The sequence below is a fragment of the Caloenas nicobarica genome, chromosome Z, assembly GCF_036013445.1.
Source record: "Caloenas nicobarica isolate bCalNic1 chromosome Z, bCalNic1.hap1, whole genome shotgun sequence".
NCBI lineage: Eukaryota > Metazoa > Chordata > Aves > Columbiformes > Columbidae > Caloenas > Caloenas nicobarica.
In genome coordinates, this window is record NC_088284.1 from 11,587,725 (window position 1) to 11,709,620 (window position 121,896).

General features: G+C 46.7%; 1 protein-coding gene across 1 annotated transcript; it reads right to left on the minus strand.

The window, feature by feature from the left end:
* Positions 1 to 60,736: 60,736 nt before the first annotated feature.
* Positions 60,737 to 121,373, minus strand: SLC1A1 (solute carrier family 1 member 1). Its single transcript, XM_065655670.1, has 12 exons — positions 121,283 to 121,373; positions 103,485 to 103,625; positions 81,260 to 81,352; positions 79,381 to 79,495; positions 76,169 to 76,211; positions 74,216 to 74,323; positions 72,633 to 72,817; positions 70,498 to 70,605; positions 65,626 to 65,748; positions 64,903 to 65,097; positions 64,249 to 64,383; positions 60,737 to 61,156 (listed from the first exon to the last, which is right to left on the minus strand). Exons 1-12 carry the CDS (start codon positions 121,371 to 121,373, stop codon positions 60,910 to 60,912), a joined length of 1,584 nt encoding a protein of 527 aa, XP_065511742.1. The 3' UTR covers positions 60,737 to 60,909.
* Between the last annotated feature and the right edge of the window lie 523 nt (positions 121,374 to 121,896).

Below are 121,896 nucleotides of genomic sequence, written 5' to 3' on the forward strand. Positions count from 1 at the left end.
CCCCAGGGCCACGGCGGCGGTGCCACCTCCCCAGGAACGCTGATGCAGCCGCACACCCGCAGCGAGGGCAGAGCAGGTGTGAAGTGCCTACGAACCCCGTCACACACAAAGAGGAGCCATAGGCATGGTGAAATCTCTCTCTCTCTCCCTCTTCTTTCTTTCTTCCCTGTACTTCTATTTGTTTGCTTTCCTTTTCTTAAGTAACATACTGACGTCAGATTGACAGGCCCACATGTGCTGCAAAGTTTGTGTGTTTACCAATTGAGCCTAAACATCCTAATTCCTACTGCCACCCAATCATTTGCCAGTTGTGCCAAGCTGCAAAAATAAAAGCCTTTTGTTTATGGACCTTAAGTATTGTGTATACTATTTCCCAGCCAAAGGGACCCACCAACCTGAGTCACCTCTCCCCAACCCATACCTCTGGGGGACGTCACACACCTGCAAAACTATAAATCATTTTACTGCACAAGAACCAGAGTATCTGCAAGAGCGCTCTATCCAAAACACTTCTAACCAACAATCTCTGAGAAAACTCGGCTTAAGAAAAAGCTTAGAGAAACAATTTTTTCATAAAATGTTTCAAGACTCAAGCACGGGCCGTTACTATGTGCTTTTTTAGAGTTACCAGAGTGGGCGTCACCAAGGTAAGGAAACCGATCCGATGTCTGCACTGAAACAGAAATCACTGAACTTAGTCTTGCATGAGTGAGGACCTAGATTTGTAGCCACACTGGCAAAGACATCACAAATGCTCAGGACCCATCCTCCGTTATGAGGAGTGGCAACTGCGTAGCCTAGCAGTGGCGGCACCTAATTTGAAGGATTCCGGATGCCTCTTGAGGCAAGCCCAACATTCCCCAGATGACCTGCCCGAGCGTTTTACTTGATGTTTTTAATGACACCTCTGGGAAAACTTCTGCATAAAGGCAAGGAGCTGCTGAGGTGAAGAGGACGAGAGGTTTGGTTTGGTATGGGTGCGGTTTGTTGGGCATCCCTGCTCATACAGAGCCTTGGAGCTGCAGTACCTTTCTGAATTTGCCAAGCCAGATAAACCACTCATGAAATACTACGAGCCCTGCCCTGATAGAGAACGTGTCCTCTGTGGTTTTGCCCTCTCTATCTGTTAGCCTCCTTCTCTCTTTTTTCCCTTCTCTTCACATGTCTCGTTCAAGAGCTCATTCCTCTGAGACACATCCCAGGAAACACGCTTGGCCTTCCCAGCTCTTCTGCCAAGCTGCAGACGGCAGCTAACAGAGGACTAAATCGCCCTTACACTTTTTTCTGCAAGTGTCTCCTGGGTGTGCCCATGATGTTTTCCTCTTCTGTCGGTAGAGAGGTTGTGTTCCCAACACAACCGCACTTTTAAGGCAGAGGTTCTCCCAGGTCTGTTGTTCAACAAGCAAGAGAAGCACTCTTCTCCTGAACTAAAAACCTTCCAGGGTTCCTTTGCCTGAAATTTTGCCTTTGTGCAGGCCTTTCTGTTATCTGTGCATCCTCAAGATTGTCTTGGAATGGGACGAGAGCAACAGAAGACTGTAATGAAATCACTGAGTAAAGGACTATGTCATTAAGAAGCTGGCGTACCTGAAGATACAGCTCATGGTGGACAAGGAAACTTAAAGGACTTCACATATGATTTCTTTGGCTTTTCAAGCAGTCCACACAAACAAAGGGTTTGTAGAGTTCATACACATTTTTATTAATTCAAACCATTCTGTGGCTAGAAGGATCAGAAAAGGACTTGCATGTTGTCAGAGACGAAGGCGTAAATGGTCGAAGCTTGCGAGCACAGTACTCTTCCAATTCCGAAGCCTTCATGCGCTTAGGACAAGATTTCAACAGAACAGTGTGAGGCAGAAGGAGAAGACAAGCACAGCTTCAAACCCAGCCCTGTGGGGATCATTTGTAAATTTGATGTTGGACTTTCTTCAGATGACCTAGATGCTGGAATGTTGCACATGTCCTTGTTGTTTTAGAGAAGTTCTCTGGATGGAGGCCTGTCCTTGTAAACAGGCAGATGAAACAACGGTTGCCAGAAAAGCCTGCACAGAGATCCTGTTCCTGGGTTTAGTGTTCCCCTCCAGCCAGAGAGCACCACGGCAGCCCATTCTGCTTGGTGAGAATGCAGAAAGATTGTGCAGCCCTACAACTAGAACCAGAGTGCTGTTGTGCCTATCACCACCAATCCGGCGAGGCTGCAGAGAGGAAAAACTCCGTGTTTAAAACTGAATGGGCAAAAAAATTGTGCAGAGACTGCCTAAAATGTCTGCATGTGTTGCCTCTGCCATTGATGTAGGCAAGAAGGATTGTGAACGGCAAGTATGGGCTGTCACCCAACAAGATGTTAATGGGCAGACCCAGATGGCTGACTTTAGCACCCTTGATTCTCCTGCAGTCAAGCTTGGAAAGAACAGATAATGACCTTCCAAAAGGAAAAGAAGAGCATGGGCTAATGAGTGGAAATGATTATAAAAGTCAGAGGTAAGAACAGCTCATGAGACCCTGAGCCCCCCAAAGTCACGAGCAGGGGCTCTGCAGCCCTTCAGCCACCCCGGCACTACGACTCCTCTCTGCAAATCCCCGCATCGCACAGGGAAAGGCAGCTCCCAGCTGCGGGAGGCGACACGCGGCCATGGGCAGTCCATGCCGACTCGTCCCACCACGCTCCCCCTCGCGGGAGACCTGTGCACAGTGTCAGGAGTGGGGACAAGACACAGTCACAGACACGAGTTGCAGGTGACAAAGCTTGGACGGCAGGGAAATGTAGAAGCAAAACCAACAGACACTCTGTTCTTCTTTCTCCTGCTGTTGTGCACATGCAGGGTTGCAGGCCGGCTGGGACCTCACCAAGTGGTGGAGGGCGACGTCAGCGAGCCATGGACTGTGACATCATGGAGCCACGCACTGTGACCTCGCATCCCTCGCTGCTTATCTCCGGGCGCCGGCAGAGCCCGGCTCAGCCTGGCTCGTGCCTGGACTCCTGCCGAGCAGCCCGCGAGGTGTGGACGTCAGAGCGAGGCTTCTCCTGGTGCTGGGTGGTGCTTTGGGGGCTGCCGGTGGCAGCTCTCGCTCCCATCCCAGAGCCATCCCCCGTGTTTCCCCAGCCCTGCCTGCTTCAGGCAGCCGGGCACCGCGGCACACACTTGCAGCAGCGGAGGTGAGCTGTGTGGCAAACGTCCCCCGGGCTGGCTGTGGGGTGGGCGATGGGGCTCGAGGAGCCGGCAGGGTGACCTTCTCGAGTTGCCTGGGCATTCCTTGCTCCCTTCCCCTCCCATCCACGGGACAGCCAAGGACCGTGGCCTCTCTCCTTTTGCAGTGCTCAACCCCTTTGGCAGCAGCGGGACCAGCCAGGGGAAGCAGCTCTTCCTCCTCAGCTCTCCCCAACCCGCTGCACAGCACAACCATGGCCACCGAGACAGCGTGGAGCTGCCCCATCTGCCAGGAAGCTCGCAAGGCCGTTGCCTTCGTGCAGCCCTGCCAGCACCAGTTCTGCTTGGGCTGCATCCTGCGGTGGGCTAAAAGGACATCAACTTGCCCACTCTGCAGAAGCCAGATGGAAGAGATCAAGTTTTCTGTGCGGGGAGATGACTGGCTGTGTGTCAGCATGTCCCCTGCACAGCCAGCCCTGGCCAGCATCCAGGCAAGCGCAGCTCCCAGCCGCCCGGTCAGCAGCAGCCGCTCTGGCCCCGCGGGCTCCCCGCTGTTCTTTGTGATGGGGACCCCGTTCCCGGAAGAGCAGGGGGCTGTGGAGACTGAGGACACGGCTGCCGTGGACGGGCTCCCGCCCCAGGTCTGGGCAGGGCTTTTCCGGCAACACCAGCACCTCCTGGAGCCCGTGCTGCCCTGGCTGAGCCTGGAGCTGGAGGCCATCTATGAGGAGCAGTGGTGGCTGGCAGTGGCAACACAGAGGATCATCCTGTACGGCCTGTGCTGCCACGGGCTGGACCAGGACGCCCTGGTGCAGTGGATGGAGCCCCACCTGCAGGAAAATGCAGCACCGCTGGTCCGTGGCCTCATCCAGGTCATCGTGGAGCGGTGCAGCGAGGACGCCTGGAGGCTGCTGTGCTCCTACGGGGCCGAGGAGGAGGACTACGGGCGCGCAACCAGCCCCAGCCCCACCAGCTCCCGCGTGGGGACTCCCGACCCCAGGCTGGCCCCCACCAGCCCTGCAGGCTCCGACGTGGAGGATGAAGACAGCACGTCGGAGGCCGCCCTGCGCAGGCCTCCCAGCTGCCTTCCATCTGCGCCCGGGCCTGCGCAGCAGGAGCAGCCCCAGGAGGAGCCGGGGCAGGCGGGGGCAGGTCCCTCTGCCCAGGGCTGCAGCCGCAGCCCCTCCGCTGCCGGCCGGGGCACGGACCGCTCGCCCGGGGGGCCCCGGCGCCCCCCAAAGAGGACGAACCCCGGCCCCCACGACTCTCCCCAACCCCGCAAGAGGCCGTCCCGCCGGAGGCACTAGCGGGGCTCCAGCTTCCATTAGTGGAAGAAAAAGGAAATAAACTTCTGTTTCCTTGACACGGTCTCTGGTTGCTGCTTTCTGTCCCTTCTCCTGGGGCCTTTCCCTGTCACCGCACCAACCGTGGCTGCCACCAGCCTGCTGGGGGGCACGGCCATGGGCCCCCACAGCCCCAGGGCCACGGCGGCGGTGCCACCTCCCCAGGAACGCTGATGCAGCCGCACACCCGCAGCGAGGGCAGAGCAGGTGTGAAGTGCCTACGAACCCCGTCACACACAAAGAGGAGCCATAGGCATGGTGAAATCTCTCTCTCTCTCCCTCTTCTTTCTTTCTTCCCTGTACTTCTATTTGTTTGCTTTCCTTTTCTTAAGTAACATACTGACGTCAGATTGACAGGCCCACATGTGCTGCAAAGTTTGTGTGTTTACCAATTGAGCCTAAACATCCTAATTCCTACTGTCACCCAATCATTTGCCAGTTGTGCCAAGCTGCAAAAATAAAAGCCTTTTGTTTATGGACCTTAAGTATTGTGTATACTATTTCCCAGCCAAAGGGACCCACCAACCTGAGTCACCTCTCCCCAACCCATACCTCTGGGGGACGTCACACACCTGCAAAACTATAAATCATTTTACTGCACAAGAACCAGAGTATCTGCAAGAGCGCTCTATCCAAAACACTTCTAACCAACAATCTCTGAGAAAACTCGGCTTAAGAAAAAGCTTAGAGAAACAATTTTTTCATAAAATGTTTCAAGACTCAAGCACGGGCCGTTACTATGTGCTTTTTTAGAGTTACCAGAGTGGGCGTCACCAAGGTAAGGAAACCGATCCGATGTCTGCACTGAAACAGAAATCACTGAACTTAGTCTTGCATGAGTGAGGACCTAGATTTGTAGCCACACTGGCAAAGACATCACAAATGCTCAGGACCCATCCTCCGTTATGAGGAGTGGCAACTGCGTAGCCTAGCAGTGGCGGCACCTAATTTGAAGGATTCCGGGTGCATCTTGAGGCAAGCCCAACATTCCCCAGATGACCTGCCCGAGCGTTTTACTTGATGTTTTTAATGACACCTCTGGGAAAACTTCTGCATAAAGGCAAGGAGCTGCTGAGGTGAAGAGGACGAGAGGTTTGGTTTGGTATGGGTGCGGTTTGTTGGGCATCCCTGCTCATACAGAGCCTTGGAGCTGCAGTACCTTTCTGAATTTGCCAAGCCAGATAAACCACTCATGAAATACTACGAGCCCTGCCCTGATAGAGAACGTGTCCTCTGTGGTTTTGCCCTCTCTATCTGTTAGCCTCCTTCTCTCTTTTTTCCCTTCTCTTCACATGTCTCGTTCAAGAGCTCATTCCTCTGAGACACATCCCAGGAAACACGCTTGGCCTTCCCAGCTCTTCTGCCAAGCTGCAGACGGCAGCTAACAGAGGACTAAATCGCCCTTACACTTTTTTCTGCAAGTGTCTCCTGGGTGTGCCCATGATGTTTTCCTCTTCTGTCGGTAGAGAGGTTGTGTTCCCAACACAACCGCACTTTTAAGGCAGAGGTTCTCCCAGGTCTGTTGTTCAACAAGCAAGAGAAGCACTCTTCTCCTGAACTAAAAACCTTCCAGGGTTCCTTTGCCTGAAATTTTGCCTTTGTGCAGGCCTTTCTGTTATCTGTGCATCCTCAAGATTGTCTTGGAATGGGACGAGAGCAACAGAAGACTGTAATGAAATCACTGAGTAAAGGACTATGTCATTAAGAAGCTGGCGTACCTGAAGATACAGCTCATGGTGGACAAGGAAACTTAAAGGACTTCACATATGATTTCTTTGGCTTTTCAAGCAGTCCACACAAACAAAGGGTTTGTAGAGTTCATACACATTTTTATTAATTCAAACCATTCTGTGGCTAGAAGGATCAGAAAAGGACTTGCATGTTGTCAGAGACGAAGGCGTAAATGGTCGAAGCTTGCGAGCACAGTACTCTTCCAATTCCGAAGCCTTCATGCGCTTAGGACAAGATTTCAACAGAACAGTGTGAGGCAGAAGGAGAAGACAAGCACAGCTTCAAACCCAGCCCTGTGGGGATCATTTGTAAATTTGATGTTGGACTTTCTTCAGATGACCTAGATGCTGGAATGTTGCACATGTCCTTGTTGTTTTAGAGAAGTTCTCTGGATGGAGGCCTGTCCTTGTAAACAGGCAGATGAAACAACGGTTGCCAGAAAAGCCTGCACAGAGATCCTGTTCCTGGGTTTAGTGTTCCCCTCCAGCCAGAGAGCACCACGGCAGCCCATTCTGCTTGGTGAGAATGCAGAAAGATTGTGCAGCCCTACAACTAGAACCAGAGTGCCGTTGTGCCTATCACCACCAATCCGGCGAGGCTGCAGAGAGGAAAAACGTGTTGCCTCTGCCATTGATGTAGGCAAGAAGGATTGTGAACGGCAAGTATGGGCTGTCACCCAACAAGATGTTAATGGGCAGACCCAGATGGCTGACTTTAGCACCCTTGATTCTCCTGCAGTCAAGCTTGGAAAGAACAGATAATGACCTTCCAAAAGGAAAAGAAGAGCATGGGCTAATGAGTGGAAATGATTATAAAAGTCAGAGGTAAGAACAGCTCATGAGACCCTGAGCCCCCCAAAGTCACGAGCAGGGGCTCTGCAGCCCTTCAGCCACCCCGGCACTACGACTCCTCTCTGCAAATCCCCGCATCGCACAGGGAAAGGCAGCTCCCAGCTGCGGGAGGCGACACGCGGCCATGGGCAGTCCATGCCGACTCGTCCCACCACGCTCCCCCTCGCGGGAGACCTGTGCACAGTGTCAGGAGTGGGGACAAGACACAGTCACAGACACGAGTTGCAGGTGACAAAGCTTGGACGGCAGGGAAATGTAGAAGCAAAACCAACAGACACTCTGTTCTTCTTTCTCCTGCTGTTGTGCACATGCAGGGTTGCAGGCCGGCTGGGACCTCACCAAGTGGTGGAGGGCGACGTCAGCGAGCCATGGACTGTGACATCATGGAGCCACGCACTGTGACCTCGCATCCCTCGCTGCTTATCTCCGGGCGCCGGCAGAGCCCGGCTCAGCCTGGCTCGTGCCTGGACTCCTGCCGAGCAGCCCGCGAGGTGTGGACGTCAGAGCGAGGCTTCTCCTGGTGCTGGGTGGTGCTTTGGGGGCTGCTGGTGGCAGCTCTCGCTCCCATCCCAGAGCCATCCCCCGTGTTTCCCCAGCCCTGCCTGCTTCAGGCAGCCGGGCACCGCGGCACACACTTGCAGCAGCGGAGGTGAGCTGTGTGGCAAACGTCCCCCGGGCTGGCTGTGGGGTGGGCGATGGGGCTCGAGGAGCCGGCAGGGTGACCTTCTCGAGTTGCCTGGGCATTCCTTGCTCCCTTCCCCTCCCATCCACGGGACAGCCAAGGACCGTGGCCTCTCTCCTTTTGCAGTGCTCAACCCCTTTGGCAGCAGCGGGACCAGCCAGGGGAAGCAGCTCTTCCTCCTCAGCTCTCCCCAACCCGCTGCACAGCACAACCATGGCCACCGAGACAGCGTGGAGCTGCCCCATCTGCCAGGAAGCTCGCAAGGCCGTTGCCTTCGTGCAGCCCTGCCAGCACCAGTTCTGCTTGGGCTGCATCCTGCGGTGGGCTAAAAGGACATCAACTTGCCCACTCTGCAGAAGCCAGATGGAAGAGATCAAGTTTTCTGTGCGGGGAGATGACTGGCTGTGTGTCAGCATGTCCCCTGCACAGCCAGCCCTGGCCAGCATCCAGGCAAGCGCAGCTCCCAGCCGCCCGGTCAGCAGCAGCCGCTCTGGCCCCGCGGGGTCCCCGCTGTTCTTTGTGATGGGGACGCCGTTCCCGGAAGAGCAGGGGGCTGTGGAGACTGAGGACACGGCTGCCGTGGACGGGCTCCCGCCCCAGGTCTGGGCAGGGCTTTTCCGGCAACACCAGCACCTCCTGGAGCCCGTGCTGCCCTGGCTGAGCCTGGAGCTGGAGGCCATCTATGAGGAGCAGTGGTGGCTGGCAGTGGCAACACAGAGGATCATCCTGTACGGCCTGTGCTGCCACGGGCTGGACCAGGACGCCCTGGTCCAGTGGATGGAGCCCCACCTGCAGGAAAATGCAGCACCGCTGGTCCGTGGCCTCATCCAGGTCATCGTGGAGCGGTGCAGCGAGGACGCCTGGAGGCTGCTGTGCTCCTACGGGGCCGAGGAGGAGGACTACGGGCGCGCAACCAGCCCCAGCCCCACCAGCTCCCGCGTGGGGACTCCCGACCCCAGGCTGGCCCCCACCAGCCCTGCAGGCTCCGACGTGGAGGATGAAGACAGCACGTCGGAGGCCGCCCTGCGCAGGCCTCCCAGCTGCCTTCCATCTGCGCCCGGGCCTGCGCAGCAGGAGCAGCCCCAGGAGGAGCCGGGGCAGGCGGGGGCAGGTCCCTCTGCCCAGGGCTGCAGCCGCAGCCCCTCCGCTGCCGGCCGGGGCACGGACCGCTCGCCCGGGGGGCCCCGGCGCCCCCCAAAGAGGACGAACCCCGGCCCCCACGACTCTCCCCAACCCCGCAAGAGGCCGTCCCGCCGGAGGCACTAGCGGGGCTCCAGCTTCCATTAGTGGAAGAAAAAGGAAATAAACTTCTGTTTCCTTGACACGGTCTCTGGTTGCTGCTTTCTCTCCCTTCTCCTGGGGCCTTTCCCTGTCACCGCACCAACTGTGGCTGCCACCAGCCTGCTGGGGGGCACGGCCATGGGCCCCCACAGCCCCAGGGCCACGGCGGCGGTGCCACCTCCCCAGGAACGCTGATGCAGCCGCACACTCGCAGCGAGGGCAGAGCAGGTGTGAAGTGCCTACGAACCCCGTCACACACAAAGAGGAGCCATAGGCATGGTGAAATCTCTCTCTCTCTCCCTCTTCTTTCTTTCTTCCCTGTACTTCTATTTGTTTGCTTTCCTTTTCTTAAGTAACATACTGACGTCAGATTGACAGGCCCACATGTGCTGCAAAGTTTGTGTGTTTACCAATTGAGCCTAAACATCCTAATTCCTACTGCCACCCAATCATTTGCCAGTTGTGCCAAGCTGCAAAAATAAAAGCCTTTTGTTTATGGACCTTAAGTATTGTGTATACTATTTCCCAGCCAAAGGGACCCACCAACCTGAGTCACCTCTCCCCAACCCATACCTCTGGGGGACGTCACACACCTGCAAAACTATAAATCATTTTACTGCACAAGAACCAGAGTATCTGCAAGAGCGCTCTATCCAAAACACTTCTAACCAACAATCTCTGAGAAAACTCGGCTTAAGAAAAAGCTTAGAGAAACAATTTTTTCATAAAATGTTTCAAGACTCAAGCACGGGCCGTTACTATGTGCTTTTTTAGAGTTACCAGAGTGGGCGTCACCAAGGTAAGGAAACCGATCCGATGTCTGCACTGAAACAGAAATCACTGAACTTAGTCTTGCATGAGTGAGGACCTAGATTTGTAGCCACACTGGCAAAGACATCACAAATGCTCAGGACCCATCCTCCGTTATGAGGAGTGGCAACTGCGTAGCCTAGCAGTGGCGGCACCTAATTTGAAGGATTCCGGGTGCATCTTGAGGCAAGCCCAACATTCCCCAGATGACCTGCCCGAGCATTTTACTTGATGTTTTTAATGACACCTCTGGGAAAACTTCTGCATAAAGGCAAGGAGCTGCTGAGGTGAAGAGGACGAGAGGTTTGGTTTGGTATGGGTGCGGTTTGTTGGGCATCCCTGCTCATACAGAGCCTTGGAGCTGCAGTACCTTTCTGAATTTGCCAAGCCAGATAAACCACTCATGAAATACTACGAGCCCTGCCCTGATAGAGAACGTGTCCTCTGTGGTTTTGCCCTCTCTATCTGTTAGCCTCCTTCTCTCTTTTTTCCCTTCTCTTCACATGTCTCGTTCAAGAGCTCATTCCTCTGAGACACATCCCAGGAAACACGCTTGGCCTTCCCAGCTCTTCTGCCAAGCTGCAGACGGCAGCTAACAGAGGACTAAATCGCCCTTACACTTTTTTCTGCAAGTGTCTCCTGGGTGTGCCCATGATGTTTTCCTCTTCTGTCGGTAGAGAGGTTGTGTTCCCAACACAACCGCACTTTTAAGGCAGAGGTTCTCCCAGGTCTGTTGTTCAACAAGCAAGAGAAGCACTCTTCTCCTGAACTAAAAACCTTCCAGGGTTCCTTTGCCTGAAATTTTGCCTTTGTGCAGGCCTTTCTGTTATCTGTGCATCCTCAAGATTGTCTTGGAATGGGACGAGAGCAACAGAAGACTGTAATGAAATCACTGAGTAAAGGACTATGTCATTAAGAAGCTGGCGTACCTGAAGATACAGCTCATAGTGGACAAGGAAACTTAAAGGACTTCACATATGACATCTTTGGCTTTTCAAGCAGTCCACACAAACAAAGGGTTTGTAGAGTTCATACACATTTTTATTAATTCAAACCATTCTGTGGCTAGAAGGATCAGAAAAGGACTTGCATGTTGTCAGAGACGAAGGCGTAAATGGTCGAAGCTTGCGAGCACAGTACTCTTCCAATTCCGAAGCCTTCATGCGCTTAGGACAAGATTTCAACAGAACAGTGTGAGGCAGAAGGAGAAGACAAGCACAGCTTCAAACCCAGCCCTGTGGGGATCATTTGTAAATTTGATGTTGGACTTTCTTCAGATGACCTAGATGCTGGAATGTTGCACATGTCCTTGTTGTTTTAGAGAAGTTCTCTGGATGGAGGCCTGTCCTTGTAAACAGGCAGATGAAACAACGGTTGCCAGAAAAGCCTGCACAGAGATCATGTTCCTGGGTTTAGTGTTCCCCTCCAGCCAGAGAGCACCACGGCAGCCCATTCTGCTTGGTGAGAATGCAGAAAGATTGTGCAGCCCTACAACTAGAACCAGAGTGCCGTTGTGCCTATCACCACCAATCCGGCGAGGCTGCAGAGAGGAAAAACTCCGTGTTTAAAACTGAATGGGCAAAAAAATTGTGCAGAGACTGCCTAAAATGTCTGCATGTGTTGCCTCTGCCATTGATGTAGGCAAGAAGGATTGTGAACGGCAAGTATGGGCTGTCACCCAACAAGATGTTAATGGGCAGACCCAGATGGCTGACTTTAGCACCCTTGATTCTCCTGCAGTCAAGCTTGGAAAGAACAGATAATGACCTTCCAAAAGGAAAAGAAGAGCATGGGCTAATGAGTGGAAATGATTATAAAAGTCAGAGGTAAGAACAGCTCATGAGACCCTGAGCCCCCCAAAGTCACGAGCAGGGGCTCTGCAGCCCTTCAGCCACCCCGGCACTACGACTCCTCTCTGCAAATCCCCGCATCGCACAGGGAAAGGCAGCTCCCAGCTGCGGGAGGCGACACGCGGCCATGGGCAGTCCATGCCGACTCGTCCCACCACGCTCCCCCTCGCGGGAGACCTGTGCACAGTGTCAGGAGTGGGGACAAGACACAGTCACAGACACGAGTTGCAGGTGACAAAGCTTGGACGGCAGGGAAATGTAGAAGCAAAACCAACAGACACTCTGTTCTTCTTTCTCCTGCTGTTGTGCACATGCAGGGTTGCAGGCCGGCTGGGACCTCACCAAGTGGTGGAGGGCGACGTCAGCGAGCCATGGACTGTGACATCATGGAGCCACGCACTGTGACCTCGCATCCCTCGCTGCTTATCTCCGGGCGCCGGCAGAGCCCGGCTCAGCCTGGCTCGTGCCTGGACTCCTGCCGAGCAGCCCGCGAGGTGTGGACGTCAGAGCGAGGCTTCTCCTGGTGCTGGGTGGTGCTTTGGGGGCTGCTGGTGGCAGCTCTCGCTCCCATCCCAGAGCCATCCCCCGTGTTTCCCCAGCCCTGCCTGCTTCAGGCAGCCGGGCACCGCGGCACACACTTGCAGCAGCGGAGGTGAGCTGTGTGGCAAACGTCCCCCGGGCTGGCTGTGGGGTGGGCGATGGGGCTCGAGGAGCCGGCAGGGTGACCTTCTCGAGTTGCCTGGGCATTCCTTGCTCCCTTCCCCTCCCATCCACGGGACAGCCAAGGACCGTGGCCTCTCTCCTTTTGCAGTGCTCAACCCCTTTGGCAGCAGCGGGACCAGCCAGGGGAAGCAGCTCTTCCTCCTCAGCTCTCCCCAACCCGCTGCACAGCACAACCATGGCCACCGAGACAGCGTGGAGCTGCCCCATCTGCCAGGAAGCTCGCAAGGCCGTTGCCTTCGTGCAGCCCTGCCAGCACCAGTTCTGCTTGGGCTGCATCCTGCGGTGGGCTAAAAGGACATCAACTTGCCCACTCTGCAGAAGCCAGATGGAAGAGATCAAGTTTTCTGTGCGGGGAGATGACTGGCTGTGTGTCAGCATGTCCCCTGCACAGCCAGCCCTGGCCAGCATCCAGGCAAGCGCAGCTCCCAGCCGCCCGGTCAGCAGCAGCCGCTCTGGCCCCGCGGGGTCCCCGCTGTTCTTTGTGATGGGGACGCCGTTCCCGGAAGAGCAGGGGGCTGTGGAGACTGAGGACACGGCTGCCGTGGACGGGCTCCCGCCCCAGGTCTGGGCAGGGCTTTTCCGGCAACACCAGCACCTCCTGGAGCCCGTGCTGCCCTGGCTGAGCCTGGAGCTGGAGGCCATCTATGAGGAGCAGTGGTGGCTGGCAGTGGCAACACAGAGGATCATCCTGTACGGCCTGTGCTGCCACGGGCTGGACCAGGACGCCCTGGTCCAGTGGATGGAGCCCCACCTGCAGGAAAATGCAGCACCGCTGGTCCGTGGCCTCATCCAGGTCATCGTGGAGCGGTGCAGCGAGGACGCCTGCAGGCTGCTGTGCTCCTACGGGGCCGAGGAGGAGGACTACGGGCGCGCAACCAGCCCCAGCCCCACCAGCTCCCGCGTGGGGACTCCCGACCCCAGGCTGGCCCCCACCAGCCCTGCAGGCTCCGACGTGGAGGATGAAGACAGCACGTCGGAGGCCGCCCTGCGCAGGCCTCCCAGCTGCCTTCCATCTGCGCCCGGGCCTGCGCAGCAGGAGCAGCCCCAGGAGGAGCCGGGGCAGGCGGGGGCAGGTCCCTCTGCCCAGGGCTGCAGCCGCAGCCCCTCCGCTGCCGGCCGGGGCACGGACCGCTCGCCCGGGGGGCCCCGGCGCCCCCCAAAGAGGACGAACCCCGGCCCCCACGACTCTCCCCAACCCCGCAAGAGGCCGTCCCGCCGGAGGCACTAGCGGGGCTCCAGCTTCCATTAGTGGAAGAAAAAGGAAATAAACTTCTGTTTCCTTGACACGGTCTCTGGTTGCTGCTTTCTCTCCCTTCTCCTGGGGCCTTTCCCTGTCACCGCACCAACCGTGGCTGCCACCAGCCTGCTGGGGGGCACGGCCATGGGCCCCCACAGCCCCAGGGCCACGGCGGCGGTGCCACCTCCCCAGGAACGCTGATGCAGCCGCACACTCGCAGCGAGGGCAGAGCAGGTGTGAAGTGCCTACGAACCCCGTCACACACAAAGAGGAGCCATAGGCATGGTGAAATCTCTCTCTCTCTCCCTCTTCTTTCTTTCTTCCCTGTACTTCTATTTGTTTGCTTTCCTTTTCTTAAGTAACATACTGACGTCAGATTGACAGGCCCACATGTGCTGCAAAGTTTGTGTGTTTACCAATTGAGCCTAAACATCCTAATTCCTACTGCCACCCAATCATTTGCCAGTTGTGCCAAGCTGCAAAAATAAAAGCCTTTTGTTTATGGACCTTAAGTATTGTGTATACTATTTCCCAGCCAAAGGGACCCACCAACCTGAGTCACCTCTCCCCAACCCATACCTCTGGGGGACGTCACACACCTGCAAAACTATAAATCATTTTACTGCACAAGAACCAGAGTATCTGCAAGAGCGCTCTATCCAAAACACTTCTAACCAACAATCTCTGAGAAAACTCGGCTTAAGAAAAAGCTTAGAGAAACAATTTTTTCATAAAATGTTTCAAGACTCAAGCACGGGCCGTTACTATGTGCTTTTTTAGAGTTACCAGAGTGGGCGTCACCAAGGTAAGGAAACCGATCCGATGTCTGCACTGAAACAGAAATCACTGAACTTAGTCTTGCATGAGTGAGGACCTAGATTTGTAGCCACACTGGCAAAGACATCACAAATGCTCAGGACCCATCCTCCGTTATGAGGAGTGGCAACTGCGTAGCCTAGCAGTGGCGGCACCTAATTTGAAGGATTCCGGGTGCATCTTGAGGCAAGCCCAACATTCCCCAGATGACCTGCCCGAGCGTTTTACTTGATGTTTTTAATGACACCTCTGGGAAAACTTCTGCATAAAGGCAAGGAGCTGCTGAGGTGAAGAGGACGAGAGGTTTGGTTTGGTATGGGTGCGGTTTGTTGGGCATCCCTGCTCATACAGAGCCTTGGAGCTGCAGTACCTTTCTGAATTTGCCAAGCCAGATAAACCACTCATGAAATACTACGAGCCCTGCCCTGATAGAGAACGTGTCCTCTGTGGTTTTGCCCTCTCTATCTGTTAGCCTCCTTCTCTCTTTTTTCCCTTCTCTTCACATGTCTCGTTCAAGAGCTCATTCCTCTGAGACACATCCCAGGAAACACGCTTGGCCTTCCCAGCTCTTCTGCCAAGCTGCAGACGGCAGCTAACAGAGGACTAAATCGCCCTTACACTTTTTTCTGCAAGTGTCTCCTGGGTGTGCCCATGATGTTTTCCTCTTCTGTCGGTAGAGAGGTTGTGTTCCCAACACAACCGCACTTTTAAGGCAGAGGTTCTCCCAGGTCTGTTGTTCAACAAGCAAGAGAAGCACTCTTCTCCTGAACTAAAAACCTTCCAGGGTTCCTTTGCCTGAAATTTTGCCTTTGTGCAGGCCTTTCTGTTATCTGTGCATCCTCAAGATTGTCTTGGAATGGGACGAGAGCAACAGAAGACTGTAATGAAATCACTGAGTAAAGGACTATGTCATTAAGAAGCTGGCGTACCTGAAGATACAGCTCATAGTGGACAAGGAAACTTAAAGGACTTCACATATGATATCTTTGGCTTTTCAAGCAGTCCACACAAACAAAGGGTTTGTAGAGTTCATACACATTTTTATTAATTCAAACCATTCTGTGGCTAGAAGGATCAGAAAAGGACTTGCATGTTGTCAGAGACGAAGGCGTAAATGGTCGAAGCTTGCGAGCACAGTACTCTTCCAATTCCGAAGCCTTCATGCGCTTAGGACAAGATTTCAACAGAACAGTGTGAGGCAGAAGGAGAAGACAAGCACAGCTTCAAACCCAGCCCTGTGGGGATCATTTGTAAATTTGATGTTGGACTTTCTTCAGATGACCTAGATGCTGGAATGTTGCACATGTCCTTGTTGTTTTAGAGAAGTTCTCTGGATGGAGGCCTGTCCTTGTAAACAGGCAGATGAAACAACGGTTGCCAGAAAAGCCTGCACAGAGATCATGTTCCTGGGTTTAGTGTTCCCCTCCAGCCAGAGAGCACCACGGCAGCCCATTCTGCTTGGTGAGAATGCAGAAAGATTGTGCAGCCCTACAACTAGAACCAGAGTGCCCTTGTGCCTATCACCACCAATCCGGCGAGGCTGCAGAGAGGAAAAACTCCGTGTTTAAAACTGAATGGGCAAAAAAATTGTGCAGAGACTGCCTAAAATGTCTGCATGTGTTGCCTCTGCCATTGATGTAGGCAAGAAGGATTGTGAACGGCAAGTATGGGCTGTCACCCAACAAGATGTTAATGGGCAGACCCAGATGGCTGACTTTAGCACCCTTGATTCTCCTGCAGTCAAGCTTGGAAAGAACAGATAATGACCTTCCAAAAGGAAAAGAAGAGCATGGGCTAATGAGTGGAAATGATTATAAAAGTCAGAGGTAAGAACAGCTCATGAGACCCTGAGCCCCCCAAAGTCACGAGCAGGGGCTCTGCAGCCCTTCAGCCACCCCGGCACTACGACTCCTCTCTGCAAATCCCCGCATCGCACAGGGAAAGGCAGCTCCCAGCTGCGGGAGGCGACACGCGGCCATGGGCAGTCCATGCCGACTCGTCCCACCACGCTCCCCCTCGCGGGAGACCTGTGCACAGTGTCAGGAGTGGGGACAAGACACAGTCACAGACACGAGTTGCAGGTGACAAAGCTTGGACGGCAGGGAAATGTAGAAGCAAAACCAACAGACACTCTGTTCTTCTTTCTCCTGCTGTTGTGCACATGCAGGGTTGCAGGCCGGCTGGGACCTCACCAAGTGGTGGAGGGCGACGTCAGCGAGCCATGGACTGTGACATCATGGAGCCACGCACTGTGACCTCGCATCCCTCGCTGCTTATCTCCGGGCGCCGGCAGAGCCCGGCTCAGCCTGGCTCGTGCCTGGACTCCTGCCGAGCAGCCCGCGAGGTGTGGACGTCAGAGCGAGGCTTCTCCTGGTGCTGGGTGGTGCTTTGGGGGCTGCTGGTGGCAGCTCTCGCTCCCATCCCAGAGCCATCCCCCGTGTTTCCCCAGCCCTGCCTGCTTCAGGCAGCCGGGCACCGTGGCACACACTTGCAGCAGCGGAGGTGAGCTGTGTGGCAAACGTCCCCCGGGCTGGCTGTGGGGTGGGCGATGGGGCTCGAGGAGCCGGCAGGGTGACCTTCTCGAGTTGCCTGGGCATTCCTTGCTCCCTTCCCCTCCCATCCACGGGATAGCCAAGGACCGTGGCCTCTCTCCTTTTGCAGTGCTCAACCCCTTTGGCAGCAGCGGGACCAGCCAGGGGAAGCAGCTCTTCCTCCTCAGCTCTCCCCAACCCGCTGCACAGCACAACCATGGCCACCGAGACAGCGTGGAGCTGCCCCATCTGCCAGGAAGCTCGCAAGGCCGTTGCCTTCGTGCAGCCCTGCCAGCACCAGTTCTGCTTGGGCTGCATCCTGCGGTGGGCTAAAAGGACATCAACTTGCCCACTCTGCAGAAGCCAGATGGAAGAGATCAAGTTTTCTGTGCGGGGAGATGACTGGCTGTGTGTCAGCATGTCCCCTGCACAGCCAGCCCTGGCCAGCATCCAGGCAAGCGCAGCTCCCAGCCGCCCGGTCAGCAGCAGCCGCTCTGGCCCCGCGGGGTCCCCGCTGTTCTTTGTGATGGGGACGCCGTTCCCGGAAGAGCAGGGGGCTGTGGAGACTGAGGACACGGCTGCCGTGGACGGGCTCCCGCCCCAGGTCTGGGCAGGGCTTTTCCGGCAACACCAGCACCTCCTGGAGCCCGTGCTGCCCTGGCTGAGCCTGGAGCTGGAGGCCATCTATGAGGAGCAGTGGTGGCTGGCAGTGGCAACACAGAGGATCATCCTGTACGGCCTGTGCTGCCACGGGCTGGACCAGGACGCCCTGGTCCAGTGGATGGAGCCCCACCTGCAGGAAAATGCAGCACCGCTGGTCCGTGGCCTCATCCAGGTCATCGTGGAGCGGTGCAGCGAGGACGCCTGGAGGCTGCTGTGCTCCTACGGGGCCGAGGAGGAGGACTACGGGCGCGCAACCAGCCCCAGCCCCACCAGCTCCCGCGTGGGGACTCCCGACCCCAGGCTGGCCCCCACCAGCCCTGCAGGCTCCGACGTGGAGGATGAAGACAGCACGTCGGAGGCCGCCCTGCGCAGGCCTCCCAGCTGCCTTCCATCTGCGCCCGGGCCTGCACAGCAGGAGCAGCCCCAGGAGGAGCCGGGGCAGGCGGGGGCAGGTCCCTCTGCCCAGGGCTGCAGCCACAGCCCCTCCGCTGCCGGCCGGGGCACGGACCGCTCGCCCGGGGGGCCCCGGCGCCCCCCAAAGAGGACGAACCCCGGCCCCCACGACTCTCCCCAACCCCGCAAGAGGCCGTCCCGCCGGAGGCACTAGCGGGGCTCCAGCTTCCATTAGTGGAAGAAAAAGGAAATAAACTTCTGTTTCCTTGACACGGTCTCTGGTTGCTGCTTTCTCTCCCTTCTCCTGGGGCCTTTCCCTGTCACCGCACCAACCGTGGCTGCCACCAGCCTGCTGGGGGGCACGGCCATGGGCCCCCACAGCCCCAGGGCCACGGCGGCGGTGCCACCTCCCCAGGAACGCTGATGCAGCCGCACACTCGCAGCGAGGGCAGAGCAGGTGTGAAGTGCCTACGAACCCCGTCACACACAAAGAGGAGCCATAGGCACGGTGAAATCTCTCTCTCTCTCCCTCTTCTTTCTTTCTTCCCTGTACTTCTATTTGTTTGCTTTCCTTTTCTTAAGTAACATACTGACGTCAGATTGACAGGCCCACATGTGCTGCAAAGTTTGTGTGTTTACCAATTGAGCCTAAACATCCTAATTCCTACTGCCACCCAATCATTTGCCAGTTGTGCCAAGCTGCAAAAATAAAAGCCTTTTGTTTATGGACCTTAAGTATTGTGTATACTATTTCCCAGCCAAAGGGACCCACCAACCTGAGTCACCTCTCCCCAACCCATACCTCTGGGGGACGTCACACACCTGCAAAACTATAAATCATTTTACTGCACAAGAACCAGAGTATCTGCAAGAGCGCTCTATCCAAAACACTTCTAACCAACAATCTCTGAGAAAACTCGGCTTAAGAAAAAGCTTAGAGAAACAATTTTTTCATAAAATGTTTCAAGACTCAAGCACGGGCCGTTACTATGTGCTTTTTTAGAGTTACCAGAGTGGGCGTCACCAAGGTAAGGAAACCGATCCGATGTCTGCACTGAAACAGAAATCACTGAACTTAGTCTTGCATGAGTGAGGACCTAGATTTGTAGCCACACTGGCAAAGACATCACAAATGCTCAGGACCCATCCTCCGTTATGAGGAGTGGCAACTGCGTAGCCTAGCAGTGGCGGCACCTAATTTGAAGGATTCCGGGTGCATCTTGAGGCAAGCCCAACATTCCCCAGATGACCTGCCCGAGCGTTTTACTTGATGTTTTTAATGACACCTCTGGGAAAACTTCTGCATAAAGGCAAGGAGCTGCTGAGGTGAAGAGGACGAGAGGTTTGGTTTGGTATGGGTGCGGTTTGTTGGGCATCCCTGCTCATACAGAGCCTTGGAGCTGCAGTACCTTTCTGAATTTGCCAAGCCAGATAAACCACTCATGAAATACTATGAGCCCTGCCCTGATAGAGAACGTGTCCTCTGTGGTTTTGCCCTCTCTATCTGTTAGCCTCCTTCTCTCTTTTTTCCCTTCTCTTCACATGTCTCGTTCAAGAGCTCATTCCTCTGAGACACATCCCAGGAAACACGCTTGGCCTTCCCAGCTCTTCTGCCAAGCTGCAGACGGCAGCTAACAGAGGACTAAATCGCCCTTACACTTTTTTCTGCAAGTGTCTCCTGGGTGTGCCCATGATGTTTTCCTCTTCTGTCGGTAGAGAGGTTGTGTTCCCAACACAACCGCACTTTTAAGGCAGAGGTTCTCCCAGGTCTGTTGTTCAACAAGCAAGAGAAGCACTCTTCTCCTGAACTAAAAACCTTCCAGGGTTCCTTTGCCTGAAATTTTGCCTTTGTGCAGGCCTTTCTGTTATCTGTGCATCCTCAAGATTGTCTTGGAATGGGACGAGAGCAACAGAAGACTGTAATGAAATCACTGAGTAAAGGACTATGTCATTAAGAAGCTGGCGTACCTGAAGATACAGCTCATGGTGGACAAGGAAACTTAAAGGACTTCACATATGATTTCTTTGGCTTTTCAAGCAGTCCACACAAACAAAGGGTTTGTAGAGTTCATACACATTTTTATTAATTCAAACCATTCTGTGGCTAGAAGGATCAGAAAAGGACTTGCATGTTGTCAGAGACGAAGGCGTAAATGGTCGAAGCTTGCGAGCACAGTACTCTTCCAATTCCGAAGCCTTCATGCGCTTAGGACAAGATTTCAACAGAACAGTGTGAGGCAGAAGGAGAAGACAAGCACAGCTTCAAACCCAGCCCTGTGGGGATCATTTGTAAATTTGATGTTGGACTTTCTTCAGATGACCTAGATGCTGGAATGTTGCACATGTCCTTGTTGTTTTAGAGAAGTTCTCTGGATGGAGGCCTGTCCTTGTAAACAGGCAGATGAAACAACGGTTGCCAGAAAAGCCTGCACAGAGATCCTGTTCCTGGGTTTAGTGTTCCCCTCCAGCCAGAGAGCACCACGGCAGCCCATTCTGCTTGGTGAGAATGCAGAAAGATTGTGCAGCCCTACAACTAGAACCAGAGTGCCGTTGTGCCTATCACCACCAATCCGGCGAGGCTGCAGAGAGGAAAAACTCCGTGTTTAAAACTGAATGGGCAAAAAAATTGTGCAGAGACTGCCTAAAATGTCTGCATGTGTTGCCTCTGCCATTGATGTAGGCAAGAAGGATTGTGAACGGCAAGTATGGGCTGTCACCCAACAAGATGTTAATGGGCAGACCCAGATGGCTGACTTTAGCACCCTTGATTCTCCTGCAGTCAAGCTTGGAAAGAACAGATAATGACCTTCCAAAAGGAAAAGAAGAGCATGGGCTAATGAGTGGAAATGATTATAAAAGTCAGAGGTAAGAACAGCTCATGAGACCCTGAGCCCCCCAAAGTCACGAGCAGGGGCTCTGCAGCCCTTCAGCCACCCCGGCACTACGACTCCTCTCTGCAAATCCCCGCATCGCACAGGGAAAGGCAGCTCCCAGCTGCGGGAGGCGACACGCGGCCATGGGCAGTCCATGCCGACTCGTCCCACCACGCTCCCCCTCGCGGGAGACCTGTGCACAGTGTCAGGAGTGGGGACAAGACACAGTCACAGACACGAGTTGCAGGTGACAAAGCTTGGACGGCAGGGAAATGTAGAAGCAAAACCAACAGACACTCTGTTCTTCTTTCTCCTGCTGTTGTGCACATGCAGGGTTGCAGGCCGGCTGGGACCTCACCAAGTGGTGGAGGGCGACGTCAGCGAGCCATGGACTGTGACATCATGGAGCCACGCACTGTGACCTCGCATCCCTCGCTGCTTATCTCCGGGCGCCGGCAGAGCCCGGCTCAGCCTGGCTCGTGCCTGGACTCCTGCCGAGCAGCCCGCGAGGTGTGGACGTCAGAGCGAGGCTTCTCCTGGTGCTGGGTGGTGCTTTGGGGGCTGCTGGTGGCAGCTCTCGCTCCCATCCCAGCGCCATCCCCCGTGTTTCCCCAGCCCTGCCTGCTTCAGGCAGCCGGCACCGCGGCACACACTTGCAGCAGCGGAGGTGAGCTGTGTGGCAAACGTCCCCCGGGCTGGCTGTGGGGTGGGCGATGGGGCTCGAGGAGCCGGCAGGGTGACCTTCTCGAGTTGCCTGGGCATTCCTTGCTCCCTTCCCCTCCCATCCACGGGACAGCCAAGGACCGTGGCCTCTCTCCTTTTGCAGTGCTCAACCCCTTTGGCAGCAGCGGGACCAGCCAGGGGAAGCAGCTCTTCCTCCTCAGCTCTCCCCAACCCGCTGCACAGCACAACCATGGCCACCGAGACAGCGTGGAGCTGCCCCATCTGCCAGGAAGCTCGCAAGGCCGTTGCCTTCGTGCAGCCCTGCCAGCACCAGTTCTGCTTGGGCTGCATCCTGCGGTGGGCTAAAAGGACATCAACTTGCCCACTCTGCAGAAGCCAGATGGAAGAGATCAAGTTTTCTGTGCGGGGAGATGACTGGCTGTGTGTCAGCATGTCCCCTGCACAGCCAGCCCTGGCCAGCATCCAGGCAAGCGCAGCTCCCAGCCGCCCGGTCAGCAGCAGCCGCTCTGGCCCCGCGGGGTCCCCGCTGTTCTTTGTGATGGGGACGCCGTTCCCGGAAGAGCAGGGGGCTGTGGAGACTGAGGACACGGCTGCCGTGGACGGGCTCCCGCCCCAGGTCTGGGCAGGGCTTTTCCGGCAACACCAGCACCTCCTGGAGCCCGTGCTGCCCTGGCTGAGCCTGGAGCTGGAGGCCATCTATGAGGAGCAGTGGTGGCTGGCAGTGGCAACACAGAGGATCATCCTGTACGGCCTGTGCTGCCACGGGCTGGACCAGGACGCCCTGGTGCAGTGGATGGAGCCCCACCTGCAGGAAAATGCAGCACCGCTGGTCCGTGGCCTCATCCAGGTCATCGTGGAGCGGTGCAGCGAGGACGCCTGCAGGCTGCTGTGCTCCTACGGGGCCGAGGAGGAGGACTACGGGCGCGCAACCAGCCCCAGCCCCACCAGCTCCCGCGTGGGGACTCCCGACCCCAGGCTGGCCCCCACCAGCCCTGCAGGCTCCGACGTGGAGGATGAAGACAGCACGTCGGAGGCCGCCCTGCGCAGGCCTCCCAGCTGCCTTCCATCTGCGCCCGGGCCTGCGCAGCAGGAGCAGCCCCAGGAGGAGCCGGGGCAGGCGGGGGCAGGTCCCTCTGCCCAGGGCTGCAGCCGCAGCCCCTCCGCTGCCGGCCGGGGCACGGACCGCTCGCCCGGGGGGCCCCGGCGCCCCCCAAAGAGGACGAACCCCGGCCCCCACGACTCTCCCCAACCCCGCAAGAGGCCGTCCCGCCGGAGGCACTAGCGGGGCTCCAGCTTCCATTAGTGGAAGAAAAAGGAAATAAACTTCTGTTTCCTTGACACGGTCTCTGGTTGCTGCTTTCTCTCCCTTCTCCTGGGGCCTTTCCCTGTCACCACACCAACCGTGGCTGCCACCAGCCTGCTGGGGGGCACGGCCATGGGCCCCCACAGCCCCAGGGCCACGGCGGCGGTGCCACCTCCCCAGGAACGCTGATGCAGCCGCACACTCGCAGCGAGGGCAGAGCAGGTGTGAAGTGCCTACGAACCCCGTCACACACAAAGAGGAGCCATAGGCATGGTGAAATCTCTCTCTCTCTCCCTCTTCTTTCTTTCTTCCCTGTACTTCTATTTGTTTGCTTTCCTTTTCTTAAGTAACATACTGACGTCAGATTGACAGGCCCACATGTGCTGCAAAGTTTGTGTGTTTACCAATTGAGCCTAAACATCCTAATTCCTACTGCCACCCAATCATTTGCCAGTTGTGCCAAGCTGCAAAAATAAAAGCCTTTTGTTTATGGACCTTAAGTATTGTGTATACTATTTCCCAGCCAAAGGGACCCACCAACCTGAGTCACCTCTCCCCAACCCATACCTCTGGGGGACGTCACACACCTGCAAAACTATAAATCATTTTACTGCACAAGAACCAGAGTATCTGCAAGAGCGCTCTATCCAAAACACTTCTAACCAACAATCTCTGAGAAAACTCGGCTTAAGAAAAAGCTTAGAGAAACAATTTTTTCATAAAATGTTTCAAGACTCAAGCACGGGCCGTTACTATGTGCTTTTTTAGAGTTACCAGAGTGGGCGTCACCAAGGTAAGGAAACCGATCCGATGTCTGCACTGAAACAGAAATCACTGAACTTAGTCTTGCATGAGTGAGGACCTAGATTTGTAGCCACACTGGCAAAGACATCACAAATGCTCAGGACCCATCCTCCGTTATGAGGAGTGGCAACTGCGTAGCCTAGCAGTGGCGGCACCTAATTTGAAGGATTCCGGATGCCTCTTGAGGCAAGCCCAACATTCCCCAGATGACCTGCCCGAGCGTTTTACTTGATGTTTTTAATGACACCTCTGGGAAAACTTCTGCATAAAGGCAAGGAGCTGCTGAGGTGAAGGGGACGAGAGGTTTGGTTTGTTATGGGTGCGGTTTGTTGGGCATCCCTGCTCATACAGAGCCTTGGAGCTGCAGTACCTTTCTGAATTTGCCAAGCCAGATAAACCACTCATGAAATACTACGAGCCCTGCCCTGATAGAGAACGTGTCCTCTGTGGTTTTGCCCTCTCTATCTGTTAGCCTCCTTCTCTCTTTTTTCCCTTCTCTTCACATGTCTCGTTCAAGAGCTCATTCCTCTGAGACACATCCCAGGAAACACGCTTGGCCTTCCCAGCTCTTCTGCCAAGCTGCAGACGGCAGCTAACAGAGGACTAAATCGCCCTTACACTTTTTTCTGCAAGTGTCTCCTGGGTGTGCCCATGATGTTTTCCTCTTCTGTCGGTAGAGAGGTTGTGTTCCCAACACAACCGCACTTTTAAGGCAGAGGTTCTCCCAGGTCTGTTGTTCAACAAGCAAGAGAAGCACTCTTCTCCTGAACTAAAAACCTTCCAGGGTTCCTTTGCCTGAAATTTTGCCTTTGTGCAGGCCTTTCTGTTATCTGTGCATCCTCAAGATTGTCTTGGAATGGGACGAGAGCAACAGAAGACTGTAATGAAATCACTGAGTAAAGGACTATGTCATTAAGAAGCTGGCGTACCTGAAGATACAGCTCATAGTGGACAAGGAAACTTAAAGGACTTCACATATGATATCTTTGGCTTTTCAAGCAGTCCACACAAACAAAGGGTTTGTAGAGTTCATACACATTTTTATTAATTCAAACCATTCTGTGGCTAGAAGGATCAGAAAAGGACTTGCATGTTGTCAGAGACGAAGGCGTAAATGGTCGAAGCTTGCGAGCACAGTACTCTTCCAATTCCGAAGCCTTCATGCGCTTAGGACAAGATTTCAACAGAACAGTGTGAGGCAGAAGGAGAAGACAAGCACAGCTTCAAACCCAGCCCTGTGGGGATCATTTGTAAATTTGATGTTGGACTTTCTTCAGATGACCTAGATGCTGGAATGTTGCACATGTCCTTGTTGTTTTAGAGAAGTTCTCTGGATGGAGGCCTGTCCTTGTAAACAGGCAGATGAAACAACGGTTGCCAGAAAAGCCTGCACAGAGATCATGTTCCTGGGTTTAGTGTTCCCCTCCAGCCAGAGAGCACCACGGCAGCCCATTCTGCTTGGTGAGAATGCAGAAAGATTGTGCAGCCCTACAACTAGAACCAGAGTGCTGTTGTGCCTATCACCACCAATCCAGCGAGGCTGCAGAGAGGAAAAACTCCGTGTTTAAAACTGAATGGGCAAAAAAATTGTGCAGAGACTGCCTAAAATGTCTGCATGTGTTGCCTCTGCCATTGATGTAGGCAAGAAGGATTGTGAACGGCAAGTATGGGCTGTCACCCAACAAGATGTTAATGGGCAGACCCAGATGGCTGACTTTAGCACCCTTGATTCTCCTGCAGTCAAGCTTGGAAAGAACAGATAATGACCTTCCAAAAGGAAAAGAAGAGCATGGGCTAATGAGTGGAAATGATTATAAAAGTCAGAGGTAAGAACAGCTCATGAGACCCTGAGCCCCCCAAAGTCACGAGCAGGGGCTCTGCAGCCCTTCAGCCACCCCGGCACTACGACTCCTCTCTGCAAATCCCCGCATCGCACAGGGAAAGGCAGCTCCCAGCTGCGGGAGGCGACACGCGGCCATGGGCAGTCCATGCCGACTCGTCCCACCACGCTCCCCCTCGCGGGAGACCTGTGCACAGTGTCAGGAGTGGGGACAAGACACAGTCACAGACACGAGTTGCAGGTGACAAAGCTTGGACGGCAGGGAAATGTAGAAGCAAAACCAACAGACACTCTGTTCTTCTTTCTCCTGCTGTTGTGCACATGCAGGGTTGCAGGCCGGCTGGGACCTCACCAAGTGGTGGAGGGCGACGTCAGCGAGCCATGGACTGTGACATCATGGAGCCACGCACTGTGACCTCGCATCCCTCGCTGCTTATCTCCGGGCGCCGGCAGAGCCCGGCTCAGCCTGGCTCGTGCCTGGACTCCTGCCGAGCAGCCCGCGAGGTGTGGACGTCAGAGCGAGGCTTCTCCTGGTGCTGGGTGGTGCTTTGGGGGCTGCTGGTGGCAGCTCTCGCTCCCATCCCAGAGCCATCCCCCGTGTTTCCCCAGCCCTGCCTGCTTCAGGCAGCCGGGCACCGCGGCACACACTTGCAGCAGCGGAGGTGAGCTGTGTGGCAAACGTCCCCCGGGCTGGCTGTGGGGTGGGCGATGGGGCTCGAGGAGCCGGCAGGGTGACCTTCTCGAGTTGCCTGGGCATTCCTTGCTCCCTTCCCCTCCCATCCACGGGACAGCCAAGGACCGTGGCCTCTCTCCTTTTGCAGTGCTCAACCCCTTTGGCAGCAGCGGGACCAGCCAGGGGAAGCAGCTCTTCCTCCTCAGCTCTCCCCAACCCGCTGCACAGCACAACCATGGCCACCGAGACAGCGTGGAGCTGCCCCATCTGCCAGGAAGCTCGCAAGGCCGTTGCCTTCGTGCAGCCCTGCCAGCACCAGTTCTGCTTGGGCTGCATCCTGCGGTGGGCTAAAAGGACATCAACTTGCCCACTCTGCAGAAGCCAGATGGAAGAGATCAAGTTTTCTGTGCGGGGAGATGACTGGCTGTGTGTCAGCATGTCCCCTGCACAGCCAGCCCTGGCCAGCATCCAGGCAAGCGCAGCTCCCAGCCGCCCGGTCAGCAGCAGCCGCTCTGGCCCCGCGGGGTCCCCGCTGTTCTTTGTGATGGGGACGCCGTTCCCGGAAGAGCAGGGGGCTGTGGAGACTGAGGACACGGCTGCCGTGGACGGGCTCCCGCCCCAGGTCTGGGCAGGGCTTTTCCGGCAACACCAGCACCTCCTGGAGCCCGTGCTGCCCTGGCTGAGCCTGGAGCTGGAGGCCATCTATGAGGAGCAGTGGTGGCTGGCAGTGGCAACACAGAGGATCATCCTGTACGGCCTGTGCTGCCACGGGCTGGACCAGGACGCCCTGGTCCAGTGGGTGGAGCCCCACCTGCAGGAAAATGCAGCACCGCTGGTCCGTGGCCTCATCCAGGTCATCGTGGAGCGGTGCAGCGAGGACGCCTGGAGGCTGCTGTGCTCCTACGGGGCCGAGGAGGAGGACTACGGGCGCGCAACCAGCCCCAGCCCCACCAGCTCCCGCGTGGGGACTCCCGACCCCAGGCTGTCCCCCACCAGCCCTGCAGGCTCCGACGTGGAGGATGAAGACAGCACGTCGGAGGCCGCCCTGCGCAGGCCTCCCAGCTGCCTTCCATCTGCGCCCGGGCCTGCGCAGCAGGAGCAGCCCCAGGAGGAGCCGGGGCAGGCGGGGGCAGGTCCCTCTGCCCAGGGCTGCAGCCGCAGCCCCTCCGCTGCCGGCCGGGGCACGGACCGCTCGCCCGGGGGGCCCCGGCGCCCCCCAAAGAGGACGAACCCCGGCCCCCACGACTCTCCCCAACCCCGCAAGAGGCCGTCCCGCCGGAGGCACTAGCGGGGCTCCAGCTTCCATTAGTGGAAGAAAAAGGAAATAAACTTCTGTTTCCTTGACACGGTCTCTGGTTGCTGCTTTCTGTCCCTTCTCCTGGGGCCTTTCCCTGTCACCGCACCAACCGTGGCTGCCACCAGCCTGCTGGGGGGCACGGCCATGGGCCCCCACAGCCCCAGGGCCACGGCGGCGGTGCCACCTCCCCAGGAACGCTGATGCAGCCGCACACCCGCAGCGAGGGCAGAGCAGGTGTGAAGTGCCTACGAACCCCGTCACACACAAAGAGGAGCCATAGGCATGGTGAAATCTCTCTCTCTCTCCCTCTTCTTTCTTTCTTCCCTGTACTTCTATTTGTTTGCTTTCCTTTTCTTAAGTAACATACTGACGTCAGATTGACAGGCCCACATGTGCTGCAAAGTTTGTGTGTTTACCAATTGAGCCTAAACATCCTAATTCCTACTGCCACCCAATCATTTGCCAGTTGTGCCAAGCTGCAAAAATAAAAGCCTTTTGTTTATGGACCTTAAGTATTGTGTATACTATTTCCCAGCCAAAGGGACCCACCAACCTGAGTCACCTCTCCCCAACCCATACCTCTGGGGGACGTCACACACCTGCAAAACTATAAATCATTTTACTGCACAAGAACCAGAGTATCTGCAAGAGCGCTCTATCCAAAACACTTCTAACCAACAATCTCTGAGAAAACTCGGCTTAAGAAAAAGCTTAGAGAAACAATTTTTTCATAAAATGTTTCAAGACTCAAGCACGGGCCGTTACTATGTGCTTTTTTAGAGTTACCAGAGTGGGCGTCACCAAGGTAAGGAAACCGATCCGATGTCTGCACTGAAACAGAAATCACTGAACTTAGTCTTGCATGAGTGAGGACCTAGATTTGTAGCCACACTGGCAAAGACATCACAAATGCTCAGGACCCATCCTCCGTTATGAGGAGTGGCAACTGCGTAGCCTAGCAGTGGCGGCACCTAATTTGAAGGATTCCGGGTGCATCTTGAGGCAAGCCCAACATTCCCCAGATGACCTGCCCGAGCGTTTTACTTGATGTTTTTAATGACACCTCTGGGAAAACTTCTGCATAAAGGCAAGGAGCTGCTGAGGTGAAGAGGACGAGAGGTTTGGTTTGGTATGGGTGCGGTTTGTTGGGCATCCCTGCTCATACAGAGCCTTGGAGCTGCAGTACCTTTCTGAATTTGCCAAGCCAGATAAACCACTCATGAAATACTACGAGCCCTGCCCTGATAGAGAACGTGTCCTCTGTGGTTTTGCCCTCTCTATCTGTTAGCCTCCTTCTCTCTTTTTTCCCTTCTCTTCACATGTCTCGTTCAAGAGCTCATTCCTCTGAGACACATCCCAGGAAACACGCTTGGCCTTCCCAGCTCTTCTGCCAAGCTGCAGACGGCAGCTAACAGAGGACTAAATCGCCCTTACACTTTTTTCTGCAAGTGTCTCCTGGGTGTGCCCATGATGTTTTCCTCTTCTGTCGGTAGAGAGGTTGTGTTCCCAACACAACCGCACTTTTAAGGCAGAGGTTCTCCCAGGTCTGTTGTTCAACAAGCAAGAGAAGCACTCTTCTCCTGAACTAAAAACCTTCCAGGGTTCCTTTGCCTGAAATTTTGCCTTTGCGCAGGCCTTTCTGTTATCTGTGCATCCTCAAGATTGTCTTGGAATGGGACGAGAGCAACAGAAGACTGTAATGAAATCACTGAGTAAAGGACTATGTCATTAAGAAGCTGGCGTACCTGAAGATACAGCTCATGGTGGACAAGGAAACTTAAAGGACTTCACATATGATATCTTTGGCTTTTCAAGCAGTCCACACAAACAAAGGGTTTGTAGAGTTCATACACATTTTTATTAATTCAAACCATTCTGTGGCTAGAAGGATCAGAAAAGGACTTGCATGTTGTCAGAGACGAAGGCGTAAATGGTCGAAGCTTGCGAGCACAGTACTCTTCCAATTCCGAAGCCTTCATGCGCTTAGGACAAGATTTCAACAGAACAGTGTGAGGCAGAAGGAGAAGACAAGCACAGCTTCAAACCCAGCCCTGTGGGGATCATTTGTAAACTTGATGTTGGACTTTCTTCAGATGACCTAGATGCTGGAATGTTGCACATGTCCTTGTTGTTTTAGAGAAGTTCTCTGGATGGAGGCCTGTCCTTGTAAACAGGCAGATGAAACAACGGTTGCCAGAAAAGCCTGCACAGAGATCATGTTCCTGGGTTTAGTGTTCCCCTCCAGCCAGAGAGCACCACGGCAGCCCATTCTGCTTGGTGAGAATGCAGAAAGATTGTGCAGCCCTACAACTAGAACCAGAGTGCTGTTGTGCCTATCACCACCAATCCGGCGAGGCTGCAGAGAGGAAAAACTCCGTGTTTAAAACTGAATGGGCAAAAAAATTGTGCAGAGACTGCCTAAAATGTCTGCATGTGTTGCCTCTGCCATTGATGTAGGCAAGAAGGATTGTGAACGGCAAGTATGGGCTGTCACCCAACAAGATGTTAATGGGCAGACCCAGATGGCTGACTTTAGCACCCTTGATTCTCCTGCAGTCAAGCTTGGAAAGAACAGATAATGACCTTCCAAAAGGAAAAGAAGAGCATGGGCTAATGAGTGGAAATGATTATAAAAGTCAGAGGTAAGAACAGCTCATGAGACCCTGAGCCCCCCAAAGTCACGAGCAGGGGCTCTGCAGCCCTTCAGCCACCCCGGCACTACGACTCCTCTCTGCAAATCCCCGCATCGCACAGGGAAAGGCAGCTCCCAGCTGCGGGAGGCGACACGCGGCCATGGGCAGTCCATGCCGACTCGTCCCACCACGCTCCCCCTCGCGGGAGACCTGTGCACAGTGTCAGGAGTGGGGACAAGACACAGTCACAGACACGAGTTGCAGGTGACAAAGCTTGGACGGCAGGGAAATGTAGAAGCAAAACCAACAGACACTCTGTTCTTCTTTCTCCTGCTGTTGTGCACATGCAGGGTTGCAGGCCGGCTGGGACCTCACCAAGTGGTGGAGGGCGACGTCAGCGAGCCATGGACTGTGACATCATGGAGCCACGCACTGTGACCTCGCATCCCTCGCTGCTTATCTCCGGGCGCCGGCAGAGCCCGGCTCAGCCTGGCTCGTGCCTGGACTCCTGCCGAGCAGCCCGCGAGGTGTGGACGTCAGAGCGAGGCTTCTCCTGGTGCTGGGTGGTGCTTTGGGGGCTGCTGGTGGCAGCTCTCGCTCCCATCCCAGAGCCATCCCCCGTGTTTCCCCAGCCCTGCCTGCTTCAGGCAGCCGGGCACCGCGGCACACACTTGCAGCAGCGGAGGTGAGCTGTGTGGCAAACGTCCCCCGGGCTGGCTGTGGGGTGGGCGATGGGGCTCGAGGAGCCGGCAGGGTGACCTTCTCGAGTTGCCTGGGCATTCCTTGCTCCCTTCCCCTCCCATCCACGGGACAGCCAAGGACCGTGGCCTCTCTCCTTTTGCAGTGCTCAACCCCTTTGGCAGCAGCGGGACCAGCCAGGGGAAGCAGCTCTTCCTCCTCAGCTCTCCCCAACCCGCTGCACAGCACAACCATGGCCACCGAGACAGCGTGGAGCTGCCCCATCTGCCAGGAAGCTCGCAAGGCCGTTGCCTTCGTGCAGCCCTGCCAGCACCAGTTCTGCTTGGGCTGCATCCTGCGGTGGGCTAAAAGGACATCAACTTGCCCACTCTGCAGAAGCCAGATGGAAGAGATCAAGTTTTCTGTGCGGGGAGATGACTGGCTGTGTGTCAGCATGTCCCCTGCACAGCCAGCCCTGGCCAGCATCCAGGCAAGCGCAGCTCCCAGCCGCCCGGTCAGCAGCAGCCGCTCTGGCCCCGCGGGGTCCCCGCTGTTCTTTGTGATGGGGACGCCGTTCCCGGAAGAGCAGGGGGCTGTGGAGACTGAGGACACGGCTGCCGTGGACGGGCTCCCGCCCCAGGTCTGGGCAGGGCTTTTCCGGCAACACCAGCACCTCCTGGAGCCCGTGCTGCCCTGGCTGAGCCTGGAGCTGGAGGCCATCTATGAGGAGCAGTGGTGGCTGGCAGTGGCAACACAGAGGATCATCCTGTACGGCCTGTGCTGCCACGGGCTGGACCAGGACGCCCTGGTGCAGTGGATGGAGCCCCACCTGCAGGAAAATGCAGCACCGCTGGTCCGTGGCCTCATCCAGGTCATCGTGGAGCGGTGCAGCGAGGACGCCTGGAGGCTGCTGTGCTCCTACGGGGCCGAGGAGGAGGACTACGGGCGCGCAACCAGCCCCAGCCCCACCAGCTCCCGCGTGGGGACTCCCGACCCCAGGCTGGCCCCCACCAGCCCTGCAGGCTCCGACGTGGAGGATGAAGACAGCACGTCGGAGGCCGCCCTGCGCAGGCCTCCCAGCTGCCTTCCATCTGCGCCCGGGCCTGCGCAGCAGGAGCAGCCCCAGGAGGAGCCGGGGCAGGCGGGGGCAGGTCCCTCTGCCCAGGGCTGCAGCCGCAGCCCCTCCGCTGCCGGCCGGGGCACGGACCGCTCGCCCGGGGGGCCCCGGCGCCCCCCAAAGAGGACGAACCCCGGCCCCCACGACTCTCCCCAACCCCGCAAGAGGCCGTCCCGCCGGAGGCACTAGCGGGGCTCCAGCTTCCATTAGTGGAAGAAAAAGGAAATAAACTTCTCTTTCCTTGACACGGTCTCTGGTTGCTGCTTTCTGTCCCTTCTCCTGGGGCCTTTCCCTGTCACCGCACCAACCGTGGCTGCCACCAGCCTGCTGGGGGGCACGGCCATGGGCCCCCACAGCCCCAGGGCCACGGCGGCGGTGCCACCTCCCCAGGAACGCTGATGCAGCCGCACACCCGCAGCGAGGGCAGAGCAGGTGTGAAGTGCCTACGAACCCCGTCACACACAAAGAGGAGCCATAGGCATGGTGAAATCTCTCTCTCTCTCCCTCTTCTTTCTTTCTTCCCTGTACTTCTATTTGTTTGCTTTCCTTTTCTTAAGTAACATACTGACGTCAGATTGACAGGCCCACATGTGCTGCAAAGTTTGTGTGTTTACCAATTGAGCCTAAACATCCTAATTCCTACTGCCACCCAATCATTTGCCAGTTGTGCCAAGCTGCAAAAATAAAAGCCTTTTGTTTATGGACCTTAAGTATTGTGTATACTATTTCCCAGCCAAAGGGACCCACCAACCTGAGTCACCTCTCCCCAACCCATACCTCTGGGGGACGTCACACACCTGCAAAACTATAAATCATTTTACTGCACAAGAACCAGAGTATCTGCAAGAGCGCTCTATCCAAAACACTTCTAACCAACAATCTCTGAGAAAACTCGGCTTAAGAAAAAGCTTAGAGAAACAATTTTTTCATAAAATGTTTCAAGACTCAAGCACGGGCCGTTACTATGTGCTTTTTTAGAGTTACCAGAGTGGGCGTCACCAAGGTAAGGAAACCGATCCGATGTCTGCACTGAAACAGAAATCACTGAACTTAGTCTTGCATGAGTGAGGACCTAGATTTGTAGCCACACTGGCAAAGACATCACAAATGCTCAGGACCCATCCTCCGTTATGAGGAGTGGCAACTGCGTAGCCTAGCAGTGGCGGCACCTAATTTGAAGGATTCCGGATGCATCTTGAGGCAAGCCCAACATTCCCCAGATGACCTGCCCGAGCGTTTTACTTGATGTTTTTAATGACACCTCTGGGAAAACTTCTGCATAAAGGCAAGGAGCTGCTGAGGTGAAGAGGACGAGAGGTTTGGTTTGGTATGGGTGCGGTTTGTTGGGCATCCCTGCTCATACAGAGCCTTGGAGCTGCAGTACCTTTCTGAATTTGCCAAGCCAGATAAACCACTCATGAAATACTACGAGCCCTGCCCTGATAGAGAACGTGTCCTCTGTGGTTTTGCCCTCTCTATCTGTTAGCCTCCTTCTCTCTTTTTTCCCTTCTCTTCACATGTCTCGTTCAAGAGCTCATTCCTCTGAGACACATCCCAGGAAACACGCTTGGCCTTCCCAGCTCTTCTGCCAAGCTGCAGACGGCAGCTAACAGAGGACTAAATCGCCCTTACACTTTTTTCTGCAAGTGTCTCCTGGGTGTGCCCATGATGTTTTCCTCTTCTGTCGGTAGAGAGGTTGTGTTCCCAACACAACCGCACTTTTAAGGCAGAGGTTCTCCCAGGTCTGTTGTTCAACAAGCAAGAGAAGCACTCTTCTCCTGAACTAAAAACCTTCCAGGGTTCCTTTGCCTGAAATTTTGCCTTTGCGCAGGCCTTTCTGTTATCTGTGCATCCTCAAGATTGTCTTGGAATGGGACGAGAGCAACAGAAGACTGTAATGAAATCACTGAGTAAAGGACTATGTCATTAAGAAGCTGGCGTACCTGAAGATACAGCTCATGGTGGACAAGGAAACTTAAAGGACTTCACATATGATTTCTTTGGCTTTTCAAGCAGTCCACACAAACAAAGGGTTTGTAGAGTTCATACACATTTTTATTAATTCAAACCATTCTGTGGCTAGAAGGATCAGAAAAGGACTTGCATGTTGTCAGAGACGAAGGCGTAAATGGCCGAAGCTTGCGAGCACAGTACTCTTCCAATTCCGAAGCCTTCATGCGCTTAGGACAAGATTTCAACAGAACAGTGTGAGGCAGAAGGAGAAGACAAGCACAGCTTCAAACCCAGCCCTGTGGGGATCATTTGTAAATTTGATGTTGGACTTTCTTCAGATGACCTAGATGCTGGAATGTTGCACATGTCCTTGTTGTTTTAGAGAAGTTCTCTGGATGGAGGCCTGTCCTTGTAAACAGGCAGATGAAACAACGGTTGCCAGAAAAGCCTGCACAGAGATCATGTTCCTGGGTTTAGTGTTCCCCTCCAGCCAGAGAGCACCACGGCAGCCCATTCTGCTTGGTGAGAATGCAGAAAGATTGTGCAGCCCTACAACTAGAACCAGAGTGCTGTTGTGCCTATCACCACCAATCCGGCGAGGCTGCAGAGAGGAAAAACTCCGTGTTTAAAACTGAATGGGCAAAAAAATTGTGCAGAGACTGCCTAAAATGTCTGCATGTGTTGCCTCTGCCATTGATGTAGGCAAGAAGGATTGTGAACGGCAAGTATGGGCTGTCACCCAACAAGATGTTAATGGGCAGACCCAGATGGCTGACTTTAGCACCCTTGATTCTCCTGCAGTCAAGCTTGGAAAGAACAGATAATGACCTTCCAAAAGGAAAAGAAGAGCATGGGCTAATGAGTGGAAATGATTATAAAAGTCAGAGGTAAGAACAGCTCATGAGACCCTGATCCCCGCAAAGTCACGAGCAGGGGCTCTGCAGCCCTTCAGCCACCCCGGCACTACGACTCCTCTCTGCAAATCCCCGCATCGCACAGGGAAAGGCAGCTCCCAGCTGCGGGAGGCGACACGCGGCCATGGGCAGTCCATGCCGACTCGTCCCACCACGCTCCCCCTCGCGGGAGACCTGTGCACAGTGTCAGGAGTGGGGACAAGACACAGTCACAGACACGAGTTGCAGGTGACAAAGCTTGGACGGCAGGGAAATGTAGAAGCAAAACCAACAGACACTCTGTTCTTCTTTCTCCTGCTGTTGTGCACATGCAGGGTTGCAGGCCGGCTGGGACCTCACCAAGTGGTGGAGGGCGACGTCAGCGAGCCATGGACTGTGACATCATGGAGCCACGCACTGTGACCTCGCATCCCTCGCTGCTTATCTCCGGGCGCCGGCAGAGCCCGGCTCAGCCTGGCTCGTGCCTGGACTCCTGCCGAGCAGCCCGCGAGGTGTGGACGTCAGAGCGAGGCTTCTCCTGGTGCTGGGTGGTGCTTTGGGGGCTGCTGGTGGCAGCTCTCGCTCCCATCCCAGCGCCATCCCCCGTGTTTCCCCAGCCCTGCCTGCTTCAGGCAGCCGGGCACCGCGGCACACACTTGCAGCAGCGGAGGTGAGCTGTGTGGCAAACGTCCCCCGGGCTGGCTGTGGGGTGGGCGATGGGGCTCGAGGAGCCGGCAGGGTGACCTTCTCGAGTTGCCTGGGCATTCCTTGCTCCCTTCCCCTCCCATCCACGGGACAGCCAAGGACCGTGGCCTCTCTCCTTTTGCAGTGCTCAACCCCTTTGGCAGCAGCGGGACCAGCCAGGGGAAGCAGCTCTTCCTCCTCAGCTCTCCCCAACCCGCTGCACAGCACAACCATGGCCAGCGAGACAGCGTGGAGCTGCCCCATCTGCCAGGAAGCTCGCAAGGCCGTTGCCTTCGTGCAGCCCTGCCAGCACCAGTTCTGCTTGGGCTGCATCCTGCGGTGGGCTAAAAGGACATCAACTTGCCCACTCTGCAGAAGCCAGATGGAAGAGATCAAGTTTTCTGTGCGGGGAGATGACTGGCTGTGTGTCAGCATGTCCCCTGCACAGCCAGCCCTGGCCAGCATCCAGGCAAGCGCAGCTCCCAGCCGCCCGGTCAGCAGCAGCCGCTCTGGCCCCGCGGGGTCCCCGCTGTTCTTTGTGATGGGGACGCCGTTCCCGGAAGAGCAGGGGGCTGTGGAGACTGAGGACACGGCTGCCGTGGACGGGCTCCCGCCCCAGGTCTGGGCAGGGCTTTTCCGGCAACACCAGCACCTCCTGGAGCCCGTGCTGCCCTGGCTGAGCCTGGAGCTGGAGGCCATCTATGAGGAGCAGTGGTGGCTGGCAGTGGCAACACAGAGGATCATCCTGTACGGCCTGTGCTGCCACGGGCTGGACCAGGACGCCCTGGTCCAGTGGATGGAGCCCCACCTGCAGGAAAATGCAGCACCGCTGGTCCGTGGCCTCATCCAGGTCATCGTGGAGCGGTGCAGCGAGGACGCCTGCAGGCTGCTGTGCTCCTACGGGGCCGAGGAGGAGGACTACGGGCGCGCAACCAGCCCCAGCCCCACCAGCTCCCGCGTGGGGACTCCCGACCCCAGGCTGGCCCCCACCAGCCCTGCAGGCTCCGACGTGGAGGATGAAGACAGCACGTCGGAGGCCGCCCTGCGCAGGCCTCCCAGCTGCCTTCCATCTGCGCCCGGGCCTGCGCAGCAGGAGCAGCCCCAGGAGGAGCCGGGGCAGGCGGGGGCAGGTCCCTCTGCCCAGGGCTGCAGCCGCAGCCCCTCCGCTGCCGGCCGGGGCACGGACCGCTCGCCCGGGGGGCCCCGGCGCCCCCCAAAGAGGACGAACCCCGGCCCCCACGACTCTCCCCAACCCCGCAAGAGGCCGTCCCGCCGGAGGCACTAGCGGGGCTCCAGCTTCCATTAGTGGAAGAAAAAGGAAATAAACTTCTGTTTCCTTGACACGGCCTCTGGTTGCTGCTTTCTCTCCCTTCTCCTGGGGCCTTTCCCTGTCACCGCACCAACCGTGGCTGCCACCAGCCTGCTGGGGGGCACGGCCATGGGCCCCCACAGCCCCAGGGCCACGGCGGCGGTGCCACCTCCCCAGGAACGCTGATGCAGCCGCACACCCGCAGCGAGGGCAGAGCAGGTGTGAAGTGCCTACGAACCCCGTCACACACAAAGAGGAGCCATAGGCATGGTGAAATCTCTCTCTCTCTCCCTCTTCTTTCTTTCTTCCCTGTACTTCTATTTGTTTGCTTTCCTTTTCTTAAGTAACATACTGACGTCAGATTGACAGGCCCACATGTGCTGCAAAGTTTGTGTGTTTACCAATTGAGCCTAAACATCCTAATTCCTACTGCCACCCAATCATTTGCCAGTTGTGCCAAGCTGCAAAAATAAAAGCCTTTTGTTTATGGACCTTAAGTATTGTGTATACTATTTCCCAGCCAAAGGGACCCACCAACCTGAGTCACCTCTCCCCAACCCATACCTCTGGGGGACGTCACACACCTGCAAAACTATAAATCATTTTACTGCACAAGAACCAGAGTATCTGCAAGAGCGCTCTATCCAAAACACTTCTAACCAACAATCTCTGAGAAAACTCGGCTTAAGAAAAAGCTTAGAGAAACAATTTTTTCATAAAATGTTTCAAGACTCAAGCACGGGCCGTTACTATGTGCTTTTTTAGAGTTACCAGAGTGGGCGTCACCAAGGTAAGGAAACCGATCCGATGTCTGCACTGAAACAGAAATCACTGAACTTAGTCTTGCATGAGTGAGGACCTAGATTTGTAGCCACACTGGCAAAGACATCACAAATGCTCAGGACCCATCCTCCGTTATGAGGAGTGGCAACTGCGTAGCCTAGCAGTGGCGGCACCTAATTTGAAGGATTCCGGATGCCTCTTGAGGCAAGCCCAACATTCCCCAGATGACCTGCCCGAGCGTTTTACTTGATGTTTTTAATGACACCTCTGGGAAAACTTCTGCATAAAGGCAAGGAGCTGCTGAGGTGAAGAGGACGAGAGGTTTGGTTTGGTATGGGTGCGGTTTGTTGGGCATCCCTGCTCATACAGAGCCTTGGAGCTGCAGTACCTTTCTGAATTTGCCAAGCCAGATAAACCACTCATGAAATACTACGAGCCCTGCCCTGATAGAGAACGTGTCCTCTGTGGTTTTGCCCTCTCTATCTGTTAGCCTCCTTCTCTCTTTTTTCCCTTCTCTTCACATGTCTCGTTCAAGAGCTCATTCCTCTGAGACACATCCCAGGAAACACGCTTGGCCTTCCCAGCTCTTCTGCCAAGCTGCAGACGGCAGCTAACAGAGGACTAAATCGCCCTTACACTTTTTTTTCTGCAAGTGTCTCCTGGGTGTGCCCATGATGTTTTCCTCTTCTGTCGGTAGAGAGGTTGTGTTCCCAACACAACCGCACTTTTAAGGCAGAGGTTCTCCCAGGTCTGTTGTTCAACAAGCAAGAGAAGCACTCTTCTCCTGAACTAAAAACCTTCCAGGGTTCCTTTGCCTGAAATTTTGCCTTTGCGCAGGCCTTTCTGTTATCTGTGCATCCTCAAGATTGTCTTGGAATGGGACGAGAGCAACAGAAGACTGTAATGAAATCACTGAGTAAAGGACTATGTCATTAAGAAGCTGGCGTACCTGAAGATACAGCTCATGGTGGACAAGGAAACTTAAAGGACTTCACATATGATTTCTTTGGCTTTTCAAGCAGTCCACACAAACAAAGGATTTGTAGAGTTCATACACATTTTTATTAATTCAAACCATTCTGTGGCTAGAAGGATCAGAAAAGGACTTGCATGTTGTCAGAGACGAAGGCGTAAATGGCCGAAGCTTGCGAGCACAGTACTCTTCCAATTCCGAAGCCTTCATGCGCTTAGGACAAGATTTCAACAGAACAGTGTGAGGCAGAAGGAGAAGACAAGCACAGCTTCAAACCCAGCCCTGTGGGGATCATTTGTAAATTTGATGTTGGACTTTCTTCAGATGACCTAGATGCTGGAATGTTGCACATGTCCTTGTTGTTTTAGAGAAGTTCTCTGGATGGAGGCCTGTCCTTGTAAACAGGCAGATGAAACAACGGTTGCCAGAAAAGCCTGCACAGAGATCCTGTTCCTGGGTTTAGTGTTCCCCTCCAGCCAGAGAGCACCACGGCAGCCCATTCTGCTTGGTGAGAATGCAGAAAGATTGTGCAGCCCTACAACTAGAACCAGAGTGCTGTTGTGCCTATCACCACCAATCCGGCGAGGCTGCAGAGAGGAAAAACTCCGTGTTTAAAACTGAATGGGCAAAAAAATTGTGCAGAGACTGCCTAAAATGTCTGCATGTGTTGCCTCTGCCATTGATGTAGGCAAGAAGGATTGTGAACGGCAAGTATGGGCTGTCACCCAACAAGATGTTAATGGGCAGACCCAGATGGCTGACTTTAGCACCCTTGATTCTCCTGCAGTCAAGCTTGGAAAGAACAGATAATGATCTTCCAAAAGGAAAAGAAGAGCGTGGGCTAATGAGTGGAAATGATTATAAAAGTCAGAGGTAAGAACAGCTCATGAGACCCTGAGCCCCCCAAAGTCACGAGCAGGGGCTCTGCAGCCCTTCAGCCACCCCGGCACTACGACTCCTCTCTGCAAATCCCCGCATCGCACAGGGAAAGGCAGCTCCCAGCTGCGGGAGGCGACACGCGGCCATGGGCAGTCCATGCCGACTCGTCCCACCACGCTCCCCCTCGCGGGAGACCTGTGCACAGTGTCAGGAGTGGGGACAAGACACAGTCACAGACACGAGTTGCAGGTGACAAAGCTTGGACGGCAGGGAAATGTAGAAGCAAAACCAACAGACACTCTGTTCTTCTTTCTCCTGCTGTTGTGCACATGCAGGGTTGCAGGCCGGCTGGGACCTCACCAAGTGGTGGAGGGCGACGTCAGCGAGCCATGGACTGTGACATCATGGAGCCACGCACTGTGACCTCGCATCCCTCGCTGCTTATCTCCGGGCGCCGGCAGAGCCCGGCTCAGCCTGGCTCGTGCCTGGACTCCTGCCGAGCAGCCCGCGAGGTGTGGACGTCAGAGCGAGGCTTCTCCTGGTGCTGGGTGGTGCTTTGGGGGCTGCTGGTGGCAGCTCTCGCTCCCATCCCAGAGCCATCCCCCGTGTTTCCCCAGCCCTGCCTGCTTCAGGCAGCCGGGCACCGCGGCACACACTTGCAGCAGCGGAGGTGAGCTGTGTGGCAAACGTCCCCCGGGCTGGCTGTGGGGTGGGCGATGGGGCTCGAGGAGCCGGCAGGGTAACCTTCTCGAGTTGCCTGGGCATTCCTTGCTCCCTTCCCCTCCCATCCACGGGACAGCCAAGGACCGTGGCCTCTCTCCTTTTGCAGTGCTCAACCCCTTTGGCAGCAGCGGGACCAGCCAGGGGAAGCAGCTCTTCCTCCTCAGCTCTCCCCAACCCGCTGCACAGCACAACCATGGCCACCGAGACAGCGTGGAGCTGCCCCATCTGCCAGGAAGCTCGCAAGGCCGTTGCCTTCGTGCAGCCCTGCCAGCACCAGTTCTGCTTGGGCTGCATCCTGCGGTGGGCTAAAAGGACATCAACTTGCCCACTCTGCAGAAGCCAGATGGAAGAGATCAAGTTTTCTGTGCGGGGAGATGACCGGCTGTGTGTCAGCATGTCCCCTGCACAGCCAGCCCTGGCCAGCATCCAGGCAAGCGCAGCTCCCAGCCGCCCGGTCAGCAGCAGCCGCTCTGGCCCCGCGGGGTCCCCGCTGTTCTTTGTGATGGGGACGCCGTTCCCGGAAGAGCAGGGGGCTGTGGAGACTGAGGACACGGCTGCCGTGGACGGGCTCCCGCCCCAGGTCTGGGCAGGGCTTTTCCGGCAACACCAGCACCTCCTGGAGCCCGTGCTGCCCTGGCTGAGCCTGGAGCTGGAGGCCATCTATGAGGAGCAGTGGTGGCTGGCAGTGGCAACACAGAGGATCATCCTGTACGGCCTGTGCTGCCACGGGCTGGACCAGGACGCCCTGGTCCAGTGGATGGAGCCCCACCTGCAGGAAAATGCAGCACCGCTGGTCCGTGGCCTCATCCAGGTCATCGTGGAGCGGTGCAGCGAGGACGCCTGCAGGCTGCTGTGCTCCTACGGGGCCGAGGAGGAGGACTACGGGCGCGCAACCAGCCCCAGCCCCACCAGCTCCCGCGTGGGGACTCCCGACCCCAGGCTGGCCCCCACCAGCCCTGCAGGCTCCGACGTGGAGGATGAAGACAGCACGTCGGAGGCCGCCCTGCGCAGGCCTCCCAGCTGCCTTCCATCTGCGCCCGGGCCTGCGCAGCAGGAGCAGCCCCAGGAGGAGCCGGGGCAGGCGGGGGCAGGTCCCTCTGCCCAGGGCTGCAGCCGCAGCCCCTCCGCTGCCGGCCGGGGCACGGACCGCTCGCCCGGGGGGCCCCGGCGCCCCCCAAAGAGGACGAACCCCGGCCCCCACGACTCTCCCCAACCCCGCAAGAGGCCGTCCCGCCGGAGGCACTAGCGGGGCTCCAGCTTCCATTAGTGGAAGAAAAAGGAAATAAACTTCTCTTTCCTTGACACGGTCTCTGGGTGCTGCTTTCTCCCTGCTTCTCCTGAGGTTTCCTGGGCCCCCACAGCCCCAGGGCCATGTCAGTGGTGTCACCTCTCCAGGAAATCCTGATGCAGCCACACACCTGCAGCGAGGGCAGTGCAGGTGTGAAGTGCCTATGAAGCCTATGTAAGTCTTGCATGAGTGAAGACTCCAGGATGTGGCCCACCGGTTCTTCAAACCAACTCCGTGTCAGCCTTTGCAACCCGGTCAGGCATAAAGGGTCCCAGGGCTGAGGGGATGATACAAACTCTTTTGTTCCCAGGCAAGCCATGTGAGGAATGGGCCACACAACAGGCACGCTACACAAATCATCACGGTGCTCAGGACACTGTGTAAGTGATCTTGCAAGGAAATGCTCCAGACCACTTTCAGTTGCCTGCAGACAGCTCACCTAAAGGGAAGATCACTGCACAGAGTCAGAATTTGGTCATTTGTTACTCACAGATTTAAACATCAACAAGAAGTTTAAAATCAAGCATGATTAGCAAAACACTCATTCCAAGCCCTTAGTATGAATCTACTGGTATTTGTGAAAGATGTCATTAGTCACTGTGGTTGGCCTCTAAGATCTTAATGAAGTGTGCTGATGCAAAGTTAGAATACGCCCACCAATTCTGCAATTGTTAACTGTGCCTAATTTACATAGACTGCTCCATGAGAGTTCCACTGAGTTGCAGGATGAGAGCATCTGCCCTTTGATTTGATGGCTGCATGCAACTGAAATGCCTCAGAACTGGGACTCAGGCAAAACAAATGGTGTGGAAATGTGGCCCTGGAGAGAAAGGGGACACTGCACATATGGTATCTTACTCTTCATCAAGTCTTAATCATAGGCTTGTCAGTTGTACTGCCACCAACATGGACACCTGTTGTTTTTACTATATTCTGGCAGTTTTACTCACTCTGTTGGTAGGACAGAGCTGAAGAAGAGCTGAGAAGAAGCAGAACTTCTGAGGAAGTCCCAGAGGGCAAGATGCACCGATTCCATCATGACACACTGAAGTTTAATAGGTAACACCTGCCCTCTTTGAAAATCTAATCAGAAATGCTGCAGAAAATTCCACTGTAGAATCTATCTTTCATGCTGGTAAAGATACACAAATGAGGGAGACAGGGAGATACACAAATGAGTTATTCGCAAGCTTTTAATACTGTTTTCATGCACAAACACAACACTGATAGAAACTGGTGAATTTCGTACATCCTTTTTAGAACCCTGAGCTTGGAGTCTGAGCCTAAGCGACTGGACGGCTAAAGCCATGGAAGAGGTGGCAGTCACAATCAGCTGCAGTTCCAGAATGAGGAAACAGCATTGCTTACGCTATTTTCACTACAGTTTGTCTTGCTGATACTGTAGTGCATTTATAAACTTTCTGCATCTGGAATGAATTCAGACTATCAATAGGCTGAGGCTCAGGCTGCTTTACCTTTCTGTTAACAACTACTTTACTCCTGTGAGCTGTCATACAGGGAACAGCTCAGAGAAACAGACTTTCGTTCAAGGACATCACAAATTCCATTCTTAGAAGCTCTCCAGCAAAAACATCTCAAGTTCATTCCTTGTTTATCTTCAAGAGAACTGATAAAAGTATCTAGTCCAAAGGAAACCTCACTTGTTTCCAAAAGATTTGCACTAGTTCGGGGCAACAGACACTGTTCTCTGTTCCTTGGAGCCTTCTCCAGAGCTGGACGCCTCATTATGGAACCTTATTCTAACAAGACAGGGCCAAAGAAATGGCCAAAGAAATGCACTGGACCTCTGTTGCCCTGTAAAGGTTGTGACAAAAACAGTCTCTGACTGGTGGAACATCTTCAGTGAATATAACCGGATTCTTTCAGATTACAAACATTTTATCATCAGAAAAGTGTTTTCTGTACTTAGGCAACTTGTGGTCAACATTCCAAAGGGATGCTGAGAGTCAGAAGACAGCAGACAACCCATGAACCCAAACCTGTATGTTTCTCATATACTGCAGGATCAATTTTCAATCTCAAATCCACTGCTGCAAAAACTCCACCAACACAGCCATTAACTACGTAGAGTATTCGTCTACTTAGGTCGACTGCAAAAAATGGGCTTCCTTGTTAGAAAACATCAGTGCTGGTGAGAAAAAGAAAACAAAACCCAAACCAAACCAAAAAACCAAAACAACAACAAACAAACAAACAACTAAACAAACCCCACTGATCAATTTTATCAAGAATTTTGTTCTTCAGTGCTTGAGGTCAGCTGAGGTGGCAGTTAAGTATCTCTTGCAGTAATCACTGTCTTGCAGAAAATGCCTTCATGATGCTCTGCCCAAGGTATCTGTTTTGCAGTCTTCCACATTCTCTCAGTCTCAAATTCCTGCTAGTTTATGACTGGATATTGAATTTTCCCACTGCTATATTGTAAGTATAAACAGATTAGCAAATGCTATTGCAGGCGCTGAGTAACAAAGTGGGCAATCATGCTACAGGCAAATTAAGTGGAAATACCAGCTAAACACAGGTAAATTAGTGGGAAATATCATCCAAAGGCTCGGGGTTTAGTGATATAAATTTCTCCAGATGAAGCATCTCACCCTATTACAGAATCACAGAATCACAGAATGTTAGGGATTGGAAGGGACCTCGAAGGATCATCCAGTCCAATCCCCTCACCGGAGCAGGAACACCTAGATTAGGTTACACAGAAAGGTGTCCAGGAGGATTTTGAATGTCTGCAGAGAAGGAGACTCCACAACCTCTCTGGGCAGCCTGTTCCAGTGCTCCAACACCCTCACTGAGAAGAAGTTTCTTCTCATATTTAAGTGGAACCTCCTGTGTTCCAGTTTGCACCCATTGCTCCTTGTCTTATCATCGGTTGTCACCGAGAAGAGCCTGGCTCCATCATCCTGACACCCTTTACATATTTCTAAACATTAATAAGGTCACCCCTCAGTCTCCTCTTCTCCAAACTAAAGAGACCCAGCTCCCTCAGCCTTTCTTCATAAGGGAGATGCTCCACTCCCTTCATCATCTTCGTTGCCCTGCGCTGGACTCTCTCCAGCAGTTCCCTGTCCTTCTTGAACTGAGGGGCCCAGAACTGGACACAATATTCCAGATGAGGTCTCACCAGGGCAGAGTAGAGGGGGAGGAGAACGTCTCTCATCCTGCTAACCCCCCTCCTTCTAACACACCCCAGGATGCCATTGGCCTTCCTGGCCACAAGGGCACAGTGCTGGCTCATGGTCATCCTGCTGTCCACCAGGACCCCGAGGTCCCTTAACCTTATCACTGAAAACACTTTTAAACTTCAGGCTAATTAGGGAGCTGTGAACCATGGGCCTCCTTACAGCAACTGTCAAAGTAATGAAATAACACAGTCGGTAGAACCAGAAAGCAAAAGGAAATGTTAATTTGATTTCTGCCTCTTGCACTGAGCTAGCAACACTGATTCATTCATCCTTGTTCATACATTCCCCTTCTTTCCTTACAGTGGTTCCTTCAGGCAAATGCAAGGCTCGTCAAGACTTGCAATGTTGGTATAACTCCAAACCACAAATAGATGCGACCAATTAGCAAAACAAAGGGAAATTACCTCAGTGAAATGAAGGGCCTCGTCCTGAAAGCCTGACTCATGCAAGATCTCTTACCACTGAACTCCTACAAGGTTATTAATCATCACAGTCTTCTTGTTTGGGCTGTGCTACAATGCAAAACCTTAGAGTAAGAGCAGGAATTCTGTCACTCCTGCCTTCTGAGGTGGGCAACTCCCACTCACAGCCTGTCCAGAAGAGGGAGGAGGGAGGGTGCAAGTGAGCATCCATGATTTGGATTTATAGCCCCTCTCTTGACTGTGAAATAAATACCTCAGGCTTGGATTTGTCATTGTGATAAAAATCAGTGACAGACTGAAATAGCCTTTTGTAAGCCAATGCTGAACAGCAGAAGGTTGCAGCAGCCTTTTTGGACAACAGGGGGAAAAGAGACAGGTGGACTGCAGGGAAAAGTGATGTCCTGTTGAAATAACTGTTGTTACTGTAGCTGGAAAAACAGAACAAATAGAGTGATTCACCAGTTCTCTTGTCAATGACAGTGGGCGCATATGGAGGCAGCTGTTTAGTCCTTTGTTTCTGAGGTCCACAGTGCTATTTAAATCTATATGTTTTCTTTTGATGCTACGGACATCACTGCTGTGCTCATTCACAAATGGAAATTCAAAACATCCCTTCTTGCCTCTGTTCTGCCACACTCTGTAGCAACAGAGCATCCCTGGACTTGGCCAACCTCGTCAGGGAGATAAGTGGCAACCAACAGCTACACAAGCGTGTCGTAGGATCATGGAATCATAGAATGTCCTGAGTTAGAAGGGATCCACAAGTATCATTGAGTCCAACTCCTGTCCCTGCATATGACAACCCCTCAGTTCACACCATGTGTCTGAGGGCATTGTCCAGTCTCTTCTTGAACACTGTCAGGCTTGGGGCTGTGACACCTCCCTGGGGAGCCTGTTCCAGTGCTCCAGCACACTCTGGGTGAAGAACCCTTTCACAGAATCACAGAATGTTAGGGATTGGAAGGGACCTCGAAAGATCATCTAGTCCAATCCCCCTGCCAGAGCAGGAACATATAGATGAGGCTACACAGGAATGTGTCCAGGCGGGTTTTGAATGTTTCCAGAGAAGGAGACTCCACAACTTCCCTGGGCAGCCTGTTCCAGTGTTCTGTTACCCTCACTGAGAAGAAAATTCTTCTCATATTTAAGTGGAACCTCTTGTGTTCCAGTTTGCACTCATTACCCCTTGTCTTACCATTGGATCAAGGGTAGAATGGCAATTAAATGGGAAAAAAATCCTGACATGCCCGCAAGGCAGGTAACCAGAAGATGCCATCAGGTCAGCACAGGTGGCCCTTGACCTGTGATGTTAACACTCCCAGAAGCAAAGCACTGCTTGGCCTTTGCTGAGGTGAGGGGGTTTCACACCCTCTCGTCCATTTTCTCCCAGCTGAGATCCACACTGGCATTTCACCTGTGGAAAGAGATGCAACACTCACATCTCAGTTCCGCTCTGGAGTGACATCATTTGATCCCCTTGGGTACATTATTTCTCAGACCTCATTCCTCACATCCCATAAAAACCATCGTATAAAATCATGATGATCCCTTAAATACCCCCACATCAAATCTCCAAACAGGGACACACACCAGGAATTCCTCTCTTCTCCCTCTTCCCCTTCAGGCTACTGGTTTCTTCCTGCCATTTTCTTTAGGTTTTATACTCCCAGGGCAGCTCTCGCACCCTCTCCTTTATCCCCAGCTCGTGTTCCATTACTGCCCCCCAGACTTGTTCTGTTTTCCACTGCATTCCACACTCTCTTCCCTGTACACCCATGCTTCCCTACCTCATCCTTTCCTCCAGCCCTCTCTGCTTCTCCCTGCATCCCATTAAGTCTCTTTCCCCAAGACTCTGCATTTGTTTCCTCTTTCTCCTTTGAGACTCTTTTCTCCTCCCGTCCTCTTTTCTCCTCCCGTCCTCTTTTCTCCTGGTAGCCACCCCTGCCCAAGGGAGAGGTTCAGGAGGCAAAGGCAGTGCCTGCACCCCACCACCTTCACCCTCCAGCACAAACTGCAGGGTCTAGACCCTGGGAAAGACACAAGACAGACATGTTTGCCAGGCAACTAAAAGCAAAGTTATTGTTACTGCCACAATCTCCATGCAGTCCTGGCACATAAGCTGTGTAAGGCTTTCAACGCCGTGGAAACCAATACCATTGTAAAAACAGGAAAGAAATGAAGACAGAGGGTAAGACTGAGCTGCAGTACCTGCAGGGAGGTTAAGATTCCAGGGCCCAAACATAGGCAGCTTTTCCAGCATTTTTGATATAAAAGAGCACCCAAACTCCCACGCAAAGCAGGGAGACATGAGGGAAGACTGAGAGGGGCTCATGTCCTTCTCAGGCAGCAGCACCAGCCCACACGGGATAACCCAGGGCATCCCAAATGCCATCAAGCTCCTGTGCTTAGTGCCTGAAGCCCTCAATGGGTTTCCTCCTAAAGCATTTTCCTCTTGTTCAGCAATTTGTTTCTAAGGCTGACATCATGCTGCTCTTAAACACCTCACAGAAAAAAACAAACAAACACACGGTGCTGTACCAAGTGATCACCAGAGGCTCCTCCCAACCTCAACTATTCTGTGATTCTGCCATTAAAAATCCACTTCTGAAAAGGCTGAGTAGCTCATTTGCTTAAAGGTATGAGAGAGCAGGTTCCCAGACAAAATTAGCACAGATAAAATACTGACACATGGCAGGAGCGCTCATATTTTTGAATAAAAGGCATCACGTTTACAAAAGAAGGCCCCTTCACTTAAATGAAACAAAACTAAGCAAAGCAAAATGGAACAGAACACAATTCTTAGTACTCCTCTGCATTTGTTCTTGCAAGTTATGGATTAACAGAAATCTGTTCCCAGTGTCTGTAAAATTGGCCTGAAAAGGCCATTCGCAAGGCTGAACAGTAACATTGTATTCTTGGACCTTCTCCGTCTGAGAGAGAATTGCCCCAAGTTGTCAAACGCAGATCAGCCCAGTCTAGTCTAGCCATTATTTTCCTAAATTCCTGATCAGTTCTCATGTCCCTCCGACTCTACATAGGATGTGGAAATTGGGATCCAGCCAGGTACAGATTGATCAGCAAGAAATCACTCTCGAGCAAGGGCCTCCTCCATCAAAGCACTTCTTGTGACTACTCCCATGAGTCATCTTGTCATTGCACCATAGTGAAACTGAGATTATCTGTGTTTCAGTGCTGGACTGATGTCTCAAGGATTACTGATAAAAAATAGCTTTGCTTGATAGAAAAATACTCTCTCTTGGTATGCCTGTATGAGTGTTTCCACGCAGATGCATGATGGGTGTGGAAGGAAATACACATCCCCGGTGTGCTTTCCACACAAAGGGAAACAAAATGGTCTCTTAAAGACAGGGAAAAACTTTGTTCCTCAGAGCCCAGCACCATCAGATTCTGCTTCAGAACAATGAAAGCACAGGAACACTCTCCCCTGTGCAAGGCAGCAGCCGGGCAAGGGATTTATATGGGTGCAGCTCCCACAGCACTTCTCAAACTGAATCCTCCTGGGTCACACTGCATTTGGGGCTTCTCTATGTGGCCTGCTAGGAGTTGAACCATCTGCACAGTCATTATTTCCTTGTCTTGTGGAGAAAACAATTTTAGATCAGATCCACTTCCTCAGAGTCACGCTGAGGGTAAATGGCAAGTGCTGAACTGGAAGGGACAGAATATGGTTGCAGAAAGTCAGCGTCATTCTACTCAGCTGTCTACCCAGCAAGACCTACCACAGTGAAAAGCTCTCTCTCACTCAGAAACATTCGTGGAGGATGGACACCTGACCTGAACCTTTGCACAGAGAAACTGGTGCAAACTTGCAATCCATAGCACATGGCTGCACATCTGTCTCCAAAGGTTCTGCAAGGAAACAGCAAAACAGAGTTGCCCTACTCATATCAGAAGGAAGCAATTCTGTGTAGAAGCAGGAATCTACCCACTTTTCCTCCCCACAGCTGAAGGCCAATCATGTCTGGGATTTCACTGCTCAGAGTGACTCTGTCTGGCTTGAGAGCTGGGCCTGAAGGAGAGCACAGGAGAGATGCTGCAGGTTCTCCATCCCAAAACTAGGGAATGCCCCTCTAAACGTCCAGAATGGTTGCTCCTGCTCCCCAGAAGCCAATCGTCACCCTGTGTGTTCCTCCCACAAAACATTCCTGACCTAGATGAGCATTCAGGAGCAGAGCATATGGGGTTCTCCCTACACAAATTGCAGGGGAGGGTCATGCAGTTCCAACAGAAGGACACAGACAGCTATATCCTAGAGAGGAGGGCAACTGAATCTCAGTTCCTCTCCAGATAAGAATCATGAGAATACACTGTGAAATTCAGAAGCAATAAATGTGAAACCAGTGGAATGGAACACATCCACTGTGTTTGTCTACCCAAGGCACCATTCAACTGCAGAACTCTCCTGAGAACTGTAGAAAATTAATTCGTGATAAAGAAAGTATATCATAAAGGCACATAAAGAATTTGCATGGAGCATAAATCCCACCTTTCAGAGCATAAAGACAACAATCAATTGATAGGGGTGACAAAAACTTTCTCCATGGTATTTTTCCACACAGTTGTACTCTACGTGGGTTTTCACACTCCCTTCTGCAATGTCTGGTCCACGCCACTGAAGGACACTGGCAAGGTGAACCATTGCTTTTCTGTATATCTGTATGAAGAAGCATTTGACAAAACGGTGACCTGGTCTCAAGTCAGTTCAGGTCTTTGGATGTGCTAGCAGTGAGCTTCTCCAGCAACTGTACAAGGACTCCCAGACCAAAGGGTGTGATTGCACAAGAAATTCCCATTCAAGATTGTGTTACACTGGTTTTGCTGCTGCTCTCAAGCACGTCACGATAGTGCTGACATCAGTATGTTTCTATTTACTACACCTGCAAGTGAAATGCAGGCATCGGCAAAGAGCTGTTCGGTCTTCTCCATTCTGGCCTAGCTGTAAGCCACTTGGAAGCTAGACTTTCCCCACAGTTTTTATTAAAATGTAGCCTCTAAAGTTGTAAACAGTTGTAAACAGTAAAGCTGCGCAGGGAAACTTCGGTATAGTCTATCACATTTTTTTTTCAAAATTAAGGATTTGGGCTGATTTTTTTTTTTTCTAATACCTTTGCTTACTTCTGTGCGGCATTCATCTTTCCTATGCCAAACCATCATGTCCCTCACATTTTATCCATGGCAGAGAAACAGAATTACCCATCCCTGTCTTCTGAACCATCGGCCCTTCTTGTGGAACTGTTCCATTAGAATACATTATAACAGAAGAGACACCCTTTTCAGCTTGTAATTTTTCATTTATTAATACCTTAACTCAGGTATTTGATGCTTCACAGATGAAGTTAAAAAAAAGAGGTATTTCAGTGACTATTATTGGCAATTAATCTTACATTGGTACTTTCACTTTCAACATATTAGCACTACAGTCAAAAAGATACCACACAAAATGTTGCTTACAGGAATTGCTCTTTGTAAGCTCAATTACATTATGTACCCATGTTACAGTCCTTCCATCTGGAGAAACTACTCCAGTGAAATTGCCTCCATTAGATAATGCCTCTTTCATTTCTAGGTACTCCAGAGAAAAACATGCATGAGTATGAAGGACTGATTTTTACCAAGCAATTTCTCGAAAGAGAAGTGCACAGATCTTCCTGGACTGCATGACTTCTTTGTCATTTCACAACATGCTGATTGGATTATGAATAGTTTGCATATGAAAAGGGGCAGAACAGATGGCACATGAGAATTGGTACCACGTCATACTGACATACGGATTCAGCTACCCCGCCACCACCACTCCCCAAGGATTTCTATCTGTGGGAATGGTCTCTGGATGAGAACCTTCAGAGGTCCTCACTGAAAAAACAAACTACTGGAGTAAGACATCCAACCTGAGTCAGTGAAGAAGAAAGACATTGGGATCCCCTTCTCCTGAAATTACTCCAAGACTGATTTCCTTCAGGGGCGTTTGCTGCTTCACAAGGAGGAAATCACTGGGTGGAACACCCACCTATGTGTTCACATTCTGCCCCCTCTAGCTGCATATTGCCACCTGTCCATCCCAAACAGTGTCTTCTTTTGTGAACAGTTCATCTGAACAGAAAAACAGCACAAGCCTGCCTAGAGTTTGACATAGATTTGATTGAGATAGGTGGTAATATCAACAGCCCTGCTCTATTATTACCAGCAGTAAATGAGAACTACTTCGTTTCACATGGCATTTAAGAGAATCTCTTGTTGATCTCACACTTTGCTTCACCTTATGGTAAGGTTAATGGCAAGGTTACTTCAATGAATGATTTAGAACTGTCATCTTAAATATGAAGAAGTAATAGGGAAATGCACTTCTTAACATACGAACACATGCTCTAACGGTAAAGTGTCTCCAGCCTCCACAGACAATAATAAACTCACGTGTCCTTCCTTTTCTTAATATTTTTTTTTCTCAAAAGGTATGTACATAGCGTAATGCAAACATTTTTATAACATCACCTCCTCTGAAAGCATGGTTTCCTCTGCTTTCTAGATTTAATTCCAAAACCAGAGACTTCCCACGCAACATAAACTTTCAGGACAAAATGTACAGCAAGAAACATGCATGAGTTTTAGGAATATATAGTGACGTATTATTTCTGGAAGAACAACTTCTCTACTCTCACTTTCCTGCACTGGCCCCCAACTATCTACAGTGAAAATCATTCTAAAGTGGGATGTCTTCTTTGAAAATTTAAGAACTGCTGCTATGACGGAAGCAATTGGAGTTGTTCCTGTGACAAGCAGGTTCTTTCTTCGTCAGAAGAACATGTCCTTGACTACCAATTCCTGTTGACTTGATCCCTGTTCCCAGGATTCGGTTTTTGCTATTTCAAGCATGGATTATAGTATTAAACAGATCCTTTGTGCTACACCAACAGTCCCGACAGCCAGTCACTGCACATTCTCTGCTTTCCATGCTAAAAAGTAATCCCTCAAAGGACTTGTAGTGTTCGCCAACACCAGACTTGGGCTGGAGCTTTCGCGTGATCTCAGCAAGTCTCGCTGCCCACTTCCTCATGGGGGGCAGTGGAGAGGGAGGTGCTGATCTCCTCTCTCTGGTGACCAGCGACAGGACACGAGAAGGTGGAAAGAAGCTGCATCAGGGGAAGTTCAGACTGGACATAAGGAAAAGGTTCTTCCCTGAGTGGGGGTCGCTCACTGGAACAGCCTCCCCAGGGAAGTGGTTAAGGCACCAAGCCTGTCAGAATTCAAGGAGCATATGCATGGTGCTCTTAGTCATGCGACTTAGTTTCAAGTGGTCCTGCAAGGAGTTGGACCCAATCATCCTTATAGGTCCCTTCCAACTGGAGATATTCTATGCTTCTATGATTCTTTTTTACCACGTTCAGTGGTAAGATGGCAATTAGTATGAAGACAAAACCCAGCTCAGCAAGGTTAGGAGTCTGTTTCCATTGCTAAATATTGTGCAGTTGTTTCAAGGTCATGGGATGCTACATTGCTGGTTGATTCACACCAGAAAGGACTGCTTGTGGATGTGAAAGTCGAGGGAGCCTCGGCTACAGTGAGTATGAGATACTGGAGTTCAGGACCCTGAGAGCCAACATCATGGCAAAAACCAGCAACACAACCCTGGATTTCAGGAGAGCAGACTTTGGCTTCTTAGGAATCTGCTTGGAAAAATCCCATGGAATCTGCTCCACAAAAGAAGAGAGCTGCATGAGAGCTGGTCGATATTCAAGGATCACCTCCTCTAAGACCAAGAAAACTCCATCCTAACAAGTAGGAATTCAAAGGCAGCAGGAGACAGGCGTGAGTGAGTAAAGAGCTGCTGCTTGAACTCAGGCAGAAAATGAAGTGCGTGAGGAGTGGAAGCTGGGGCAAGTGACCCAGGAGGAGTATAGAGTTGCTGTCTGATCTTGCAGGGGTAGCACCAGGAAAGCTGAGGCTGACCTGGTGTTGAATCTGGCAACATTACAAGGAGGTAAGATTTTATTATTAATAGGTTGTCCCTATCGATTTATGAAGAGAACCAGGTCTTCTTGGGAAACTAATCCTAGCAGTTTTCAACTGAGATTTTCTCAAAAAAATGCAGAATGTGGCATCACTATGTAATTATTTCTTATTTGATAATAAATTACTAAGGGGCAGTGACTGTGGAAATTCATAGAGCAGTCGCTTGCTTTTAAAATTTTAGCTCCTGTTGCTGTAACATGGTGACAGTTGTCTTTACTTGACTTGGGCTACTGACTTGTTTTCTTGATTCGTCTTTGAATGTTGTGGTTGATGACATGGTTTTGTGGGGGTTTTTTTTGATCTCTATTGGTAATGCCAGGAGAAAAATAGAAGATATTGTTATCATGTCTGCCTTTATCACAGAAGACAGCTTGTAACAATGTTCTTGCAACTTTTTTGTATTGAAGTCCCTATTCCCCTCAAAACATACAGTCACTGCATTTTAAATCAAAAGATTTTTGGTTAATGAAGTTCAGTGCCCTTCCTGCTAATGTGCAGTGCAGTTCTTATCTTGAGCTTGCTAAACAGGAGAAGAGCTGTATTTTTGCCTAATATTGTGAATTACAGAATCACAGAATGTTAGGGATTGGAAGGGACCTCAAAAGATCATCCAGTCCAATCCCCCCACCAGAGCAGGAACACCTAGATGAGGTTACACAGGAAGGTGTCCAAGAGGGTTTTGAATATCTCCAGAGAAGGAGAATCCACAACCCCCCTGGGCAGCCTGTTCCAGGCTCTGTCACCCTCACTGAGAAGAACTTTCTTCACATATTTAAATGGAACCTCCTGTGTTCCAGTTTGCACCCATTGCCCCTTGTCCTACCATTGGTTGTCACGGAGAAGAGCCTGGCTCCATCCTCCTGACACTCACCCTTTATATATTTACAAACATTAATGAGGTCACCCCTCAGTCTCCTCTTCTCCAAGCTACAGAGACCCAGCTCCCTCAGCCTTTCCTCGTAAGGGACATGCTCCACTCCCTTCATCATCTTTGTTGCTGGACTCTCTCCAGCAGTTCCCTGTCCTTCTTGAACTGAGGGGCCCGGAACTGGACACAATATTCCAGATGAGGTCTCACCAGGGCAGAGTAGAGGGGAAGGAGAACCTGTCTCGACCTACTAACCACCACCCTCCTAATACACCCCAGGATGCCATTGGCCTTCTTGGCCACAAGGGCACAGTGCTGGCTCATGGTCATCCTGCTGTCCACCAGGACCCCCAGGTCCCTTTCCCCTACACTGCTCTCTAACAGGTTGTTCCCCAACTTATACTGGAAGCTGGGGTTGTTCCTGCCCAGATGCAAGACTCCACACTTGCCTTTGTTATATTTAATTAAATTTTTCACCGCCCAACTCTGCAGCCTGTCCAGGTCTCTGGATGGCAGCACAGCCTTCTGGTGTGTCAGCCACTTCTCCCAGTTTGGTGTCATCAGCAAACTTGCTGACGGTGCACTCTATTCTGTCATCCAAGTCATTGATGAATATATTGAATAGTAGTGGTCCCAGTTCTGACCCTTGAATTGTCTGGGACACACTGCCTGCAACTCTGGAGTTGAAGAAAATAACTACCTCACTAGGTCGTTGATGCTTTGCTTTAATAAGCAGGAAAAGCATATTGATCAAAAAGAGGCTGTTTGTATTTTTGCCCATAAAAACAAGTGGCCTGAGCAGGACCTCTGAGAACAGGGAGAGAGAATATGTCATCCTGCAAGGAACTTCAGGCAGGAGAGTGTTAGCAGAGCCAGCTTGTGTCCTTGGCATGAACAAGGCACTTATTGATTGACTAAGAGATAAAGTTGGAGGGTTATGAAAAAGGATTGATAACATATCTTTTGGCACCTAAAAGAGAGACTACGTGAAAAGGTGGAGACGTCAAGTTTGGGGGCCAGGCTTTGTGCAGATAAATCTTTCATTTAACTAGCATAAGCTGGAAAAGGAGTGTGAGTACAGATGCTTCTGGGTCTGCAGAAGTCCCAGAAGACTTATATATTTAAAGTAGGAAGGCCCAGCGGTCAATCCTGAAATGGGAGTAAACGCGACATACCTTGTTCCACCCTTATCCTTTGCTGTGCGTCATGCAGTTAGCATGCTGAACTTGAATCTCAGTCACTTGGGACCAATGTCTGTAGGACTGATGTTCCTGCCAATGGCTGCAGGACAGGTAGCCCTCACGAAATGGACCGTTGACAACCAGGTTGCTCTGCATATTCTCTTCTATTGCGCTTGCAGCTTGTGTTTGCTCCACTATTGTGGTTTCTTAACCAGTTTGGAGTTTACGTGTTTTCCACTCTATAGTACTTCACTATGTTTTACGATGCACTGTACTGCTTTCCTCTTTCTACCTAGAACAAAGTGTTCTCCCTTTACCGAGCTATTCTATGGACAGGGGCTTCTACTCACTTCACAACTCCTTCATTTGCCTTTAGTTCAGAGAAGGCTGCTCTTCAACTGTAACAACTCTTCATCCATCCCAGGCTGCAGCTCAGCAGAATCCACATCGAGATGAACCACTATTTTTCTGCCTTAAAGACTTTGTTTTTTTCTCTGTGACTTTTGCATTATCTCCATGTACCATGTTGCTTCCATTCAAAATTTCATCTACCCTATTTGCAAATTCATAGAACAATTTCGGTTGGAAGACACCCTCAGGATCATCGAGTCCAATCATAACCTAACTCTAGCACTAAATCATGTCCCTCAAGAACCTCGTCTAAACGCCTTTTAAACCCCTCCAAGGATGGTGACTCCACCACTGCCCTGGGCAGCCTGTTCCAATGCCTGGCAACCCTTTCCAGGAAGAATTTTTTCCTGATATTCAATCTAAACCTCCTCTGGCATAAGGGGAAGTGTAAGACAGACGTTCTCAGTTTGTTAAGCTTCTTTGCACAAATGTGGGTTTTTTTAAATCAAAAAAATGGATCTCAATAAAAGAAATTAGAACAAAGAAATGTAGACAGTGTGAAGCAAGAAAAACAAAACACCGCCTTTAAAAAAACTTACCATGCACAGCAGTAGAGAAAGGCCAGTGTAATACCCGTGTTATGTACACTTTCACCTGCCTCTCACAAGATGGTCTTGTTGCCATTGTCAGTACAGCTTGGTCAATGGGAGTTACTCAAAGTGGCAGCTACATGTGCTCTGGGGAAGATTAAATGACAGTGACTACAACAGGTTAATATACTGTTCTCCAGCTAGTAACCTTTGTGGCACTGTTTCAACGGGGACAATGACGGGAGATTTTTAAGGTAGTTTCTTAATACAGCCCCTGTAGTTGGATTCTGATTTTTTGTAGCCTCCAGTTGGAGGATTTCTTTGGCTGCTGCAGGCCCAGACAGGAAGGCAGACCAGTCATGCAACATTCCTGATTCCCCCTCACTCAGACACATCTTCCTGAAACCCTTTCTAAGGTCATGCCACATAAGGCAATGTAGATAGCAGCAGCCTGCACCCATAGTGGTCTTACAGACAGTTAGAAGATCCCTCACGACCATGGGCAAAGGAAACTCTCCCAGCCATTCACACACCTCCAAATCCAGTTTGTGGTTCACAAGCCCATAGGCTGATTCTTCGGGTTCACATGGTTGTTTAAGGGATTCCCTTTATGTCTTTTCCTTTTTGGTCCAGCTCACAGGATTGGTCTCTGCACGCAACAGGATTTGCACCAAGGGCTTCTTGGTGGCCTCCTGGGAGAGTCCATAGCCCTCAGGAACATGTCTGTGCCCACCACCCTTTTGGTGTCCATCTGTCCTTTTCAAGTTCCCCCATTCTGGACACATAGCTCCTGTTCTGCAGCCTGGTAAAGTGCAGGACCTGACCTGGCCTACTCATTCCCTTAGTTCTTATTAAAGAATGTTTAATTCATTTTATATCTTTGTTTTTAGGGCTATGTATATTTCTGTAGCTTGATAAATGTGTGTGTATTATCTATTATATTGCGTACGGTAGTAGTATCTATATCATGTAGCACAGTGTATAATGTATCTTTGTATAAATAAATATACATTTATAAACATTTATACACTCATTCATAATTCTATATATGTATATACTATATACATCATTGTAGTGGGTTAGCCTTGGCCAACCACCAGCTGTCCATCCAGCCACTCTCTGACGCCTCCTCAACAGGACAGCGGGGAAAAATAAGATGGGAAAGATCACGGGTTGAGATAAGGACAGGAAGGCAAAATGGACACAACTTGGGGAAAACTGATTTATTGCTAACTAAAAATAGAGTTAGAAGGTGATAAACAAAATCTAAGTCACCTTCCCATCCAAACCCCATTCTTCCCAGGTTCAACTTCTTTGCTGAGTCCTCTTCCTCCATCCCACTCTGAGCAGTGCATGGGGATGGGGAATGGGGACTAGGGTCAGTCTATAACAGCTTCTCTCTGCTGCCCCTTCCTCCTCACACATTTTTCTGCATGGTGGTGATGATGTTGGTTTTCTAGGGTCAATTGAGACTGTCAAGAACAGTGCAACATTTGATAAACCCTATGAGGAGTAGTAGGTCAGAAAAAAAAGTCTTGTCTACTCGACTTTTTTGCCTTTGCCAACAGCCAATGGAGATACTGGATTCCAGAAGGAGTATTTATGAACAGATCACAGCCTTTCCCCATTACACTTTGCACAATTTCAGCATTCAATAGTGGTGTTGTGGTCAGGGTGCTGTGACTTGGTTGCTGTTCCTTGCTTGGTCTGTGTCGTATGCCCTGGCAAATCCCACCACCTTCCTCGTGCTCTGCAGTTCACCAAGTGCTGCCAGGTGTTGGGCAAGGAAAAGCAGCAGGCAGAAAACACGGAAAAACAGGAAAACTGCCTGTCTGTAGCTCTGTGCAGCTGTGCACGTTCCTCTGTTCGACATCTCACTGAGTGACAGGAGATGCTCCAAAGTACATTGTGTGCAGCTGTGCACGTTCCTCTGTTCGACATCTCACTGAGTGACAGGAGATGCTCCAAAGTACATTGTACATAGTCAAATGGTGCCTGAAACTGTAACTTACGGGAGGAACCTGACCATGAGCTTGTGGGAGTGGTTGGTTGTGTCTTTCAAGATCTCAGACTGGGCAGTTTCTGTTCTTATCAGGGAAAACAACAAGTGAACTGCATGTGCCATGACTGTTTTTATGCAGTTTAAACTCTAGTGGAGCTGATCTAGCCGTGCATGTTGACAGACCCATGTGTGTTTATGTCCAGGTGCTTTCTTTTCTCAGTGTTAAGAGTCCAGTACAAGTCCCTGAGTATTTCAGGAGGAAAGTGCGAGTGGGTAACACCATCTTCTATGACTTAAAGCCCCACAAGCTACACAAAATGCATGGTCCAACCCTGTGATAGCTTCTGCAGCCCCGAAGACCTTACGGGAACATACCAACATAGTGTAAATGGCCAAAACTCACAGGTGCTTTTCTGAAGAGAGACTCTCCACCACTCTCCAAAGCTTCTAGACCAGGAGGCTATGACGAAGAGGACACATTGCCCACACGGGATGCTGCCACACGTATAGAAGGTACATACTCAGAATATTGCGCCAGGAAAAACATCCTTGGACTTAACAGTATCTTCAGTATACGGCTTGGTGTTTTGATGGTGAATAGATGGCACAACGGCACCATCAACCCCTGCTTAGTTGAATCTGATCCACATAAATAAAAAATAACTAATCCCCTGCTTAGCGTTTATTTAATAGTAGACTCCCAATCCAGGTCACATATAGAGGGCTTCCTTGCAATCTCAGCACTGTGCTCTTAAGTGTTCATTTTATTTGAAGAAGAGAGTAATTCTTGCCAAAGCCACAGCTGAGTCATTAGTGAAGATAAATCCTAAATTCAACTGGTGCTTGTTTTTCTTGCAATAGCTTAAAGGAACTCAATACAATAAGAAGAGGATGGTAGGCTAAAACCAGAGTAAAGAGAGACGTTATTTATTTAGAATACATTAGTTAGGAACACTGTTCACAGTACATCATAACAAGGTGACTACATAATGGGGTGATCATAAAAGGGAGACTTAAAAAAGCAAAGACAAAGCATAGACAATAGTCTAGTCGTGGAAACTCGTGGGTTTTCTCTTCCCATAAGCAAAGCTGTACAAATAAAGACTGTCTCATACTATTTCTGCACAGATAAAAGATGGATTTACTCAATCTGTACATTTTCTTTATTTTGTAAAAACATACTGATGCTTAGATTAACACTTCCACATAGTTTACAATGTTTAATTTAAATATAGTATTATGTCTCATTGACTTGTTGATTTAAGGTGCAATTTATCAAAACCTACAGTAAATATTTTCTTATTTTCTTAATCAGTTCTCTTTGGCACAGTTCTGTTCTATTTAAATACAAAGTGTAGGACTGAATTGAGTACATAGCACTGCAGGAACTTGAAGATTTTTTGTTGTTAGCGTATGAGTGCAATTTTAGGTTTGCCACAAGCCTATTTCCAAACAAAGAACTGTATATGAATTTCAGTTTCCTTTACATATAAAATGGCTAACAACTTCAATGTGCAAGGCAAAAAAATTTGTTACAGCAACTTCTCCCTTAAGAGAGTGATTTTTGCACCATGGAAATCTTGTATAAAATGTTTTAGAAAATGGAGATTTCTTATGAGGAAGTTCTTGGTGCTTCTTACTCTATAGCAAGCCACCTGAACTCATTAATTTCAGGGTCCAGAAATGCTTCACAAGATACAGTTTAGCTAACATGTTGGCACTGTACTAGTGTTGCAGCTACAAATTCACATGTTCAACTGGCAAACTAAACCAAGGAGCAAGGAACTAACCAATCTGTGTAAAAAGTTTAGTGACAGTGGCTTCTTTCTAGAAAAAGGGATGCCTCCTATATTCTTGATATTACAGCTGGTTTTATTGCAAGGAGAGAAGGTTTAGAATTTGCACTATGCATTGCTATGCAGTCTATTTTCACCTTCATGACCTCTGCCTGCTTTTGGGCTAATTAATATTTGGTTGGTCAAAGGTGAACAACAATAAACAGTTATTTCTGCTTCTGAAGAAAATGTACCAGAAGGCCATCAAAATGGACCTAAATTGGTAAGTATCACTTTACAAAAAGTCTTTGAATGCCAGAAGAGCAAACCCACAGCAATTTATTTCACGTCTGAAGGCCAATGTCGGCAGCTGGCATTCACATGAAAGGCACGGGGAAATCCAGCCACATAAACAGTGGAAATGCTTCCATGCCCAATTATTTCATAATTAAAGAAAAATGAAACCCTGTTCACAATGAAATACTTAAAACAAGGCCTTTCTGGTCTGTTGCTTCCTGAATCACCCAAGTGGTATCCTCTCAGCTGCAGAAATTAGTATTTTGGCACGTGATAAAGTTACAGTAGTTGTCAAGTACAGTGCAATCTGATTAGAAGGCAAGGATGTTAAAAGGGATTTCATACAGGTGCTTTGTAATGTGGGTAAAATGTGAAATTCTGTGCTACTCCTGAGTAAAACATGTTTAGCTGTCGCAGCTAAGATCCCCATTTATGAGCATGCTGATTCCAAAGAGGCATTTCATAGCCCCAGCAATAGTGTATATTCTTACCAAAAAAAAAAAAAAAAGAAGGTATTTACAGCTGTCTTTTTCTTCAACCTATTAGCAAGGACTAAAAGTGGTGAGTTAAAATTGTTGGGAGAGGCGATGAGAAAGAACCAGTAAGGAGAATCAGAGTCTGTGTGGTAAAACAAACGCATCTGAGATGCAATTTATTCTCAATTAACCTTTAAGCTTTTTGAGATATTGCATATGGCCACGTCCTTTAGCGCTGCCGTTTTACCTGAAAGCTACTGGCATTAGAACTGAGATGTCTGAGTGAAGGATATGGTGTCAGACTTATCTACAGCAAAACCTCCATTGACGTATGATTTCTTGGTCTCGGCTTCATCATTCTCGAGTATTGTTGTTTCCAAGGCAAAAGGATTGACTATGTTGACTTCAGAGTTGACATCCATCTGCTCCAGCTCCTTTTTAGAGAGCTTCTCCACTATCCCTGTACCAAAGGCATCTCCCAAGACATTCACCATTGTTCTGAATCGATCCCTATGGAATAAAAATGTTGTCAGACAAAGAATTCTGTAGGTTGCTTAGAAAATACTTTTAGTAAAAATAAGCTACTCTAGCAAATGCAGATTTGTCTCTTTTGTGTGTGTGTGTTTTTTGTGAGGTTTATTGTTCTGGTTTTTTGTTTTGTTTTGTCTTGTTTTGTTGTTGTTGTTTGGTTTTGGTTTGTTTGGTTTTTGTTTGTTTGGGTTTTGTTCGTTTGGCTGGTTTGTTTTGTTTTTTTCCTCCAGTGCAGATTTGGAGTAATTCTGCAATTAAAAGAAAAAAAATCTTGTAGAACGAGAAACAGAATTTTCTCTATATGTATTTGAAGAAACCTGGAGTCACTTCCATGACAAATTGCTTTGTACAGGGTGTGCAAAAATGCAAGTCATGTCACCAGTCTGTTATTACAGTACTCAGGCTGCTTTGCACAGCCTTACAAAATATTGTAAGGACCACTTCTCAGGCCCTCAAGCTGCTACACAGCTGGTTCTCTTTGTGATGGAACTGCTTCTGTTGGGAGGAGAGTTGTATTAAACAAGTCACTTAAGGTATAGGATACTTCTGTACTATTGATTGCTCTCCCAACAGAAATGTGACTTGCAGGCCTTAAAAATCTGCCACTACTTGGCAGAGGAGCAACAAAACCATGCAATATAGCAAAGTTTGAAAATTGGCACGCAAGTAAGGTAGGGACAGTGGAAGGCCATAATTCCCTGTTTTTCTTTTCAGCTACACAGCACTGCAAGGGCTTTGTGGCAGAACAAATTGCTCTGTCTGTGCAGAGGGGTTGAGGTGGATATATTCACAAAAACAAGAGTGAAGCAAATCCATGTGTCTCATATACATATTCTTCTGCTACAACCGGTGAACTCCAGTGCTAAACAGTGCATATGTGTTCTCCATTTGGAAAGGAAGGGAGAGGGGTAAAGTAAAATACTGGTAGAATCAGCGTGACAAGTGAGGAAATCAACAGCATTGGAAATTCGTATTTAATAATACTTCTCAAAATTTTTCTCTTCATTAAAAACATGGAAGTACTCCTCAAATGTACATAATAAAGTTAACTAGAGGATTGTTAATGAGCCACTACTAGCAGCTTGCAAAATAATACATTTTAGGCAATAAATATAAAAGGCGAAAGTGTTAATAATCTACATGGCATCACCATGTGCATTCCATCTGCTGAGGTACAAAACGCACTGGCAATGATCCCTGGTACATTAAATTAATCTTTAATTTGCTTTACACAGCAAGATGCCTTAATCTGAAAAATGAGTCAAATAGAATGAGAAACAGCTTTAATTCTTTGTTTCATGGTGGAACAGGTCTCTTCCATGTATTCATATTGTGCCTAAGAATCAGGATGTAGATTAAAAGAAACAAAATCAAATACGTCCCTGTGTAACATATTACTAAGCTGTGGAATTCCTCTCCACAAGACTTGTGAAAATCTAGAAGTTCACGTGAGTCTCCAAAGCAATGAGGCATTCATGAAAATCATGAGGAAATCTATTGAGAACCGTTAAAACAAAAACCACCTCTAGCTCAGGAACTCTGTGAGCTGTGGTTTGCTGGAGGCTAGGAGAGTACTGGGAAAGGAACCAATATATGTTCGTTCTGTCCTTATGTTCTTCTTTAGATACCTGCTCTGAGCCAGTGGTTTGTACTGATCTTCACCATCCTTAACAAAACTAAATACCCACTGGGAGAAGAAGACAGCTGGAGAAAATTAAAAGATTGTGGAACACACAAACCTATTGGATCCTTCTGCAGACACTTGATGATGAGAATGTACTCATGGCTGGAGCTGTTTTGTTTGAAGCAATTATGCTTATACAGAAATTAAGTTGACTCCTGGATCCATTAAACAGACCTGTTTTTCTGGAGACTGGCTTTTCTCCCTACAGCTTGCAAAACTGACTAATATAATCAAATAAATGGTTTATATCTGTGAAATGCATGAGTTACTGCCAGAAACCCTTCAAGACAATGATTGGAAAGGGCAGGGGAGGAACAGGAATGCATTTACTTTGAGTGTGAATACAAGCCTAAGAAGAGGACATGCAGAGACTAAGAAATTACTAAGATCTCTGCACTGATACCAATAAACTATCATCCATGCTGAGTTACTGCAGGTGAACAAGAGCTTGACCTGAGCACTAAAGCTTGAACAGTTTAGGAGGCAGAAAAGCTATACTACAAACTAAAGTTATATTCTTTAACTTGTGAATCCTTTTACTCTTTCCCAGTGAATCATGGGTCAAAACTGAATGCTGATGTCCTTCTGAACTCCTGAATACACTCTGTGATCCTTTGGGCTTTTGCAAAAGTAGCAGAGAAACATCTCAGTGTAAGCTGAAGAAAAAAAAATTGTTGGGGAAAATGCTCCTCTCCAGAAAGAGCTGCTTAATGGGACTGTGGGGTTTTGATGTGCTCTGAGATGAGGCTGGGATCAGGCATAAGGAATGCTTTCTGAGTTTGCCTGTGTGTGCTTGTTGATCTAGGGTAGGGTCTCTAAAAACTCTCAGTGAAGAACAGCCCTCGTACAGTAATGCTGGCACCGCAGACACACGTACAGCCCATCAGGGTGTGCATGTGGAGTCCAGGACCAGCTTTGCTTAGTTCATGTTGTGCTCCACTCCCTCTTCACCAGTGTATGGATTTTACGTGCTTTGTGGAAATGTTCTGCTTGTGGCTGCATTTGATTTTTATGAATGGTGTATGAATTTAGGATAATATGGTGGCAGCTGATGCTCCAGGCACTCCTCGGTACTCTCAAATTTGTCTTTCCAAGTATTATGATCATGATTTATTAATGCTGTGGCCACTATTTTAAGGTTGATAGCACCTCTGGATGTGAGGTTATTCACTGCCATTCCATGCAGTAGCACTTCTCTCAGAATAAAGCCACTACTGCATTCAACTCTATTGAACAAGCCTGGCCATGAGAAGAATCTCTGTCCAATTCCTGCAAAAATCCTAAATGATTTTGTTGCTTTCTTTCTCAGACGCACATGTTCCCACACAACTCAGGTAAACATTAAGAAAAAGGAAAAATAATTAAATACCAAGTGCTTTAAACTTACAGAAGCCAGTCAACTGCAATGATCAGAGTAACATCTTCGGCGGGCAGGCCGACGGCAGTGAGAACAATCACCATGGTGACAAGTCCGGCTTGGGGGACACCTGCAGCCCCAATGCTGGCTGCTGTAGCTGTGACACTAAATCCCAAATAAAACCCAGAAAAGGCATTCAGAATACATGTTTCTCACAGGAACTCTATTTTCTGACATGAATAGTCTTATTTCACTGCAAGAAAGAAGCCCAAACATTCTAGTTTTCCTCTTGAATAGTGTCTACTCAAAGTCTGCTAACAAGTTTACGGGACATGTAATGTATAGATACGGTTATGGTTACACTACGGAAAAACAGGCAACGCATGACTAAGAAGCAAACCGGACAGATCAGAGGTAGAGGCCAAGTTTGGTTTGCAAATGTTTGCAGTGGGAGAATAAAGTCTATTTCCAGAACAATGCTGTATATCAGCTGCATGTCCTGGCCCATCCCATCTCCTCATCAGGTCGCACAGGCAAGGCCTTGGACCACAAAGTGAGAAGTCTCTGCTACTTGCCATGCTGTGAATGACAGGTCCAACTTTCCTGTGAGGTATCCGAAGTTAATGTATCATTCATTAAAAAAAAAAACCTTCAACAAAATGCATGTGATGGCATTAGTCTTACCTAATGGTAACTATTTTTCCAATATCCAGTTCTAAGTCATTCAGTTGTGCAATAAATACAGCTGCTACTGCTTCGTAAAGAGCTGTACCGTCCATGTTGATCGTAGCTCCAACTGGGAGAACGAATCTCGTAATTCGTTTGTCGATCAAGTTTTTTTCTTCCGCACAGCGGAAGGTGACAGGCAGAGTTGCTGAACTGGAACACAGATAAACACACAAAGTAAGCACAGGCAACAGCCTAACATTGCCCTTATCCTTCCTTTTCCTCAGAGCCTGATCTGCTCTACAACTCAAACTGAGATCTAAGGCAGGCAGGAAGGCTGCACCATGAAAAAGTAACTTTTGTTATCTCTTCTAATTGTGGGAAGAAATAACCAAGTCTTAGTTATCCTCAAAATCACATGGTAAAATCATAATGATGTGTGTAGTCACGGAAACAGTGCAACAGCTTGAGCTCCAGCAAGTCTGTGTCTAATGAACTGCACTGCGAAGAACTGCGTCCTCCCGGGAGAGGCAGACTCGTGTTCGGTGCGAGGCCAGCACCATCTATAGAGACCCTTTGGGTATGACAGAAATAGTGATGAAAGTAATATTTCAGTCTCCAGGGGACTGAGAATTGTCCAGGTGAAATCAGTGTATGTAACGAAGTAGCAATAAAATCAGAGCACAAACAATGCAATTACTACTAAGAACATTACAGAAAAGAAATGTTTCTTTTGTTTACCTGGAAGAAATCATGAGGGCTGTCAGAAGTGCCTGGGCCATCCCCATGGCAAACCGAAAAGGATTCTTCCTTACTATTATTAAGTAAATCAGTGGCAGAATTATAGTGGAATGGATTGCAAGCCTGCAAAATAAAATAGACTAGTTAAACAAATGGATCCATCTCATTGCTGTGTTTTAATAAGATGGTCATAATAGGTACCTAGTTCTGTCCTCAAGTACACTTATGAAACACTAAAGGTGACTTCAGTGACACCTATGCTCAAAATACAGACAGTATACCATCTTAAAAAAAAATGCAAACTAATGCTGTTCTACACCTTCTTTTGGAAAGGAGAGAGAGATTATTGTTTCTCTTCCCAAAGTAGAACAAGAATTACCTAATATATTGGAAATAATTTTAAACTGATGGAAAATGAGAAAACTCAAGTAATAAACAATATTTAAACTGATATGGAGAGAGTGATTTAAAATAATGCTACAACACTCCACTCTACTGCCAACTGCTGACACTGCAGACTAGAGACAAATCAGAAAACCAAACCAAATATTTTTTCTAAGTTTATCTGCCTTTATTATAGAACATGTTTTGGAATTAAAGGTAAATATGGTTCCCAGTCAGGGACAGATGTAATCCACATCTTTCTGCAGAAAATTCAAACATGATCCAATAAAAAAAAAACATGGAAACATGGAAAACCATGTAAGCTTAGGAGTACAATTAAAATGTAATGAGGCATTTCAGACTGTTCAAATGAGATATATGTAGTCTCACCATATTTAATGTTGCAAGATGCTGAAATACTGTATTTTGAAACTATTAATTTTTACAATTAAGTGTGTTGACATGCAAAACATCAAATGGTCCTCTTGACTTCAGCTGATCAGCTGTATTTGCCTGGATATTTGGGTAAGTCTCAGGGACAAATTCATCCTTCAACTCGTGCATTAATTTTGAACATTGTGCATTAATCCTGAATGCATACGAATTCAGAGCTTTGTGGGCATTAAGATTAGAGGTAAACAGCCTGCTGTGAGTATCTCTGAAATGAAATATATGTGAAGGGTCTGTGAAATAGTTCCTGTGTTCCAAGGTGAGAAACAATTATAACATCAGTGTCTTGTGACAAGAAATTGTCACAGCCTGCAAATATAAAGCCCAGAACTGCTGTCACGTATGACCTGGGGATTTTTATTCTGTCCTCACAAGATGTTCTTCAGAATGATACTATGTTGTAATAGTGCTTTATGATTTCAGAGCAGCTGATAAAGATAGTGATAAACCATGGTACCATTTGTTCTGCCAAAAACCAGGCAATTAAGAGTGCAGTAGCCACAATACAGAAATCCACAACTGCACCAAAAATCACCCCCAAAACCTAACTATTTGTTTCCTTGGAAAAAACATCTTTTTTAAAAGCAACAGACATGGAAGTTTTCATTTTCAATGTGAAGAAATGATTTAGTCAAATGTAAATAACAGCATGCAACAAGTATTGATAAAATTTTGTGAAGACCTCTAGAAAGAAACCTAACAATTTATACAATGTTGCCTGGTAACAAATTGAATTCTGCAGAACATATAGAAAAAACTATCAAGTGGTATGGGTGTCACTGAGTGTCTTAACAAAATGCCAATGAGAGCAAACATTTCAAGGAGATCTACATTAGAAGCATACTGACTTCCAAATAGTTATTTTTTTAAAATTGCATCTGCACTTTTTTAGTGGCAGCATGGACATAGCATTATACAAAACAAAGTACCTGTGCATGTCTGCTTTGCTACTACTGATTGTCATGAAACAAATTAGAAATAATACTTATTTCACGAAGGAAATGCAACTCACAGCAAGTAGCAGAAAATTTTATATCAAAAATCATCAGCAGGAACTGAAAACAAAAAATCTAATAGCATTCAATTATAACATAGAAAGAATCTTGTCTCTCAGAATCCCACACTGGCATTCCTTATAGCATCCAGAGATGCAGCTGCCTTGCTGCTTTCAGAAGAGACAAAGGCGTAAGCAAGACAGAGTCTATTTGCTGCAGCTTTTTCTTTGTTCTTCCCCCACCTCAGGCTGTGAGTCCTCTGGCCCTTGATTATGCCTCCTACTTTGATTTTCCTCCTCTGTGACTGCTAACATGTCCTTAACCTGACACTGCAACCATCACAAGTGAGAGGCTGAAGATATTTAGTGGCCAATGGAGCAGAGACACTGAGGGAAGTCTGTCCCCTCATGGTGACCTGAATGAATGAATGAATGAATGAATGAATGAATGAGATGTGCTGCAGACAATGGTGGGTGAGAGACGCAAGGGCCGAGGATGTGAAAGGTCATGAATAATAAAGCTGGGAATGTGAGATAGAAGATCAGCTGGAGAGGGAAGTTAAAGGAGAGAAGGAGGAGGAGAAGACACAGCAGCCCTCATGATCTTGCACATTTTTCTTCATAGGGAATACAAGAAATATGTTTAAGATAACCTGTAACTCTCAGCATCAGGCTTAACGGGAGGATAATAAACCGCTACAAAAGATACTGATGAACAGAACACACTGCAAACAGACAAGGTCAAGCAAATACGGATGAAAACCAAAAAGATGGTGGGAAGAGCAGTGCTTAAGAAACACAAAAGAAAGAAAAAGAACTTCTCCTGATTGCTGAGACATGGGAAAAAGGGTATTCTTGCAAGTCGGAAAATGCGGAACAAGCACCTTTTCCCTGCAGCCTATAGCCTTTTGTGTACATTGTCATCTTTGCTCCTGTGATCTGATTACAATATGCCCATCCTGAAGGTCAGCTTTGCAGGCGATGTGCTGCTGTTAGCCCTTCCCCACAGCACCTTGAGCATCACCCGCTGTAGGCCATCCCGCAAGAGAAATGCTGCAGAGATCCACCTGGCCACCATCTGGGAAAATCATGGCATGTGCAAAGGAGTTCAGTGGAACAGAGCCTCTTTCTCTCCAAGGATGTAAAGGTGGGCAGCCTTACTATTTAGAATCTTTTTGATGGCACCTGAGAACCTACTTAAAATTGTTGTGCCTGTCAAACCCATGATTACCAGCTAAACAGAAGACTATTCGTGGTGGTAGTTTACTTTGCAATTGAAGTAGTCTGGAGAAGACACTGTGTCTTCACACACATCTTAAGGAAGATACGCCCTGTCACAGTACGAATAGTAACTATTAATATGTAAACAGTCATAAAACTTGCTATCAGTTCTAAAACTGTAAAACTTGCTATCTGATCTAAAACTGAAGTCAAAGGGCAGTAATAATCCACCCAACATATTCCTCCTCTGAGCTAATAACACAAGAAAACCTGCAGAAGTGATGCAGTGTCATTCTATAAATGACTCCTACCTAACTTGTGGTCATGGTCTCATTTCTAATTTATAAAGAAAATATGAGTCTCTTGATTTACAGTCTTTTGGTAAACATCAACTTTTGCATCCTTTATAAATTTGATTTATTTTCCAAGTCTAAGTAGAACTCACAAAAAATGCATTATGCATAGACAAACATAACTTGCACTCATCTCTGTAACATTTGGAAAAAGTCATGATTCAGTGCTATTCCTGGAGCTGTAATTTTTACTTAGAAAGTCATTATATCTCAAATGATTTTTGAACAGCTAGTCCAAACATGCTGGCTTATGCATAAAACAAACCACCAACTTTGAAATAAATATGATTATCTAGCAAAGATTAATGCACAAAAAAAGAGATGCTTCTTGACTATTTATAGAGAACTTTGCATTTAAGGCTGGTATATTACCATTCTCTCTGCTTGGCTGTCAGAAAGCGTGTGAATGATGTCTGAAGTATAGCATGCATATGCAGAAAGTAAGGGGAAAGAACCTCTTGAACAACTTTGGATCTAGCCTCTAGACAAAACGTGAATAAATCCTTAGTATACTGAAGGAATTATACAAGTGGATGCTAAGGCAATGAACCAAGATAGCCTAGAAGTTACGCTTCACTGAATTGGAAATAGAAATTTAAATGCATTTAACTTATCGGGACTGTACTACCCATTTATCTATCAAACGGGTTCTTTGTAGCATAGTCCTCGGAGATACATGATGGTCTAGCATCATAACCTGTATCACTTGAAGCAGTTAAGTTGCCCCTTCTAAGGCTCCGTGTCTGCAAGGTTCCACACTGCGCAGGTGTAACCTCCCCTACTCTAGAATGTTCTACACAGCCAAGGGTCTAGACAAAGAGTAGAAAAAATGTTTTGACACTTAGCTAAGTTATTCAGATAGCAACTGCTGCTTTTGCAGCTTCACCAGGTACCTGTGGCTTGAAGGAGTTAACAGGGCTTCTCTCGACACTCGCTCTGCAGAGAGGTGGGAAGGGATCAGTTTCCTCTTTGGTATCACTTATTGTGCACTGCACTTGCTGTGCATTTGTATTGGGCAGTGGAGCTGGGTGTGGGCTGGTACATCTGGAGCCACACGTCTCATGGAGGTTCCCAACTTAATCCAGATATTCATGTGTTTTCAGTAGGCTGCCAACCCCCATAATTCACAACCTCACCCTTTTCCAACTTCTAGTATCTAACAGAAGCACTACCAGTCTCAAAAATACAATGGTATCTGTTTCAGCACATAGTTGACAAGATGAAACAATGAATACAAGAACGGCCTTTGCTTTAATTTTTTCAGAATGCAAGGCAGGAACTTTTTAAAACAAAACATGCATTCAGCAAACTGTGCATTCAGAACATCCTCACACATTCCCACATAATTTCAACTGACAAGAATTTTTGTCTCTGACCTAGGAAAGGCTGGGTGTTGTGGATAAATGACTTGTAATCAACTGAGTTCTACATCCTGCATATATTTAATTTCATGTTTAAGAAATTACATACCCACTTATTACTGTAGCCATATAAAGACCCAGTTTACGAAATATTTCCCAGTCCTCCACTTCTATTATCTTCCCAGCAATTAAAAACACAATACCAATTGGCATATACCTAGAAAGCAAAAACAAAGCAATTAAAAATGCCTTCTCAGAAATATTGCATGCTCGCCATGGGATACTTTCTTGTACAGTATAACTTCTTACAACACATGAAACATCTTTTTAATATTGTATTACGCAGCTGAAGATTTTTTTTAATGTTCTATTATACAACTGACTTTATTCACCTGCAGCAAGACTATAATGGAGATCATGAAAAAATTAGGAAATCAGAGTAAATGTACCCCTTTGTATAGTCTAACAAGTGCTCTGTGACCTGGTGTCACAGAATATACAGAAGTAGTGAAGGGGAGAGGGCCTTGCCCTATTGCAGCAAATGTTTGTGCATAACCATAAGGTTACTTGGAGGCAGAAGTCTGCAGGGCTGAGACCCATATCTGTGCATTCTGCAATTACACACAGATGGGAAAGGTCTTCTGTGCTTACAGCAGCTGCCCTGCAGCACTGGAGGCTAAGTGTGGGTCACCTGCACAGAATAAGAGTCAATTTAGTATGTTGGGGTAGTACAGTCATCAGTGTGTTGCTTGATGAAAGGGCCCTCCTCCCCCAGTAAACTTAGACAAGGCCATGCCTTACAGAAACAAATAGCTGCAGGGCCTACTGCCTAGAGAAAATTCAAGGCAAAAAATCTGGAATTATGTTAGCACCAGCTCCACTGGTCCTTTTGGTACCAGAGAGCAGGCTGTCATAAAGACAATTTGCCACTTCAGAGCTTTGAGTAGTATAAACCAAGTTATAAATTTGTGAATATATAAAATGTGTCCACTTTAAAATATGAATGATAAATTTATAAAATGCATGTGTGCAATCTCACAAAAAAAATAGTACCTTGTCTCTGTGCAAAGCAGGGTCTCCTAGTTCTTTCTGAGCCCTGAACTTGGTGAAAGCAGAACTAATTCCTCACACTAACAACATCCAACTTTACCTTATTCAAGACAACAGCTCTCACATCTGTAGAAACACAGGCTCCCTGTGTTTCTATGGACAGTCTGATTATGTGTAAAATGCTGTATTTGTGGCATGTGCTAACTCTTGGGTCTCGTTAATGGTAATTTGCTCCAGAGTGAGCAAATTTATTTCATGGGGCTGTAACTCAGTGGGGGACTGAACCAGCTGCCCAGCACAGGAATAGTTGCAGAAACTAATTTACCTTTATTTAAAGGCAGCAAGAAGTGTCAACTAAACCCTGGAGATGTTGACTGCTTTACAAGCAAGTGTGCTGGGATGAAAGAACAATCCATGGAAGGGCCAGATCTGATAAACTGTGTGAAACATGGATATGAGCAGAGCATTGTAATAAATGGCACAAGGTATTTCACACGTAGGATCAAGTTCTGGAAATGATTGTGTGTGCTTATAGTCCTCATTACATAATTGTGATCTGCATAGACAGAAGCTCTGTGAATAGCTGTGAAGTCCAACCAAACACTATCAGATGAGTTGCTACATTTTTAAATTGCATTTCCTGCCTGAGAATATTATTAGAGAAAATTGTAAGAATGTTGTCTCACAAACTTATTAGCAGAAGGCAAATGATGCTAAGCTGTATTTTGCATAGCATTTTGGATTTTGCTCTGTGCTGTGGCTTGTATATTAATTTATATTTCTAAAAGAACTTCGCTCCAAGGACAGCTATACTGTGAACATAATGGGTATCAGGGAATAGTGTTCAAGACAGAAGGGCATGTGGGTGGTAATGCTTCCACAGTTTCCAAAGCACTAGTGCAGTTGTACTGGTTTGATATAAACCTCCACCAAGAATGTCTGAAAAACTCCGGTTTCTTGTGTACCAACAGAGCTATTTCTTTACCACATAGTAAGTGGAATCCCTGTCTACAGTTTCCTCAAAAGGATCAAATTCTGTAGAAAGGAAACTTTTTACTAGCCTTTGTTTTAAAGATGTTTGCTGTAAAGTACTACACAAAAGTAAACATGAGGTGTGAGTCTCCTCCTACCATTCCAATGACAAAACCCACTTAAAGAAGTTGTTAGAAAATGCCAGTATGTCCTTGGACTTACCACATTATTATCTGAACTATTCTCATTGTAGCTTCATTCAGTGCATTGAAAAAATCCACCAGCACTTGTCCTTTCTCTCCCATTTTCCCAATAACCATTCCAAAAACAAGACAAAAGACGATCAACCCCAGCACATTGATGCCGTTGGAATACGTGCCCACAATTTTGTATTCTTGGGTTTTGTTCTATAGACAAGATTCAAGAGAGAAAAGTTACTATCAGAAAACACAGGATTTGCTTTAAAAGAGTTATAAAATGAAAATATATTTAGATATTTCCTTGAACAGACATGGAGCTATTCCCCAGTCATGTTATTCCCTTTCTGGCTGTGCCAAGTGGTCAACTTCTGGAATGAACGTAAAACGAAATTGTTTTTGAAAGCTTTGTATCTTAAAGCTATGCAAGGATCTGACCAAACCCTAGCAGGGAATAAAGCACTCCTTAATTTATGTTGCCCTTTCTATAGACTTCCGACACAAAGTATGGCAAGGTCTAGGTATCCACAGTCATGCCTTCAATATGCTCAATACTTAAGCCCTACTGTGGAGAACAAAACACAGCTGGTGTAGCATCCTTGCGGTTATTTCTGAGAAACTCAAGAGTTTGTGTCTGGATTTCAGATAAATAATCTGTTGCACAAGAACTGAGACAATGGTGTCCAATTTTGGCCAAAGCTTAAAATCTATTGTTCAGCTAAATTCAGTGAAATTGTATAATTTATAGTGGAATGGGATGCACATAACATAAAAATCCTACAAAATATGTAGGTATTCACACATTTCTCTGTGTGCAGTATGAACATATGAAGGAAAGAGTGCAATTCTTCACTACATCCTGCTTCAGAATTTAATTCATGTCTTTTCATATAGCTCCTGTTCCCATGCTCTCATTACTATGAGATGAAAATTGGAAGCAGTATAAGAAAATGCATATTGATTTGGTACAGTTCGTAGCTCTGTGTTCATATGCTATCGAATTGCTTTCTCCCTTTCCAGTGTAATTCTAAGCTTTATAAACCACCAACGCCCCCACATGCCTTCCAAACCTCTAATCAGACGATTGTTAAATCTCTTCTTCACTTTTGTCCCTTTACGCTTTTTTTCATAGTGATGATCTATTAATTAATAATTGCCTTCCATTACTTTTCTTTCCATTAAAAAAAAAAATTATTATTTTCCATTCCTCTCTTTCTGCTGTGCTTACGGTTACTGCATTGCTGCTCAGACATCTAGTGCTGACATAAATCTAGCCTTTCCACAGTGGCTGTTTGCTTTAATTTCTCAGCAAATTAACAATTCATTAGCATATACATTTAATGAAGTATATTAATAGATTATTTTCTCACATCATCTATTATCTTCGGACTGCTTTATTACCAGTGGAGTCCTCTGGAGTTCTTAAAGCTACTTGAAGATCCTCATAATCACCTCTAGCATTTACTTAAGTTCTGTGCCCTTGCTAAAATCTATGTACAATTTCCTTCCTTTTCTCAATCACTAACCACCTCAACTAAACCAAATTTATTCCATGTTCTTTCTCCTCACTCCATATATTATGAAGGAATGCAACAATAAAGGTCACACCTCTGAAGCCTCAGCTGTCGTAGCAGTTGTAACAGGTTCTTCGGTAAATGTGGAGCTATTTTTATCCACGCCAGTCGCAGCTTCAACTTTTTCACGTTTAGTTTTATACTGTAAAAGGTTTTTTTTAAAAATAGAAGAACTTATTTAGAAACATAAGGGAAAAATAGACAAACACATTATTTCCCAATTCACGTGAGCCATCACAGTTCTGTACTTCGGATGCTGCAGACCAAACAAGTGATTCACAGATAATATGCTGCAAATTCCATTCCTCAGGCCCTTGGGTGCCCTGAGGACCTGGTGCAGTCTTGTGGGGGATGAGATACAGCTCCTGACAATGGCAAGGGGTCTTTTTGCTGGGATAAACTGTCTGGAGAAAATTGCTGACAGCCATCTCAGGGGAGGTCTGTAGAGAAGATCCACTCGGCACAACCTGACCGCTGGTAATGTAGGTAGCACAACTAACCGTCGGATAAGGCAGACATTCCATGTGCCTGAGTCGGTAATTCATTAGTCCCCTTTCCCCCCATGACCAGGCTCTGAAGGTCCTGTGCACCAAGCAAATGAACCAGATTCTGTCTTTCTCTCCCTACAGGCCTCAAGGTTCCAGGGCACTAGGCTGACTACTCCCTTCCTTACTGGGCCTGAAGTCCCCGGCATCCAGCCACCCAGGTGGTGTTGATGCCCCTGCCACAGGTTAGGGAAGCGGAACAGTGCCCAGAGCACCGTCTGTAAAACCAGCAGTCACAAGTCCTAAGGGGGAACTGGGACCAGAATTACTGCTGGACAGTGAGAGTGGGAACCCTCAGTGGCCAGAGGTGCTCCCACCATCGTCTGCTTCCTCCAAGGACTGAGGGAGTCACTCGTCTTCTTTTATATGATTTTTGAGTATAGATTCTGATTGTTATGTTGACACAGCAAACCACATATTAAGATTTGACCCAACCGGCAGAGGGTCCAGGTGATTAGAAACCATAAGCTAAGTGGTGCTATTATAAAATTGTACTACACCGATTCTGCTTATAGAAATCCTGTGCTATTCTGATTACAAATTCTGTGCTATACTAATCATAATATCCTGTTCAGAAAATAAAGCTTACCTGTAACTACGACTTAGTGCTGTTGTCGTACTGCCAAGGATCCCTAAAGGAATCTCTGTGTGTCCCCTTAGTGTCAGGTGACAGTAACTAACATATGAGAAAAACTACAAAAAGAACTTTATAAACTGGAAATATATTCAGTATGTGCACAGCAGGACAGTTAACATAATTTCCTGGGAAAGGTTAACTACCTCACATACAGACCTCAGATAAACTAGTCGGCAGCTGCTGGGGGAAGACAAAAAGAAGCAAGCAGCAGACAGCATCACAAAAATCAGTTGATATATCTACAGATAAAGATGACTGAATCTGAAGTAAATCTGCTATATAGACAGCAATTCCCTCCTTCATATTGCAAATCTCACTTTTTCTGAAAGATGTCTCAAATAGTCTCAAGCAATTGGCTGTGTTTTCCTTAAAATGGATTATGAGGTCTGGCAAAGGACATTAGATGTCAGATCCACCAAGGTGAGGGCTAAGGTATGTAGATTTCATCAGACGCTGAGGGGTTCTAAGAAGAAGGAAAAAGATCCTCATGACATAGTTCTTCTAACTCTGTCTATCCCAAAAGGAAAAATCTTGTCTTATACACTGCTTAGTTTCTGCACCCAGCTCCTAAACAAGGATCCCTTTTTGCAAGATATCAAAGGCTTAATAGCTGGTAACAGAGTGTTTATCATAATGGAAATAAAACCAAGATGCCTTAAAAAAAAGTCTTTTTATGGGAGATTGAGATACTCCTGAATCTCTCAGAAGTAATTCTTATCTGACATAGTTCTTGGGGACATAAAAGAAGAACAATTCGTAGTTAGCAATAAAAACTACAGTAGCAAAGAGGAATGTTCAAACTTACCTGCTGAAAACAGGCCTGGACAAGGTTTTCTGGGAACATATTCCTGTCAAAAAGTAAAGCAATTTCAACATTATAGCATACTAAGAACAAGCTGTTTATATAAACAAAATTACAAAATCTCCTGCTTGTAAAATCAGATCAAGTTGTGTTCCAGAAAGCAGTGTATAAAGTCCCAAGAAATTAAAGGTTCAGGACTCAAAACAATCAGTTGACTGTCTTCCTACTGTTTAATTTTCTGGCTTATTTTTCAGTATATGACATTTCTGTTGGTAAGGTGCTAAACCCACTGTGGTGGTGGGGTTTGTTTGTTTGTTTGTTTCCCTGCTGCATCATTCCATCATTTGCATGAGGAATACAGGACATACTATTTTTATGGAATTTGTCAAATATAGGCAGAAAAAAAATAACTCTTACGAACTTTGTGCTGGAAGAATCAGATATTTGGCATACTTTGCTTTAGTACTGATATTAGAAATTAATCTTGACTGATGGAAGATCCCCATATGTTATTCCAGGGTCAAGAACCATTTTCTCATACTGAGAAATCAGAAAATTAGATGAGAAGCAGTGCAACCCAGTTGTGTGCCACCTTTCCAACTGACAATTTCAGATTCAAATGATTACAGAAAAAATCATTAATTAGGTATTTACTGAATACCCAGTCCAGTGCAGAAAGTCAGTTTATATATTGAAGCAAAAGTCTTTATCTCCTTTCTAGATCCTTCACAAACTCCTGCCTTTATTTTTTAAGTTTTTAAAGCAAAATTTCTTCAGCGGCAAGAGTCATTTGTACAAGCGTGGGATTTTCTTTAATCTTTCCAAGACTGTCTGGATTTGGATCTGAAATCTGATGAATATAAATAAGTAGGAAAAGTAACTGTAATTCTTTTAAAAGAGGATTTCAGATGTTAAACTCCTAATTTTCAGTCTTAAATTTGTCTACAAAAAACTGAGCTATAAACTGTAGTAAAACCCCCAAATACTCTGAACTCCAATTCACACCTGTGGCAGCATGCTACCTCAAACCCCTGCTTAAGCAACAACCAGCAGTGGCAGCTGCATTGGCTGAAGTTGGACTTTGGGGAGAGGGATGGCGACACAGTAGCCAAGGGCTGTCTGGTGCAGTGAACCAGACAGCTTGCTGGTGTGCAAATATATGTCAATCACCTTACTCCATAAACAGTGGACAGCCCAGAGCTTGTTGAGCTCTCCTGCACAGCAGTGGGCTGCACGACAGGATCTCCTCTCAGCAGGGACACCACTCACAGTTACACCCGCTGCACAGATTCTTTACTCCTCGACATGGAGAAATTCCTTGCCACAACAGATCCCTGGTAAGTAGCTAATAACTTGCTAAACTTCGTAAGCTTTGCTGAGATTTTATCTTTCGGTTGTGTACATATTATCCTTTGGATACAACCTGCTGACCAAGTCTGGGACTAGGACTGGGTCCAGCCACACCTCGATTCTGCTGAGTAGGAGTTCAGAAAGCAAGGGGAGCCCCTCTGAACTACCTGACCAACGGGAGGGTCTCCTCAACGTGTCTGGCTTGGCCTGTCCTCCATGATGTAAATAATCAAGTGTTCCTTGCCATCAAGTATTTTTAAACCACTGTCACATTTACAATTGAATTCTGTTAACTGTTTCATATCAATTAAATATATTATTGCTTCTCTTTTGTGAGTGAAGTGCACCACTCCATCTGTGACAACAACTCTTCTTATAACAGGAAGACTTTTTTGTGCATGGGACTAAATCAGCCCTGTGAATATGTGTGGAAATGTTCACATGGAAGTTACTGGTAGCAGACTGCACTAGGTTTTATAATGCAGCTGACTGTGCGGGTTCTCTCATTGATTGCTGGGCAAGTGACCATGAGGAATGAGATGAGCCATCCAAGGAGCTGTCACTCCAGTTATGCACATGTAGGAGAGGACAGAGGCTGGGAAGAGCTGTAAAGAATTGAACATGAGTCTGTGGGGTTGAGGACTGTTAACTACCTCACATACAAATGTCAGAGAAATTGAGTTATTCTCCAAGAGGTCTACCTCGATCTGTACTGGGGCAGAGATGCCCCAGATGACAGCAGACATTTGCTATTAAATAGGTCAGTGATTTTTACAAGATATATACATATATATATATGTGTGTGTGTCTGTATTTTAGAGATGTCAAAGAACTGTGTATCTGGAGTTGCATCTGCAAATGCCAGCCACATTTCCAGAAATAAAAATGCTGAGAAAGCCAATTTTAGATGTGCACTAGTTGATTCTTACATAGAATCATAGAAACCTTTTGGTGGGAAAAGACCCTCAAGATCATCAAGTCCAACCATTAAGCCAACACTAGCACTAAACCGTGTGCCCAACAACATAATCTAAGCATCTTTTAAACCTCTCCAGGAATGGTGACTCCACCACTTCCCTGGGCAGCCTGTTCCAATGCCCGACATCACAGATTAAGTAAAAATTCTACAAAAAGAAAACAGTGAGCAGGAACAGTGATACAGAACAGAGACTAATTGCAGCTGGAGAAAAAGACTAATCAACAGAAACTGTTTTGAAGGAACTGCTTAGCCACTATTGGAAGCGCAGTCATATTTTGTGAATTTTTTCCAATGCCTTAAACATGTTTGCTCCGAAAACCTGCTCAGGTCTTCTGCAGACTTTCCTAGGGGTTTCCTTCTTCTAGCCACTTTAAGTATCTATCATTTTCCAGGACGCTGATGAGGAAAGACTCATTATAAGGTTGCCTTAGATGCTGGTGATGTGGCAAACTTGTTGACTGTGTAAACCTAAGAAACCTTTGCATACTGGGTCTGTTACCCGTGAGGAGGCGAAACATAACACTGCAATTTCAGGTGGCTGTCTATGCTGGATGACACAGAAGCTGCCAGTCAGTAACCTGCCAACCATTCAAGCCTTTCTGGTTATTTTCTTCATAACAGGTAAACCTTTCACAGCAATTTCTGCAAAGGTGGAATTTTTGTTGTCTTTGTTTTATTAACCAAAGCCTATGATATAAGGAGAATTTTCTTTTAACAAACTGCTTTGAATTCACTCTAAGATGTTTAATCTGTTGGAATACAAGTTATTCTCTCCTTATCCGAACAACATTAGAAAGCATTTTTATTGTATTATACATCACGAATGTATTTGTATTTGCTTGGACTTCTGCAACAAGTGTATGGAAACTAAAATAGAAAACCTCACCTGATCAGATCCAGCATGGCATCAACAGTACTGACATCTGGGGTACTGCCCACTCTATCAATCTCATTGGCTGTTTGAGGCACTCCGGGTTTAATGGTCACAACTAAGACAATCCCTGCAGAAGGAGAACCAGAAGAAGAGCTCACAGTACAAGCAGAGGCACTGGTGCATCCTGCCTCAGTGTACCCCCATGTAGCTAAATTCTTCATGAGCTAAACTCAACAAATGCTTCCCCTGGGTGCTCATTCAGGGCTGTTCAGCTTGGTGTCCTTAAATGTGTGGGTTCTCTGGACACATGAGCTACTTGTGGCCTTGCCACTGGACTTGGGCACTCTAGCTTTGTTTTCCCACGTATGGTACTAAATCACTACTGTTTACCAAAAAGGTAAATTACTACTGCAACTTTTGCATGGTGATATTTTGAATTGCTATTTACCTGTTGCCTTATGCAGCTCTTTCTGTTACTAGCTTTCAGATATCAATACAAGGGCACTGCACTGTGACCTCAAAGTACAACAGGATGTTCCGGTGAAATTTCTTAGCAATAAAGTTACACAAGAGAAGGGCTTGAGAAACAGACTGAAATAAAAAATTATGGGCAAGAAATTCTTCATTAATGGCTTCCTTTTAGGCATTTTTACTATTATATGAAATACTAGGCCTTTCCAAATATACTTTATTTTTTTCTCCCCCAAATCCAAACAAACCTAAGGCAAATTAAACTACCAAATCTCATTGTAGGGAGAAAGAGGCATTTGGATGGCCCTTCAAACAGCCAGGAACAAGGCATCTGTGAATAAAAGAACTGAATTTGTATAACCCAGCACAATGAAACAAGTAATATCATAGTATCATAGAATAACTTAGAACAGCAGGGACCTCTGGAGATTGCCTGGTTTAACCCCTCTCTCAGTGTAGGGACAATTTCAAAGTTATATACATATCGATGTTAGCCTTTATTAATTTTCCTCACTACGTATTCACAGAAAATTCCCAGACAGATGAGACAGCCTAAATGGTATAACCACAGTGATATATTACTCTCAGTATTGCAACCTCTAGAAATTATTCTGGCCTTCTATGTCTGTATGTGATTCTTCTTCTATTGTTAAATACTGCTTCATTTTACAAGTAGGCCACATACGATATACATTTTGTCCTTCCAATAAATACAAGTTTTCTTTTCAGTGGGTGATATCTAGGCACCGTATTCACTCAGGCTCAACAAAATACAAAGATAAGCTACAAACTACATGCCAGCTGACAGAGGAAGGTTTAATTTTATTTCGTATTTAAGAAGGCAGGCTGAAGATGTTTGTTTAAGCAAATATGGAGGATTTCAAGGTTATTTGTAAGGAATGAACTTCCTGCAAGCGGAGATGTGGACTTCAGAGAGGCAGGAGTGGAGCCTGGCAGTAACAGAGGGGAAAAACCTTTCAGGAAGGAAATTAGATGAAGGAAAGCAGTACTTTCTGTCACTCTTTCAGGTGAGAGACATTATACATTCTCGCATCTGAGAATATGCAACAATCTATAATTTTGCTATTGAGAAAATTCGCTTTGTAGTTAAGGCTGGCCTTTGATATTCATTCAGCTTTCCCACTGCTGGTGACTGTTCACCTACATGTAGAGCTCCTAATCTTCCCTGCACCGAAATGTGTGGCGAAATTTCCTGTGGCTTCATACTGGACATGAACACAGCCCAACATGAACAGCAAGACCAGCTTCTCCCTGTATTTGGCCACAAGTATGTCAAGATGTTCAGTATGACTCCTGTCTTCTCCCCATCACAGTCTGTATACTTGTCTCCCCAGTCACAGTACTGTATACTTGTAATTATGTGATGCTGAGGATCTTAAGTTACAGTATCACAGAGTACCTAGTATCACAGCAATGACTGTGGTGCAGAAATAATATACCACTGCTCGCAAACCAATCTTCCCAGAAACGCTGGAATCCAAAGCAGCAACACCTGTAAAAGGAACCACAAAAACAAAACACTAAAAATAAACAGTCTTAGAATAAACATGTTGTTTTTGTAAAGGCAACTATTTATTGTTTCTTATTTCTGTGCGGGAAGTTTTTCCTTATTCAAGATATTTCTAGATACCTAATTGACAGTTGCACTTCTGAAAAACATCTGTAGTAGACCAACACATTTGCTTCTGCTTCTTTGCAAAAATCTGGTTTCCCTGGATTTTTCTAGAAAAAAATATTGAGCTTATCTGATTCCCTGATGTTTGTGATGAATTAGACTTTTTAGGTTTATGACAGCAAGTTACAATTGATTTCCACATTCACTTAAAGAATAGCTTCACTTTCTTCACATTTTGGCTGTAGAACTACAAGTCATGTGAAGGGAGCTGCTCAGGGCGGTTACCTCAGGTTGCTCAAAGGCACATACAGACAAGTTTTGTTTTTTGGGGTTTTTTTTGACTAAAGCTTTTCCGAAGTCTGAGCTATTCCCGCTCCTCTACTTCTATCTGTCATTGTCAGGAATTGAGGGTAGTTTTTGCTAAAGAAGGTGGGGAAAATGCTGAGGCAAGTGTTACTGTGAGGCCAAGTTAACTTCTGGCAACAATATTATAATAAACTGCTCATGAAGTATTTTTTAACTGTTTAAACGATTTACAGTTATATCTGTTCACATACAATTCAGTGACCAGGGTAAAATGAGCGTTATGACTGTAAAACTTGACTGTCTGTATCCACACTAGTTAGTAATTCACTGCTATCTCGTTATTACAGATTTGTGATATGTTTATATTTTTATGTTTATAAAGTCAGATTATCAAACACTGGCCAGATCCGATTGTATAGGAAAGAAAAAAACACCATGAGGATGTTTACCTTCAGAGAAGCATGACTTTGTACGAAAACAAAAAAGTTTCAAATAACCAAGGAAGAAAAAACATCTTTCTGATATGAATGTAACTTATTGATCTTTGAGCTCAAAAAGTATCTTGGCAAGCATACTTTAACCATGTGTAGTCTCTTTCAGAAGGTATATCAACAGCAGTAACAACTTGCGCCTAATGCATTCATATAATGCCTTACTTGTTCTGTTAATTGTTATTCAAAACTCAAATAGTACTGGGAGGGGAGAATGAAGGTTATTTTATTTCATCATCTATTTGATTATTTTCGTGTCTTCCATGAGACAGTGTATCATCAGACTGACTACAGAAGAACTACATATACATGCAGAAATAATGACGTAAAGACCATCTCACTTGCACAGGAAATAAGGATAATAGAAGAACTATTCATATAGCAAGGGAACACAGACCAATGCACAGAAGAAAAGCAATGCTACAGCTATTACAGGAGGCTGTCAGCACTAAGGATATTGTTTGAGACTCAAACAAGAGATTGGACACACAATCTGGGCCACCATTTTCATTTCTCACATTGGGGACTGGGAAAAAACAGGTAGAAAGGAGGACTTTTGCATTGCTGTGGGATCGGATGTGGAAATTACGGCTGTGAGAACTCTTGAGAATGGATAGTAATAAATAATGGGTTCTATGGACAACAGAAGAGCCGGTTTCAAAGGCTGTCAATGTTGAAACCTTTGCACCTGATAAATTAACTTAGAAGACTTTACATCATGTTTTTAAAAGAGAGCAAACTGGTATTGCTACAGTTCCATATCTTTTAATGAAAGGCTAATAAAAGCTAGAAATCATGGAATTTTCTTCTAAAGCTTGTTGTATCAACTGTAAATAGCAGTAAGACAGACAGTGGAAGTAAGATAACGATCTTATAATGGGATGGAGGGCTTCACAAATCTTGCCTTAATATTGTTTTTGCCTGACAGTCATGCTGACTCAGCCAAGAGCCTAACAATCAAGCACAGTTATTTCCCTGGAGTACTCAGTTATAAAGGTTCCACAATTAGTTTCTGTTACAGCCATTCTTCTGTCTCCAAATGAAATCCCTTTGCAAACTGTTATGCCCACTGGAGTTACAGAGGTATAATTAAGATAAAACTTTGCCCCTGCCTTTTTAAACTGGATAATGATCCTGTAAGTGAGTAGGCTGTGCTGGAATCCAGCTTGTGCTTCCACTGTCATGTCGGTGCTGCTTTCCTAGTAGCTGTAAAAACGCGCGAATCAGTCAGGCAGCCGTGACTGTATGAGTATGCTCTGAGGATTACAGGTATGGCTTTTGTTTTTTTGAAAACTGCAGTACTCTGAAAAAAAATCTGCATTCAGGACTAAGCTTCTATTTAGAAAACGAAGTAGCGTTCACTACAAGTGCCACAGACACAGGTTCGCACTGGGTGCTTTAAACTGCTGAGCTCCTTTTTTTCATGTTAGTTTGTTGCACACAGGAGAACACAATACGTAAAACCAGGTTTCTCTCCAAATATATGCCACTGTTATTAGTGAGCAATTGATAATACATTACAACTGATAAGTATGACCTTCTTTTCAAGACAACTGAAAATTAAATTTCCTTTGAAATAATCTCATGCCTTTAAAATTTCTTTGGACATAGTTGAAATAGATAATGGAAGATGTATTAAACAAAGCATACATCTAACAGCGATTTCAGTTCATAAGAAAACTTATTTCTCAAACCAGGATGGCACACATGCTACTCAAAATGGAAAGCCTGCAGTGTTACAAGATCACAAAAACAGGGTAATTAAACTTGGGTATTTACTGTGGGTTATCACTAAACTTTTATAACTATTTTATCTGCTCTTCCCGTCCCTCAGCCTTTGAGCAGATAAACTGCAAATGTAGCCTACTGTATTCCTCCATCCCCAGGAATTTTAAAACTGTAGTTTTTCAGATTAGTTCCTTAAATTTTCCTACAAAACATGTTCCAATTCAGCTACAGCCACTAAATCATGGAATGCAATTCTGTGGCTGTGACACACAAGACATAAGGGAGATGATAACGAAAAGCACCAACTGGTGTTAAAATCTGTTAATCTATCTGCCTCTCTGCCCATATTATTTTAGCAGAACAAAGTTAAGGCTTTAATAGCTGGAGCCATACTTGGGAATCAATTGCCTTCTGCAATCCAGCTTCCATGTTTTCTATGTTACAGTCACCAAGTCAAAGCTCTTTGTACTGTTTATCTCTTTTTGCCCAATTTTCTCTCCTTTGCAACACTGTATATGCACCTTTTGTGAGGAAAGGATGGGAGGATAAATAACAAGACTGATGTTAGTAATTTTGTTTGTCAGAATATTAGGAGGCATCAAAGAACAACAGGGATGAGGATGGTACAGGACCCTCAGCAGAACAAAAGAGGCACATACTTTGGGGTAAGATATACAGACATCTCATTTTAACTGCTGGAGAAAAAAAAAAGGAAAATTCTAATTCACCAGTTCTTCATATTGCAATAACTTTTTAAATTCTATATATGGTCTTTTTTTTTTTAACTTGAATTCTTTCTGGTATTGCCAGGAAACCTACCAACTCTATTTTCTTTTCTTTTTACAGCTGTTATTTTTGCTGTATTGCTAGAGTATTCCCACAACCTTCCTCTTTAAAAAATAACCACAAAGGAGGACAATATTGTGAAACTTGCAAAAAATCAGAAGTGGAAAAATGGAATGATAACAACTGACCAGTTTAATCCTGTGTTGTGTTCAACTACTGGTTTTTGCATGTGGAACAAAGCTTCTCCGACTCTTACTTTAGAACGCCTATCTGCCTGTTAAATGCATCAGAGTCCTGTTAAGACTGGATGATAGCAGCATCAGTCATCTGCAACTTTTGAAGTCCCTCTGAATTTCATTCGTAATCTTGTTTTGCATACACTTTTAGAGCTGCTTCCCTGAAATGCTACTGTTGAAAGCTACTTTACCTAAGGGAATAGTATGATTTATACAAAACTGGGCCTAAATATGAAATAGAAATGTTTACCAGTAGCCACTGATGGAAGCATGAATCATTCTTTCAGTTTCTCACAGACTTGAAAAAAATACACTTTAGTATAACACAAGGTTGCGTCTTTCTGAAAGACCAGTATTTACCTATCTATTTTCTCTCTGACAAAGTGTTGGGGTTTTTTTGGTTGGTTGGTTGGTTGGTTTTTTTCCATTTTGGTGTCACAGGGGGAAAGACAGTGTTCCTAAACAAAGCTACAATTTTGAAAGTACTGGAAAAGTTATAATGAAGTCTTGAAAAATCATTGAAATACGTGTTTCAATGGTACCAATGCTGCTGAAGTTTCATGCAGACCCAGGAAATTGATTTTCTAAACTTTCTGTGATAAACACATGTCTTTCTTTGCCTTGCTGCTTAGAAAGGTTGTTTTGGAACACTCTGAACATAAACCAGTCCTCAGATTTTCTTCCTTTGTTCTCTCTTTTGCTGCTAATGACAACTCTACTCCCATTAAATACAAGAGTGTCTTTGCTCAACTGCCAACTGAGTCACCCTCTTTTCCCTGCCTCCAGGTTGGCCTACAGCTTTCTTATTGTTTCCAAGGAGATGTAATAAGGTTCTCAATGATTTCTGCACTTGCCTTTTAGTCTTCAAAAACAGTTACTCAGATCTTCGGGAATACAAATAATGCATAATGTGCCAGGTAAAATAAACCAAGTAGCTACTAAAAAAAAAAACCCCACAACTCTGCAGGTATTAGAGACAGATAAATCATTCAGACACATTCCTAGTCACAAACCAGACCTGTCCGCCATGCCCAAATGGCTCCTGAACTTTGAAATACCCACAGGTTTTTGTTGAATAAAAATCCAGCTGAGATCTTTCAAACCCTGCACTAGTGTGCCAGTGAAACTGCTCTGGAGCAGTGTCATTATCTCTGCATCGGGTAAAGTACTGTGGACTCTGTAATAAATCCTAGAGCAATGTGCTTCACATTAACTACATCTGAGACATTTAGTCAGAAAATAGGAAGTTCCCATTCTTTTCTTCTGCTGACACAGGACCACTGGAAAGTGCCACCAACTAGCTGCATTACCACGTAGCAATTTCAAACTAGTTGTAAGGAAATATCTTCCATCACATGTCTAACTAGATTGCAGACTGTGTTATCTTGGAGTGTTGCTGAGGATGAGACAGAGGTATTGAACCTGCAGGAAGGCTGTAGAAATAGCCCAAATCACAGCAGTTAACATAACATGAAAGATAAGAAGCCAGGTTTTTTCAGTTTATAGCAATATCAAGCTCCTAGATTAGACTGAAATGTCTGTGATGTGAAATTATTCTGTATCTGAATATTATAAATCTTTTTCTAGCTTTCTCTGAAGCTGGCCATTAACACAGATCTAAGAACTGATGGCAGTTCCTCAGGAGCAACCTATAAAGTCAGGTAAAAAAATCAAGTACGCATTACTATTAGTAATTTCATTTTGTTTAATGGGGTGCAGGAGAAGAAACCACTTATAGCGCATACAACCTTCAAAGATGTTGAAAGGTTACTATCCCATTAGCTCCTCCTCCTATTTTGTTCCTGCCTTTTGGAATGACCTACATTTCCCATACAAAATAGAAATTTTATGCTGGTATCAACATTTGGGAACCTCATAATAATAAAATCTGTTATAGAACTATATACAGCATGGAGTGGATAACCAAGTGACTGACTGCAGCTGCTATCATCACAGAAAAATTACCAACACTTTAGAGATCTACTGTCCGGGGTAAAACACTTGCTCTGTTTTGCAGGCAGCAACCCTTCATCAAAAACTGAAACTGTGTGATCCATGAATTACAGATTTTTTTTTTTCCATCTAAGATGTGTACATTTGGGAAAAATATTTTAAACTGAAACAGGCAAATCAGTACCCAACATGATTAAAAGTCAAGTAAAAAAATGCCCTCTGTACAAGATCATATGGCACTGTGTTGTTGTATGGTTTGTATCAGTGTTCACTTCAGAAGCCTGTGTAAATGCACATGTAACGGCATTGGCATGAGGTATAACTGTAATTCTAGAGTTGTTCACTGTGCTTCATTAATCCTGTGGTCCAGTAAGATCTCAGAGTGAAAACGGTTGCATTAAGGACTGGAAACAACCGCAGGGCTTTTCTAACTTCCAGTGATTATCATCTTCCTGGTTCCTTAAGGGATAACATGTACATCCTCAGAGTTTGTCATACTGCTCTACAGAGGTGTCCCAACCGAGCACAAGGATTTATGCTTCCAGGTATTCTTTTTCAATACATTGTGAGAGACAACATCTACAATTCGGTGCTGTGATTGACTCTGTTTTTTGTGGCTCTACAAATGTCAGCGTCATCATCAAGTGCATCTCCTGCAGTACTTCTTAGCTGTTCTCAGAGCTTCTGAAGATCAGTGGGAGCTGACAGCATCTGTTTCTTCCACCATCTCTCTTCATCTACTTGACAAATTGATCATTAAGTACAATCAGCAAAAGACTGGGCTGTTTACCTCCCTCTGCCAACATAGCTACACTTGATGATCAAGACCTGAGTCTTCTATATACAAAGATCGATGCCACTTATCCAGCTCCTAGCACCAGTGGCAAGTTCTTCTATGTAAGTGTGACTCAGAGCCAGAGGGAAGAGTCTGACTCCAGGGCCTTCCATGTCCACACAACTGCCAGCCACACTGTAGCTTCCTCGACTGGGTTTAAGAGCTAATCATATTTCTGAGGAGGAATAACTGAAGTTTGCCGCACATCAACTGTACACAGTTCTCTCAAGGTTCTGATATCTAATTCACTACTACAACAAAAATCTAGCAAGAAAAGTTTATGAAGAGTAGAACGCTGTGGTTTTTACACGTTCTTATATATGCCTAAGATGTTGGTTCAAGGACAAAATGCAGTTCTAAAACTGCTCCAAACTGTCATCAGCCTTATTGCTTTAATTGAGGAATTTCTGCAGATGCTAGAGGAAACACTCAACTTCTCCCAGGTACACACATTTTAATTCTTCCTTTCCATTTTGGCTCGTCCAGCTGCAATGTGCAGTCACTAGGTCATAGAAATTATACAATAGACATCTAGGATACTCAGGTCCATTTAAAATATTTTTACAGAATGTTGCAACAGACGTGAAAGTAGGAAAACATAGGAGAATCTTAAAATGCATATGGAGAATTTCAGTAAGCAGTTCTTCTTAGGTGACCGCAATGTTTTATATAAAAATAGTAGTGGTGTTTTATTGCGGGGGTGCACATGTTATGCAGAGTTGCAAAAATATATGATTTACTCTTCTAAACACGCTAGGGAAAAAAAAAATAATTAAGCGGGGCAGACACATTGCCCTTGATAAATGGATACCTGTCCAAAATGCATGAAGTTCCTTGGCTTTAAAAGATAGAGCCAGGAGTGTTTCTAATTTAAGACATGAGCAGTATCAAAATGTCAACTGTATGTGACTGCGTGGTATGACTTCTGCATTCTAATTTGTTTTTTGGAATGTCACCTCATATTGACCATTCTCATTTAATCCTCTGACCATCACAGACCTGGTAGCCAAGCCATAACTGCAATCATACTTAGTGGCAAGTGACAATTTTGAATTAGTTGCCATACTTCCATTCTACTTGCAATGGGAAACACTACTAATACTAAGACAGTATTTGGCCTTTGTCTTCAGAAGTGGCACATGATTTTTGCTGGAGTAACTGAACACCAAATTCTAGCTTGTGTTGAATTGTGTAGCAAGCTTATTGATTATTTTCTTATTCCTTTGTGTCTAAGAGAATCTAAATTTGCATTCTTGTTTCATGGGCTACTGACAGCTCTCATCAGCTACTGCCAGGAAAGGAAAGAATCTCAACATGAAAGATTATATTTAATCCTATTTCTATGTAAATTTTGTCATTGTTTGATGGCTGGGTGACGGATACAAGTGGGAAAGTGTCCTTTTCACAGCAGAGAAAGGTCCTCTCTACTGTCCCATGAATTCAAGATTGTTCATAAATATGACGTTAGGTTTGGAGAGATCTTTGTGCTCAAAGTTTCTGGCATCAACTATGCAATCTCCCTTGTGACTCATCAGTCCACAGTGATTCTTTCTAAACAGGGACTCATGTTGGAGTCACACTCCCTAAGACTCAGAAAGGGTATGAATAGACTAAATGTTAAATTCACGAACTAATCTGAAGTTTTTTTCGCCCATCCAGTCTCTTGGTGATGTGGCTATATCCACTGTGGATGTCTGCTTTTGCAAGGCAATCCTACCACTACTTCTTTATGTCCTGTGTGAAGAAAGCTCCTCTCAGGGCTTCTGAAGAATAAGGAAAAGTACCAAAACCAGCTGTCCTCTGTCCTTTTGTCCTTGGTCCAGTATTTCCTTTTGTCCTTGGCATATACTCACTTTTTGAAGGGAAAACCATGGTGTATACACTTCAGACAATAACTGCTGCAGGGGGAATCACCATAACACTGGTGAATTCAGAGCCTATACTTTATGGAAGCCATCTTTGACTCATCTGTGATTTCACTGTTCCGATTCCAGATTCAGTCTTTTCTGTCCTATTCTGCCCTTTTAGTTGCAATGAACTTGTAGTTCAAGTTTACCCTGACTGTGATTAATCTCCTGAAAGCTCACTTTCTTCATATGCTTCCTGAAATCTAAGTTTACGAATTAGGTTCAACAGGAATTACTGTTGTTTCCTTCCGAGGGCTGAATAGTCAATCTTTTTGCTCCTTTTCCCTTTGCTCTGTGGAATTCTCTAGGAAATGCAATACTGCATTCCTTGCATATGAACAAGACTGTCAGGACCAAACAACTAATTCATAACTATCTGCTGAAATACCACCCACATTCAGGACTACAGACAGCATGATTCTGTGCATGACTTCACTATTCATCAGAGACAGGGGACTCAGATGCTGCTGTTATTACTCGTAGATCATTCTCAATCATCTTTCACTTGAGATGCAGCTCAAATAATTTTATTTTTTCCTCGTTTCCTGTGTCATGTGGCTCTAAATTATCTTTTCTATCGGGTCTTCCACTAGTTAACTGAAAGACATATGTAGCTAACTCTCATTAAGAAGACAGTTCTGAGTCAGATGTTGGCTGAGAAGATCAGGTAATGAAGCAGCTATGGCAAATGGAAGTCCCAAAGACACTGTGATATGCAGTCTCTCAAATGAGATTTTTGGTGACCCACTACCTCTGTCTTTGGTGTTTGTTATAAGAAGTCTTCCACGCCTGTTCTGTCAGTCCCTCTATACTACCAGCTTTCCTGTTTATTCAAATTTCATTGTTACTTACTGTAAAGGGAAGAGATTTCAATGACAGCTTGTAGCAAATAACTTTTCAAGAGACTTGATAGAAATTTTATTGATCTCTCTTATCTGGAGCAAATGATTGCTATTCCACTAATACTGTTGTATAAATGCAGCAGAAGAATGTGTTACAAATGAACTGAAAAAAACCCAGCAAACGGGGCTGAGGGGGGAAAGAGTGTGATGTACGCAGATATTGAATAAGCATCTACTGATGCTATTTAAATACCACAAAAAATTTAAATCAGAATATTTTCAATTGGTACTTACATGATCTAGTGAGACTACCACTGGGTTAGTATGATAAATATTGGTCTTCTAAGAGGCATTGAAAAAAGATTTTTTTTTAAAACAGACTAAAGCATGGAATGTCGTATATTATAAAGAATATTCCAAATACTGAAAGGGGACGTCCTGGATGATTTAGGATGGTGTTGAAAAAGCAGTTGTTATGAACCTTTCTAAATACCAGATAGAAAGAGAGGAATAAATGGGAGATGAATAGCTTACGGCAATGAAAGGGACAAAATATAAAATGGAAGGAAATTCAGGTAAGATGTAAAGAAAAATTTCTGACCCTGGATACGAGTTTGCTATCGGACTGCTGTGCTGCCCTGTAGGCAGTCGGCACAATCAGCATTGCAGCATAGGATTATCTTTCCCTAGACAGCTTATTGGTCTACATGCACAGAAAGCAAGCATTAGTACCGCCTTCCATTCCTCTTACTTGCAAACAGTATCACCTGTAGGAAAATTTTAATTTTCCTCTAGAAAGCTCTTAGAGGTTATACAATCTCAAGTTAATGCCTTTTCAGGCAATATGATGTTCCTTGGGTGGAATATAATAAGAGCTTATGAGGAGGGAAGAAGACACATCAATCTGCCAAGACGGACAGGCCAAAAAGATTCATAACAGAAATCAGATTCAGTTCATGATGTAGCACAAATACAGCCTCTGCACTGTTGCAAGTGAAATACGTACGAATACAGAAAACCTGGAGTACTGAAGGCACTTGAATTACCTGAAAATTACTGGTGGTAAAACAGACAGGTGGACAAAGTTTAGCTTCCGGACTCTTAAAAAGAAAACTTCAACATGTCACCACATTTTTTAATCCATCATGACGTCCACACACAGGGAAATGGATTAAAAAGTGAATGCCATCTGGTTTATATAGTGGAATTGTTGTTTACGTCCTGAGCTCCAGAACGGAAGAGTAGAAGACACTAACTTGCTTCAGACCCATCCACAGCGGTGCCACCAGCAGCCCCGGTGACACGGCTGGCACTGGAGGCAGTGACTGCAGATGCTGCAGAGTGGCTGTTGTGTTGGGGCTCTTTGCCCTTGAGAGCTGGTGGTAATCATGCTCCATGAACCAGAAGTGCACTTCAAAATTTTATTACTATAATTTAAAAACTTAAATAATGTAGGGGCTGTCTCAGTTGCATAAGGTCAACTGATATTGATGTGAAAGGAGTAGATGACTGTGACAGAAGTAATCTGAAGAGGATGGGCACAAAGCCTTGTCCATTAATAGCCCATGACTCTGCAGTCCTCCCTGCCCCAATGACTGCACATGGACAGCAGGGACAGGACCTCCAGCATTCCTCTGTACAACTGAAGGCAAAACTCATTAACAGTAGTTTAACGTTTTCTGTTCTTTGCACAACATACGCAACACAAAGGGACAAGGCGAGTTACCACCCAGGAATGGTGATACCAAGGAAAACTGAGTTGGAATCCCTGCATTTTAGGAAATAAGATAGATTTGTTCTCCTGCCATTTCCTTATCTGTGCTCTTTTACAGTACTTTAAATCTCTGGATGTTTTACATCTAATGGAACTGGCAGGTCCATTCCTGAGCACATGCACAGCCTCAGTGTGTTGTAACTTAAATTACTAATAGTGGACAAAAAAAAAGGTTAAGTTTGAACTGTTTGGACTTTCAAAGATAAACATGAGAAATCAGAACAATAGGATTAATACTCTACTTAGATTTTTTTCCCACTGCATTCCATCCTTTTGTCTTCTATTTTGTACTTTTTGTCTCCATTCACCAAACTCAGTGGCATTGTGATAAAGCAAACTAGTAACTTCCCAAACATAGATCCAAGGTAGGATACTGACACTTTAATTTTGAACAATGGAAAAGAACAAATAACTTATTCAACATACCTATCCATCATCCATGATTCAACATACTCTTTCCATAGAGAACCTAATGGTCTCTGCAAATTGGAAAAGTCACATGGCCAAAGTACTTCAGTGGGACATTTTTCTGTCTCACACAGTTGTAATAGGCCATTGTCATCTGGAATAAGCCAGATTTGTTGTAGAATCATTATCGCTGTACTATGAACAAGAAGTGCAAATAAAAGACTGTGCTGTTGGTACTGGGAAAGGTGGAACTGACAGTATGCTTCAGACAGCGCTGAAGCAGTAATCAAAGGAGTAAAGGAAGAGTTTATTTCTACAGTCATGGAAATGTAGTGGCTGGAGCATCAGCAGACCCACAGCAAGGCAGATATTGTATTTATAGCTCACACACAGCTGCCATCAGAGAAGCAACTGATACTGTCTTTTTTTCACTGTTCCTGAGGTATGCAGTGTGCAACCTATAAATACCTCATCAATTGTTTTAAGGAATTTTGGTGTTCCTCGTAGCTGACCCTGCACAAATGCAAGAGCCAGGAAACTCCCATGTATCTGTTCTAGCCTCTTCGGAGCTGCCTGTGAAGACTGGAAGTGTGGGGAAGTCAGAAAAATATGGAAAAGCTTTATTAATGTTTCACCAGGGAGAAAAGATAAGAAATGAGGGAGGGTTTATTGTAGAACTTAAAATATATGTTGAAGAGCTGATAAAAGCATGTCATCAATTTTGAGACCTGAGACATGGACCTGCTGTGTTATGTGTCACATCTTTTAACCCAAAGCATGATGCAGAAAACAGAAGAGACATGACTGCTGCTACACAGCTAAGATTTCTGGCATTTATGGGTAACCCTCACAACATCATTAAAGAAAGGTAATTTATCAGATAGGAGATGCCACCTTTTAGGGGAATTTTTTGACAGAAAACATTCTAGCCCCAAAGAAAGACCACATCATGGTCCATGGCCTGTGGTTTGAAAATTGATGAGACAGGCAGTCTGAAATAAGCCCAGTTTAGAAGGACTAACTGAAGCAAGATGAGAAGCAGAGCCATGGCGCTTTGTGGTGTCCAGAGGGCAGGGAGTGTTGGGTATGATCCAGACCTCCTGACACTAGCTACTAACAGGGGACTCAGATGCAGGAAAGAAGGCCAGACACTTGGTGTTCCATTAGTGACCTCCAGGCTGCGCATGCAGCTGGTACCCAAGCACAAGAGAACAACTGTCCAGGAAAACAGTCAGTTATCTCCAGCCTAAGTCTTGTTGTGATCCAGACAGAAAACAGATTTGCAAACATTTACTGCTATTACATGCCCTGTGAATCTCGGTCCATGAAAAAGAAAGCTAAATGTGATTAAAGGGGACTAGTATGCTCAGTATGCAGGCATGCAATGAAATATACTGCACAATTCCAGAGAATTTTCAATCTCTGAATGCAATTAGAATGGTGAATTTCAAAGACTTTCAAAGACGTTTTATAGGCTTTAAGTATGCCCAGAATGATGATATTTAAGCCTCAAAACTCCCAGAAATTATCCAAGAGATTCCACTCAATTCTTTCTCCCTACAGGGCACCTAAAAATAATTTTTGGTCTTTGCCTAATAATTTCTTCTTTTAGACCATTATTTCACAGAAGTGGATTTGGAGCATGGAGTATTACACTCAGTACAGCTGTAGTTCCAGATGTCATAGCAATTGTTTTGACTAACACTTTAGGTTTTGATTTTCATTTTCAGTTTTCCCATACCACTATAGCAGGAAACAGAAAATACTAATAATTCCTTCACATGAACGATGCATTAGTGTACTATTAGCTATTTTGAGGGATAGAAATCTCATGGAGATCCAAAAGAACTGAATTATCAGTGGTGGGCTTATGGGTCAGAGTAAATTAAACTTATATCTGCCATCCATTAATATTATTATAAGATGAGAACAATTAAAATTCAGCTCTGAGGTAGACTAAGAATAATTTAAAAGAGAATAGCACTACTCAGACTCTTCTGTTCCCTAAGCAAGGACCTATTAACCATCCTTTTAACATTTTTCAAAACAAATTAATGCTTAGTGCTTATGTTAGTTTTTTATAGTAGGTTACAGTTCAGCCTTCAGGCAGGTCAGTGGAAAAATTCCAGAAATTGCAACTCATATGCTGTGTAAAATAAGTATGTAAAAAATGCCTTCCACTCTGGGGAACTAGGTTTGAGAAGGAAAACCACAGTCTACAAAGCCCTCCATTTAACCAAAGAGGGAGAATTTTGCCTTTTCAATTTGAAATAGACTAAGTGTGTTCCTGTTGTAATTGAAGAAGCTATCGAGAGTTTTTCCACTACGACAGGATTTCCCTCAACAAGTTGAAACTAATAATAGTTTAAATTTTGCAGAAACTCCTGGAATCCCATGGAGTGATGGTGTGGGCTGGATTTACAACATTATGTCCAAGTGGACAGGGATCTGGGTCATGGGACATATATTTGTGCACAGCTCACTGCCTCCAAAGTATAGGTATAAGATGATGCTTTTCAGGATGCGACATTATCTTCTAAGATATTCTAATCCTAAAAGAGTTAAACAGCACTGGTCCCGATATCGACCCCTGAGGAACGCCACTCGTCAGGGTCTCCACTCAGACACTGAGCCGTTGACCGCAACTCTTTGAGTGTGACCATCCAGACAATTCCTTATCCACCGAGTGGTCCATCTGCCAAATCCCTGTCTATCCAATCTAGAGAGAAGGATGTTGTGTGGGACAGTGTCAAATGCTTTGCACAAGTCCAGGTAGATGATGTCAGTTGCTCTTCCCTTATCCACCAACACTATAACCCTGTTGTAGAAGGCTACCGAATTTGTCAAGCACGATTTGTCCTTAATGAAGCCATGCTGGCTGTCACAAATCACCACCTTATATTCCATAGGCCTTAGCACAATTTCCAGGAGGATCTGCTCCATGATCTTGCTGGGCATAGAGGTGAGACTGAGGTCTTGGTGATTCTGGTGCAAAAATGTTACCAGTCACCAAAATCCAGTATTTTGACATGACATACATTCACAACATAGCCTCCTGTAGGCATCAAAACTTCCTAAATGCCTTTGGACTCAGCACTATGGTCTGGTTACAATTATACCAAATGAGGCACTGCAGTTGTCTCTATGCACACTCCTAGCCTGCAGCAGAAGCACAATAACATGACTTAATGTTTAACTGCCTCTCATGGTGAGGTAAGTAGCATCCCCTTAGCCTGTGAACTAAGAAGATAGTTATTCAGGCCCAGCTGACGTGGTGTCATTAGTTTCACTGCAGTAACTTCATAAGGACTAGGGCCCTAAGTATCTGCTGCTGAGCATGTGAACATGTACACAGGTCTGACAGCTGTGATCACTGGATAAAAGCCCTATATGGGTCTGCAAAATATGCAAATCCTGAGGAGACAGGCATACTCAGAACACATCAGGTCTCGCCAAAGACAGCCAGCAAGCAGGTTGTGGTGCTGAGGTTGAGGTTACTTTTGAGGAAAATACTTCTGTGTCTCATTCCAGGGAAGGTTCACAGCCAAATGCAGAGAGATGTGCCCTTGCCACTAATAGTGAGGTGCCTCCTTGTTTACAGACATAGTTGAAGACACATCCTGGATCTCCCGAAAATTTTTCACTCCCCTCCTTGTTCTATTCCTAACAGTATTTTTTGAAAGCGTGACTTTTGCTTCAGTGCTAAAATTCAGAATTGCAAAGAGGTCATGTTGTCTACTTTGAGTTTAGTAAGGCTTTTGACACTGACTCCCATAACATCCTCACAGAAAAACTGACAAAAGTACAGGTTAGATAATTGTACAGTGAGGTGAACTGAAAACTGGCTGAATTGCCAGGCCCAGAAGTTTGTGATCACCAGCACAAGTATGGTTGGAGGCAAGTCACTACTGGTATAGCCCAGAGGTCAATACTGGGGTCAATACTGTTTAACATCTTCATCAACGACGCAGATGACGGGGCAGAGTGCTACCTCAGCATGTTCAAAGATGATACAAAACTGAGAGGAGTGGCTGTATCATGAAGATCAACAAGGATAAATGCAAAGCGCTACAGCTGAGAAGGAATAATACAAGGGACCAGCATGTGCTGGAGGGTGACTGGCTGGAGACCAGCTCTGCAGAGAAGGACCTGTGGGTCCTGATGAACAACAAACTGATCATAAGACAGCAACAACTCATAGCAAAGGCAGCCAACAGCTTCCTGGGCTACATTATGAAGAGCACTGCCAGCATGGGGAGGGAAGTGTTCTTCTCCCTAAACACAACACCAGTGAGGCCACACCTGAAGTACTGCGCCCAGTTCTGGGTTCCCCAGTAAAAGAAACAGACTTACTGAAGCAAGTCCAGCGAAAGGCCTCAGAGATGATGAAGGGATTGGAGCATCTCTCATGCGACAAGAGTCTGAGAGAGCTGGGACTGTTCTGCCTGGAGAAGAGAAGGCTCGCAGGGGATTTTATTCATGTGTATAAATATCTAATGGGGGGAATGAGGAAGAAAGAGCCAGGCTCCTCTCAGTGGTGCCCAGACACAGCACAAGAGCCAACAGGCAAAAATTTAAAAATATTTAATTTTTTCCTGAACAGGAAAACACTGTTTTACTGTGAGGCTGGTCAAACACATTGCACTGAGGGGCTGTGGAGTCCCCATGCTTGAAGATACTCAAAACCTGACTGGACACGGTCCAGCACAACCTGCCCTAGCTGACTCTGCTTGAGCACAGGGGTTGCACTAGAGGGTCTCAAGAGGTCCCTTCAAACCTCTACCATTCTGTATGACTGCATGAAAGAGGAAAAATGACTAGTGTGCTTTAGGATTATAAACAGGCTTACTTATTTAATTGGGATGTGTCTTTCTGATGTTTGGAAGGTTACCATATTTCTTTTACAAGACGCAAATTATCTTATCAACATCCTAAAGAAGAATGCAGGTGAATAGTGAAAACCAGCATGCACAGACATGCTTGGTCCATTTGCTTGCCACACATTTCAGCATTATTTGCACACAGGCAGCTAGTGCTTTTGTCTTCAAGAGCAGCAGAGCTCTACATATTCTATTGAAGTAGCTTCTGGTTTTTATCAGTCTTTTTTTTTTCTTGCCTAAAACCTAACATAGAAGTGTAGAAAAAACAAGCCCTTCTTTTCTATGCAAATTGGATATGCCAAAGTCAGAATTAGAGCATCTTGTTCTCATCTCTGTATATGGATTTCACTCCTGCAATCTGCAACCTTTAAAATCCAAGTTCATGTTAGTAGTTACAAAGTACAGTTTACTCATACTGGAATGTTAAACATTAAATAGCAGCATAATATTTTTAACAGCAAGATTCTTGCTTCCCCTCGCAAGTGCTGGACAAGAATACATTTAATAAATAATTCATTTCATGGTTATGCTAATTATATCATTTATTTCTGAGACACGGGCCCCACTTCACTCACAAATAAAAACTTGTTTGAAAGCAAAAAAATATATTAGTCTGATCTTGGCAACTTTTCCTGGATCTCCTGTCACAGAATCAAGTTCAACATGATAAAAGTAGAGTTCAGTTTTCCTTTGCTTTTGTCTCATTCATAGAATCAAAGAATCAAAGAAACATTTAGTTTGGAAGAGACCCTCAAGATCATTGAGTCTAACCATAAACTAACTCTGACACTAAACCTCATCCACACATCTTTTAAACACCTCCAGGGATAGTGACTTCATCACTTCCCTGGGCAGCCTGTTCCAATGCCTGACAACCCTTTCATTTCCGTGAAGAAATTGCTCCTAATATACAATCTGAACTTTCTCTGGCACAACCTGAGGTCATTTCTTCTCATCCTATCACTTGTTACTTGGGAGAAGAGACCAACACCCTCCATGCTACAACCTCCTTTCAGGTAGTTGTAGACAGCGATAAGGTCTCCCCTCAGCCTCCTTTTCTCCAGGCTGAACAGCCCCAGTTCCCTCAGCTGCTCCTCATCAGACTACTGCTCCAGACCCCTCACCAGTTTCATTGCCCTTCTCTGAACTCTCTCCAGCACCTCAATATCTTTCCTGGAGTGAGGGGCCCAAAACTGAACACAGGATTTGAGGTGTGGCCTCACCAGTGCTGAGTACAGTTGTACAATCACTTCCCTGGTCCTGCTGGCCACACTATTCCTGATACAAGCCAGGATGCTGTTGGCCTTTTTGGCCACCTGGGCACATTGCTGGCTCATGTTCAGCCGGCTGTTGACCAACACTCTCAGATCTCTTTCCACCAGGCACTTTCCAGCCACTCTTCCCCGAGCCTGTAGCGCTGCCTGGGGTTGTTGTGACCCAAGTGCAGGACCCGGCACTTGGCCTCGTTGAAGCAATTGAGGCACTTGGCCTCAGCCCAATGATTGAGCTGGTCCAGATCCCTCTGTATGGCCTTCCTACCCTCCAGCAGATCAACATTTGGTGTCATCTGCAAACTTACTGAGGGTCCAGTCAATCCCTTCATCCAGATCACTGTTACAGATATTAAACAGAAGTGGCCCCAATACTAAGCCCTGGGGAACACCACTCGTGACCGGCTGCCAACTGGATTTGACTCCATTCACCACAACTCTTTGGGCCATCCAGCCAGTTCTTTACCCAGTGAAGACTACACCCATCCAAGCCATGAGCTGCCAGTTTCTCCAAAAGAATGCTGTGGGAAACAGAGTCAAAGGCTTTACTGAAGTCTAAGTACACAACATCCACAGCCTAAGTGGGTCACCTTGTCACAGAAGAAGATCAGGTTGCTCAAGCAGGACCTGCCTTTCATAAACCTGTACTGACTGGGCCTGATCGCTTGATTGTCTTATATGTGCCATGTGATGGCACTCGGCATGATGTGCTCCATGACTTTCGTCGGCACCAAGATCAGACTGACAGGCCTGTAATTCCCCGGATCCTCCTGGCCCTTCTTGTAGATGGGCGCCACATTTGTGAACCTCCAGTCAACTGGGACCTCCCCGTTTAGCCAGGGCTGCTGAGAAGTGATGGAAAGTGGCTTGGTGATCCTCTCTGCCGGCTCCCTCAGCACCCTTGGGTGGATCTCCTCTGGCCCCATGGACTTGTGGGTGTCCAAGTGATGTAGCAGGTAGCTAACCATTGCCCCTGGATTACTGTGACTTCATTCTGCTCCCCAACCCTGTCTTCTGGCTCAGGGGGCTGAGTACCTGGAGCACAACTGTTCTGACTATTAAAGACTGAGGCAAGGAAGGCATTTAGTACCTCAGCCTTTCACTCACCCTCTGTCACTGTGTTTCTCCCCACATCCACCAGCAGGTGAAGATTCTCCTGAGCCCTCCCTTTGTTGCTGATGTATTTATAGAAGCATTTTTGTTCCCTTTTACAGCAGTAGCAAGGCTCAGCCCTAGTTGGCCTTTGGCCCTTCTAATTTTCTCCCTGTAAAACTTTACGGCACCTTTGTAGTCCTCTTGAGTAGCCTGCCCCTTCTTCCAGAGGTTACAAATTCTCCTTTTATTCCCAAGTTCCAGACGAAGCTCTCTCTTCAGCCACACTGGTGTTCTTACCCACCAGCTCATCTTTCAGTACACAGGGACAGCCTGCTCCTGCGCCTCTTAAGATTTCCTTCTGGAAGAGCAACCAGCCTTCCTGGACTCCTTTGTCCTTCAGGACTGCCTCCCAAGGGACTCTGCCAACCAGCCTCACAAACAGGTCAAAGTCTGCTCTTTGGAAGTCCAAGGTAGCAGTTCTGCTGACAATCCTCCCTACTTCTCCAAGAACAGAAAACTCGATCACTTCATATTCGCTATGCCCAAGGCCACCTCCAACCAACACATTACCCATGAGTCCTTCTTTGTTCACAAACAATAGGTCCAGTGGGCCACCTTCCCTAGTTGTCTCACTGACCAGCTGTGTTAGGAAGTTGTCTTCCATACACTCCAAGAGCCTCCTAGACTGTTTCCTCTCTGCTGTGTTGTATTTCCAGCAGACATCTACTAAGTTGAAGTCCTCCATGAGAACAAGGGCTAACCATCATGATACTTCTCCCAGCTGCCTGCAAAATATTTTATCTGCCTCTTCATCCTGGTTGGGTGGTTTGTAACAGACGCCCACCAGGGTTATCTGCCTTGCTGGCTTTCCTGCTATTCATACCCACAAACACTCATAAAGCTATCATTTCCCTTGTCAAGCTCAAGACAATCAAAACACTTCCTAACATACAGACCTACCCTGCCTCCTCTCCTTCCTCGCCTATCCCTTCTGAAGAGTTTATAGCCATCCAATGCAGCACTCCGGTTGTGGCAGTCATCTACTGATGACAACTACATCATAGGTTTTCTGCTGCACAGTGGCTTTCAGCTTCTCCCATTTGTTGCCCAAGCTGTGTGCATTGGTGTAGACACACTCCAGCTGGGCTATTCATCCCACCACCTTTTTGCAGTGACAAGCCCTAATTCCTTTTTGACTATTCTCAGGTGCTTCCATGGTTTCTAACACATGTATAACCCTTGTGTCTTTGCTATCACACAGTTCCCCTACCTTCACTGGGATGGCAGACCGAAGGGCCTTGGTAGCACCCCATCCCCCAAACGCTGGTATGCCGCCCTTGGGTTTGTCTCTGCTGTGCCTGGTTTTCTCCCCTTCCCCCTTCAAATCTAGTTTAAAGCTCTTTCAATGAGCCCTGCTAACTCCTGTCCAAAGTACCTTTACCCGCTTTGAGACAGGTGCATCCCATTTGTCACCAGCAGGCCACATGTCATGTAAACCAACCCATGATCAAAAAACCCAAAATTCTGCCAGTGACACTGGTTCCGCAGCCGGGTATTGATCTGGTGGGTCTTCCTGTTTCTTCCCTCATTGTACCCTGCAACTGGAGGGACAGAGGAGAACACTACTTGTGCTCCTGATCCCTTAGCCAGTCATCCCAAGGCACTGAAGTTCCTCTTGATTGCCTCTGGATTTCCTACTGCAGTCTCATTGCTGCCTACCTGAAACATCAGTAGAGGATAATAATCTGAGGGCCTTAGGGCAAGAAGTTTTCTCTTCACATCTTTAACTCTGGCCCTAGGGGGGCAGCAGACTTCCCTAAGAAGTGGGTCCAGACTGGACAGTGTGGAGTCTCCTATGACAACAACCCACCTTTTTTTCTTTATAGTGGCAAGTTTGATTAAGGGTGCAGATCAACTTAACCTCTATGGCACCTCCAACATAGTTGCGCCACCTTCCTCAATATTGTTGTTTGGTTCCACTTGCAGAGCCTCACACTCGTTTTGCAAGGGAACCTGGGAAAGTGAGGCAGTCTATATAAAAATGCTGCTGTTTTGTCTATTTATTAAAACACCAAGCCCCTTTTACTCCTCTCCTTGTTCTTCTCTCCTTTATGTATTAACAACTGTTACATCTCCAGAGCCTTCAACTATTTTCTGCTGCCATTTCTCAATCTGCCTCTTGTAGCTTTCCTTTCTGGATGTCTCCATTTTGCAGCTCTTGACATTCTCCACTTCAACAGTGGGTTCCTGTCACCCTGCATTACGGATATGCCCCAAAGGCCTTGGCAGCTTCCCTTAGGCTCTTCCTGTCATAGTGCACTGCTGTAATTAGTAATATTTTTGCCCATTAACTCTGAGGAGCTTGGGAGTTTGTACTCAATATCCTATCCTTGAAAGCACTTCTATAGCAAGATCAAAATTCCCCTTTCATTTTCTGATCACAACATGCTTTCCTTTGCTGCAGTCAAATGTCTGATGCACTACCATGACCACCCAACCAAATAACAAACAACTGGACATGAATACATTCCCCAAATAGAGGTTTATGAAGACAAAAGGGGACAGTATAGTGACAAACGTGTCCTGATTCATTGTAGGAAGCTAAAATAAAATAGTCACAACCCCTGTTCCCCCAGTAAAGGCTTAAAGAACATAGACAAGTTTGTCTGGTTTCCTTTTTTTTTTTTTTTTTCCCCTCCAGAGAAGCCATTTGACATCCAGTTTTGTCTCTTTGCTTTGGGCTCACTCTGACAAATCTTTCCTACTGGGTGAGCTGTTAGCAAATCTAGTATGCCACAGCAGGGCTCCAGCCAACACCTTTCTTGCGTCTTCCAAAACAGAGAAGCTTTGCTCTTCTTTCCACAAACCCCTCCTGGCCACACTGCCTCCACACTCTCTTGCACTTCCCCAAAACTCCTTTGAACCAAGCATACTAAACTGACTTATTTGTTTCGTTTTCCCTAATTTATAGTTTTCTGTCATGTCACTGAATTGAATGGACTCACGGAAGGATTCAGCAAATGCCAGAGCTCATGCAAGGTACCTCATGGGAGTCTGTTGGGACCAGGGAAGTGTAGGTGAGGAATTTCCTCTTTTTATTACAGTAAACTATGAGATCAGCTATCCCTTTCTTGTGAAATGGCAGCATGAGACTACCTACAATGGTTAACTCTATACCTGAGAATATGCAGTTACACCTTTGGGCTTGCAATTTGCAAATGATTAACCCACTCCTGAAAACAGTGAGAAGGAGACAGAGGAATCTATAAGCATATAAGTTATTATCTTACAGCTCTTTATAACTTAATTACCAGATAATGGTGCTAATCCTTCCAAATCTATTCTCATTATATGTTGAAAAGCTTAATCTAAATGTATGCAATCTCTACTTTTCATTATAGAGTTACATCAAATTGTTTTTAAAGGTTATTTCTTTTAGAAAGGAAGATAAACCACAATGATAATCCCATCAGCTAATAGTACATTTCCAGTCATACCTGTGATCATACTTGAAATGATTAATGGCAGAATGATAAGTTTGAGCATCCTCATCAGCACTTCACCGGGAAAGGAAAAGTAGAATTTATCCAGGTTAGACAGTTTGCCATATTCCCGTACCAGCACGCCGACTCCAATACCTAAAGGCACATAAAAAGTGACACAAATTAGCACTAATTTATAGTAGAGACATGGGGGAAAAGGAGGAAAAATAGGAGAAAAACAGTAAAACCAAAAGAGCACACAATAGGCACATTTTTACAGCCATAGTGGAACTTCTAAAGCAAATCAGAGAAAATATGTTTCCTCTTCTGTTCTATATATTGATGATAGAAACGGTAATAACACATATAATTCTGAACTTGGAGGATGTCTTTAGGTATGTCTTCGGAATAATCTTGATTATGCCCTCTCATTATCAGTCCAGTCCAGCAGTGACTTTTCACCTGCTTTAACTAGATCTGGAAGACCCCTACCTGGCATTAAAGAAACCAATGTAATATATAAACACTACTGAAGTTTAAAGTAAGTGATATGATTAATATAAATATTTTAGATAATTTGTATTGGCAAAAATATGTCTACCCAGTAGCAATACTTTCACTAATTGCTGCACTACATAATTAGAAAAGACTGTAACTACCAGGGAGTTTTTCAACAAAAATACACTCATCATATTTCACACTCATTCAACTACATGACCAACATACAAAATACCAGACTGTAAATATAATCCACGTTTGAGCCACAGCACAAGGTACCTTTGTACTTCCTCTTATCTTTGGTTTAAATGAATTATTGGATAGTTCTAGCTTTTGAGACAAATTACAGGTAAGTCTTTGACCAAAACAAAATGAATCATAGGCCAAAAGACTAATTATTTCAGCTTGACCGGCAATACCTTTATTTTTCATTTTAACATGGCTATCAAATAAAAACCACTGGTACAGAAAATGTATTTGTCAGCGTTTAGAAGCCATTACAACTGTTTTTTCGTGTACAAACTTTGTAATGCTTTGGTCCTGGCTAAACTGAGTATCAAGAGATCCAATTTCTAACTGGATTCTGTGAGAGACATGGCAACTCAGAACCCTTCATTACTGAGTGCTGAAAGGTCTTATCCATATGAATAGCCTCACTGAAGTTAATGGAATTATTTACACCCCTTGGTATTTTAGTGACACCAGTGGTGTGCATTTTGCAGATTTGTTACACCACCACAAGAACGTGTTCCAGTCTACCTTTACCAGCCTCAGTGGCTCATGTAAACTTGCAGGTTCCCAGGAAAGCTCCTAGTGCCCAAGCTAAATGCACCTCTTCCCCTGGTTTTATTTTTGATGGTATACAAGCCACTTAAGTTATATATTGCTCAAGAAGCTGGTGTAAAGTTTGAGTACATCGGCTTACAGGATACATTCCTTATTTTAATAAAGTTGTGGAGGCAGACAATACCAGCAGGTTCAAAAACAGATTTAGGCAAATCCACAGACAACAGGTCCATATTGTTGATATTGAAGGAAATAGACAGGGATCTCATATCCAATTCTCTACCAGAGAAGAAACTCATTAACATTCTCTTCCAGAAAGTATGGATTTTTGCAAAAATCCTCTCTAAAGTTTCACCATGGTTGTGGTTTCTGATAGCTCATATGCTGTCTGGATGTTGCTTGATGCAGAAATGTAAACTACAGTTATCTTCGCAGAATTTGCCTCTGGGAGGACAAAAAGATAACAAACTGTCTTTTCTGTGCTCTATCTGCACATGGTAAAACAAGCTAAAAGAAAACAGAAGCTGACTATTAACTCTTACCAAGTCTTTACTGTTAATAAGGAGATGGAAAATGAAGGCAAATAGGTTGCTCTAAGCAACTATTAAGATTTCTGATTTAGGTGTCACTTGTGGCAGCAAACACGGACAGTTTAAATTCCTTGCAACAATCTTGAATATTAATAGCTTTGAAGATACTTGCAATATTATGTAAATGCCCTTGATCAGTGAACGATAAGACACGATGTCTATTTCTAATCTAGTGACTGAACTAAATGTTTCAAAAATTATTAGTCTGCACTTTAAGATAAGCCCAAGAAAGGTAAAACTCTGTTTGTAAAATGGCTGCATGTATTGAAGTAACTTGCTATGGCTTTGATCCTGAAAACATCAGTGTAAATAGCTGAATCTAAGCGTACAGGTAATCTCCACATCTTCAGACTATTCTCACAATTTAAGAGCATGCATGTGCTTAAATTGCATAAAGACTTATTAGAAGTTGTGTAATACCGCTTTACTTCAAGCAGCTGTGACGAAGACATGTTCTAACCACGCGCCTCTCATTCAAGAAGGTGACCGTCATGTCTGACCAGCAAGAAAGTCTGATTGTTGTACTTTTAGCAGGATTACTGGCAGGTAGAAAGACCCTCGTTTTCATTCTTCAGAGTTCCCTTTTCCACTTTTTTGGATTTCACTACAAAAATTTTCCACGTGCTCTCAAAATTTTAGCAGGATTTCCTTAATGTTTTAAACTTACATATTTATATTTGCTTATATTTTTTTAGGTAAGGATATTATTTATCTAGTGGCAGTAACTGAGAATAGGTTTTCCTCATTCCATCTCTTGACATTACATTATTGCTCTCGTTTCCTTGTCCATGCTATTCCTTCACCAGACAGAGCATTTATATCCATATTAACTTGTGTACTACGATACAATACAGTAAGATGCACCTACCTTTTAATTTGAACTAGTATCCAGCATATGCTGCTTGAATTTAGCATGGGAATATAGGAAGAAAATTTATTTTTTAACAGTAACGAGAAGGCAAGAGAGTTAGCAGAATAAATTTGCTTATGAAATGGACATATACAAAACTTTTTGATCTTCATTTCAATAACCAAGTTCAACTGGAACTTTCTTCCTGGGAATTACAATGTATAGAAAAAAGTATGGCCCAGCATAAACATATTTCATACAGTCACCAGGGCTCACACTGATTGCAGCAGCCCTCAGCAAGTATAGATGAACATCTTATAAAATGTTAATTTCTCTATGTGAACGCTACTGAGACTCCACCATTTCTGAAACTAATTCTTACATGTGTGATTACTTCTAACAACCAAAACCACCCTTTAGGAGGCAATGCCTCTACAATATATTATATTATTGAGAGCAGCCCTGTGGAGAAGGACTTGGTGGTACTGGTGGATGAAGGGTTGGACTGTAATGTGCACTCACAGCCCAGAAAGCAAATCGTATCTTGGGCTGCATCAAAAGGAGTGTGGTCAGCAGGTCAAGGGAGGTGATTCTGCCCCTCTGCTCTGCTCTGGGGAGACCCCACCTGGAGTCCTGTGTCCAGCTCTGGAACCCTCAGTACAGGACAGACATGGACCTGTTGGAGAGGGGCCAGAGGAGCCACAGAAATGATCCGAGGGCTCAAACAACTCTGCTGTGAGGACAGGCTGAGAGAGTTGGGGTTGTTCAGTGTGGAGAAGAGAAGGCTCCAGGGAGACCTTATTGTGGCCTTTCAGTACTTAAAAGGGGCCTATAAGAAAGACGGGGACAGACTTCTTAGCAGGGTCTGTAGTGATAGGACAGGGTGTAATGGTTTTAAACTGAAAGATGGTGGATTTAAATTAGATATAAGGAAGAAATTCTTCACTATGGGAGTGATGAGGCACTGGAACAGGTTGCCCAGAGAGGTGGTAGATGCCCCATCCCTGGAGACATCCCAGGCCAGGCTGGACAGGGCTCTGAGCAACCTGGTCTAGCAGAAGGTGTCCCTGCTCATGGCAGGGGGGTTGGACTGGATGACCTTTGAAGGTCCCTTCCAACCCAAACTATTCTATGATTCTGTGATATTAGGATTTTTCCTTTCTTTTAATTTATCTTTTTTCATTTATGGAATAAATTACTTCTGCTTTCTCAAAAGAGAAAAACATCTCTTTTCCTGCTTGCTGTATTTCTCTTTCCTCAGTTTCAACCACTTCACCTTCTTGTCCATGCTAAATTGTTTTTCTTTCTTTTCCATCCTCTCTTTGCTTTTCCTTCTTGCCCACATGGCTAAGTTAGGTTACGATTTTCACCACAAGAGCAATCCTCTACTTACAGCATGTACTGCCTGAGGACCAGATTTCTGCAATACTGGGCAAAAGAGAAGAATGAAGGCGTAAAAACCAGTACAATCCTATGTCTTTAATTTTCTAAGGGAAATATCTCCTTGCAACTGCACACAGTACAGCCCATGCTGTATAGCATGGTGTCTACATTCTCCCACCCAGCAGCCACTGACACAGATGCAGAAGGTGTAGTCTGGGTCCCTGGGACTGGAATGTGTAAAGAGGCTACAAGTCACTTCTCTTGTCTGAACCCATCTGAAACAGCTCATGCCTCGATTCATTGGCGCTACTCCCCCAGGTAGCACACAGTCCTTTTCAAGCTTGATAACCAAGAGAAAATCCTCCAAAGAAAGGCCATAAGTGCAGACTAAGAAGTGAGGAGTGAGGGTGAGAAGAACAAGAGAAGAAAAACAGAGTGAAAGAAAAATCACTGAAAATGACCATACTAAGAGAAATCTGTTTGCACCATCTTTCAGGTAGCCCCAGGAGGCCCAGCATATAAAGCCAGGTGGAACACATACTTCATCTGTAAGGGATGATCCATTTTTTTTGTAGTGTCACCCAGGGAAAGGGGAGCAGGAAGTGCTGCAGGGGACAGAACCTGCAACTGGCTGCATTGCGTGTAGCACTCGATCCATCACATCTGCAAAGCCTGAGGCTCTCCATAGCCCAGGAGATGGCTGTATGTAACAAGGAGGCAGAACCAGTCTGGTCTGTGTACGTGTGTGCAGTGCGTGAACCACAGAAATTAGGTAAAATGTGTCTTGGGAGACCATTATGTTGTAGGTTCTGCATATCTGCAAAGCTAACTCAGTGACGTTTGGGTATCTGGTGAACACTCATTTATCACAATCTGCACTACATCTAAAGTATGTCTTTTTTGCATATTGACGTTGTTTCTGTAGTGCTGTCTAAGGGAAAAGGCAAATTATTTGCATGGGAACAACTATAAGACTACTACATTCTTCTTCAAGTACTGTACGCAGTTCATGACACAGATTTGGAAATGAGTAAAAAAAAAACCCACACCTTGTTCAAACAAATTCCATGATCTCTGGGGTCATCTATACAAGCACCCATGGGGAGTGTCACAGATCGTCCTACAGCTATTGTAAACTCATAAAAACGTGGTGTCTTCTCAGCAGCCACCTGAGCAACCAAACGTGGAGACTATTTACAGTTTTTCAGGAGTGATGGCTGAATCCTGAAGCCTTTTTTGTAGAATTACGTGGGGGCAACACAATTCAGATCTTGAATTTGAAAACTCAGAACCCTTGAGTAGCTGAATCTGTTTAGGACAGGCAGTATGAAGCGACTGCAGTTACTTGCGCTTTGTTGTCACAACACACAGGGTTAGATGCTCTTCAGAAGCTGATTACATCTTTGATAACAGGACAGCAAGATACTACTTACTCTTACATTCTTTTACCCTCACTTACAGGTAAAACAACTCAAGATTTAGAAACAAATAACTGAGTCCACACGTAGACATGCCTAGTCCTATTTCTCACTGAAAGAGAATACAAACCAGGTAAAATTGTTATCTATCAGGTAGGATTCCCTAACATGTTATTTTACTCATAGATGACAACATGGGATGCAGAGTGTTAACTGGCAAGGAGTTCTCACTCCACCACTGTGCATTACACTGCAGAAACTGCACATCACCTTCAACTCCCACTGACTTTATTATGGGAATAATCCTTAGGAATAAAGACAATGAGAAAATAAATCCAGCCTATGTTTCTGGAGAACAAACATCTCTTTTGTAAAATGATCTGTTCTAAATTATACCATGTCCCTCTTTGAAAAATTTAGTATTTATTTTTCCTGGTTTTATATAAGCCCACCATGCAGAAACTCCATTTCCAGGAGCAGAGTTAGTGATTCTGGCTAACACTGATAGACACTGCGGGAATTATAGGAATTTTGCTTTGTTATGGCATTGAAAGAAGCAAAAACATGGGCTCATCTCATGGTTCAAACCTGATATTATTTAATTGTACTGTAGCAACATGGATTGTTCTATTAACGAAGTGATTAAGCTCTTCATAATTTCACATGATATGCTGTTCACAAGACAGACAATTACTTCTGTCATATTGGTAAGTCTTAATTAGATTATCTTCACAGCAGATGATTCATGAGATTGAAAAGGTTGGCAAACAAAGTTCCCTGACTTGATTTGAAACACAGTACAAAACATTCAATATAAACATGTCAAATTACAGCACAAGTAGGCAAGACTTCTGCAGTCTGAGTCCTTCAGTAATATTTTATGAAATCCATTTTGCTTTTGCTCTCTCTAGAATATATTTAATATCACTGGCTCTCTCTTAGCTACAAAGAAATACACAGTGCCAAATATAGAACACTAAAATAGAGTGTATAGAGGAAATTATGACTTATAACATTATTTCATCTTACTAATTCAGCTCTCTTTGGATTATTTTTAACATTTTCTAATGTTACACATTTTAGTGTTTTCCACTGCACTTGGCAATTAATATTCCTTCCAATAAACATACTGATGTTGAATGAAAAGAACAAGATTTTTAGAAAACTGCAGGCAACTACTGAGGTAGGATTTAGAGTCTCTGGGGTGTAATTGCATGGCAACTGAGCTTAACTCTCTGGATGCTGGTGTTGCCCAGACTACCAGTTTGCTTACAATGATACTTGAAGGAAAAGTCCTTTCAGAAATCTTCCAGAAGAAGAAAGCTCCCAAGTCATATCTTGATTTACTGAAAAATATTTAGTAGGAATGTATCAGAGGAAGGTGTGCTCATTCCTCCACCATGGTGAGACCCCGTGTCCTCTCTCTGATTAACCTGTTGAGGGTGCAGAGGCTGTAAATTCCTTTCCGCAAATGACACAGTCACAGAATCACAGAGTCACAGAATGTCAGGGATTGGAAGAGACCTTGAAAGTTCATCTAGTCCAATCCCCCTGCTGGAGCAGGAACACCCAGATGAGGTTACACAGGAAGGCGTCCAGGCGGGTTTTGAATATCTCCAGAGAAGGAGACTCCACAATCTCCCTGGGCAGCCTGTTCCAGGCTCTGTCACCATCACTGTGAAGCTGTTTCTTCTCATATTTAAGTGGAACCTCCTGTGTTCCAGTTTGTACCCATTGCCCCTTGTCCTATCCTTGGTTGTCACATCATCTGACTGCAGCATGAGGCAAATTTGGGTGGACAGTGGTTCCCTGTGATGGACCTTCGGGAATGAAGGCAAAGTGGAGCACTGGCCAGAGGGGGAAAAAGCAGCCCCTCCAGTGTGGGGTAATCCTCTTACACAGGTGTGAAGGCCGCAGCAACTGACAAAGCCGTGTAACTCCTGGCACTTTCTGTGCTGCAGAAGCCTGTAGCAGAGCTGATAATATAGAGCAGCCTGTAGCAGTCACTGATAACACAGAGCAGCCTCTCTGCAATGCAGCCCTGCACAAGACCCACCCCACCCTTAGTCAAACCAAGGGCAATTATTTTGTCCAGCCAAGGAAAGGAACTAATCGCAATTCTCCTGTGAATATGAACGACCACAGTTCTGCTGAACAGTGAACCAGTGTTCCCCCAGACTGGCAATGTGCAGATGGCTAAGCAGTTTCATAATTTAACAGTCTCCCCTATTGGACTCTTTGTTTCCTCTCAGTTATCTAAATATGCTGTAGATGAATTTCATGTGTACATATCTTCCAAGTATTTTCAGTATGCAGATGTAACTTCTACGTAAGAAAGCCAAGGTAAAAGAATACAGTTGAAGAAAAAAACCTTTACAACTGTGGTGCATCTGTATGTGTATTTCAGTATACTAGTGAGAACTGCTGTACAGAACTTACGTATAGGAACAGTCCATTAACATACAGAAAAAATACAGAGAGGTGTTGTGAAGAATTCAATACTTGGTCAGTCCTTAACTCTATTAAGATAAATTAATTTGTATCAGAGATAAAATTTGCCTCTTTCACAGCCTTTCAACAAACTCGGTGACTCATCAGATTTGTGAAGTGCAGTACTTAAAACCTTAGCATAATAAACATCATATTTTAAAGATTATGTCATAAATTAAGTAATCTAGGGAAACTGACAGTTCCTTCCCAGCAGCTATACAACATACATTTCCTCATTAACTGGATGTGTCCTGGTGAAAGCACCTCTTCTGTTGGGGAATACTGTGTGAAACTCATCAAGGCTTCAGGAAAAATGATCTCAAACTAAAACACAGGCAAAGTAGGACTATAGTGTGATGAAAAGAATGAGTACCCTACCTTCTGAAAGGAGATTTAAAAGCTTGGTTTGTCCAACATGGATGAGTGAGCTAGAAATTCAGAAAATGGTTGAAGAGCAGAGAAAGAGCAATGTTTTAACAAATGGATGCATATTGAACCTGAATACATTTGGACTGGAAATTGTAAGGCTTTCAACAATCAGACTGATGAATATAGCTTCCTAGGAGGATGCACAGCACCAAGAAGGCTACCTGGCTTTAAGATGGAGCATGATATGTTACAAAAGTTTATATAAAATGGTATAACCTGAAGCTGCAGTGGACTGGATGTGATAACCCAGGAGGTATCTTTCTATCTCATGTTCCCGTGTTTTACAGTAAAACTGAAATAAAACGTGATGATGGTAACTTGCCCTTCTTCTTTTGCAGATCTTCCCCATGGCCCCTGCTAGCTGTCACTTCTAAACCCACTACCATTCTCCTTCACCCCACCCATCTGCAGCTGGAGGCTTCTTTAAATATGACCTTTCTCCTCTGCAGTCATCTAGACATGTACAGGTGTTGTGGCTTCCTCCATGTCTCCAAATCCACGCAATGATATATGATAGTGCTTTCATTTGGACCTCTTTTGTCACTCCTTTCAGATACTGTCATGTCCCCAGTTCTACTGTTCCTAGTGTCTAATATTTTGCCTACCTGGCCTAACATATTACAACACAAATGGCAGCATTACAATGCCACCCAAAAAAATAGAGCATCTCACCCTTTCTTGCAAAAGCTTACTGATCTTCTGTTCTTTTCACAAGATTTGCTTGCTATTGCAAAGCTGTATAAGCACCTTTGTACATCCTGTATAGCCCAAGAGATATTAGCTCAATGGAGCACATCAGGAAAAATACAGCTTCATTTAAGACCCTTGAAACACATAAGAAATGAAATGGTTGGCAGTGGTATAAGAAAGGTGAAAGGCTAGTAATTGGGAATATCTGGCAGATTCTGAACCTTGCTCCAGATTCTGTTTTAAACTGTGATGAAAGGAAGGACAGTAAACAGGACATACTGTTCTAGCTATTCCCTTGCTGGAGAGGCAGTGGAGTGATTCTGACTGTAATAAATTGAGATAAGCAGTTGGAAAGGCAATTTAGTGGAAACTAAAGAGAGACAGATAGTGACATGCAGAAACATCATTATTCTGAAACTAATGAAGACATCAAAGGGTTGAGAAATCAGATATGACCTAGAAAATCAGTTCAGATTAAGCAAGGCCAGTTTGCTTGTGGTTCCAAAAGCATGAAAGAACCAAGAAACAGCTGTTTTGCAACATACTGGGAAAACACTTAGAATATATATAATCCATAGAAATTGATGAGCCGGTGGGTAAGAAGACCAGCGTGGCTGAAGAGAGAGCTTCGGGTGGAACTTGGGAATAAAAGGAGAATTTGTAACCTCTGGAAGAAGGGGCAGGCTACTCAAGAGGACTACAAAGGTGCCGTAAAGTTTTACAGGGAGAAAATTAGAAGGGCCAAAGGCCAACTAGGGCTGAGCCTTGCTACTGCTGTAAAAAGGAACAAAAATGCTTCTATAAATACATCAGCAACAAAGGGAGGGCTCAGGAGAATCTTCACCTGCTGGTGGATGTGGGGAGAAACACAGTGACAGAGGGTGAGTGAAAGGCTGAGGTAATAAATGCCTTCCTTGCCTCAGTCTTTAATAGTCAGAACAGTTGTGCTCCAGGTACTCAGCCCCTTGAGCCAGAAGACAGGGATGGGGAGCAGAATGAAGTCACAGTAATCCAGGGGCAATGGTTAGCTACCTGCTACATCACTTGGACACCCACAAGTCCATGGGGCCAGAGGGGATCCACCCAAGGGTGCTGAGGGAGCTGGCAGAGGGGATCACCAAGCCACTTTCCATCACTTCTCAGCAGCCCTGGCTAAACGGGGAGGTCCCAGTTGACTGGAGGTTCACAAATGTGGCGCCCATCTACAAGAAGGGCCAGAAGGAGGATCCGGGGAATTACAGGCCTGTCAGTCTGATCTTGGTGCCGACAAAAGTCATGGAGCACATCATGCCGAGTGCCATCACATGGCACATATAAGACAATCAAGCGATCAGGCCCAGTCAGTACAGGTTTATGAAAGGCAGGTCCTGCTTGAGCAACCTGATCATCTTCTGTGACAAGGTGACCCACTTAGGCTGTGGATGTTGTGTACTTAGACTTCAGTAAAGCCTTTGACTCTGTTTCCCACAGCATTCTTTTGGAGAAACTGGCAGCTCATGGCTTGGATGGGTGTAGTCTTCACTGGGTAAAGAACTGGCTGGATGGCCCAAAGAGTTGTGGTGAATGGAGTCAAATCCAGTTGGCAGCCGGTCACGAGTGGTGTTCCCCAGGGCTTAGTATTGGGGCCACTTCTGTTTAATATCTGTAACAGTGATCTGGATGAAGGGATTGACTGGACCCTCAGTAAGTTTGCAGATGACACCAAATGTTGATCTGCTGGAGGGTAGGAAGGCCATACAGAGGGATCTGGACCAGCTCAATCATTGGGCTGAGGCCAAGTGCCTCAATTGCTTCAACGAGGCCAAGTGCCGGGTCCTGCACTTGGGTCACAACAACCCCAGGCAGCGCTACAGGCTCGGGGAAGAGTGGCTGGAAAGTGCCTGGTGGAAAGGGATCTGAGAGTGTTGGTCAACAGCCGGCTGAACATGAGCCAGCAATGTGCCCAGGTGGCCAAAAAGGCCAACAGCATCCTGGCTTGTATCAGGAATAGTGTGGCCAGCAGGACCAGGGAAGTGATTGTACCACTGTACTCAGTGCTGGTGAGGCCACACCTCAAATCCTGTGTTCAGTTTTGGGCCCCTCACTCCAGGAAAGATATTGAGATGCTGGAGAGAGTTCAGAGAAGGGCAATGAAACTGGTGGGGGTCTGGAGCAGTAGTCTGATGAGGAGCAGCTGAGGGAACTGGGGCTGTTCAGCCTGGAGAAAAGAAGGCTGAGGGGAGACCTTATCACTGTCCACAACTACCTGAAAGGAGGTTGTAGCATGGAGGGTGTTGGTCTCTTCTCCCAAGTAACAAGTGATAGGATGAGAGGAAATGGCCTCAAGTTGCACCAAGGAAGGTTCAGATTGAATATTAGGAAAAATTTCTTCACAGAAATTGTTGTCAAGCATTGGAACCGGCTGCCCAGGGAAGTGGTGGAGTCACCATACCTGGAGGTGTTTAAAAGGCAGAGAGATGTGGCACTTAGGGACATGGTTTGGAATTGGACTTGGCCATAAGTAAGAATGCCTTCCACAAATTCTGTAAGGCTTTAGTAAAAGACAAAAAATGTAGATTTGCAAACAGTGCAAGTATTGTTTGTGAGTAGTCTCAACCTGAACTTTACCTATTTGTTGGAATATATAAGAACTGTCTTTATGCTTTGTTAAGATGCAAATAGAAAAAAAACATACTCATAATTACATTGTGTTATTTTCCCTTAAACAATATTAGGAAATTGGAAACAGTAAATGTTTTGCTGGTATTAGTATTGGCGTTATATTTCATTGACTTTGGTAGCTTTGGGGTTTTGTAGAGTGTAAGGTGATGTTAGGCTCACTCCTTCCAAAGCTCCCTTTATTTACAAGTTCAGCTCTACTAATAGTTTCACTTCATTTACATGAAGTGAAACTAAAGCTTTATGTTAAACAGCTCAAGAGCAAAAGAGGTACAAGGCTTAATTTAGTTATATTTGGTTTCTTTTGTTGGCTGTGTTTCTGGATCAGAGCATTTTTGATTCTCAGTAGTATGTGAAACTCTCAGACAAAACTGTTGGCCATTCTGCATTTTACTTTGTGTCTTTAAAATTAGATTCAGACATCCGTTCAGAACTGCTGGGTTTCAAACATTACTGAACAGATCCCATCCTGTATTGAATTGCATGCAGTGTGACAGAGAAGAACAGACAGATAGGCATCACAACTGTCTAAAGAGGCATAAAAAGTCACAAGTATCATCTGTGCTGCTCTAAATCACACCAGAAAGAAATCAGAGACTTCTGCTAAGTTGCCATGCTACTACAGTTGATTCAAGATGTCTGGTCTTCACTTGTTATAAATTCCAAATTAATAAAATGTTCTGCTTCAGAATTAATTTAAGGAAACAGATGTTTGCATTACAACTATACTTGTCAGGAACTGACAGAGTAAGAATTCCCTTGCTTTAGTATACTCCCTTTATTTTTTTTCCTGCTGTCAAGAACAGAGCTCTGTTTTTGCTAGTATATTTCAAGAGGTAATTAATCTGCTTCATTGTTTGTAACCTTCACAATGCATTGTGCAAGCAAAGAGAAATGGTACAGAAGAAAGCCTAAACTAAGCTAATAGGTCACTTTTTGGTCAAGTTATGAGGAAGTGGATATTAAAAACAGTGAAGCTGCTTACTCCATATCCAGAATGGGCTTTTTATTTTTATATTACACCTGTCAGAGACAGAAACAACTTACTGGGAGAAACTGAAAGACTTTACAGGTTTATGGGGTTTAGAGGCTGCAGGCTACATTTGCGAAAGAAACTCCCCACCCTTGGGGAGCACGGTGAGCTCCCCGGATTCAGGGTGGCCTTCTGTGTGGTGAGGGGCCGTCAACAGAGCGGTATGCTACTAATTTTTCTGTTATTGTCAACACCCTGCCAGACATTCATTCTTCTAAGAACGCACTGGTGGGCTTCCAGTAATGCTAGCATGTGCTGACACTGCTCTGACATGGATGAATTTCAATAGGAGCTAGTGCTTTTAAAATCAGCTGATTACACAGGAAGCCTAGCTCTTCTAGCTGCAGTCAGCAGGTGTGAATGCACCTGACTTTTTTTTTTTAAACACAGATCTGCAAACAAAAAATATTCTTATAGGGAGATATTACTACTTAACACTGTAATATAAAATAATAATTTTCATTAAAATTGAAGAGAATAAATTTTTGGCATATGGACTGCTGGGGTCATATCATAAAGCACACTAAACGGAAGCTCCAGTGCCTGCTGCACTCATCAAATCCTGGAAAACAGCTATGGTCGCACCACTGAAGGTTTCTGCAATGCTGGTGTTACAGATATGAACTGCGTATATTTTAATCTCTCTTCCCAACGCAGGGAGAAAAGGAAGTCTGATGCCAGCCTCAAGTTTGCAGCAAGGGAACTGCACAAGCAAGGTGTCTGATCCCGCAGAGACTGAACAAACGCCACCTCGGAGCTACAAGCGTCGGGTGTCCTGCCATGCTGGAGATGTTCGCCTGCCCGTCTCTGCTCTCAGCCGCTCCACCGCCTCCGCCCAGCACCACAGCTCCACATTCGCCTGCTCTCCAGCCCCCTGTCCCCTAGCTGTCCCCGGGCTGTCCCCATTGTCACCTCGGACAGCTCCTGCTCCCCCAGCCCCGCGCGGAGAGGACATGGAGCCCCCGTTCTCTTAAGATCTGAGATGTCCAGTATGAGCACACAGAGTCACGTACGTATGTGAAGAGAAGGATGATGGCGGAAGTTAATGGCAGGGCACAGAAGGGTCCTTCACTGCATCTATGCACCTTTGACAAACATGATACATGGCTGGCTGAAGGAGGGATACCTGCCATTCACAATCTCTTGTGATTGGTGGCTGTATCAATCTAAATATTGAATTTCTCCTATCTTCCTGATGAATATCTAAACAATTCCAGTGTCCCACACATATGCTGTTGAAAAAAATCCTTCAAAGTCACAGGCAAGCTTACAGGTGTCTGAAGTTCTGAATTTGTTTAGGAAGTGACAGACAGATGCCACATTAAGCAACAAAAAAGAGTATTTGTAACCTGCAAATTCATGCAAACTGAATCCCTCATAATCACATTCTCCAGCCACAGAACTACAAGAAGATATTGGTCTCAGAGATTTGAAAAATCTAAGTATTCAAAAAAAAAACCTGCAACCTACTTGTGTAGCCCCCTGAGTATGTAAAAAGATCTCTGCTTTATTATAGTGTGCCACTGCAACTCATGCCTGAGATCATTTATACTCAAATAACTTACACTTTGACTTCCACTCTAACAAAAAAAAAAAAAAAAAGCGCTATTCTGCTGAAGAACTACACAGGACTACAAGCTGTTAGGCTATGACCTGCAGACTAATGAATGAGTAAGTATTTATACATCATCAGCCTTTTCACCTTCATGACTGGTTTGGTTGCACGCAGTGGTGACCTCCTGGAGACAAAGTGATGACAAAAAATAGATGCTCTATGAGAATCCTATGAAGTGTGACTTAAACTCTCCCTTCACAATTGTCCTTTGGAACCCTGTTTCAGGGCAAGTAAATTTCAGTGATATTTCTGTTTTATTTTGATTTGATTGTACAAACTGAAGGCAATATAACTTTCTTTATTAAAGGCTGAAGAAGCATTTGAAGCAAGTAGAGTTTTAAAATGCTTTTGTTAGCTCAGCTGCTTTGGGCTCAGTAAGGCCAGCAGAGCAAAGAGACGCAAGATAGTCCTCCTTTTGCAGCTACCTGTGTGAGGCTGCTGCTCTCCTGCCCCTCTGCCTCCTGGAGAAGGGCAGAGAGACAGAAGAGGCACAGATGAGCACAAACCTCACCTCTGAGTCACTGGCCAGCACAGATGACCCACCACATGCTCCAAGTATGCGCTAAGAACTAATGAACAATGAACTTGATTCTCAGGCCTTGTGTCCAGGCAAATCCGTCACTTGCAATTGTGCAAACCAGAAGCCTATCAATTAGCCCTGAGTCTGAAATTGACTGAATTTGAGCTCACAGATCTCTCCCCAACAGTTAGGTGATCTGAAGCAGAATCTCTACTAAGGAAAGAAAAATAATCTCTTGGGTGCCAAGTTTTGTTTTCTTTGAATAATACATACAGGTGTTTTGACCAAAGAGATGTGACATTATTAAGATATTTTGTGCACAGATATTAAATAACTTCCCCCTCAAAGTGCCATAAAAGAAAATAATTTTTTTAAAATGTAAACAACAGGCAAATGATTAAATGCTTAAAATACATCACACAAAATAATTACCCTTGAAGGAAGAAGTGTTTGGAATTCTGAGGGGTTCCCGTCTGTCTCCTCTTGTCAGAGACACACAAGTAACCAGGAAAACTTTTCAATTTAGGAAGGGTACTGGCAAAGACAGGCATATCTCACTAGGATGCTGAACACAGCTCTGATAATGATGAGCAAAAATCATTATTCCATATTATAATGGTGGAATATCAGGCGCTTTGCAGTACAGCTGGACAGCTTTCACAGTACATTTCCACAGCTTGCTGCATTTGATATTTCCACTCCTCACTCATGCATACTTTTCAGAAGAGTTTGACCATATTTTCTGCTTTCAAAATAAGTGATACTTTTCTGTTCATGAATGCTAAATTGGTCCTCCAAACTAAGTAGATTAACAAACCTCAGAGCAATTTCCCAGTGTATATTAAAAAAGAATAAATACATAAATTTAATGATGAAGGGTTTGTGGACTCCAGGTATATTACAAACATTCATCAAGCTGTAATAAAAAGATAACACATGATTCAATTGAGCTATCCTTACCAGGATTTCACTGTTCTCCTTGTGTAACTTATTTCGCCTCCAAGAAATACTGAAAATGCAGCAGACACACAGCAACTTGCAAAATGTAATTTGGTCCAAAGCTCAAGGGATTTTTATGAAGACTCTCGGAGGTAAAGAAGTTCAAAAACACAGGAGGTATCTGCGTGTCTGTCACTCTCTTACTATGAGTTCCCATTGGGTATTAGGGATATTAGGGTCAAATTGTCCCCACAGCTCCTACAATGCTAGGCTCTGTGGCTCTCAGGGAAATCTCCTTTCAGAATGATCAGCTTGCGGAATCACATCGCACACTTCAGTTCTACCTACATTCACTGAAGATAACGAGAGAGGAATATTTCTTAACCACTTCTGTAACCGGGAAGCATGTATGTCAACACACAGCATACCTGACAGGAATACACAAAATAGCAATTGTACACACACAAACACAGAAACATACACACACTCCTCCAGTTGTACAGCCAGATTTTCAAAGCAAGCCCTTAGCACTTGGTATACAGGACTTATGAAAAACTTTCCACTTTCTAAAGTGGTGAAAAAGAACAGAGAACTTTCAAATACTGAATGTGTGGAAGATGACACGCATGTATAGGTAAGAACATCTCTGATCATAGCTTCTATATAGCTGGGTAGAATTCTAAAAGAATAATTCTCTCCTGAACAGACACGCACAGAAATAGATATGTTCCAGCCAAAACTCAAACCGGCAAAAGAGTCATCTGAAAGAGACTCATCAAACAGGAAGCGCTGTTAATGAAATACATAAAGTAGCACTTCTCTACAGGAGCAATAATGTGAAGGAATCTCTCCTTGCATAGCATCAAAATAATCACCAGACGAAAATAAAAAGGGTGTGTGACTAGGACCAAAATTGCGTCTTAGGGAAAACTCTCTTTGGCCAAGACATTTCACAGCTTCTCTTGGCCTTTTTGCCCACCTGTTCTTAAGAAGATGGCATCCAACTCTCACCTCCTTCAGAAACTTCAAAGAGAGGATAAATCCTCCTGTCTTTACAATGACACCCCTGAAAACAGTGCTGAAAGCGGGGTGGCACTGCCAAACTCTTCCAGCTGTGCTGCTTGCTTAGGCCATCAGAAGCACGCCAAACCACTACTAATGCTCTCCAGCCTCCATCGCAGGGGGGCTCCAACCCGCAGCCTGAGCCAGGGCACCCCGCGTCCCCCTCGCCGCCCAGTCCTGGCAGACCGAACTGTGCTGCCCCAAGGTGTGCGAATGCACAGCCTGCCGGGGGGCGGCCGGGAGACCCGCAGCGCCCGCGCACGGAGGGCTCACAGACACCCATCCAGCCGGGGCACCTGCGGGTTTTGCGAAACACGGTCTTACCCGACTAACCACCCGACCTTTGTCACGGGGGCTCGAGGAATGCGTGCGGCGGAGGCCCGGCCCAGAGGGCTCCGGGCACGCCGCGGCTCGGCAGCCTGCAGCCGGCCGGCTCGCTCGGGTGAGGGGAGCTGCGTTTACGGGCGCGAACCCCCCATTTCAGATCGGCCGCCGCGGCACCGTGTCACTGCGGACCTGTCCCCCGCGGCAACGGCGACGCGACGCCGCGGAGCTCCTCAGCCGGCCTGCGCGCCGCCGGGGGCGGGCGGCCGGCCCCGCGCCCGCCGCTACGGCCGCTGGCTCTCGGCGGCACCGGCGGGATCGGGCCGGCGGGGTGCCGGCGGATCGCCCCGCAGCGCCCGGCCCGGTCCCGCGGCCGCGGAGCGCCCCTCGCTGGCGCTGCCCGGCGCTCCGCCGCGGGCCCCGGTCTGGCGCCGCGCCGGCCTTGCGACGGGCAGGGCCGTAACGTGCCGCGCGAGGGGCGGCGGCGCGGCATTCCCTCCCTGCAACGGCCTTCGGCCCCTCACTCACCCAGCAGCACGGCGGCCACCGTGCTCAGCAGGAGCCAGTTCCTCCTCAGGAAGCCCGGGCAGCTGCATCCCTTCCTGGCCGCCTTCGCCATAGCGGGGGGCGGTGGCGGCTGGGGGGGCGATGGGCCTGGGGCGCTCCACGCCGTGCGGAGCCGAGCGGAGCCAGCGGCCTCCGTGCGTGCGCTCCGCGCTGCTGCGCGCTTACAGCGGGGAAGCGGAGACGTTGCACCTCACCTGGCAACGGGAGAGCCCCGCCCTCCGCCCGCCCCTCGGCCTGCCCGCCCCGCTGCCCGCACCGCGGAACGTTCTCAGCTTCCCGGCCCCGCTGCCCCTCGCAGCCGGCCCGCGGGGTGAGCCCCGGCTGCCGGTCAGCTCGCTCCTTGTTGGGCTCTCCCCGTGCCCGCCGGGGCTGTGCATGGCGCGCAGCGTCCTCCGGGGGCGCGGGCCGGGCAGGGGAGACGGCAGCACCCCGCAGCCCAGACCCGCCTTCCCCCCAGGGCCGCTGCCCGGAGCGCTTCACCCCACCAGCCGCGGGCCGCAGGGCAGGGCGAGGGCGGGAAGGAGCGAAGGTGCCCGGTGGGCCCTGCCAAGGGCCGGCAGCCTGCAGCCGTGCGT

Bases quoted from the DNA above. Each gene is read 5' to 3' on its own strand.
- SLC1A1 (XM_065655670.1), bottom strand. From the start codon at position 121,373: ATGGCGAAGGCGGCCAGGAAGGGATGCAGCTGCCCGGGCTTCCTGAGG. The intron at 70,606-72,632 runs GTAAGTCCAAGG...TTTGCTTTCTAG, and splicing joins ATAGTTCAGATAATAATGTG to GTATATGCCAATTGGTATTG. The intron at 65,098-65,625 runs GTAAACAAAAGA...TCTGTGTTCCAG, and splicing joins GCCCTCATGATTTCTTCCAG to TTCAGCAACTCTGCCTGTCA.